General features: G+C 39.0%; 5 long non-coding RNA genes across 5 annotated transcripts; 1 reads left to right on the top strand and 4 right to left on the bottom strand.

Moving 5' to 3' along the window:
• Window positions 1–13,695: 13,695 nt before the first annotated feature.
• Window positions 13,696–14,647, bottom strand: LOC308197924. The gene is made up of 2 exons (XR_013953437.1): window positions 14,017–14,647; window positions 13,696–13,915 (listed from the first exon to the last, which is right to left on the bottom strand). It is a non-coding gene; the product is annotated as an uncharacterized lncRNA (long non-coding RNA).
• Window positions 14,648–24,462: 9,815 nt separating this feature from the next.
• Window positions 24,463–37,719, bottom strand: LOC308197922. The gene is made up of 3 exons (XR_013953435.1): window positions 37,590–37,719; window positions 36,900–37,011; window positions 24,463–24,657 (listed from the first exon to the last, which is right to left on the bottom strand). It is a non-coding gene; the product is annotated as an uncharacterized lncRNA (long non-coding RNA).
• A 500-nt stretch (window positions 37,720–38,219) lies between these two features.
• Window positions 38,220–39,029, top strand: LOC308197923. Its single transcript, XR_013953436.1, has 2 exons — window positions 38,220–38,348; window positions 38,383–39,029. It is a non-coding gene; the product is annotated as an uncharacterized lncRNA (long non-coding RNA).
• A 16,062-nt stretch (window positions 39,030–55,091) lies between these two features.
• Window positions 55,092–63,284, bottom strand: LOC308198549. Its single transcript, XR_013954002.1, has 5 exons — window positions 62,960–63,284; window positions 62,508–62,617; window positions 59,982–60,200; window positions 58,719–58,822; window positions 55,092–57,645 (listed from the first exon to the last, which is right to left on the bottom strand). It is a non-coding gene; the product is annotated as an uncharacterized lncRNA (long non-coding RNA).
• Window positions 63,285–68,048: 4,764 nt separating this feature from the next.
• Window positions 68,049–109,911, bottom strand: LOC308197847. The gene is made up of 13 exons (XR_013953375.1): window positions 109,644–109,911; window positions 98,210–98,353; window positions 96,607–96,816; window positions 90,779–90,976; window positions 90,460–90,658; window positions 89,739–89,846; window positions 88,381–88,581; window positions 84,924–85,188; window positions 84,520–84,746; window positions 84,037–84,150; window positions 83,007–83,053; window positions 68,835–69,013; window positions 68,049–68,396 (listed from the first exon to the last, which is right to left on the bottom strand). It is a non-coding gene; the product is annotated as an uncharacterized lncRNA (long non-coding RNA).
• Between the last annotated feature and the right edge of the window lie 6,262 nt (window positions 109,912–116,173).

The following is a 116,173-nucleotide window of genomic DNA, read 5'->3' as shown; positions in this document are numbered from 1 at the left end:
CCACTAACAGAACCCAGATCTCCTGAATCAAATTAAGCTTCTTTTGTATCCAACATCTGTGTGTGCTGCAACTGGATGTGTCACTGCAGCCTGTGTAGGGGAGATTCCGGACTAGGGCTCGCGTGAGAACGCCTGAGCCTGCTGCAGGCATCGCACCACCTACGCGCCCCAGAAAGATGAGCCCAGCAGAAGTGCAGAGCATCCTGCAGTTCCCTCGCTGGTGGAGGACTGAGAAAACAGGGATCCTTGCACCTTCTTCCAAAGGACGTATCAAGAACCACCTCCAAAAGAGGGTACCAGATACGACAAAGTATGTACTACAGTAGTATACCCCACCCAATTTTTTGTTGTTTTAAATGAGAGGGAACTCAATTATAAGGGCATTGTGATCACTTTAGTGCTCTTTCCCTTGGCCATGGATGCCTGGAAGCTGGACAACAAAGGGAGCTGCTTTAGCTCCTCTTCTTCCTGTTACACCTTCATTAGCGATGAGCAATGTGGTTATAACATAAAAGAAACAGCCATGACATTTTGCTTAAAATTTTGACTGGAAAGGAAAATTTTCTGTTCTTCAGCTAAGTATTTTTCCTCAGTTTCTTTTTACATGCAGCTTCTTTGGGTAAGATCTAAGCCAGAGAGCAGAGGCGTAGATGGGCCTGTTTGTGTTATGATAATAACTGGATGACCTCATTGAGATCAGGGCCTCAGGGTACTAGATGCTGGGAAAAAATGTCATAAAAGCCAGTCTCTGCCCAAAGGAACGTGAAGTCTAAATACTCAAGCTATTTTGTAAATCTGGGACACAAGAGGTTGATTTGCCCAGTGTCAGGCTGTGGCAGTTGCTAGTGACTCACTCCTGATCTCTTGTGCCTTAGCCAATGGCCTTAGCCCCAGCAGCATCCTTCTTCTCTATTTATATTTAATTAAAATGGCAGCAGAGCCCAGCTTTGCTGAATTTCCATATGTCTCAGCTGTAAAATCTGTCAGCTGTGGAAAAGTGGACATACCTATATTTTTTTCTCCCCTGGTTCCCTCTCCTGTTTCCACATCAGAGAAACATTCACCATTTCCTTCCCTGCTTGGCTAAGGACTGCAAACATATAAATGATCAAAATAGAGCTTGCTGGGCTGATGATGGCTAATAGCAGGTGTCGAAGTGAAGGCGTTCCCCCACGGACACAACCCATCATGGTTGGGCTGGTGCCCAGCTCGTAGGAAGGAACATGAATCTTTCACGTGGAAAGGGAGATAAATTGCATCTAAACACTCTAATGATGATAATGTAGAGAGACAGATGTGGTAACTGAGTGCTAGAATCCCTCCATACGCTCTTTACTTCTATTATACTGTCACATTGTATACTATTGACTAGTATGAGCCAGATGCAAAAGCAGAATGCTGTCTGAATTTATCCTTTGGAATTCTCCAATTTGTGCCATTTATAGATAGAAATATGGTTCAGTGGTGAGCTGACACAAAGGCCATTTCTATAAGCTCATGCAAAGAATGCAGTGGAGAGCCCTCACCAGCCTTTGTTCCAGCTGCACAACTTTTGTTAAAACACTGGCACTACAAAAACCAAGACAATTATGGCTCAGAAATCCTGGTTCTGATTCCTTGCCCCACGTGTGGTCACTGACACCTTTGCAAGGAGGGTGCCATAGAGCGGAATTGTAGCTTGGAAGTGGTTTGGATCGGCTTTACCTAAATGTAAATGCCTTAATGATTTCAGAAGGTGAAAGGGAGCGTGAGGGGTAGAGGGGGGGAGCAGCAGAGGACTGCCAAGTCAAAGCGTGGAGAGTATGTAACAACTGCACAGAACATTTATACACCTGATATAGCATACACCAGTTGTTAAGGCAGAAAGCCAAAGGTAATGAGCACTCTGAGAATTATGAGAGCTCCTTCTTGGACCAGCTTCTTGCCTGTAATTGAAGTGCTATCCTCTACTGATCCTTCAGGTGCTATCGGAGTGATTTTCTCCAGGCTTCAGGAGAGAACCAGTCCCTGAAGAGTGGAGGAAACTTTCTTTACATTATAGTTCTGCGCTAGAAGAAAGCTATGGATGTGACTCATGGGTATTCTTAATAGTTTTCATAGAAAGTGAAATTCCTAAGTGAGGTTTTGATTTTAATTTAGAAAGTGATTTTTACGTGTGCTGTAAGATGAATAGAAAACCATATGTACGTTTACATATTTGTTTTTAGAACCTGTCTATCATGAAATGTACATTAATCTGTTTCTATTGCATTTATTAATATTTACATTTAAAAATATTTCTGTAGATTTTAAGAAATAATTGAGGCAAATATTAGCCATCCAGAAGCACTCTCCATCCGCCTGCAATCTCCAGCAATTTTAACAGTATGCTATTTCTTTTTCTATTTTTCTTTAACCAGCTTCTAGTATATTCACAGACAATGAGTGGTTATAAGACATTATAATTTTATTCGTGAATAATGGACATCAGCTTTGTTATCTTAGTGAGCTTCTTATCTACAACATTGAATTTCAAGGAGTTGGTGGCTACTCTGTGATGCTGAAAACTTCTATGTCAGTTTCCAGCCTTGAAATCTTTTCTAAAGGATAATCTATACTTCAGATAATCAGACTGAGAAATCAAACACCAATGAACTTGGCAATCTCATTAAACAGTACATAGTAATCACTTAGCTTACCTTCCAAATTCTGTCTTCCTTTCTATGTTTTCACTTCATTTACAAACTGTTTAGGACCAACACTTGCTTTTACTTTAGGCAGGGGGCCTGGGACAATTATGTGCTGCCTAAATATTCAAATCTATTTTTAATCTATTAATTTTATGGTTTAGTATGGGGCATGTGAGTTCAGCATCATCCTTCAGAAATGTCCGCTTAGGACATTCCCCACATTTTCAGATAACTTTAAAGAGGTAGCCATCCTGGGAAGCATTGAGTGTATAATTGACAAATCAGAAAAATAAGGAAAAAACAAAGCTTTAGAGAACATGCAGTATACAGTTAACTAAAATTAAAAAAAAAAAAAAGAAAAAAATCACCCCAAAACCAAACAAAAATTATATATATATATATATTTTTTTCTGAGAGTTCAGTGATGTGCTATAATAAAAGTGAGAAATTGTTAATTTAATTTGAATAGGAAATGGAAATTCAAAGTAATGGACTCTACTACAAACTGGAAACAATGGAAAACCGTGTTATTCATTCTTTGGAAACTAGACAAGGCAATGCACTACACTTTACTGCACACCTGCGAGGATGAGACAGTGTTGTCTGTATTTGTTCCAGCTAACATTGGTCTGGGAAGACACATATTTAATAGGTAACATTAAATGCACTATTTCTGTTACAGGCCAATGGATATATCCGCTAGACAAATTATAGGAAGGACCTCCTTTGGCAATCCATAACTACTTAAGGACATGACATAATTAATGTCTCTGCTTATCAGGAAAACATTCATTGAAGCATACAACAAACAAGCACACCAATGGAGTTTAAAGAAAGTAAATAAATAAATAAAATTGAATGCTAATTTATACTTTATGAGTAGAAGTTGACTAACAGGCCCAGTATGGAAGAAGTTTCCATGCTATATGGTGTCTTTCTACTTTGTGGTAGCAGTAAGAAATAGTTTTTTATCAGCATGACATTTGCATTTAGTTTCCATGCAGAAAACTTTTCTGAGGAACAGAAACCCAAACTACAGTACCAGCTGAGAGAAGTACAGAGCAAAGCAAATACATCCTTCTCAGAAGAAGCAACGTTAGAGAAAAATGTCTAGCTGACATACCACTGCTTCTGCCAGAGTCCATGAGTGAAAGTTACACTGCCGTATTGCACTGGAGCTCACAGGCACTGATTATACTGCACCCACCTAACTCATGAAGAACACATAAGAACATTAAAAAACTGTTTTTGCACCTGTTATCCTTATATTATGCTTTGCATTTTTAATGTTGAGCAGAAGCTGTTAGTGTTTTAAAATCTTCACCAAATGTATCCATGCAGCGTGGAAAAAAAGCTGAAGTCATTAAACTGCATGTCATACAAAAGAATCATCTTGCATTTAATTACTAGGTTGCAAAAGCAATTACTAAATTTGGCCCAGGTGCCTGCCTAGAGGGAAGCCAGGTTTTTCTTCCATTTTGAGAAATTAGCCTCCCTTATTTTCTCCCTGGATGAGGAGCTTGCAGCAAGAGCACTGCCTGGCACAGGTGGCCAAGAGCATACAGGATGCTGCGCAGGATGGCTGAGCGAGGCAGGAGCTGTGCTTGTAGGAAGACCCTTCATGACCCAGAAGGTAAAGAAGACAGACTAGCCTTTCTGCAGGAGTTACAACAGAGCCAGTTTCCCCTTCCCATTGCATGTAACTATTGGCTTCTTTACAGAGGAGTCCATATCCCTGACATTTTCTCATTTTTCCTACATGTTTCCATGATAACTCGACACAGAATAAATATAAAATGTGTTTAACTACAAACAGGCATTTAGTAAATGCCAGAAATAATTGATCACTGACATTCTGGAAACACATAAACAGCAGTCACAGTAAAAGGGTGCTAAAGAAATAGGCTCATCTAATTTAAAACAGTAAAATGACCAAGTTCCAGGGCTGAAATGCTCCCTGAGGTAATACCATGACTTCACTCAGGAAGCATTACTCAGTGGGATTATAACTGGAACATTTTCAACCTTAAGGATTCATCTTCAGAAGCATCATTCTTGGAGTGCAAAATATCCTGCCCCTCCCATTGCTAGCACGGGGTTCCATTCATAACTCACATTTCTGTATATCACAAACATCCATCTGCTCATGAGTCATCTTGCTGTTCAAGAACTCTATAAAAAGTCAATTTTACATCATTAGGGGTTAAGAATCCAAGGAATTCAGCTTTCATTGAAATGAGTGATTTCCCTACGCACTCCTGAAAATCCTGTCTCCAATATGAAAACACTTAACATTTTGTCCAAAGGAGAAAACTTCATCCAGTTTCTTGTGACCTTTCCCTGTAAAAGGAGATAAGATACGTCCAGAATTGAGATAAGGTGGTCTCCTGCCATGAACTGGACTGTTCAGTCTGGTGAGGAAGTGAAGTTGGTTTTATTTATTCATTTACAAAAAGTACACAGAGATTGACATCTAATTAGAGTTCAGGTGTGCAAAGCTGCATGACATGAAGATTTATGGGAAGTTTTTTCCCTCAGTGTCTTAGCCAAACTGTGGAAATTTCTTCCCCAGTGAGATAAACTAATGGATTGACAAAAATACAAACTCTACCTAACAGGCATTACGGTAAAGCTGTGTCTTAGTCCAGAGTACAACAGAGGAAAGATCACTTTCATAGTATCGTCTCTCTCTCTCTCTCTCTTTTTTTTTTTTTTCTATTACACGAGAATGATCAGATTCAGCAAGATTGGTCTAAGTTCCACTCCTAAATAGCGAGCAGAAAACTGTCTTCAAGCTTTTATAATTTTGGTTTATTCTGGTAAAGGAGTAGGTGGTTTTGAATTGTTGTTGATAAATATTTTACCATGAAAAAAAACATGTGAAGTAACTTTTATTATACTAAAGGTTTAACATCAGTTAATCTTATTTATTGTTTCTTTAGTGTCTGGCATTCTTCTCTGATTGTGAAAATGCTCCCTTTGGGGATCACTGCCCACATGGAAATTGCATTTGAATTAGGTTCATGTTGTTCTTTCTTATAAGAGGAAAAGTCAAGAAGCTGGAACTATGCTATCACTTTCATTGTATTCCTTTTCAAAAATGCTGTCACTGCTGCTGCTGGTGTTTTTTGCTGGAGTACTAGTATGATTTATGAGTCGTTGGAAAGTCTTTTTGTATTTGTCAGAAAACTGTATTTTAATGTTAGTAGCTCAGATCACTAATCTAATACTGGCTCCTTAGGTACCCGCATGCAATTGTATAGTCAGCACTCCTATTATCATGCCACTGTATTCAACTGTACCCTTGACAGATCAGAGCCATAAATATCTCTTGGGATGAAAGTAATTTAGTCATGTAGGTCTGTGTATTGTTTCAGTCCAAAATGCTCATCCTCAATAGAGACTATCAAATGAGTTGAAATGTTTCTGTAATATGCACTGATGTGAGACCAAGAAACCTATTTGACTTAGATGCATTAAGTGGACCCAGATCTTCAGTTTTATCTTTGCTGTTACATTTTCCTGAAATGTCACTTATCTGTAAAAAATAAAATGAGGGGAAATATATTTTCCTGTGATCTAAAAGCATTTAGCTGTAGTTACGTATCTTCTCCTGGTTAGAGAATAATGACAGGGCAACATAGTTATACCTGCCTTATGTTTGAATTATCAAAACTTACACTGTAATATGAACGTGTAAATACCAGCTGTGTGACAAACACTAAGCTCAGGATCAGATTCCGCTTTCATATACATACATGGAACTCCCACAGTAGTCAGTGTAAGTTGCATACACAGACTACATGTTAAAGTAATATGGTATTGCATCCATTTACCTTGGCAGATAGATTTAGTTCAGAGAATTCTCAACAAACTAATTCAGTGATTTAGCTTTTTACCTTATTCATATTACAATGAAAAGAAGATCTTTCACTCATGTGGTGTAAAGGCAGATTTAGCAGGAGGTATGGAATCACCTTGGATGGGAACACATATGAACACAACATAGGTTTCAACACATATATCTCCTGAATAAGATATTTGTTGTTTCACTTACTGTACCCTGAACAATTTCTGCTAGGAAAAGGATAGTGGTCATACATTCACAAAGTTTTGGGCAGAATCCCTCATGGAAGCTAGTTTACATCCTGAACTTGATCTAGTGTTTGCTTCAAACTATGGATTTTTCCACGTGAGGTAGTATAGTACTTTAGAAAAAGAATCGTTTTAGAAAATAGATGATGACATTGCCACACTGAACAAGTCAGATGAAACATATCTCATTCTGATGAAAAAAATGATAATGTTGTGGGTATTAGCTAACTTGCATATAGGAACTGTGAATATTTTTTTTTTAATATTATGAAACAGTCATAAATCCATGACATTGATTGCAACTTTACTTTTCTCCTTCACAGCCAGCAGAGGGAGCACCAGTGACAAAGCTGCGCAAACCTGGCAGTCTGCACACTGATGCACTCCACATCCTCCCACGGCCAAATTCTGCCTGCAGACACCCAGGTAGAACTTCGGGTGCTGTCAGCAGGAACTGAGGAAAGATATCTGAGGCTACGAGTGATCCTTGCACGCGACTAAATATTTATATATTCTTCAAAATAAACCCTCGTCCACCCAGAAAAATAAATGCCACACAGGAGTGGTATTTGGAATAAGATTTGAGACCTGGCTATGCAAACCATGGACATCAAATTTTGGAAGCTGAAGGCATGCTCCAAAGATGTTTAGCAAGCTCTGTTTCTTATTTTGCAACGTAAACAATAGTTTTGTGGGAAAGCACATTTCAAATATAAAACTATGGTTACTCAAGCTATGATTTTGAAAGACATTGGAATTCATTTCAAAGTTACCATGCTTTGCAATTGTCTAATATACCATACTGAATTTCAGACAGTATGTAAAAGTGTCAGAATTATTATATCAGTCCTTAACGGATGTTTTAGCATTTTCATTCAGTCATCAAATCTCAAAAAAAAAAAAAAAAAAAAAAGGAAAAAAAAGGACTTCACAGCTGTTGAAAAAATATGTAAAAGACAATTGGATATAAAGCAGCCTAGCTCACCTCCAGAGCTCAATTTTTGTTTATTTATTTTATTTTTTTCTGGAGTAAAGCAGCATAGAGGATCTCTGTTAAAGAACCCTGAGCATTGAGTCTTAATATGTCAGAGAACATAGTAGGTTTTACTCATTTCAGCAGCCATTTTTACCAAATCTGAACACCTATACTGTTGCCATATCATATAAAGTAAAACACATAGCTACAAACACAGAAAAAAAAAATCTTACATCAGCTGGGATTTAAGCTTATTCTCCCATATTTTTTCACAACAGCAGAAGTACCTAATAGTGAAGAATTTGAGAGCTAGGCCAGTGTATACGCTCAGCCAACATATCCACCCCAACAAAGACATTTCAGGCTGGCTAAGGAGGCTGTACACATTAAACCTTTTTCCTTCAGCCCTATCAGCCACTCTAATTGAAGATACTCTCTCTCTTTACAAAACCTTACCTGCTTATAATCCTAGCAGTTCATCTCAAAGACAGATGCCGAAAACTGAAAACCTAACTGCGATCATTAGCCTGACTTTTACTACATGATTCCTAATGGATGCAGAGCAGTTAAACTGAGAAAAATGGCAGCTATGGAGACTTTATGTTACAGGCAGAGACAAGATCCAGAGTTTTGCTGGTGGTCTTGCTTGAAAAGAAGTGAGGGATCCCAGAGTCTTTGTGAGTTCCCCCATCACCATATTCTCATACTTCTAGCTTTATAGAAAGTGCCCCAAAACATTACTGCATGTTACTCTCAGCCTATATAATCCACTAAGGATCCAGTTAAAATGCCTGGCATGTGGGAGGTGGACACAAGCTGTCTGAAGCATCCAGTATTGTATAAATTATACTTAGTCACCAAAATCCAGTCCACACATCCACTCCCTTTTTGTCTACATGCTGTGGTGACTCCTGTACTCTTCACTTACTGATTGGTGTCAAGAATTATGACAAAATTAAATCTTCTTATCTCAGGTGGCATTAGAATGACAAACCACTCTTCAGTATCCAGGCTGCATAGTCTTACCAGTTATTTATCTGGTTGAAGGCTGTACATTGTACCTGCAAAGAACGAACTCAAACATTCATATCTTCCCCCCACCAAAAGTTTCTCCGAGAAAGGTCAATGTTACTGTGTCCACAGGGCTTATTCAGTGTGCCGTACTGCTGCATGGACTAAGCAAAAGCACGAGGCTTTGTTTTGTTAGACAAATATCATTTTAGCTAGCTTTGAAGAAAGGGCAGAGAACGGATTAGCAATGTAACTGGAGCATGTTTTCTATTTACCACCTTTACAATACTTCATCATTCTTAGTCTAATTAATTAAATGTTCACACTTTTCCAAAAAGATATTCCTGAAAACAGCAGTGCAGTTTGGTTTGCCGCGTGCAATATCATTAATTCATACGCATTCATACTCAAAAGCACTTTGTCACTGGCTTCTTTGAAAGGTGATTTGGGGCATATTTTCACTGTGTATTTGACACATACATTTTCCATTTTGCTATATCTGATTCCTTCTGAAAATTATTTGTCATTTACCAAGATTGTTTACCATGCAAAAAGAAAGCAAAGCAGAAAGAAGCAACAATTTCAGAATTCTCATGGCTAATCAAGTGAGTGGCTCAGTATTTATCGTAATGGAGTAACTTTAATATTGAGTATTTCTCTTTCAGATAGCTCATGTCACTGGATGTTAATTGCATGATATTTACTAATGTAGCTAAAATGGGATTCCCTTTACAGCAATCTGGATTGTTCAATATATAAACTATTTTTGTCTGCTTTCCAAAAAGAAATGGTGACTATTTCTCTTAAAAATGTACCGCTCTACAACATTGCTTTCTGATTATGGGGTGTGTCGCTCTCCTTAGCTAAATCAGAAACAAAGAAACATTTTTTGCCACTAATACTGAATAGTTAAAGCATGGTTTATTCATGCTTTACATGCATACATATGCATAAGTAACATGGTTGTTTACTTCCTATAGTTTAATTTGCCCAAATACAGAGAAATTTTCCCCAATGATTTCATTGAAAATAACAAATAGAGAACGATACTGTAGATTGCCTGTTTTTTGTTGTGATCCATAAATGTATGTGCCATTTAACAACCAATAAAATATGACAGGCATATACAATTCTGTCTGAGCAGGAAAGGAAATTTTATTGCTTAGGTTTTAGTCACACATGCCCTACATAAAGTTGAACAGTCAGATCCTTATTTTATTGTTACTTACCATATGTGGAACCCCTATGTCATACCCCTTAGGCATGAAAGAGCAAGTTAGACAGAAAGCACTAACCTTATCTGCAGAAAAAGGAATTGTTTCAAATGAGTTTATCATAAAAAAAAACCAACAACTTTATTTGGAAACAAAACAAAAAACTGGAAACAATTATCTCATATCTCAGAGAAGAAGGGACCCAAACTTACAATCTTAAATTCAGCATCTTCTTTCTTAAACACCTTACACACTGAAATCCTTGATGATGCACTACCATAGTCCACTGAAATCAGTGAGTAAACTGCTATCTGCTAATCCTTCATACCCACCATATCCCCCCAGAACTTCTGGTATTCAGGGTCTTCTCAGCCTAACACAGAGAAAACATTCATAATCTGATGTGGCTATGTGCATGAGTTTGTGCATAAAACTTTGTCAGAATTACCAGGTAGTGCAGAGGGGTAGATCAGCTGTGAGTAGTGAACGCAAAAGCATACATTTGCTCTCTGTTCGTGCTTTTCAGGTTCCTTGTACACCCCAGTGTGAGAAAGAAAAATGAAAAGTGGTGACTTTGAGGCATGTCTGCAGCTAGAAAAGGGTTTCAGAGCCAATTCCACTGGCTTGTTATCTTGGAATACACAGATTATATTTTCTTTAATACACATATAAACCAGAATTTATTTTTAGTGACGTACTACTACCTGTGTTTATCTCCACAAGTTTAAACAGTATGTTAAAAAACTGCAGTACATTAGAAGGGCAGGATATGAACCTACACAGGATATGAATTTATAAATGCCAAAGGAGCATAGTAGCAGCAACATACAAGTCAGAGTTCATAAAGCCAGGAAATATCTTTCTTTAGATCAGCTTATACGGAGTAGCAATTTATTTACTGTTTAGGGGAAACAGCGAATACTTTTGTGGAAATAGGCTGAGGGACTGAATGATCTGCAGTCACTGTCCTGGCAGGGATACATTTCTGATGGAAGAGAGGGAGAGGAAATAAGATGTATTTCAGATTCCAGCAAGCGATACACCAAAAACACTGAGTAGTCTCTGAAAGCCAAATAAGAAACCTTTTCAGCTTCTTTTATTGTTCTTTCTTTTGGCGCTTTATTTAAGACAAATAGAAAGAAAGAAGAGCTACCAGGTAATAGCTTGGGGATATTTTTTAAGCAACATGGGCTGAAATAATGGAGGAATGAAGAAATAGCACCAAGAATCTTACAGATATTTTTCCTGGATAAAGTTGCTAACCTCAAGCTTCAGATAAACTAATATAGTCCCTGCCCAAGCAAAACTTCTGTACATGTTCTTTAGAAAGTAGGGTAAAGTTATATTTTCTCTGCTATCACATAATCACACAGAAATATTTGTATATGTATTTAATGTTTGATGGATTTATGACTGTCTGTAGAAGTCTGAAGATTACAGAATTACAGCCTGAAGAGCGAACCCTTGTATGCAGCTATCCAAGTTGACAGTAACTTTTCAGATTTTATTTATTTTTTAAATCACAATGTTTTCAGTCTCCCAAGAAACTACACATAGTGAGAAACAATCTGTTTGAAAGACTGGAGATTATAAGTAGAAGGTGTTAATTACAGCTAAATGTTCAATTCCCCTCCCCCCACCCCAGGCTTAACTCTAGTTTTAGGATGCTTTCATTTTAGTAACCATTTGATCTTTCCCAGGAGAGGATTTGGTACTATTTCTTTTAATCTTCTCTGCATGCAGTACAAAACTGGCTCACTGAACTCAATTTTAAGTTAGTGTTTGTGTTTATGAGCAAGAGATTGCAGGATCTACAACAAAACAAATATGTCAGTTAAAGAAAACTGTGTGAAGTAAAGTTTGATGCATCTGATTTAATGACACTGTTACTCCCTCTGCTCACTAGAATCAGCGGGGAAAACAATTTAGGAACCTCAGACCTTTGCAAAGTGCGATAAACTTTGATCAGAATGCCTTTTCAGCTAGTGAAAAATCTAGCAAATAATTTAAAGATATGTTGAAAATAAAACAGTCTATGCATATGAATATCTCAGTGACTTCAATTAATTAACCAGACAGAACAAAGTTAAACAAACACATAAATCTTTGAAAGGTAGACATTCTATGCAGTAAATTATGCAACACTTCCACTGTCATCAGATAATGTGCACTGATCTAAGTCGGTGAAATAACTTCCACTGAGCTAGATTTTGGCACTAGCATCAGTGCCATAGATGATGCTCTTGCAGCTCTTAACTTCTATGGATCAAAAGTCTCCAGAAATCAGAAGTTCTCTATTTAATCAAACTGGATGGGATTTAGGTTAAAATGAAAAAAGGTCACGCATTCAGCCAAGAAATTGCAAAATGTGTTTTACCCACCTCAAAATATTGCTCCATATCTCATTCCTTTTGTAAGAATGTATATAAATCCAAAAACTTATTTTCCACATTCATTGTTTTAATAAAGTTCCAAAGAGACATTACTTTCCCAACCTCCTTCTGGCACTACAACAGCAATACATACTGCTGGTGTTATCCATAGCCAATCTGATTTCAGACATCGTGACAGATCAGCTCTATAACCCACAATGCACAAAGGAGAAATTGCAGCAATACCCTAATTATGCTTACAACAGAAAAATATACTGCCAAAAGTATTCAATAAATACTTGAGAAATTAAGAAAAATCAAGAAATAAGGAAAACAAGAAGTAACAAAGAAGAAGAAATCTAGCACAATATGTACTGGTCTCGACCCCACAGAGTAAGGATATCCATGCATTAATATATCAAAAACAGAGTTACCAATCTTATTTGTACTGGCTTTACTTTTAAAAACCTAGTGAGGCAAATTTATACTCTGGCCCCATTAAAACCCACTAATTTCAGAGTTGTTGAATTTAGGAGCATTGCATCATATAACTGGAAGCAGAAGTTAATGTACTGAGTGTTGTTTCACTGAGATGAAATATTAATTCATGCTTATTTTGAATGTTGATTGTTTTAATACCCTGAACTTAGCGACAGAAAATTAGATGTAATGGGTTGTTTCCATATGTCACAAGTAAACCAGTTGCTTTTTTAACTGTAAATTCTGGATTATTTTTTTAGCTAGCAGTTCAAGAAAATGATTTAAAATTAAACTATTTTCCTCACACCTGTAAAAACGTGTAAATGATAGAACTGGCAGTATGATGATTGCTTTACAGATAAGCAGTTTCTTCATCATCTTCAAGGACATTCAGATTTATGATCTAATCATTCAGCCCTTTAACAGGATGCATTTGAGTTTGATTAAAAAAGAAACAAATAGCAGTGCAGATTTATTAATGAAATCTGCGTGACCTTTTCACATAAGGAACTCTCCCAGAATAGTGAGTTTAAAGTGGAGTATAGCTTCCTCAGCCTCTTTAGCTTTGCTTGTCCTGGTATGCAGTGGTTTTGGTGTGCTTTTTCCACATTGGCAAGTGCAAATTTTGGAAAGTTATCTCTCCCTCCCCCTCCTTGAACTTTAATTGCTTAACCTACAGCCTAATTCAAGTTGCTCATAAACCTTAGCCTTTGTTGTAGGTCCGACAGCTGCGTTATGTCAGTAGCAAGTAAAACCTTCACAAAGTTCCGGAATGCTGCAAGACATTTTATAGGTGCTGCAATAAAAGGCAAATTGAATTTACAAAAATGCATTTGTCACTGATTAAAAACTTACAAAGTTAATTGGAAACACTGTGTAGGTGTTGCCACACAACTAGAGGTGTAACTGGTGGTTTTAATTCAGCTGGAGCATGGGGGATAGTAGTCATTCACGTTAAGGCCAGCAATCTTATTCATATTTCTTTTCCCTTGAATAAGCAAGGAATATTTCCTGGAAGATCTGCATGAATGTCAACATTTAGCAGCATTAAGGTATTAGTTGAGGAGCAGTGACCACTTCCTTGTTCAGTCTTCAAGGCTGTATCAAAGTAAAATTTGCAAGTATCATTTAGTGTCTGATAGTAATTGCTGAATCCCTTGGGAAAGTTTTCTAGGCCTTTCCTCTCCCCCTTGTCTTACCTTGGAAAAGTTGACACCACCACAGCAATCATTGCTTCAGCAAGTGAGGAGGGAGGTAACCAACAGCCAAGGCAATCAGCACCCTCCCCCTGGAGCTGAGTGAATTATCTCCATATAATCCACTTAACCTTTGCCATTGTGGGACCTGGGAGCTGAAGGTATTTTTAAACCTGAGTCTTTTAATTGCCAGTTTATAGTGTCACTAGTCCAGCTCAGCTGGAAAGAGGATGATTGGAAAATAGTTCCATGAGGCAATAGCTTTTCACCTCGGCCAGGAGTCCTAATTATTATTAGTTTTGAGGCTCACTGTCCTCCAAGTCCACGTAGGCAGTGGTCTACAATGAATCCACAGGTGATGGAGTTTCTCTAATATAATATTACTTCTAGCTAAAATGTCACAGATTTCAAATTACTTACAATGGTGAACTTGAGTGAAATATTGTCATTAATTGTTAATATGCAAAAAAATCCAAACATAAAATATAACGGGAACAATTCTGTAACAGAGTTGAGTAATATAAGAAAACTGCTTTGCTATTTCTATTCTTAGCAATCTCCACTTGCTAAAATAATTTCTTAAAATTCCACTTGATTCCCTTATCACACTTTACAGAAAACAAACAAAAACTCTAGCAAATGCTGAAGGATGCTTGTTGACTCCCAAAGACCTTCTGAAGCACTGGCTGCTAATTCAGCCATCTCCTTGGTCTGTGTTCTTTCGTACATACTCAACCACAAGAAAACCTGCCCATGTGATACCTTAGAATCAATAAATAAATATAATTATTCTGGGAAACTGATGCTAAAATAGTATTAGCATATTTTTCACCACAGTCTTTGCCATCTCCTTTATTTTTATTAATAATATGGAAGCTAATAGTAGTCAGGATTCAGAAGCAACAGCAAGGTTGATCCAGATATTTCTTTCCTACTCCTGCTATTCTACAATTCAGCACTGTATGGTGGGAACACCATATTACATTATTTTTACTTGTAGACTAAAAACTTCAAAACAAAACAAAACAGAAGATTTCCAAGCCTAAATGTATAATTTTATCCAGGCCTACTAACAAAGAAAGAACATCTATTCGGCTTTGTTGGGCGTTCCTTCTCACCTTCACTCCTAAGTGGTTCATGACTTAACGACATTCTTTCCAGAAAACTTAAAAAATTGACAGAAAGGATGTCCTTTAAGATTTTAGGAAGCATCATGTGTCCGTGATTTAGCCAGATTGTGCATCTGGGTAGTTCTGGGCTAGTATTTCAGCAGTATTTCTTGGCCTATATACAATGAGCAAAGTACGTGGCAAAGAAAGGATTAAATAAAAGAGGAAGTGTTTGGGTTATTTTTCTAATTTCTCTAGTTAAGCCTTTAATGAAATGATCAGCAGTAATATGACATTTAACAATTAAAGAATAGGCAGAAGGAACAGCTTACTGGCCTTGGTGGAAAAAGAAAAGCAGGAAGCATAGCAGCCATACTTTTCTTTCCTCAGGACAGGTCCCAAATGTAAAACAAACTAAAACAAAAGTCTGTTTACATTGGTGTTAGGAGCACTCAAAACCAATTTAAGGATCTACTTTGGTTTGGATGATAATGTAAAAATTTTAGATGAGGAAATCCTCAAAAAAAAATAAATAAATCCAAAACAGAGAGAGGTTTTACAAACAAACCTGAGTTTTTCTTGTTTTTGTCTCTTTTATCAACCTCCCTTTTCTGAGAGATATAAAAACCTCAGAAAGAGTTTTCAGTTTATACTTGGAGGACAGCAGAAACTGAGATTCCTCCTCTGAGAAGAGTATTTTATGTGAGGCTATCGCACTGTGAAAATGTGTCCATTATGGACAGATGTGAGCCTCCTGTACCTTCCTGCCCCACATTAGAGCAACTTGAGAGTAACAAAGGAAACTGTGGTAGTGCCACCACAGAAAAGCCACTAGGCTGACAGAAAGAGATGTCCCGTTGTAGATTACAGAGATTAACTGCTTGAAACCCGCTGGGTATTCAGGGGGAATCTACTCTGAATTAATTTGCAGATTAATTGACTTTTCTTGTGAAAAGTTTTTTTTTTTTTAATTCTTTTTTTTTTTTTTAGGGAAATGTTACTATTAGATATGGGAAAAAATGAAAGCCCAGCACACTGTGCACAGATAGTCTAGTTAGGAAAAGGAAACGTAGAGGAGTTTATTCTTGGTTTACAACTGAGGTGAATTCTGCATAGACCCAGCCATTTTGGTGGGTGGCGCCAAGCTCCAGTCTGCGCAGCTGTGTCACAAAATGGTGGTCAGGAAGGTGCAGCCATGCTGGGGATCCCACAGGCAGTGACTACAGCGTTAAAAGCAGGGAAACTGCTCACCCAGAAACCAAATAGGACACACTGAATTATTTTAATCTGTTCAGTACTATTTCACAAACATATATTTACAAACCTAGTTGGGGGGTGGGGGTTACAATTCACTTTTAAAATGAAGAAATAGAGAAAAATGTCCTCCTGAGCATTACAGTCTCTCATGACAAAATGTACTATCTTAAAGTCTTCAATGGACCCATATGTGGGGTATGTTTGCCTTCACACAGGAGTGATGGCTGGAAATGTGGCACCCCCTGAACGGTCAAGAGTTTTGCCTCTGCTTTCAGCTTTTCATCTTCCCTGAAGAACTGTGAACATGTAAAATAGATTACCTTTATGTTTCAATTTGTGAAAATGGGCAGAGAGAGAAAATGCTGTCAGGCCTTTACTAGAAGCTGCTGAACACAGGAGATGTTATCTACAATAATACTTTATACAGCTGGAGGAAAGTTCCTTTTATGTAAAAGTTCTTTATAAGTTTAGCTTCTCTTGCAGCTGATGAGATAGGGCTTTCACCAAATCACAGTGAAGTTGTTATGTTTTCAGTCATATTTTTCCCCACAGAAGAAAAAAATGCCTTTCCTCTGTCAGCACAGCGACTGTAACTCCAGATTAGAGATAAAGCACAGGAACAGAAATAAAGCCTCTAAAAGAGCATGGTATCTCTCTCTGGCCTGTAACAGCCTGCAGCTGACTGACCTGCAGGCAGCCAGCTCCTAAAATAGTACATGTGGGTTATACCGTAAACTAAATTGGAAGTTATGTAACCACGCACCCTGCTGCTTTCACCTCTGTCACATGTGAGAGTGTATTACTGCCTTTCAAGGAAAAAGATTTTGAATTTCTTTGATATGATTGAAAATACCAGACTGACATAGCATACTTTGCTGAAGCATTTATCTAACATTTCATTCGTTCATCCTCATCAATATGACCCATGGTATTACTGTTGTTAATTTAATAACAGCCTTATTAAAAGGTAGTAAAAGCCTTATCACTGATGTCTGATATCAGGTTGGGGGAAAACAGTTCACCCATTCCTTACGTGAAGCTTATAGTAAAATCAGATGGCCAGAAGAGGCCTATATTTTGCAAGTTCACATGGATGTGAGCTCAACCAGTTTTGATTGATGAATCCATGTCACGAATTGCCATCCCCTTTATATTCCCACTGCCACTGTAATTATTACAATTCATATGCTTCTCCCATGTTTGTGAATATATGTATGCAGTGTTTGCTCATCTAGCTAGGCATGGCATGTCATATGCTAACTATTTCTCTTGGGAGGAAAATTGTCAACTGCAGAAAAAGTTCACAGCGTAATTAAGAAATGAAGTATTTTTTTCATCTCATTATATATATATATTATGTCATACTTCCTTCTTATCTGAAAGATATTGCTGTACTGATGGAGGTAGATAGAAATTCTGATCATGTTTCAATGAGTGAGGGCATATATCACATATAGATTTATTTTTATTTGCAGAAAGGTTGTGTGTCACCCCCCATTTCCCCAATATCTACTTTGATATATGGATTAATGGGGAAAAGAAATAAAGGAAATAGTGAAGAGACATGGCTAATACACCACTACTGCACCAGTTGTTAGAAGGGTGGAGAACTGCATCCTGGAAAGGGGGAGCTACAAAGATTTGGAAGATATGACTACAAACCAGCAGAAAGGATCCAGAAAGGATCTCTCAGAACTCCAAAAACAGACCTAATGTGATTCTTCAAGATGTAGATGGAAATACAGAGAAAAGTGTGGAAGTTCACAACAATAGTGATATAAATGGCATGAAGTCTATTTCTGAGATAGGGCATTCAGCATGGGATATACCTATGCTTTGGAAATATGTTGACATATCAGAAAACCTCTGAGCAAAAAACCTGAGATGTGGGAACCTGCATTTCCATAGCAATTTGGAATAAGTTCAGTCTATTTATTTTAGCTGCAGTTAGATGAGAGATAGTTTGGTCATGGTCCATAGTTACCTACAGTTGGAGAGATTTGCTACTTATAAAACAGTTAAGCTGGTGAAATACCCATAGCAAGATATAACAATCGGAAAAAAGACAGGGAGACACATTTAGAGCAAGAACAAAGTGCAAAGGGTACTTATCCACTACAACTATTTCCACATGGTAGATGCATCTTTATCTGAAAATTTTATATCATGCTTAATATTTGTCTAAAGAAACAAAATAGCTTTCCAAAAACTTAGAAACTTGATGCATGGATTGTGAGGTGAATTTCTACTGCCCATTTCATCCAGTATAGGTAATACCAGATCAATGGAAGGTTGCTGTAGGATTAATAGAAGCTTGTGATCATTGCTAAGGGTGAGCTCCTAGAGAATGAGTTAGGGACTATCTATCCATATCAAGATTAAGAAAGGATTTTGAGGATGTTTATTGTTTTTTCTTAATGATGCGTTGGGTCAGTTATAGCCAGTAAAGCTTCTTTTAAATCAGAAAACAAGGTACACACTGACCTATTCTTAGCATCGGTGTGAAAGTCTATTGGCAGGAGACAATGTCCATAAATTGCACCATTTTGCCTAGTCCATTTAAAAACAATGACAACAGCTCAAAGCTACATACCTTAAAAATGTCACCTCTTTCTTATTTGGACAGAATCCTCTTCTGTGCAAGCTGCTTCAATATGCTGACCTCCTAATAAATGGAGAATAAATGAGCAATATTCATTGTGGAAGCAAAATACATGTATCAATGCATTTTTATTTTGATTAGAGCTCAGGGCTCTGTTCCTTGAAAAGTCATTGGAGATCAGGGTTGTCAGTGAAACTTAGGTTGAGAAAAGTTTATTTATACACATACACACATATATAGATACATAAAAACCAGCCACATATAATAATGTTTTAGAATTATGTGATTAATTTAACTGGTTTTATGTTGACCCTTTGACAGCTTGGTCAATCTGCAACTGGTCCGTCAGAATAAAAGTAAGACCCTCTTGGATCACACCAAAGTTTCACCACAAATTCTACTGCTCCGTATCTGGTGGCTGTTTACAGGAGATATTTGTGATCTGTCACACGGCAGGTCCATCTAGATGTTTGACCTGGAGAATGCATCTAGATCATCATATTTCCTAGACACCAATGGATTTCTCTTTTGCAAATTGTCTAACCCCTTTTTGAGTCTGTTTATACTTTTGGACTGTGCAACGTGCCATAGTAAGGAACTCACAATTCAACTTGTTTTTATTGCCTATTTTAAACGGGCCATCTCCCTGTTTGAATATAGGCTGCCTAGTCTTCCTGTTATGAGCAATATGAACAAACCTTACTTCCTTCATAATATATTTTTAGAATATATATGAATATATTTATAAAAATATATGAATATTTGTAGACTTTCTTCAGCCATTTTTTAAGGTACCTTTAAAAAAAAAAAAACTTTTATAAAGAATTAAAAAATTTAGAAGTCCCCATCTAGTCAGTTATTTGCATGGAACTGCCCTGTGTCTGATCATCCTGCTATACTTCCATTACCTTCTAATTCTGCTGTAATTTTCTGTTGTACCAGAAAAATAAGCTGCATCCAAATTACGGGCACATCAAATACCTCATCAGTTTGCTGTTTTGTTTGAAATTTCTTTTGGAATTATTCTTGACAGTATTTACTTTATGGAAGCTGAGAAATACCAAGTTCACGTTTTAATAAAGCTACCCAGTGAGTTCTCTTTCTTGAGTAGCAGTAGCTTGCTTAGAGCTGATTTCTCCATAAACTACTTTTACCGTGTTATTTTGCACCTAGCAATGCGAATTTCAGCTACAATTTTATTGCCCAAACAGTTATTATGGAAGTCATAGGCAATTTCTACTTATGGCTTTAGTTTTGACTACCCTGCAAAATTTTATATCATCTTCAAAATTTGTCATTTGACAATATACATCCTTTTCCAGTTCCACATTTTGCTGAAAAGAGATGGGGAGAGAAAAAGAGAGAAATCTTTTTTTTTTCCCCTTAATGGTACAATAGAAATGTATCCATTTTAACATCATTTAATTCACTACTTTTCTTTTAATTTCTCACAGATTTTTGCTGTTTTGTGTTATAAAAAGTTCCAGTCTGTGGGGAAAATTAGTGATACTAAAAAATATTTCTTTAATCAAATTCTGAGCGCTGGTAACGGTATTTTCTAAGGTATATGCTATCTAACAAATCTTACATTTTATTGGCTGTCTCATTTTGTTCTCTTTCATATTTCACATTTATGATATGCTCAGACATACCCCTGTTTTGTTGAGCAGGACTCTGTGTGGTCTTTGATGTAAGACATAATTTATTTGACAAGGAAATATGAGATGGTGCCCTGAATCTGCATTTAATTGATGGATTGAGAATTTTTTGCATTGCAACAAGACAGATTCTCATCCAATGTGTCATGGAAAGAGCATTCTTTTAATCTGTCCTCCTGTGAATTAAAATACATGTATATATATTTTGAGGAGTAATTTAAAAAATTCTTTATTGAAGGTAGTTAGTAGGGTTTTCATACATGTCTGACATCCAAATACTAAAAGTGATTGATGCTATTATCTGTTCTTAAGGATATTTTTATATCTATGAGAAGTGAGTGCTCGATTCTGACAAGTCTTCAGTGAATATCACTAGCATTACAAATGAATACTAGCTCTCGGTAATGCATTAAGGCAGCATATAAACGCAACCCTTTTTCATCAGTGCAAACTTGCTGTGAGTTTGTGCTTGTAATTAAATCTTCTGCCATTTAAACATCAGGCAATCATCTCCATTTAAAAAACTTAAGTGATAATTAGATTGTTCTTCCACATCATTTTGCATAGGACAATGTAGCACACCAAAAGCTTTCAGAGACTTCAGTCAAGTGCATAGTGCCTCAATATGCCATCTCATACCATCTTTTACCTGTTAGTATTTTTGTTTATCATCTTCATACACCTTCCATCTACCACTTAAAGTTATGGGACACCCTCAATCTGAGACAATTGTCTTAAATTAATAAATTAAAATAAATCACTTATTGTTGAAGTCCAATGTAATGCCTTTCTGCTGGTGGTTCTTGTAACATTTTCATATGGAAAACAAGGACATTTTTGATCACCTGCAGGATTTCTGCTTCTAAAGTTACGTATTAAAAGTTATTTTAGAGCTACATGAATGCTGGCAAGTTACCAGGTCACTGAATATGCCTCTCTGCTTTTTCTCTTAGCAAAAGGAAGCTTTAGGTATGGCTATTAAATGAATGCTAGCATTTAGCCTAAACTTCTGCTCCCATAGATGTCAATAAAAACACTGCCATCAACGTTAGTGGCAAACGGATTTGGCCACAAAATCAAAACAGAATTGTTGACAAAGAGCCTAACCTTCCACCACTGAAAAGGAGTAGGAATCAGTAGAAAGGGGATTGAGGTATAATACCTTTAAGTTGATGCCCTTTGTTTCACAGAAACAATAAAACTAGATTATAAACCGCATATTCAATTTTGCCTTATTTCACATCATGATAAGTTGAGAAAAATCCATAAAGCAACCCATAGATATTCTAGTGTCAGCATAGTTAAAGTAAGAGATCCTAAACACATTTGCTCCCAAAGTATCAAGATACATGTGTGCTTATGTATATATTAGTTTAGGAGTACTTTAAAATCATTTAATCTTAAATCAGGGGATAAATTATTTTAATTTGTGCAATTCAAGATGTTGAACACATACATTGCATTTGACTAATTTTCTGCTACTAATGAAGGAAAACCACTTTTCATGTTTTTATTGTTTTTAAATTATTTTTCAATTAAAAACACTTTAAAATTAGCTAAGTACTGTGGTTTGTTTCTGAGAAAGGACAAAAATTGTCAAGCAACTGCTGATTTCTCATAGAATATCAAATGTAGGCAAATATCCTCAGAAATACAAGAAAATATGATACCAAAGTTTATGAGGTATTGCTGTCTTCATGTTTTAAATATGTTCTTACATTTTGTTACCCATATGTAGGTGTTGAGGTAAAAACTATGAATTCAGATGTCTATAATATTTAGAAAATTCTGGTCACTGAAGGTTCAGATTATTAAGTTTTCATTTTACATTAGGCAAGAAAGTATCATAGCTACAACAGCAACAGAATTGGAGAAGGTAGGGCATAAGCCCCAATTTCACTGATTATTGACTTCTGATTTCATTCTCCCGCAATTCAGACAGACTCATTCTTTCCTTCAGGATTTTAACATAATGCTTTTAGACCATAGTTACTTCCTTCATACTTTAGTTTTGTCTTCACCACCACTGTCTGAATTAGGTAAATTTGATTTTTCTTAAGTAACCCTGTTGATTATCACATACATCAGAAGGCTCCCCTTTTCCCTGCAACTCCTATTTACATGCTGCAGAAGTTTTATGACTATTTATCTGTTCCTAGGACTGAAACAAGAAGACACTTACACATGTAACCAATGGCTTCACAGGGATTTCTTAATTACATATATCTTATTTTTCAGGCCCTTTAGCAACATAGTGAAATAAAACACACCTTCCCTTCTTTTGCCTCTGGTGCTGATAGACTGTCTCAGTAATTTGAATTTGTAGTACATGTATAACCTGTATCTTGTCTTTGCATGCCCGATGGGAACTCTCACCTCCCATTATCAAATTATACTCCCTTTCTTCCATTTCATCCAGGTAGAATTCACTAGGAAAATGATATTTTACTAGTTTAGGACTCCTCCCCCCCCCCCTTTTTTTCCCCTTCCTCCTGAGCATACATTTGTGGCTGCTTTAGAGAAGATCAAGTTCTGTCTCCAGTACTTTTCCATAATTACAGCAACATTAAATGCAAAACAGAAAAAAAAAAAACCACAGCAATGGCATTCCTCAGAGACTGCATCATGTCAACAGCTGTCTAAAAGGGAACAGATACAGCCAGCAGCAGCAGCATTACAGCAGTCCTCAGATGGCCCTGCAGTGCTTGATGCAACACCTTGGTGCTGCTTTGGAGACTTGAAAAGGCAGCTCAGTCTCCAAGGCTGACAGTCTCAAACTTGATGGTGGACATGCAGCATCTCCACAACCCTAGCAGTACAGTGGTTACAGCACGAAATGATTTCACATAGGGCCGTTGATTAAGCACGAAGTGGTAGAGACTCTTGCACTGTCCTGAATTCAGCTCCAGTAACCTGTGGGTGAAACACGATGTCTCAGTATCATCACTCCCTGCACCATCACATTCATACTATGACCACGGAAGCTCTGGGGAGAGGTAGACATAACATCTAGGTAGCATTTTTTTTTTTTCTGCTGAGAAACATGGATACGTTTTCTGATTTCCAGCTTTACTGACATTATCTCCTCCAATACACAACAGGAGTTAGCGCCTCCAGCTACGACCAGAAGGTACATGGGCAGGCCTCCTGGGGATCAGCCGCTCTCCCCGTGTTGAGGGGTATGCAGGAGGCTGTGGTGGAGTAGTCCACATCTTCAATAGTCAACATCAAAAGGTGTTTACTGACTAGCTAGGTCCTGAAGTCAAAGGAAGAGGGAGATGACATTTATTTGCTAGTGAGACGAGTGCTAGCAAACTCTTCCAGTATCCCCTAACAAAGGTAATATGTGTTACAACCAGTATCAATACTATGCTTTTAAAATTTTCTGAAAAGCAAATTTTTTCTGTTTTTGTGATGTCTTACAGAGCCTTCAGAGACCAGACTAGTGACCTGGAAAGCCTGCCAGTTTTTGCCTTAACAAAGGCTGCAAAATCAGGTTCATATTAGAAAATTAAAATAAAAATAAAGGAGACATAATATACAGCAATGGCCGCCTTCAGTTGTAACAACCTCTCTCATTTTTACCTTGCCTGCAAATTTGTGTGATAAAATAATCGTCATTTTTCATCATTATGTCTTTATATCTTCCATAAGAGAACCACTCTCCTTGTTATCTTTATTCGCTGCTGTAAAGAAAAAAAAAAGATAATGTCCCTTACTTCATAAAACAATGCTGTTTTAAAGCTTTCATTTTAGAGCTAGCGTTAGGCCATGATGAATTGCTGAATGGTTGATTTCCTGACACTCTTTCTTACTAACCTTTCCTGACAGCTTCTGGATTGCTCTACCTGGTAATTTGCACTATAATAATGGCTACAGTGAGATGTCTCTTAACTATTTCCTTTATTTTTAACAAGATTCTTAACACCCTCTGTAGGTGACAAAATGCAATTACAGACGTGTAGTGTCCCCCTGAGGCCGGTTGCTCGCAGATGCCACCAGTACTTTAGTAGCGCAACTGTTAAATGAAACGAAAACAAAGAATCAGATTCTCTAAACATCCACTTCAAATAAACATTTAATTAAAAGTTATGAAGGCGTTTTATTGATTAACAGTCTTAGTAATTAAATAGTGTAGTTGACTTTTTTTTGGGGGGGGGGGGGGGGTTGGATTTGTTCTTCCTTGGAGATCTCTAATTGTTGTATGGCTTTACATTTATTGATAACTCTGTTTGATGAATACAGATGCCACCTTTTATGGTAGTCGTTGACAGAGTAATCATATTGTGAGAAACACCAGGCTTATGTAGTAACAGCTGTTGCAGTTATACATGCTGATATCCATTGGGAAAATGTGTTTGCTGCTATCATGGGTACACAATAAATGGAAGGTGCAATAAAGCACAAGCTAACATTTTGAAAATCCTTACAACTCTAGGAACTTTATTGCAGATTACAAGCACTTTGATCTCTGTCCAGTACTTAAGTCTTAATTATCAGACTAATTGCACAGACTATGTTCATTTTCAGTGGTAATCCTTTCGTGATTAGCTTCTGTGTTCAATAACTGACTTATCCTTTAATTAAAAGGACTATTAACCTTAAGGCTGCTGCTGTGGTTTGGGATTAAACCTATACAGAGTTAATATTTAATATCATTGTAAAAGCCTTTGGTGAAAGGTATAGAATGAAAATATAGTGATTCCCTCCTTTACTGTAACTTGCTTTAGGAGAGAGCTTCATTATATATCAGCATAATGTATTTTCCTTTGACATACTACTAGCTTAAGTCCATTAAGTAAATGCAAGAATATGTATGCACTTTGAGCCCTTTTCTCATTTACAGGCAGGGCATACTTGCACTGGATATTTCCCAAGTCATTCTAAACAGTCATGATCAGCGGCTGATCTGCAACACGCACACAGAGACAGGACAGGAGCAAGCATTTAAGGTCCTCCTTTTTACAACATCGAATTATTTTTTGTATTAATGGGCTAGGCAGTATTATTTTTGCTTATGTGGCAGTGAGGAGTTTATTTAGGAAAAGGGAAATGCTACGTGAAATGTGCTATAGAGGAAAGGGTTCTACCGTTTTGCCAAGGACCACTGCGGTCCAGCAGTTTGAAAGACTAAGAAGCAAATCCACAGTCATTGATGCCCAAGTGCGTAGGCTGCCAAAAAGCCAGATGCTGCTGTGGGAATCACTGTGTATCTTCTAGTTTGGCATCTGGGTCCTGATATGAGCATCCATGCCTAATGCCTGCCTGTGACTTAAGGTTCTACTGCTACATTAATATCTTTGCTTTTGTTTTTATTAATTTGTTTCAATAACACCTTCCCTCTTTAACGTAGGCAAGCACTTCAGGCAGATTGGTTGAAAAGCAAGCTAGGTGCAATGTCAAATATCTGCTCTCCTCAATAGCCTCATTGACTCATGGTGTGGAATCTGTTGCTAACTCTACCTGGTCAAACTAGACTTGTTAAAGACTGTCTTCGTCACTGAACTTGTTTGCTTACTTTGTATATGGTTAATTTGGGGTTAAGACTTAATTATTAGCTAGTTGTCATTAATGAAAGTTAGTATCTATTAACCAGCTGCTCAAACAACTTACAAATTGAGTAGGAAAATGTATCATCTCCCACTCACATTTGAGGTAGTGACAATATCTCTATCATTTCAATGGGACTATTATTTCATTTTAAAGGGAAAAATATTCTTCTTTTTATGCGCACCGCTCTAAGAATATAAAAAAATGTTCCCTATGTACAAGAGTTTCCTCCAAAATGTTTCCTTCCCTGTATAACTCAAATAATATACATAGTGAGGGCGACCTGACCACACTCTTTCCTGAATGGAGTGAAGATAAAAGCACTGTATTTGAAATCAAGAGGTGACTTCTGGCCCATGATGGGAGTGCCTGGCTCCAGAATTATTATATGGTGTTAAGTGCTGACAGTGCAATAGGATTTTCACAAGACATAAATACAATGAAGGATCTCCAAGCCTAGTGCTAGCCTGAGAAACGAGCCTGTTCGGGCTGCCTAGATAGAGCATGTTGGAGATACACAGCCACAAACAAATATCTCGTTAGATATAGAATGAAAGGCTGAAGTACTTGGCATTAAAATATTTCCACACATGCTATTTTAAGTACTTTAACTGAGCAACTCTGACAGAGTTCAGAAAGACAGGTGTGGAGACTGGACTCATATTCTGGAAGTTACTAGCTTTCAGAAATTTGGGGATTACCTTGCATTTAGCTACAGTACTTTGATGATTCATAGCAATTCCCTGTTTGGTCTTACCAGTCATGTTAGCAATAGGACTGTTAATATTCATTGTCTCTTGCATAGTCAGTTAGCAAATTTTTATCTGAAGGCTAAGAAAAAATAATGGAAAACTCAGGGAGAATTGAGACTCCTGAAATATTCACTTAACAGCTTGAGAAATAGGAACTAAACATGGAAGCTAACTCTCCATTTTCACTGACTAGAGAAAAGATGAATCTGTCTACATTAAAGATGGTCTCTCCAAAACCCCCTTGCTTTCTTCCTTCTTGCATATGTCATTGACATATAATATATTCATTTGAGCAGCTGTACGAAGACATCTCTCAAGCAGATAGCAACCCAGGCAGGGTGACTGTAGATACTGATAGATACTTCTGGTATGTTCAGAGACCCAGAAGCAGTAGGAGAAACATGGCATGGCACACTGGTATGAAGGCCATCACCAAGTCTATGTTTCTGAGTCATGTTTAAGGTTACTATGTTCCATCCACTCCTTTAGGATAAAACGAAGTGGATAGAAATGGACATGTCAACTTGACAGAAAGGTAGTCACAGATACCATCACAGGTATATATTTTGTAGGAATAGTTATGTGAGTAGCAACTTTATCTTTTTCATTCTCACCACAGAGCATGATTACACAGTTACTCATTTCTGTGAGCTTTCATATCTCTAACCTGACATCCATTTAACTATTTTAGTCACTGTACAGCTCTGTCCTAGTAAAGCAGGATAGTTATGGATCCAAAACCCCAATTCAGTATGGTACTAAGAATATGCTTAACTTTAAAAAGGAGTGTGTATATACTAAAACTCTGCTACAGGCCTAATTACTATAGCAAGTCAACATTAAAGTCTCAGGAATACTAATGTATTTCAATTAAAAGTACAAAACCCCTATAATCTTATTAGAAGTTTAAAACCATTATGAAATACAGTTAGAGCATGTCAGAAACTACTATAAATATAAAAATTAAATAAAGGAATTAAAATGAGTGGAAAGGTTTTTATCTGGAAGTCAGGACTGAAGTTCAATCTAGAAAATATTAATAAAATCCACATTTAAAACAGGAGGTATTTGTCATAAACATGCTGTTTATCTACTGAAGTTGGTAAATATTGGCTATTTAATAGCTTTAACTCCATGTTTTAATAGATGATAATCATACATTTTCATCTAGATGCTTCCACATCGAGGGTGGCTCCTGGGCAAACAGACTTTTGTCAGTGAATTCTGATTGCCAATTTTCAATGGCTGGGACGCAGTCTCCTCATGTGTACTAGAGCAGACGGTTGCCTATCATGTTGTTCCAGTTGCTGCCAGCTCTTTGCTGATTCGTACAATAATAAGCGCCTATTTCCATCGCTATTGGTAATCTTGTCATTTTTGTGATGTCATCAGCGCAAGTCAGAACAGAAAAGGTCAGTGGTACAATGATGTACTGTATATAAAATGAGCCATTAAGAGAAAAAAAACGGTTAGACATTTAAATGACCAAGCTTGCCAAGGCATGGGAAAATATATACTGAGATGGTCAGGATAGCTATATTTTGCAATTCCCATAATAAGTGAATAACTTCACCCCCACTATGTTGGCCTAGAGCAGTATGTACTGCACAAGACAGCCTCAAGCTATGCCTGGATAGACCAGAGGTAGTCTGGATAAATATATATTTAATGACTGACACTAAGCATATTTAGTAAATCTTGAGAGTGTCCCGTATTCTGCCCTTTAATTTATCTAGTGTCTATACTATAGAAATATATACAATTTGAATATAGTGTGTAGATGTTTACCATCTTCTGTATTAAAAAAAAAAGTGACCAAAACCAGTGTAACAAAACCTTTTTGTACCACAAATGAAGCAGGAGATAAAGTCAAAATTCAGACAAAGCATGATGCTAACAAAACATCTGAAATGAAGTTCCTATGCCTATACAAAACACAGAGGGAGGAAGGGAGGGAAGAGGGGAAAAAGGGGACCCTGGGCTGCAATGAGGGGCTCCTGCTGATTGACCAGGTAATCCCACACAGAACAAGAGAAACACCTCTTTGTCAGGTCTTACACATTGCTTAGGAACAGAGCAATCAAGTAATTCCTAACATTACCAGCTACTTTTCCTTATTTTTTTTCTCCACTCTCCCTCTTCAAAAATGTGACTCAGGTCCTTCCAGCCACCTTCAGAGCGCATCACCCTGCTCCACTCAGCCTACAGCTCTCTCCAAACAGAATCAGCAGCATTTGGTATGCTTAGCATATACAAGTGTATCATCAGCAAGCATTTTAAATTTGTGATAGTCACAGTTCTTTCTGGGTTTCCATCAGTACTTCTTACAAAAGTAGCAATAAGATAAGGAGAATGTGGGATCTGAGTGGCCTCTGATAAATATTTCTCTCTGATTCATTGCTGCATTTTTACAAGATGCTTTTGCTGAAGTTAGGAAGTGAAAGACCGAAAAGCACGGTTGTTCTACATCAAAACTGAGGGACGACCAGGAGTATGCTGTGGATAGGAGCAAACAGATGTTTGCTCTCACAGCTAATGGTGGCACAGTAAGGGAGCAAGTGGTACTGCCTGAAGGCTGTATTGTGTTGCCTACTGTACTTCTCAGTGATCTTTGAACACAGGCAAGCACTGAGGTGATAAAATGACTAAATTATGCAGCTTATCGAAGACCAGAGAAGGCTGTGAGGTTGACAGGAACCTAACTCCTGATAAGCAGATCTCCTAATAGGAGATAGATACACAACAGCAGATTAAATTCAGTGCTGACCAGTGGGAAGCAGTGGATGCAGAAGAGTTCTGTGAGCATCTTACTATTTAACACTGGTCACTTAGTGATCGACAAGCTGACTCTGTGTGATAAAAGCTAAGGGACTTCCTCCACACGGGCCTCTTAACCACACAGTCCTCTGAAACTCTAGGTTTTGGCATCTCTTGTAAGTGGGGTATCAGAAAACTGGTTCCTTACAGCAACCCAGTCTCCCCCCCGCCATTCTTCAAGTTAAACATAACTGCTTTCATATCACCATTTGCATTTTTCTATTTAAGATGTGGGGAAGTCATGTGATTTTTATGAAGACTACAACACCAGTCTATTCGTATTGTATTTTTAGAGACATTGTATTGATTGAAAGAGAATGGGCTAACCTGAGATGTAAACAATGACTGGCATTGGCCTTAACCCATGTGATTAATATCACTGATTTGTCATGCTGAGTGATGTGAAAAGAGAAACGATTGGTTGTTGATTATTGAACAGCTCAACACAGGGCACATTTGGCATGTCAGACGAGAGGCTATTCTAATGAGCTAGAGCTGCTGCCAATTACTTAAGAACCAGCGCCTCCTCCACAAGCTATTTCGTACATCTTCAAAATGTTTAACTAAATTCCGGCTCAGTAACAGATTGCAAATAAGATGGTTAGACTCAAGAACCTGTGCATATATATTCCTTTAGCAGGCAGGTGCACATGAGATGACGCTAATGGAGCCTTTCATTCTCTGGTGATAAGTAATTAACATATAGCACAGCAGTCAGTTTAAGAAATGTTCAGTTCTTTGTAGAATCTGACAGACCAGTGTAATTGAAACATCCCCTCATAATTTTTATTTACTGGATTCAGGAACAAAAATTATCAGTACTGAAAACTATTAGAACAAACTCTAGGAAGACAAACTCTAGGAAGAGACCTCTGATTTTGCATGGCCTGCTGTAATGACACTCTTAAATACCTAAAGCTTTGGCCAGAAAGAAAGCAAAATATGACAACCAGTCACAGAAGGTATAAATATTTCTGTTACATCAGTACGGAGCCCACTAATCATAAATATCAGCTAAAACTTCTATTTTATTTTTTTTCCCCCTCCATGGATGTGTGATCAAATTCCTCTTTTTTTTTTTTCAGTAGCATAGACATTACCCATGTTCAGATTTTCTATAGTCCCATTATAAAAAACAAACAATACTCTGGCCATGCCCATTCAGCTACTGAACTGCCTCTGCTTAGAGCATACACAAGGACACCTGATTTAGAATAAAGTTCTGACTATTTAAGTGTTCTTCATTTTAGTGCTTTTACATTACAGAATTAAAATACTTGTCCCGGAAACTCTAGAAGCTCCTTTCTCTGTAGTTTTGGTATGCTATCCAGAAATCCAGACATAACAGAAAATAAAGATGTCTTCATTCATTTTGAGACACTTTTTAGTTTAAATTCTTCCTATGGCAACTACATTGTTTTCCACTTAAAGTGTATATAGATTCTAACTGTAAATTGAATGTTGAAAAAGTGTGAGCTTTTGTGAGCCAGATGGATCTCAATAGGCTCTGTGACCATGAAATTAAAGGTACGTCAGTATTGTTTCTGGTTCAGGCACATGTGCAAAACAGCATGCAAGCTATGTGCTAACATGCACAAGAAAATGCATATTGAATGCCTCTCTCCTTTGATGAGATCAAATGTGTTTTACAACTGGAAGCCTATTTTAGTTAACTCCCACTGCAAGCAAGTTATTTAAGGTACACTAACACCATAATTATTGCTATTAAGATTAATCTTTTTTTCCCCCCTCTAGATACTTGGCATATGAAAAACTCTTAAAAACCATGTTTGTAATAATTTGTTTTGGGTTCTGTAGTTGAAGCACCTTTATATTTTTCCTCATGAAATATTTGCTGCCTCCAATCACCTGGGGAACATTACCTTGATGAAGCCACTGAAATATGCTCCATCAGTCTCAAAGGGTTTTCCTAGCCTACTTTTCACCCCTTCTTGCCAATTAAGCTGCCACATTATGTATGATAGTGAGGGTCACTTGTTTTTTCCAAGTGATATTCTGAATTGGTGAAGATGACAGAAGCATACTGGCCTAGTGAATAATTAGAGTGGATCTTAGAGCCCCAAACCCCCATCTTGCACTGCCACATGCTAACTATTTTTAACCTCAGCTCATCTCCTCTAGCAGGATACATGTGTTTTTGCCAGGAAAAACTACTGCAGTATTCTGCACTGGGTGTCTGTATTTTATATTAAGAAGTTAACAGATAAAATAACTAAAGAGATGTTGAAAAATATAAAATTTGAAGAAATATATATATATATGCAACACAAGGCTTACTTCCATGAATAAGACACAATGTTGTTGTCGGACCACATAACATTCATTACACTGTATTTTGCAAATATCTAAGCAATTCTTCATTCATTCACTTCGAGTTCATGCATGCATCAGTTTATAGAAAAGGTAAAAAAAAAAAAAAAAGCAATCCTTTATGTTATAAGACCAAGAAGTGCTACTCTATAGTTCTAAAGCAGTAGTCTCCATTGTAGTCAATGAAATAAATCATCAGGTATAAAATGTTCAGTCAGAATTTCTGTACAGTTTTGCCACTGCACAATCTCCAAATAATCACAGGAGGCACAGAACATAACAGGATTTAGTAGTTTCATGCAGAGACAAATATTTGTGATTCTAAGTCAGCCTTTCCAAAAGGAAGACACTTACCTTAAATGTTCGGGATTAATCCACTGCCTAAGACATTTAACAAAAGGGCTTAAAGGGAGAGTTACTGACATTGGATGAAGGTTTTAGTGAAAGAGCAGAGATGCCTTGGCTTGGCTAGCTTCCCTCATATAGCTATTAACAAATTTTACTGCAGTAGTGATCACCAGAAACAAAGGAGCCAACAGGACAGTAACGCAGGGCTGAGTAGTGACCTTTCTGCCTCCTTCCCTTCATTGTTCAGGTTGGAACAATGATGCATATTGTGACCAAATTCCTCAGCTGAGCTCTAATTGTGGACAGGGTGCAAGAACTAGAAGATTTGCCATTTGGAACTTGTAAAAACAAGATTGAAAAAAAGATTCAGTCTTCAGGGAGTACTCAAGAGGGCATCTCCTTTTAAGATGTAACCACACAATTGTATAAGTTCTCCAACCTCACACTTTTTGTTGCTCTGTCTTCCTTAACCTCAGAAAAATCTTCCAGCTACAAGAAAATGCTGCCTTCTCAACTCCACTGGAAACGGTGCTATTCACTACTTGCACAAGTGGCTGGGAAGCAGGAAGTAGATGCCCCAGATCACAAACAGAGATTCTGGGCAGTTTACAGCAGAATTACAGTTTAGACCATGGTCCGTGCCTGTTCCAAGCTATTGAGAGCTCCATCAACTCACCCAGCCCCAGATATGCAGGCGAAAAGATCCTCTCAGCCTTAACAGCATAGTACACCTTATATTTCAGTGAGTTTTTTCTTTCCCCTGCAGCATGAAAGTTTTTTGGCTAAGCATCCTTCTAATCAGGACATTTCAGAATTGTTTTCTATGCAGCACTTCACCTTCTCTACCTAGGATTGCAGTTAGCAATTTTGTTTCCCTCTGTCTTATTTCATACAATTTGCTGAAAAAAGAGTGGCAGCAATAAAAATTGAAAAAAATTGAAAATTGAAAAAATGGAGTGCAGACCAAAAAAAAGGAAAAAACACAAGAAACCCACATCAGTGTACATATGCTGGTCCTTTAAGATATTCTGAAACAGCATAGGAAGGGCAGTAGCAAGCAGGTAACTTGGATATAATGTTTATTTTAGAGTTAGTGATAAATCACTGTGAGATAATAATGGGAGCATATGTCTCCAACAGCTTTTCAGAAAAGGTGTTCTATTCTAAATGTAAACTAGTGGACCAAAGAGATAGTGAAGATTTATTTCCTCTTTCCTGGCAGAAATAGATTTCTTTCCTTAGCATATTAATGATGATGCATTAAAAATGTTTACAAAATACCATCACTTGAAATTATGAAATGAATGTAATTAAATCACCTACAAGCCCTTAGGGCTGTGAACACCAGCTTAAGCATTAGTGAGACAGATTGCAAGCTAGGATTCTGGTTGTTTCTCTCATGCTGGGGAGAAATGGAAATAGTATTGCGACTGATAGCCCTACCACTGCACAGAATGTAACACTGGAGCACAGCAGAGAGGAAAATTCCCAGTGATAGCTAGCACCAACTGGAAGTCCTGCCAACAAGAACAGCACTGCCAATTTGTATCTCTGACCAAGGTTATCCAGGAGAACATTTGCCATCATCTATTTTCCAAGCAGCTTACTTTGGAGTTGCTATGGTTAGGCTGAAAATGGCCTTGGGTGAAAAAGAAACAAAATCAAACCAGGGTGGCAGACCTAAAAGGGATCTTTGCCTGAAAAAGAAATTTTCCTAAGGAATGGTATCACCTGAGCATACAGTTATCCTGAGGACAGGACCAAGCTCTTCCAGTAAGCCTGTGAGACCAGACTGATGGGTACCTGCATTTGCAGTCACCCCTCTCTAAGGCTTCTGTGGGTTATATTGATTGCTGGACAATTATTAACAACTAGGCTCCATCACCTACAAAAACAAAACAAAACAAAAACCACACCACACCACCACCAAAAAAACAACAATCCATCCACCCCCTTTATTCTACAGCTTTGAAGTGGGTTGTCCTCATCCATGTTAAAAGCTTGAAGTTAACCCTGGCAGAGCAGCTCACGTGGTGAAAGATAGGGCACAGACATCTGTGGGCCCTTTATTTTAATCTTCCACTGTCTCCAGATCTGCTGCGGCCCATGCAGCATATTGTACAAAACATGAGTAGCTTTTGCTGAGTGGGAAGGGGTAAAAGATCTATTTGTCACTCTAGACTTTCAACTGTTCGATTCCTCCTTGGATCCAGAAGCCTGACCAAGAGTGCATGCCTCATGTTCAGTCTGGTCAATTTTTTAGCTCAGAAGCTAAAAAAACATGGAAATCAGGAAAGAGAAATTGTTTGTACATGATAAATCTACTTCTCTACTGTATGCAGAAATAGTCTCACTTATAGCACCATTTTTTTTTAAATCTTACAGTATATGTTTTGATCAGAGAAACATCTGGCTCAAGCAGTCCCTTTGCTGTTTAATTTAAGGGAGAAAAAACCGTGAAATATTGTTTGAGTCCATCTTTAAAAAAAATTTAAGTTGTATATACATGAATTCTTACAGACATGACCTATGCTAGGACATCTGTGCAGAACTATGCAGTAGACAACATTTAGAGAATATCTGATTCCCTACAAAACCTGGATTAAGTTTTCTACAGAAATATTGAACAGCATGGTCTCACAGTTAATATAGTTGCATATGACATACTCTATCTCAGTTTGATAGTTATCTCAGCAACAACGCAAATGACTCATAGAAAAAGTTTTCCACAAGTAAACAAAAATTTCTGTTCATCACTTTTCAATTTTTCCAGGTCAGAAACCGTGCAGATTCCGAAGGTGTTAGATATATGTACAGTTGGAGCCAAAAGATTTGCAAGAAGGGCAGGAAGTGCTAGGAATAGGAAGTCTTGAGCTTAAATTTGAGCTTTTGCTATGTGCTTATTGTATTCTTCTCAATAAGTCACTTCATGTTTTCTTTGTACTCTCATGCATAAACTGAGAAAAATAATCCTCATGAACATGTACTTCAGAAGTATCTTGCAGCTTAAACAATTGATGCTCCAGCAGTACTTTAAAGAGTCTAAGTCTTTCCAAAGGTTTGCTTAGAGAGAAGTACTCTACATTTTCTGAGAATGATATTTCTGAAGTGTTCAAAAATTAATTCAGATTTAATCTCCCTTTTTTAGCCTATCCACATATACAGTGTAAAGCAATTTTGAAGCTGAACACAGTAACAACAGCAAGCAGTAACTCTATAAAACTCCTATGGCAACGTTTCCTTCATAAGCACTTGCCCCAGTTCTTGGGAAACATCCACCCAGTAGGATTGGGGTTCTGCGTAAAAGTTATGTGAGATAACATAGTGAAAGATTCTATTATATAGGACATGCCCCCAAAGGGTCAGATTTACAATACAAATATATTAGCAGTAATAAGTTGTAATGCTCTAAAATCCCTATTACAATGATTCCTTATTCAGTTCAGGAGATGAACATCATGCAGACTGACAATTGCTCACACAACAAATGGCAAGGATAAAAGTGACACTGAACCTTCATCTTGGTTCCTCAGAACCATCCATCCAGTGATATTAGGGATTCACACAAGACGTATGTAAGAAAGCATCATGAAATGTTACAATATAAGGTTCTACTACATGGCACAAGCTGAGAAAGGGTCAAGTTTACCATACATACATCACCAACTTCCAACTGCATACACTAACTTCAGGAGTATGTGAACAGCTAAGTACTATAGGCAAACACTAAATACATAGAGCATAGATATCTACATAGGCATCATGTGTAATACACCTTTCCGTAGCCAGTGTTCATCAAACTGGTAATGTCTTCCTGTTTCTTGGAGAAGAGGTTTCAAGTACCCTTTCCACCTTCTTCCCACAAGCTCTAGGGGCAGTGTCCATGCACTGACAAAACCTTGGACTGATGTTACCCATGGTCACCAATAAAATGGGCATTTCAGTGTTTTACACCATGCTTTTTCCAAACTTAGCTTCTAAGCTACATCTCCCTGTACACTTTACTGCTTTCGAACATGAACTGTCAGGGTCTTCACCAGGCACTACATGATGCCGGTGTGCACATACCAAACTGCAGAGGCAACCAAAGAAACACAATCAAAGGGTGCATATATGACAAACTGAAAGGCAGCTCCTCTTATTTGAAGAAAGAATGGCCATATTCTAATTAGGAACCACACCTAAAATTCCACCTTCTAGGCTCAGAGCTTTCTATCCCTGTAATCAGGGCCAGTTTTTATTAAGTTTGTGAAAACCACTGAGACACAGGAGATGCATCACAGATTCTACAGCTGCTGGTACAATGTAGCTCCCATCTGAAGTTATTACCGAAAGGCAGAACATCCAAGAAGCATTGAACTTCATAGAAGCAACTGTATCCTAAGCCAGTATTACAATTTATGCATTAGATTTGCTACTATGAAGACAAAAGATGAACACTTCACCAGACCCAGCATCTTACCTTACACTGCTCTTCTAAAATGCACAAGAAGCCCTTTCAGCACGTATGGGCAGATCTAGCTCAGTGGTGAAGCCTAGGATGTAGTTGCTTTTGGCCACTTATCACCACCTTCCTGAAACGTTTTTACACTTAATTAAAGGCAATGTCAAAACCTGGAGCTCTCCTTTTTACCGAGGGCAACCAGTTGGTGTTGTACTGAGAGCGAGTCCCAAAGGGCACTTTTCAATTAATAGGGGTACTTGCCACAGCACTGCAAAAGGGATGGCTTTTGCTTAATAATGAATGCATCAGCCTACAGCTAGTGAAAAGAGAGTGAGATTAACACTAGTATTTAAGAGGTTTCTCACATAAGCAGCAAAATTAAGGAGAAAAAAAAATCACTTTGTTGCTTTATCAGTTCAGTGCTCTCCTTTAATCATTGTTTGAAGTCCATCTTTTTTTTTTTCTTTTTTTTTCTTAACCTTTGTGGGTTGCAGGAGCACTACATGCTGTTAATAATAGCACTGTGTTGATTTTCTGTGTTACAGCAATAGCATCTTTTAATATTTTTTTAAAAGATAATGTTAGGGTATGTTTCTCTTATTTATACAGCTAGCTTCAGCAAGACTGTAAGAAATTTTAAAAAGGATAGAAAAGAATATAAGATAACTTGTGGAATTAAAAAAACAACAACAAAAAAAGCACCCTTACCAATCTTAGTCCTCAGAAAATAAAATGCTTTCAGACTCTTCCAGGCATGTTAGAAACATTTAAAAGCACTTCCCAGAGCTCCTGAGAAGTACACGTCTTCTGTCAACTCAACACTGCACAAACTGAGCAGGAAAAACTCCCTGTTACTCCTTCACATATTTCAAGGTGTAAATGGAAAGGTACTGTGTCTGAAGTCAGGTGGCAGCACTTACCCTCTAAGACAGCTCCTCCCAAGACCAGGTTTTACCTCCATCTCCATGGAACCAGCACAAAACCTCAGTGCATCAGGTTCCAGGGAGTGACCTCAAATACTCATGTCTGCCGCCTATTCAAAGGCACGTGACAAAATTATGAGCTAAGTTCTGTTGATAATCAAACTGAAAATGAAGGTAGTTGCTCAAGGCCTAGTCTTTCTGTCCTGTACTGGTAAGGTGATCCAGCTGACTAGGCCAGAAGAAAGGCACAACATTATGGCCTCTGAGCCAAGTCTCGAACAGACTATGGAAAAAAATTAGTTTAGCTGCTCCAAAATGGGAAGAGATCCTCTTGCAGCAATGCAAATGGAGTTGATTTCAGATCAAACAGCTCAACATTTATGGGTCAGACCCCTCTGAAGGAAGTTAGGACACCCACTCAGGGTGCAAGCACCGAACTGTGCACTTCCCTGAGGTGACTAGTTTCCTGCAATTTGTGTTTCCCAGGCCTTAGTGATACAGCTTTGGCAGCTCTAGAATTTCAGGACTCAACCCTAAAACCAAGGTATAATATTTCCGGACTCAGCCCTAAAACCAAGGTATAATATCTATGGTAGCTCAGTCCAACATAGGCTAGCTGTTGCTGGAAGTCATTCCCTTTCCATCTCTGTGTGGCAGGAAACATTTGGACATCTCATCTCCTCCATGTAAAGCCAGTGGGCAGGTCTGGTCCAGGAGGCCTGGTGGGCCAAGTGCCTCAGGGCTCCGTGCAGCTTTCCTGCTCTGAGCATTTTTTGCTCTGCTTTGAAGGTCATGTTCCTTGGAGATCATGTTCCGTGGAGTGAGTACCAGAAATTAGACATTACCTCTACAAATGCGATGTCAAACCACCAGAAAATAGTTATCTCCTTTAGAGAATATAAATAGTCCATTTGGAATAGAATAGCAGCAGCAGAAAACAGTTCATCTCAGAATAACCTTACAGTGGTGGTTAGGTGCTTTCCTGGAAAACATTTCATTCTTGAATAGCCAATAAGGGAATGTAACTTAATCTCAAGTGAGAATTTTAGCTACTTGTCTATAGGATTTAAAAAAAAAAGAAAAAAAAAGAAAAAAAAAAGAGTTCCTCCTCCATTTTGTGACCTCACAATGAAAAACATGGCCAGTCAGAAGTATAAGAATGTTTAAAAACAATCCACAAAGTGTTTCAGGTTGACTGGAAAAGCTATTTTAAAAATAAAAATAATTTACAAGGCCATAAAAATGTACCCTATCCTGTGTGAGTGACATGAAATAAATCTATGGCTCATCTATATCAAGCTTTGGAGATGCTATACAGAGGGTGTTTGTAAGCAGGCATGTGTATTTTCTGAACATTTGGATATATATTTTTGATCACAGTTGTACCTTTTTCATTTTGTGTTCCAATGCTCCTTTGAGGCTACTCATGTACCATACTGGCTTGAAGTGGTACATCTGTTCCTTCATTATGCTCTGCTCAGGTCTTTAAATACCTGGAGCAAACCCCAGACTCCAGATTTACCTGCTATTTTAATATAGCTGAACTATCTCTTCTCTACTTGGCAGTCAGTGTTATTGCACAGACTGTATAGTTGAAGATCATAAATTTTTCTTTGTGCCCAATAAATGCACTCTTTCAATAGGTTAATGCTTCTATCCTGCAATTATTTCAAACAGGTGGGCACTCTGACACTTGCCATTAGCCAGTCCGCAACACACAAATGTATTGATCAAGTCAAAGATGCACTTCTGACTTGTGCTAATCAATGTATCAGTTCTCCAAGGGTTTTTACAGTGTAATGAGCAGGAAATATAAACACCACTGCTAAGTTTCTCTCTCTTCAGGGAGCAACTGAGTGCACATATAGAAGAGCTGATGTACTGATTCACAGCAAAATAAAATGACATCTCCAAATAAAATTTTAATCTTAAGCATGTAGGTAAAGTTTTGAGGAAGACTGATAGGTAAAGTTGCAAAGTTTGCAGAATTAGAGCACTTAATATACAGCTATGGAGCTACTGTGCAATTGTACCTTTTGTTGTAAGTTTTCCAGAGATAACCAGAGCTTGACCTGCCTTTAGGCGCCCCAAAGAAGCCACATGATGTGACAGGGAGTGTTTTTGATGAGGAATTAGTAGTTTCTGTCCCACTAAGCTAGGGCCAAACACATTCCTTAGGGTGTTCTTGGGATTTTTGCTTTTGGAGGTGATATTCTGAAAGTCCCTATCAGTGGATGGTCTTTAATTTACCATGCTTCACCTTCAGTCTTGGAGTTGCAGCTCTATGTTGACAGTGCCATGCAACAGCCATGCATTTTCTGTTAGTCCAACATTGTTTACAAAAATGAACAAATGCATTCTGTGCACGCAGTCACTGAAGTAAAGCTTGCTGAATGCTGGTATCATAAACATATTGCATTCAAATTTAGTTAAGGTTGAAGATTTCTTTTTCATATGAAATTTGTTGAGCCTTTCTCTACTGGATCTTTCATTAAATAATCAGAGAATAATACATCGTCTCTGCAGTCAGTGATACCATTTGCCACCCTCAGTAAAGTTTTATGTTGTCTCTGATAAGGCAGCTGATAAAGTGTCAGATAGAGGGCATTGACAAGCTGCAGTTAGGATTCTGGGTCAGTACAAATCAGTGTTGACCCCAAGGTCGTGAACAGTATCTGAGGTTACCTGAGGTTTAGGTAGCACAACAAAGATGATGCAGAGAAAAAAAGTCTAAAATCACTAAAATCTTTTGCTTGCAGTAAACCAGTTTACTTGAAATAGATGGGAAAAATAATAATATACTCTGATCAATCCCTCCAGTTTTTACTGTATTCCCATAGTTACCTTCAGCCCCTAATGACAGGATAGGAGTCTATAACTCTTTCTTTTGGATCTCAAAGTACATACACCAAATCCAAGTGCTAGGCTCTTTTATGTCTTTAAACCAAAGATATCTGAATCAGTCATTTTTATAATGTCTCTTGAAACAAGAACTCTTACTGAAGCTTTATGTAAATATATAGCTAAATGCTATCACCAGCTGACCCATTTCCCATTGTCTACTATATATCAGGGACAAAACTCCTTCTGAGAGGCACAAATGCAACCTAGGAATTCTTAATCCCAAAATTCAATGTGTAATCCACTGGCACAGCGTGTGTCATATATTTTAATGGCCAGTGTACATAGATACACGTGTACAACTGCAAGCAGTTAATGGGTTTACTCTTTTAATGGAGGAAGTCTTGGCTGCTAATCTGAAGGCCCTGGGTTCAAGCCCTACTGATGACCCAACTTAAATTATTGTTTTATTAAGTAAAGACTTAAATATGACTGATATAATTTAAGCTATTTAATCTTCCATTATAGAATGATTAAGATTCATCCATCTGTTCTATAATCAAAGATTAATAAAGTTATGAAGCTAATAGTATAACAAGTGTTTTTGCTAATCCCAAATTGTTGGGATAGTTCTCATCTGGGAGCAGTGAGGGACACAGCAGGAGGAACAGCCCATCTCTATTAGGAGTGATTAGTATAACTTTAAGCTATAATTACTTGGATACATTCACACAGGAGACTGCTACCCAGCCATTAAGTATCCTTAAGAGGATGATCTTCTCTACCAAAAGGTCCAGCAGTTTTTCTGACAGTTGAGAAGTTTATCTCCACTAAGTGCCTGAAGGGTGACTCAGTGATTCATATGAATGACAGGTGGTTTTTGTTTGTTTGTTTTTTAAAGTGGCTGACAATAAAAAAAATAAAAAATAAAAAAAAATAAAAAAAGACTCTATATCATCTTTCTATGCTCATTCCTCTAAGGGGATATCCATTAGTTAAATGGCAGGAAGGTTTTACCAAGCTGAAGGCATCTTGTGTAGCCTACTATCTCCATACTAGTCCTGCAGAATCAATAATTTCTTTGGCTATTTGGCATTGCCACTTCTTCAAACATCTAGAAAGAAACCAATGAAAAACATATGAAATCCCAGGGGAATGTTTTCTACCCTAGAGCCATGGTGTACAGCAAGAGACATTCTCAGGTGCCTGCCAAGAACAGCTCCGGGCAGTACAGGTCTGGCAGCTCATGAGTATCTATCAATAAAAACAGCAAAACAGCGACACAGATAGTTTGCCTAAGCATTCTCAAAAAGTACACTGAGGTCTAGAAGTCAAGAAAGCCTTATTCTCCCTGCCTTAAAGGTAGACAAGTAGAGGATCCAAAAGGTAAAACTAATAACTCAAGAACTGCATTTATGAGACAAGGCAGACTGAGAGTCTTCAGAAAGTTAATACCGGTCAGTGCACAGATGGAAGATTTTTTACAATCCTTTTTGGATACTTTTTAGTGGTCAGTTTTTATTTCTCATAGGAGCTGAAGACAGCACCTAAGCAAAAGGTGCTTCTGCTATTTAGCCAAATTGCTAAATGAAGAGAAATTTCACTGAGAGTGCTTTGAAACCAGTTCTATAATATCAGAAATAATCACGCCATTGTAACTGATCCATCTGAAAATTGTGCATGTTCCCCATACTCTTTCTTCTTCCCTTTGCAGAATGTTGTTTAAAAACTCATATTTCTAGTGAATTGCATGGACCTTTTTCTAACTTCCTATTTGAATTTTAGCTAGGCCTGAAGTAATCTCTTTCTATTAGCATCAATCTTTAAATGGAATGGCTCTTCTTCCTCTTTCTATTTCTTTGCTGTATACAAAGCCAGTATCATATATCCTCATCAGCTTTATTATTACTAGCTTAGCCAAGCCTTGTACACCTGGAGCATACCTATATTCTGAAATACAATAAGGTACAGAAATCTAGAGAGGGCATCAAACGTTTACATTCTTACCAGATCTAGTGCACTAGTGGCTGGGGCTGTATACACTAGCTGATTACAGGATGACTTTCACATGATCTTTTGTTTCTGACGAAATCCCAAATAGTACCCAGAATACTTTTTAATATTGCATTAACTTTAATTTAAAGCTTGCTCCCACCCCACCCCAATTCTGCCTATATAATATTCCAGTCTTGTTCCAAAACAACAATACCTTCCAAATTTGCATCAGTTGCAGAGTTCATTAACCCATCTGTTTTGTGGCAAGGTCATCATGAAAACATTCTTTCAACTCTAGATTTTGTCAGTCTTTGAACTAGTACCATTCTTCCAATAACTTTCCCATTCAGCTCAGCTAATTATCTCCTATTTAGCCAGTTTCTTGCTCATCTGATCTTTCTTTCGCCAATGCAATATTAACCAATGTTTACTTGAGGCACCTCACCAAAACCTTAACTGAGCTGCCAGTTCCATACATCTTATTCACAGTCCCACACTTGACTTTTCAGGCTTTTTACCTTCAGCTTTCTCACCTTTCCTTAAGGCTATGATGTACTTCTTGAGTATCACTTACTGGAACTTCTGCTTGCCACCAGTTCCTTAGTATTTTCTCTGGCTTTATTTTTTTCTCACAAGCCTTCACAAAAAGCAGCCAGCAAAACTCTAACAAGCTCCACTTCATTTTCAGTGCTGACACCTGCCTGTGTTTGCATAGGAGGAGCTATTGCATTGCCCACGAGCTGAGCTCCGTGCTTTCACAAGGAGAAAGCTCGCAGTTGTCTCTGCAGACACAAAAAAAACCCACAATCTCTAATCCTTAAAGGTGATGCATAGAAGAACAAGTTGTAAAATCTTTATCTCATAAACATAAGAGAAATAGAACTTCTGCCCAATTTGTGTAACAGCATTTCCAGCTCAGAATATGTCCTTGTCTGTCTGTGTAATCCGGTGGGTCTTTTTCAAAGGCTTTAGGTGCAGAAGTTGAATGATTGCACAAAAGTCTTGGTTTAAATTTTGATTTCAATAGAAGTACATTTTCAGTTAATGTGGCAGAGAAGAGTGAGAGGACTACAGATGCAGACTTAACTGACAAAAAAATAAAAAAGTGAAGTGAAGTGAAAGGAAGGAAATTTTTATTGTTTCTTCAAAATTCTGAAATTAGGCTTTTAGAGCCTAACTCAAATACGAATGCTCAAGGTATAACTGTGGGAATAGGGATAAGAATTAAGATAAGAAACGAGGAAACATAAAATATAAATATTAAATATAGGGTCACCTAGAAACTTCTTGAGTGTTTTTCCAAGCTTGCTGCCCTCTGATAGCTTAAACAAACTGCTCACGTCCTCATAGTCTTTCCTCAGTTTCAACTTTTTATTCAATTTTCTTGAGAAAGAACTGAACAGAAACCAACACAGAACTATGGTGAGTTTTGACATCTTATTTACTCAGTAGGGAGATAACTTTCAAAGATAAAATATCACTTTCCTTCTGAATAGTAAGCTTTGTATTTTTTTTCCCTACTTACCGCCTTTCCTAGTTGCAAGTTGCATCAGTTACTGCCACTACAAATGTTTATCTCATGAGCAAAGAATCAACGTTATGTCTATGCCTACAAAGGGAAATAAAGAGGAAATACTTTCTAGCCTTTTCCATCAACTGCGGAGTCAGCAAATGGACCTTCATTTTAACACAAATTCAAATATATTTAGAATTATTTACTTGTATTACTTTGCTTTTAAACTGACTTCCTCTGGTAACAGTTTTTTGTTTTTTTTTTTTTTTTTTATATATCTGAACAGTATCTCTAAATCACAGAGTTCCTGATATAACTGTTAAAATGAAGCCTCTCTATTTGTAAGCAACTAAAAACAGATAATTGTAATTTCAGCAAAATGTCAGCCATTTTCTCCTGCCCCACAATAAACAGCCAGTGAATGTCCAGCAGTATCATGCAAGTGCTCAGAGATTTGCATGTACGCTGACGAAACAAACATGTACAGGTTGAAGTAGATACAAAACGAAGTGTAGCATGACACATTTCAGATTAAACAGAGATGTCTCTGTGGTAGAGTGTTGTCTGTGCGGTACAGTGTTGTCTCTGCTGTTTTGAATGCTATTGGGACAAAAACACTGATTTAGGGTAAAAGATGCTATTGAAAACTGCAAAGCCTTCCTACTCCTCCTTCCATCGCAAGCATGTGGCTATGTCTGCCACTAGGTCTAATTACTAAATCTGTCATAAACTGTCTCCATACTCAGATTCTGCTGTTTTAGCAAAACTAAGATCTGTATCAGGATATCATAAACACACTATGCCAGGTCAGAAAGTATTACTTTGTCCTAATAGAAGTAGCTTTCTATGGGATCACATCCCACGTATTGTATCACCAGTACTGAAGCTCTCCTAATGTCTCATCTATGTGTATGAGTATAAAAATCATGAAATGTCAACTGTTCCCTGGATCTGTGTGCACTGAGTTACTGTCTGGATTAGAGCCTTAATCCAGAAGAAGAGAGGCAGTCCCATCACAACTCTGTTTAGATAGAGTAAGATTGAGGACTTTTGTTTCAGCCGTCCCATAAAAAATGAAAATAAATGGAGCGATTTATTCTGCAAAAGTTCTGGAATCCCCAGAGCTTTCCGCCTGGTCCCCAGGGACGAGTGCCACACACATCCCTGCCACGAGCACCCTGGAGTCATTGTGTCCTTCAGCCAGTAAGACCTGGGCTGAGCTGGAGCAGTGATAGCTCATGGTACAGTCCAGTGGTTGTGAGTCAGCCAAGGTGGCAATTTAATACATGCTCTAAAAAGCCAGTCGGTCAGCTACAATGCCTATACCACTGAGTACCGTGGCTTCTGAAAGAATAGATCGTGCTCCTAACAGTGATCAGGATCATTTGGTTAGCTGTAAACTTTAGTTTCATAAAATAGGTAGTGGTAGATACTGGAGTTTTAATTTCTGCATTTCCTCCTTCAGCAGAAAGACTTCCCATTGCAGTGCATTACAATATAGGATATAAAAATAGTTTCTTTATCATCACAGCTGCATAAATATATAGTCAGAGACACTCTGAGCAGAAAAATTGTTAATCAGCTCACATTATAAAAACTAAATATTGGATTGAAACACCAAATACTTTGCAGAGTTTTCACTTTATTTCACAAAAGAGATTAACTGGATTCAAGGTGGGCTCACAGACAGTCTATTCTAAATTGGACCAGAAATCATCAGCCACCTACAGTCTGAATTTGACCCCATTATATTAAACAAAGAGCCCTGAGAAATAATTGAGCTGGGAGCTGCACAACAGCCTAAACCCCTGCTGGCTGACAGTGTCCAGCAGAGAACAAATGAACCCACTACTAATGGTAGTCAACAGCTTCTTCAGAGGATTGAACTTATCAACCTCTAAAGAAAAAAACAGTATTCTGCCTGGTCCTTAAACAACTAACCTGATGTAGAAAACTAGACAAATTCTCAGCTACCGCAGCTCTTCTAAAATCAGAAGATCAATGAGAATGTAGATCAAGATCTTGCCATCTTCTCTTTGCAAAACCAAGCATGTGAAAAGCACACCAAACATTGTTCAGCGCGTAGGATCCTGCTAACTCGTGTAGGCCTCAGAGATGGCACACTCTCTCGGCAGCCTGGGAGCAAAGACAGAGTCCCCAGGAGCAGTGACGCACGCTTCTCGCACCTCACTGTGCACACGGGCTGACTAGGAGGTGTGCTGGAGGTGTGCTGGAGGTGTGCTGGAGGTGTGCTGCTCCCCTGCAAGCATGGGAAGCCTCTTGTGTGCCAGCAGCTCAGCAGAAAGCACGACCACAGGCTCTGAATTCGTCCTTCTCCAGCGACGGCTGCTACCCAAACTGCGGAGGCAGGGTCAGTTTTTTCCACTTTTGCCTTTTTAACACAGTGGAGCATTAAGTGCCTCCCGCTCCAGAATAAATTGTGTGGATCCACTGCTATGTGGGCTGCAGGCATAATAAGGAGTGCTGTGAATCTGCAAACACAAAAGTGTTGATGACTTCCTGGCAGTGGCCACTGCTATCAGCTATGGCTGGTGACATTCATGCTGCAAGTTAATGGAATAAAAACCAGCTTCCTACCTAAATTAGTTAGGATAGTGAGCCCAGCTGCTACACGGTGAAGAGAGAATTAAATAAACCCTGCCCCACTTAGACTCTCCAGCACATGGTGATTTCTCTCAGAAAACAGCATCTTTCGAAAACCCTTCCCTTCTTTCACAGTAGCCATGCACGCAGGTAATTAAGCCAGAACCCCAAGGTGCTGCTTCACCAGGCCTGATCCTGCTGTACCCACAGTGCTTGGGCAGCTTTGCCTGGGGCAGAGAGCCCTGTGGCACTGCCCTGTGCTGAGCTGCCAGCTCAGGAAGGAGTGAACCCCTCCTCTGGCCAACCACCACGAAGGGGAGAAGGCCCTCCTTCCCAACCTTGAGGGGTTTCCAGCTTCGCACACCTGGCCCTGAGCTATAGGGCTTGTCCTTGAGAGGTGTTGGGGAAGTGGGTGGCCAGCACAGAGACCTCAGCTAATCTGAAAAAAAACCCCAGCTTGTACGTGCTAGAAGAGCTTTGCATCTTAAGAGAAACTCTTTTCATATTTAAAGTGTAATGGTAAATCTTTTTTTTCCTTGACAAATTGATCAGTTAAGCCCTCCTCGTGTTCCTTCAGATGCCCTTCTGAGCACAGGAACTTGCAGTTCAGTCCCAAGCTCCTGCACAGCCTGGCACAGAGACAGTCTGTCATCGACAGCGCACACGTACGGTACACCGATAATTCTGGTACCACATAGCAGGTCACTCTGATTAGGGCTCTTTTGCCATACACTGTGTTTTGTCTTTTTTCTGCAGCTGATCGGGGGATCTCAGAATTAATTAAATCTCCTGATGTACTTAGACAGCTTGTGGAGTAAGTGCTAAGGTATTAGAGACACTGAACTTGTTCATTTGATTTCATCTCTGTAACCTGAGCTCCAATTTAATGCTGTATCTCCTACCCTCTTGAAGATTAATTACTGCACCAGTTAGCAAGTCATCTCACCTGCTTTCATTTGTGAGGAGTGTAAGTCAGGAGAAATGTAACTCGGGTATTACTTGGGCTTCGTATATGACCAGTGAAAAATCAGTTTAGAGTTAAATATATTTAGCACTACAACACTTTTTCTCACAACCAGCTCTAGGTTGTAAAACCTGGTCAGGTTACAGGTGAAGCAGTATGACTGACATTGAAATTCTGCTTTCATTTGTCCCACTACAGACACAGACACGCTCAACCCCACTCCCAGTTCCAGAGTACTTTCCTGGGTTTATATGTGTGCTTGGGAACAGGTGTCAATTCTCTGGATTATTATTATTTTTAAAGGCGTTACGGCATGACAGGAATGACAGCCTGAGTACTGACAGGAGCATGTCAGAATGGGTTTTGTCTTTATAGTATACACCCTGTGGGCTCTGCAGCGCCCTGATGACACAGACAAGGGTGCGTGAGTGGCCCTGAGACCCTGCACAAGGACTCCAAGGTATCCTGTTGGCAAAAACCTCTGCTCCAGAACCTGCAGGTGTTTAAATAGGACAAGTATATAGAGAGCTTAAAGGGACTCCATGTTATGGTGGCTGTGCAATGAGGAGGCACACATAACAAGGTAGAAACTTCAGGGAGGAAAGCAGTATAGACACACTCTTCCACTTGAAAGATACGTCCAAGAAGTTTTAGTTTGTTCACTGGAGAGTAACTTTGACAATTTAGTGACTAGGGGAATACTAATTTTAATTAATCAGACACTGAGCCAAGCATATTTACCTGTGGGAATCTAAATCTATTAATTCCCATCCATTTTCTCAAGTCCACAATAGGTACAAGTCTACCTTTAAATACACCTCAGGTTTAAGACAATCTTCATTAATGTATTTAAGTTCAGCAAACCCAAGCACTACCCACAAACAGAAAGGTTCAGGTGATGCTGTGTGCTGGCCTAGGCAGACCTAAGTCTGTATCACAGCTTCCCCAGTGGTCATCTCCTTGCTCCCAAGAGCACAGCCAGCTTTGTAGGCAACCACTTGCAATCTCAGCACTTAATACATATACAAGACAACTGTGCATCCTTATATACTGAAACTTGCCAAGCTCTGGCGGGCAATTGTTTTGCACATCAAAATTTTACCTATGATCACTGTACTTCTTAGCATTTCTGTTAATTTTGTCATCGTTAATTTTGTTAATTTTGTCATCTATGATTCTATGATCGTTTCTTGCAGTGCCCATTGACCATGTTCTCCTGCACAGTGGCATCAACATTCCCACCTTTGGTACCTGAAGTATAGTCCTTACACAGTCTTTTCACCACAAAGACACTGTTGATTCGTTCCTAGACTCCCTCATCCCAGGAAGGCCATAGGTGGCTTCTTAGGGTTAATGGAATTTTCCACTAACTATCCCAGGATCCAATCTCTACATTGTTTCACCCTATAGCTTCTAAAGGACTGCTTACAGCACCATCAAGAACCCACAGCAGTTTTTTCCAGGAATATTGTGAAGATCAGTATTTGTTTTCTAAAGTTTCTTTTAAGTTCCTTCAGTTATACATCCTAGAAATGCATCCAAGCGCAAGCATTGCTGTCTGCTTTAGCAGGGCACCAGGTTGCCTGTTACAGACAACATGCAACAAGTCTTGCATTAATTCAGACGTCCATCCCTTATCTTGACATCTGAAAATGGCACCTTCTGGCAGCTTCCCCTTCGGTATTGTCTTTCTTTTAAGGATGATGTATAGTGGCAATTTTGCTTTATCTGCTAAGACCACCAGCAAAGTGGCAATCCTGTTTTTTCATTGACAGTGTTTTTGATAAGTGATTTGGGCCTTTTTTATTGCACGGTAATATTATGTCTGAAAAACCCAATGCATGTCTGAAGAAAAACACAGATCTTTGATTTGTGTTGCCTGTGTGCATTAGTAAACATCTGTGGATTTCATGTATTGATTCATATTGTTGAACTTCTACTATTTTTTCATATAGTTAAAACAGACTTTACTCTAGCGTTGTTCTACGTTAACTTTATAAACGTATTACCTCATTTATATGTGCCAACAGACATTGGTTTTGACTTTCAGAAGAAATTTTTAATTGTGATGGGAACTGTGAAAGGAACCCCTTCTAAAACTAACAAATTATTTTTGTTAGGAATTTCCTAGTCTAAATAACCCTTTCTGAATTCCACTATTAATAGATATTTTTTTTCTTTCTATAAAACCTATGCAAAGACAGTCGTGAATCTACTAAGAAGTTTTCATATGTCTCATACCGTGATGCATAATATTTCCAAAGCATCTTCAAAAGGCAGGAATCTACTACTTTAAGTATTCATTAGCAGTGGTAATTGAGATGTTTTAGAGAATAAGGAGGAAATTATACATATATATAACATAATAAAAAATATATTATTTATAAATCAAGGGTAAGCAGTAGAAAGAGTTCATTCAGTCCATGGCTTTGAAGGAAGCAGTGCTCAGAGCAGCTGCTTTGGCTGCTTTTAGCTGATGTCTTGAAGAGGAGGAGCAGGAGAGCGGCAGCTCTCAGAGCTTCCCCTCCCTGGGGTGAGTGGTGGAGTCTAATTAGGCAGCGTCTCTAGTGCAAGGCTATACTAGAGTAGCTAAGGAAGATACTTGTCATTGCTTACCATCTTAATAATGCATCTTCTTATTGCATCTTTTCTAACATCTCTCCATTACTGTAAATCTGTTTTTTAAAATGAAAAAACAAAGTAAAACAAAAAACCAATCGACAAATCCCATAACATAAAACCTCTTCTAATGATAAAATTAATATTTTTTTTTTCTCCAGTGCAGACATACTTATAACTGGGGTACGAGGCTTCTCCCTTAATATCCAGCATCCTGGCACATTCCTTCTTAGTGCTAAGAGAGAAGGAGACAAATAGGTCTTTCCCCTTAAATTATACAGCCCAGCTTAGGAGATGGAAACAGAGATCTGTGTGGAAGATGTGTCTTCTGGTGACCAGCACAGCTTGTGAAAGCTTTCTGGTGTGACCAAATTAGTGGGGAAAAATGGAGGAGTCTGTTGCTTGTTTGGATTACAGGATTTTTTAGCTCTTAATTTTGCACCACATGAGGGTCATTCAACTGCCTTGTTTTCGAGAAAATCATACTAAGTACCACTAAACATGCAGTAGAAGAAAGGAGTCGTACTGAGCTCTCTGAAGCTTTGTGGACACAGCAATCCTTCTCACAATAACCAGCTTGTGGGCACACCTGAAGGGGGTTAGGAGAACAGGCTGCATGGTGGCAGACAAGGTAACTGAAAATGGCTGTGTGTCTGTGAGTTTCCTGTGGGGATGCACACCTGGTAATACATGGTACGAGAGATGCTCCTCTGTGCAGACCCACAGATGTGTCCTTGCAGTGCTAAAGCACCTCCCAGCTGCCTTGGGATCAGGACACCACAGGGTTTCTCTGGTGACAACCCACCAATTTCTCCTGCCTTTTTCACTGTACTCTTTCTCCATCGTAAATGCAAGGTTGCTCCAAGTAACTTGCCCGTTAGTCAAAGAAGATGAGTAAATGACCTTCCTTAACGGGGTAGTGCCAAAGAAAACATAGGCAGCTGACTGCCTTACCAACCCCATGCCAATTCGTTGCTGATGCAAACAAAGCAAAAGCAGCTGTAACACAGAATATGCTGAAAAAGTCACCATGAATGTGTTATAAAAGGGTTTTTCCTTGTAGGTAGATCAGAAAGGCCTTTTGGATTTTAAATCCCTAAAGGAAGGAAAATTATCTTTCTGAATGTATATGTAATAGTAAATGCTGATCTATGGATGCTGAGAAGTTTAAGTTTTTGATGAAATAAACTTTTAGCTCCTATCATCACATACTGTTATAGCAAATTATCTCCTTCTGGTCTGCAGTTTCCCTCTTCAGATGAGACAGAGAAGGTGATTTTAATTCCTGCTTTTCCCAAGGGATGAAACACACAGACACCCACAACCATCCCCTGCACTCCTCACTCCTCCGCAGCTTACCTTCTCCTTTGCTTCTTGGTTTGGTGCAAGGTTAGCTAATAATGTTTTCCTCCCCAGCCTGGGGAAGAAATGGATTGATAGCTTCAACCAAGGGTCTTGTCTGGTCTTATATTGATACAAAGAGCATTAACAGAGGGAAATGGTAGTTACAGGGACAAAAGTAGAAATCCACGCGTAGCCACCACATTAAGTGGTGATACCTCTTTGTTCATGGCCTCATCCTTCAGGGCTGTTACACCCCTCTCTGAGATTGTTCTACCAGATCTCTTACAGTGTCCTTCACTTGAATTTGTGACCCAAAAGAGACTACTTAGTCTTGAATTGTTTCTTCAGACCACCCTAGAAGCATGCTTTAGGCAGTCAACTCGGCTCCCGGACGTAGGTTCTGCCTGTGGCTCCAGGAAGCCCTACGGCTGATCCTTACCTCTCTTATAGGCTTTGGGACACCAGGTAGAAGAGGTTTGGGCAGAGGAGGCACTGTCTAGATAAAATGACTCACGCTTCACATTTGCATTTTTTCCACTGTGTAACTATGAAAGAAGCCCAGCACAAATTTTGTGTGTGTCATTTTCACCCCCATACAAATCTTTGATAGAGGACTGTGAAAATATGTCATTTTGAATGCACTGTTTTAGTGCACGTCCCTCAAACTTTTTAAACTTATCAAAGTAATTATTCATAATATATTACGTCATAGGAAAAATAATTGAAAAATATATATCAGTATAATAAGCAGCTGAAAGGAAATAAGTAGGAACAACTCTGCCAGAAAAATAATTTTTATACTTTTTTTTTTCTTTTTTTTTTCCCTGTCTTTCTGGCTTTTCATTTCCGTAAAGAGGAAATGTCTGACTTTTCAACAGAATGGAAATTCTGGCTCCCCGCTGACACTTCAAATGAGCACTGAGCCTCACCCTCCTATTAGGAAAGTGGCTCCTGATTTTTCTGTTTAAACGTATAATTTCATGTCCCTTACAAGCTGATAATAATTAGGAGGTATCTGCATTAGGCATGAGCACACCTGCCTTTTTGGGAAATCTGCTTTGATATGGATCCAAACTTTGCCTGTGGTTAGCAGATGTGAGCAGATTTTGGCAAATAAAGCTGTATTGTGACGAGGAGCATTGAATTAGATTATCCTGGAAATTGTAGCAGTGATGACTTCAGCTCACTTGGAGAAGGGAGGCGCTCAGGTATAGACACCAGCCAAGGCTGAAGTCAGTCATCCTTCCCTACCAGGTCCGATCCAAGGCAGTACGCCTGCTGAGGGCCCAGCCCCGGACCTGAGCTCATTGGGAAGGCAGATTTTACCGATGGCATTACATGTGGCCAAGCCATCTAATATGATGAAAGCAGAGGCTAGCAGAGAAACGCAGAGGGGATGCTGCACAAGCTGAGACCAGCAGATGACGTGTGCTGGGTGGGAATCCCGCCCCAGCCCCAGAAGACGTACGGCCCTTCCCTGAAAAGCCAGCACTGTGCTCCAGGTTACACCCTGCAAATCGCTGCTCTGTCCAGCCCTCCAGGCAGGAAGCCCATTTCCCCAAGCCCATTTCCCCAAATATTCAACACTTGAGCAGACATTCAACACATTCAGCACAGCGGAGGCTGTGCTGTCGGGACGGTGGTGAGGCCTGCGCTGCTCCTCGCAGCAGCAGTGACAATACTGCACATGCACCCAACGTGTCTAGGGCGTGACGGCTGAAAGTCACTTGTATTTTCATCAGGGAGTGACTACACATTGGCACGATGGGAGCTTTGCCTGCCGTTGGAGCGACTAAAGGCCCTCAGAGTGTATCACACACCTCGCCCCGCTGACAAAGCTCAGAGGAATTAGGCCACTCAGCCTGGTTAACAGGTACAGTCAGGAAAGCTCCTGGGTGCCTTTTTTTCCTGCAAACAAGTATGACCCCCCTTCCACTTAGGTAAGGCAGCGCATGGTTGTTTTTATTATGGCTCTGTCACTTCACACAGTCCAGTTTTATTTCAATAATAAAAATATAGAAATATAATTAGCATCTTTGTTTTAAGGCACTGAGTTTTTAAATTACCATGTGTGACAACTGTTATGGCAGTGAAATCGTTAAAATCATGTAAATGCTTAAACCATGTAGGCCTGGGAGATTATAGTTTCATTAGAGAAAAGGCTATAAAGTTAGACCTAGGTAATTACCTTTCCCATTAATGCTAGAAAATTCTTTGCTCCACTGAGAAGTGATTGTGGTGCATCATGCCTTCTGTGCTTTTACATTCAAACTGCAGGAGCCTTTATTTCATCAGCACAAACTGCAAGGAAACAGCGGCAGCCTTCCAGGTGTACTTTGCAAATTGGGGTTTAAATGTGGAACACATCAAATTAAAATTCAATATTAATTATTTTGTCTTGCTAGGAGCCTGAGTAGTTTAAAGCAGCAAGGGTAATTGTCTAACTCATTGTATGTGTCTACAGCGAACTTAATCATTATGTCAGCTTCCTAATAAAAGGTTATTATAGAAACAAAGATCCCAATTTTACATATGGTAGGCAAGGGAGAATTCGAAGAGCTAGTCTCCAAGGTAGACTTGAGGTTCTTGACAAATGATGCCCATGCTGTGATCAGATACTTAACAAGAAATCTCGTTATTAACTAGGCCTGTACAGATAATTAGCACTTGAGCTTCAAATTTTAAATCTGGCTTGAGATGTATAATTTATCAAAAGCCCTAGCTCGCTGTCAAAGTCCTATAATAAGGCAGTGTTATTGATGAATTGAGATTAAGAGCAGATTGAAGAGAAAATTAGGCCACTGGTTACTCTGAAAGGTCTGATTTCAATATTTGCAGTACTAATTTGGTATTATTTTGGTAAATGGATGTGGTCCCCAAGTGCTGCACAGTATAAAAGAATAAACCGTACGTCATTATTCTAACAAAAAAAGTATTGTTTACTGTATGTCGAATTTTGCAGCACTAGCAGTCTGGTTAATAAGCTTCTTTATGGGATAAGTGTACCTGTTTTTATTGCATTAATTTATTATAACACACGGAGAATGCTGGGCTTTTAGGCAGAGTTAGAAAATGTAGCTTCTTTACATTAAAAATTATGTTGCATTAGACTAATTATGACAGAGTATGCCAAGCCCTAATTTAGCTGTTTCATTTATATCTTTGAATTGTCTTTCAAGCATTCTTTACACTGGAATGCAGATAAGTACCATTTTATATATTCAAGCTACATAAAAAGAGCAATCTTTTTTTAATGATCGCCGGTAGCACTTCATTGCAAGTGGTTCCAAGAAAAAATGAAAGAGTTACTGTATGCAATCTATCTACAGTAAACTGCAGCTGCAAAGGTGTTAGATACACATTCATGACCCTTAGCAAGCTAAATCTTTTTGATACACATAATAAAATGTCATTTAGGGCAATATCTGATTTCCAGAATTATATTAGGTAAAATGAAAGGTTGGGACAAATTCTATTCATTTTTTTTCAGGTTTTAATTCTTAGCCCAAGCACACAAACTGTATCAAAACAACTCTATGCTTTACCATATATCATGTCAAATATATAACAAATGCAACCACGTATCATTGTATATATCTGATATATCACATCAATATCCTCCAGCAAAATAATAATGTCACTTGCTGCCTTTTTCCAGGAAACTTTGTGCTGAAAATCCCTTGTAACACGTTATTGGCAGCAGCTCCTTTCCTCTCAGTTTCCAGCTGTCCAATGGGGTATGCCAAGTCACAGCAGGACCTGAGGAGTGTTTGTATTCAACTGTGGCACTGCACTTTATGGAGATTTTCCTTGTACATTGTACACTTGCAGACAAGCGGGATTTCCAGGACCCAGCAGGGGCTCCCCGGTGTTTATGCTGAGGTGGTTAGCTAGTTGGCAAATTGCTTTGGGCCAGAAACGTGTGACAGAGGAAAATGTATTGCATTAGCTTTTCTATCAATAACATCTTAACGCTGCCTTATAATGCAATTGCTTTCATGCTGATCCTGTCTCCTAATTTTAATTTTAGGATTGATTGGATTTTGCAATCAGGCGTCTTTGGCAATGTTGGGAAGAAAAGCCCTTTCCTTCTTTCTTTTAAATAAGGTGCTATTAAAAATATAAGCAACAAAATATAAACCACTCCAGCTGCTCTAGTAAGCCATTGACTGATATGTATTTGTACTGATTTGGAAAACATATAATCTTTTTGATATATATGTTGTAATCATTTTAAGATGACTTAAAATAATTTATTCTTTTAGATTTTACTCTGCCATGCACAGTGGAGCAGCAATTTGCAGGACGATTTGAGTCCTGCAGGATATTTAGTAGATTTGTAAGAGGTCCAGAAAGGAGGGCACTGCAATGCTCAGCAGACAGAAAAGCTAATTTATACTTCTGTGGTGGTTATCATTCAGGGACTTCCAAGTGTTATTCACATATCGTGGACTTACGCTGACCTCGTTTACACTGACTGTACTTCTACGGTGCAGTAGTGCAAGTTGTGATCAGGAGACAGTTCTGCTTGCATTAAGACTTACATCAGCGTAAGAGGTAAAGCTGGGGAGCTTTAGGGTCATTTAAAATAAAAGTAATCAATAAGCTAGAGTTGAACTTTATTAAGAAAATAATTTAGGGAGTATTTAAAAAAAAAAACTTTAAGTGATATTGTCAAGGGTACTCAGATCTAAAAAAATGTTTAGATATTTCCAAATTCTGAGGGAAAATGAATACGTATATGCTAAGCAGGAGCATTGTGCACATAACAAGGCTCTGTCAATTTAGGACGCGCTGGAGCTCGTCAGATAATGCTGCTTTCTAATAAGCTTAGCATCCAAATCGCCTGACTTGGAAGTCCTTTCACATGAAACATTCCCCCGGCTTGTAAGGGGAGCTGCATGCACAAAAGATCAGCAGCAGAACGCGTACTTCTATATTTGTTTATATTTGTATAGCAAATAGAGTAACGACAAAATACTTTTCATGACCTGAGGTGAGAAATAACAGCTACCAGCGACCGCCATGCAAAAGAAAAGAGTGGGAATGCATATTATATAACACCGGGCATCTCACACTGTGTTATTAAAAACAAATGGTTTTGGCACTCAGCTGGGTCATGCCGTCAGCTCTACATTCCTTGTTTGAGCGATTTGGTCGTGCGGGACAAATGACCACACGTGGGCTGCCTGAATTATACCACAGGAGAGAAGCAGCGTGAGGATTCCCATCGATATAATTACAAACAGCAACTACTTAGCACAGCTTGGGGTGACAAACCAGGCTTTCGCCAAAACAAATTTCGCCAGAACAAATTTCTTCAGCCAGACCAGAGGCATTTCAATGCTATAGATGTTACTGTCTGTGCGCGCCCAGCAAGCCGAGCACGGAGGGCTTCCTGTGGCCAAGCATCCCCAGAAGAACCGCGAAGTTGTGCCTGCGCTCGGCACCTTCCCTCGCCGCCTGTAAAAGCACCGAGTTTGCTCGGGGGGACGGCTCCCAGAGGCCAGCCGCGGCCTTGCGGCGAGGCGCCGACAGGGGTCTCCAGCGCACCGCGGAACCGCCGCCCGCCGGGGCCGGGCCGGGCCCGCAGCGTCGGGTCCCAGCGCCGTGCGGCTGCGGCCGCTCGGGGGGTCCCGCGGAGGACGGGGCCGGGAGTGCGGGTGTTTGTCCTTTTCATTTATTTATTTATTTATTTATTTTCTGGGTAGGCACCTGGGAGGGAGGGCCGTCTTTGGTCTGAGCCTGGGTACCCGAAGTTCAGGAAGATAAAAGATGCCTGTTCCAGAATGAGGCAAAGCGATGCGTGGCTTTCTGCTAGCGTGTCAAAGCCTTCCAGTTTCAGCTCGGATCAGCCGGGTATTTCCAAGAGACCTGGTACTCACTGAGTATTCAAGCGACAGAAGGCGGAAAAACTCATTTTGCTAGAGGTGATAGTAAATAATAGCGCCGTTCTGTTACCTGCATGAAACATTTGCAGTTAGTTAATTTTTAAAGTGCATGTGGAGTTTGGGTGCTCTCTCTCTCTCTCTTTCTCTGTTTTTTAATTAAATGATTCAGGAAGACAACTGTCCAGAAAGCTTAAGGCATTTACAAGTGGAATACAGCTCTATAGTCTGTGACAATGTACAGTGGTTGATGAGTTAGTTCTAGAGGCTTCTGAATTTTAATGATGTTGGAGATGATATTGTGTGTCCTTCAGCTTGTTAGAGTGACACTAGCACTCCATAAATCATAATACCTGTGTATTGTAAAATCAATACAAAAGTGCTATCTCAGCGCTAAACCTTAATAAGTTTTTCAGTGCTCTAACAGCTTAAACTTTGCTGTAATGCCATTGGACCTGCAGGTTAGGATCAGAGCATGCTTAATTTGTTTTGTAATAGAGACTTTTCTTTAATGAAGGACCGATTAGTAAAGCTTTGGTTGCCACTCTGGTGATCAGTTGGCAGAACAGCCTCTGCAATTAAACTCGTGTATCTCTGTCCTGAAGCAAAAAAGCAGGCTTAAACAGTCAATAAATGTTAATCCAGTCAGAACCTGTCTGTGCCTTTGAAGGCTGCCCATGAGGGGTTTTTCAAATCACATTTTTTTCATCTTGTTTTAAATATGGAGGTCCCCATAGAGCTGGTACGTAGTGTACAAGGCCTCCTACTGCTCTGTAATAAGATCTGGCATACTAACAACATTCTGTACAGATCTGTCATCTTTAGGTTTGTTTGTCCCTCCCCATCCCTGCATACCTATCGGTATGTTTACTGGTTACGAGAAAAGTAATCATCATGTTTTAAATTTCATATATATGAGAATAAAAAGGTTGCTTTTAAAATCTTTATACAAAACATGTTACTACAGATGCCTAAGATTTTTATCATTTACAAATATCTCCCCCAAACTTTTCCCCATTATTGTTTTTTTGTGGGGTGATTCTCAGGGGAGGAAGTTTACATTTATATATAAACTGCAAAGCACACATGGGAAACATGGAACTGCCAAGCAACTGTCCTTAAAACAAGCAAAAAGAAAAGTTGAACCTTATTGAGATTGTTGTTGCTCTCTCTAGGATATGCTTCTCATGAAACACTGCCAGATATTTATCTAATTCTGTTTTTCATTCTTGTCTGCTTGCTTTCTTTTCCTATGAATGGGATAAAAAAAGCAAGTTGATAACTAAAAGCAGAGGGAGGGTTAGCAGAAAGTTGGCTGATAGAGTTGGGAGGGAGACATGGGTGAAAGAAAGAGGCAATTCCCAGTCTTTAAATGCTTTCCATTTGGTGAAACACAGCTTTTGCTATGAACTTCATTTCCTTCCATTTTCCTGACTATTTTCAATCTGTCCCTTTACCTGCACACATAGCTGTACATAAAGCATTAAAATACATGGGAGAGTGCATTAAATTTAGCCTAATCATAACTGGCATCCTCTTTCTGTTGCTTTGTATAATTTAGCTTTTGCTCATCATCAGGAAACTGAGAGCTTCAGATAAAAAAGATGAAGAGAGTTGTATGAGTTGCTGCATTTGAGATGGAAATTTCTTGTCAGAGAGAAAGAGAGGGAAAGGAAGGATGCCTACCTCTTTTTACAGAGGGCCAAACTCACAGCTAGCACAGTGCTCCAGCTTCCCCGGAGTCCCTGTTTCCCACCAGGGCGACTTGGGAGCGTTCGGAGGTGAAAAGCTGACGCGGGGAGTGGGCAGCGGCTGCTGGGCAATGGGGCCAGTGCAGCACAAGCATAAGCAAAATTTCAGCACAGGCAGGCAAGAGCACTAATACCATGATGTGGTATTTTCTGCTGCTTCCTGCTGGCTGTCAGAATAGTACAAATCACTGAGTTGTCTTTAGTTTAAAATATGCCGAGGAAGTAATGGGCAAGGGTAGCACTGGAGGCATTATTATTAACTACATTCACATTGCTTGTAGATATGGATACACACATACATCTGCATGCTTGGTAGTTTGAAATGATTCAGTTCTGATGAAGAATATTATGAGATTTTAAAATACCAATATATACATTTTAAAAACTCCCCGCTCTCCTTTCCAGCTTTCTCAAGCCCTGCTGTTGTGAGGCCAGTCACAGGCAGTGCTGAGACTGTGGTATCCCTGTCCAGCCTGTGTCAGGCTGGGTCATGTTCAGCCTGAGGTACACATTTAATAACAATTTGAAGCTGAAGAATATATAAGGAATATATTTTGTCCTATTCTTTGCTATGTTTCCCTTTTCAGACTCCATCTTCGGTTCTGATCACTGAATTCAGAACAGTTACATTCAGACACAGGTACATGCCCTGACTTACCTCTTGTGCCACTTCCGATTCCAGCCTGATGCTTGCATTTCCTCGAGTAGCCAGCACTGTGCAGCCAGGATGTAGTTTGATTTTTGTCTTCCATTACTCCTGTGATCTCAGCAAAGCCACTGACAGCAGACTTTGGGTTCCTGTTCAGTCAGGTTGTGTGCAACCTTGCAGAAATCATAGAGGAGACTCTTGCTGAAGTACTAAAATCAAAACTGCTGTCTGCAGTTTTTGATTCATTAAAACATGAGCAGGGCAAGAGAAGGGAAAAAGAAAGTCAGACAGCATCTTTCAGATAAAATAGATCAAATGGATTCCAAACAGACAAAGGGTATCTTGAAATATTTGGAAGTGCTTATTCAGTGCACGAAGCTATGGAGGCCACACAGTCCTGGGAAGTGACAGCATAATAGCAAGGATACTGATGTCCTGAAAGCCCTACTAATCCACAAAAGACTTTCATAAATTATAGTCCTGAATTATAATACAACAATTGCTGCATTTTAGAATCTTTTTTGAGCAGGATGTGGTGATAAATCTTTCACATTCCTTTCCTTTCATTTTCTGACTTTCTGCCACAAAGAGCTGGGCCACATGTCCCTGCCTGCATGTAGTTAGACCTGTAGTTTAGTCAGCACATCCCAAAATTTAAGAAAGCAGGGCCAGAGCCCACAGGCTGTTTAGTATTGCTGAAAGTACTGTGGGAGCAAAGCACAATGGGATCAAATACCTCTCCAAGCAAAATGGTACATGAGATATTTGCTATCACAGAAGACCTGCTAAAGCATAAAGAAATGCATGCAGCGTTCAAAGCAGGAGAAAACACCTGTCTTCTTGCTCACCAGGTCTCTAATAAGAAAGGGGAAAGCAAGCATGAGGATGGACAGAGGCTAATCATGGCCAGGGCTGTCAACCCATCCATAATGCCTCCAGGTCTTTTCTCATGCATCTGCCTGCCTAGTCCTGCCTCACATTTAGGTGTGAACTAAATTTGCAAGGAGCTGAAGCTGGGATGAGCAGTGCCAATGTTGTGTCTTAAACTTGGATTGGAGAAGTCAGCTTCAGACCGTGTGGTCCCAAAGCTGGCTGTGTAGGGTCAGCAGGAAAGCAGTGGGTTAGGGAGCAGTGCATACCCTCTCTATTCAATGCATTCAGTTTGTTTATTTTAAAAAGTGTCTGGTCATGGGGCCAGTGTTTCCTCCTGAAGGACTGGAGCTGTTTGCATAAGGGCGAGCTCTCCGTGTGTGCTGGGACTGGGCAGGGGAGGCGTGTTTGGAAGGGGGGGAGAAGGGGAGCACAGAGCACTAGATTTTGTTTGCTTTCCACTCAGTGCTAGCACTTGATGAGAAACTGAGTGATCACAGCCAGAGTGGGATGATTACTGCAAACAGGGAAAACTCCAAAAATTTAAAGAGGTCCTCAAGGTCATAAATGTAATTCAGTTTGTGCCTAAATCAGCATGTTGTGTCTCCTGTGCCCCTTCACTTTTTTTCTCGGTGGCACACTGTTAGGATGCCCATGACCGTAGGTTGAAGTCACAGCAGCTATTCAGAGCATAGGCTCCCTCAGAGCCGGAAGGGGTAAAAAGAAATTTGGGTATAATCCTTACATCAGCTACAGTGGTCTGGGCAGCCTCAATAATTGCAAGACACTCAGAGGCTCTCACAGAAACCCAGGAGCCTTTGACTGTTGTTTCAGTGGACTCCCAGGGTCAACCTTGGGTGGCTGCAGGAGGTGAAACTTTAAGTAGACTCTAGCCTTATAAAACATCAGCAGACACATACTTGAAAGCCTAATGATCAGTTTACCTTGGCTTAATTAGGTTTATGTGTTCAAGGATATCCTGGCAGGGAAAGAGACTTGCTACTCTTGGAGAAAATTAAAGCTGGAACAAAATTCTGCTGACCTGATGGAGAGCCTGAGCATGAGAGATCTCTGTGTGAGAGCCAGCACTCACGGCTGGCTCCTTGCACTCAGAGAGGTGAGCTGAGCCCAGATATCCCACTTGTTCACCAGCCATCAGCTCTCTTTTCGGGGTGTTGGCAAATCTCTGTGCTCGGGAAGCTGGTGAGCTGGCTCAGGGCTGCTTAATCGCTCTCTTTCCCTCCCTTTCAAATCTCATCCACCCCTTGCAAAAATGAGTCTATGATTAATAGATTTTTGAATTGGCTTATAATTGGTTATTCTACTCTATAATATTAATTTTCATCTTCAACTGTTCATTGATTGAAGAATACTGGATGTGGATTGTTAGTTTTCTTCGTGACACTACATTGAAGAATGATTTGGAGAATATGTTAGTGCATACTGATGACATTTTCTACCTCCTATGTGTTTTTACAGTATTTTTCTTATTTGCTGTCCTGGAAGAAGTGAAGCTGGCTGCTGTGGCTAGTATTTTTTGCATTTTTTTTTTAAATAACTGTTATAAAAGTGCTAAAAAAAATCAAAACATGCGAACAAATTTAAACCACATGAAAATGAGGAAGATACACCTGAAGAAAAATAAGCCAGCTATGGCCATCTTACCAGCCTTTCTGATCTCCTTTCCACTTCCACTTTTCTCTCCATGCCACAGTATTTCCAGCTGCATGGTAGCAGGTATCCGGACTGAGGCATTTCTACAGACCACAGTGAGGCTGAAATAGAAGAATTTGTAACAAGATTATTGATGCTACCCAATTCACTTCAAAGTTTGTGGGCATGGCTGGGGTATGCCACACTTTTAACCAATGCACCATGTTGGTCCATAACACAGATATTTAATGAATGCTGGCTGATGACCCACAGCTGTAAGAGATCCCTCAGGTCCTCCCGTGGCATGAGCCTCGGAGAGGCTGACTTTGTCACCACCATATGCACTGGGGAGGAAATTGTCAATGACTTCCCCACCTGAACACTTCATGGCTTCGACACCCCTGCAGCTCGGGGGTACCCTAGTCCTCCCTGTGGCACAGTTGTTCCAAGGACGCCCTGAATACCTGCGCCCTCATTTGAGCTGCTCTTGCGGGGCCCTTTCCATCAAAGCTGCTGGAAGATGTCTCTCCTGGAGTCAGGATCACGCTCTGTGAAATAAGATCAATGTGCAAGTGCAGAAACCTGCTTTCAAACTTTCCTTGAGATGGTTTAATTTAAAACAAAAAAGTGTCACGAGGCTGTATGCTTCTCACCTCAAACATTCATACTTTTAACAATTAACTCGCTGCGAGAGACTGCCAAAGAATGTAACTGCACTCATTTAAACATTGGTTCCTTTTATTACTGTCTTCCAAGAAGTAGCAAAACTAATTTAAATGAAAATTTGTATTTAGGAAACAATCAACAAACCACACACATAACCACATGTACAGCTCGACGTGCTGCTGGGGTGAACCAAGGCATGCCAAGCTGCAGCCTGAAGCTAATTTTTTACAGCCGGGTTATAAAGCCCTGAAAAGGGGGTTTTATTGTGGAAATGCTGACAGAACCATACTGGTGCTACTGGCTGCCTTTCTAATTAGTCCAAAGAATGGAAAGTTATATTTTGCAATATGTGGTAAGCACTATTGTCCTGATGTTGCTGGTTTATGCCAGAACTACGGGCTTAATTTGGTGTTATATATTCTATTACAAGTTTGAAAAGGCGACTTGGACCCTTTTACTGTCTTGAAATGTGAGTGCTTTCAGGCAGCAATCTTGATTTGTACTTTCAATTATATAAATATTAAAAGGTTCAGTTTGGATTTGTTTTTGGTGACAGTAGTAGATTCCTGCTGTGTTCAGTCTACTTTGAAGAAGATGTGGAGTCCACATGGCGTTTCTTGCATGTTTTCCAGAGACTACTTTTAAATTCCTTCAATAAAAGTTACTTTTATTCCTGTTTAAGTGTTTTGCGGTAATGTTTACAGAGAAACATCCTGCCAGCAGACTAACGTAAATAAAAGACAGGACACCAGTAACATAAAACACATCATTTTACTACTGTTCCCCACCACCTGCACTCCCCATCTCTGCCAGAGCTCCCCGCTTGTAATTGTGCCTACCTGGCCTGGCTGCCACTGGTTTCACTGAAGGTGGCAGAGGCTGTTTACCCTGCCACCCCATCACTTTTTACTGCAAGGTTGCCCCAGTATCATCGTGATAAGGCAAATTCTGCACTTTGCCATCCCTTCAGGATCAGTTGACTTGTTTTAAGCTAAGACTCTGTTACTATGCATCCTATTGTAGTACTTACCAGCTCTTGTCTTGCACCCGCCTATGCTGGCCACCCTACAACAGGTAACAAAAGAACAGTCTAAAGGTAGGGCAAACACAAGGGAAATGGATAGTTGCAATTATCAGATTACACACACATGACATACCAAGCATATCTTAAAAACATGCATAATTATAGGAAAATGAGCCAACCCACTGATTTAAATGAGACAACTATGTGATTAAGTGCTGTGCTCTGCTTTCATTTTGCTAATTTGTTTGTTTGTTTTTCTCCAAATACAGTACCTAAGATATCTTGAAAATGTTACTCACTGTTGCTATATAAATGCTGTTGCTGCTAGTGTTAGCGAGCTGGGGCTGGGCACAGTCTTGTGCATCAGGGGACAGTTATATTAAGGTTCCAAATGTCTCTGTATATTTATTTTAAATATACTATTGTTCTTTAAAGTGCCTACAAATCCCTATTAGTTATTACACAGTCAGAATAAGTTCTTGTATTTACGCGTGAAATCAAGCCATGGTGAATTCCTCTCTTGTTTCAGGATAAAACTTATTTAACAACAATGCCTCCTGTTGTAGTCAACATCATTCTACTCAGCATTACTGGGCTTAATTGAGTGACAATAAGAAATTAATCCATCCTCTTCCTTCCAATCCCCACTTTTTACCCCTATCTATTTTTGCAAGGAGTACCTTTTTGTGGTACTTGACAGTAATGCAAAAGCTTCAATAGTGAATATAGTACGTCTGCCGAGATTACACTAAAAGCAACAGTGGATTATTTTCTAAATGGTAATCCTTAACAAGAAGTTTTGTGCTTGTTCAGCAAAGCAAGGTCTCCATTTCCGTCCTTCTTTGTATTTCATTTGCTGCAGGGAGACAGCCTCTCAGGAATGACCTGATGGGATGAAACATCAAGGTTTGACTCAACCAGATCTGACCCAACAAGCAGCGCTTAGAATTAGATCACAGTCTCTGCATGCATTAAGACTTACAGCCTACAGTAACTCTGTTAGACTGCAGAGCAGCTAGGCTGGCTCTGATTGAAATTACCATTTTGATGCTCTGACCTTCAGATCTCTTAACAAAGCAGAAAACGACCTGTCCACTTGTCCTTCTGGCTCTGGTGAGGCAGAGTGGCATCAGCTCCAAGCCAGTGCAATATTTAACTTAATCCATGCTCCCAAATACAGCACCAAGACAACAACAACAAACTTCAAAGAACACAATTCTTACTTACAGAAGGGACTGCTGCCACTGCCACAAGTGGGTCTTCTGCAGGTCAGAGAGGGTCCTGCCAACACATGGCCAAGCAGGCAGTAACTCGCCTCCCAGGTCAGCTCCAAAGCCCGGATGCATTTTAAAATCCACCAACAATCACACACTGCAATGCTTGCTGCAAGTGCTTTGCCCGGAGATAAGCACATACGGATGTCGGGCCACTGATGAGTTATGAGCTCCTCCTTGGAGCCTGGAGGAATTGGGAATGCAGTTTGAAAGAATTCTGTCAGAGGATGAGAGAATTCTAGCAAAGGGGAATACATATATATATATTTTGGTGTTAATTTGAACTTCACATATGAAGTAGCTAGAATCAGTGAAACCTGCTTCTAGAGCTGTTACACCCCATGCCATCTCATATGGCAGAAAAAAACCCTAATCTTTGACAAATAAATCATTCCTTAAGCACTGTGTTGCCATTTGATGTTAAGTAGCAGGTGAAAGCTACTAGTCTAGTATGAAAGCATCCAGCAAAATAAACTGGATAATATCAAGTTGAAATTTGGCTTTGTTTTTCCAGAGTAAATACAGGAAAATACCCACTGTAACAGCTTTCCAGGACAGTAGATCACAAGGTTTTCTTTCAACCAAGAAATAATAATAAATAAATAATACTATACTACATGCAAATAGACTGAACCATACAACACCCATTTCATTGCCAGATGTCCTCACAAAAATAAATAGCCTTTCCACATATCCTGAAATCCAAAGTAAGAAAAGTAAAACAATTATCCAAGGTCTACTGTCAAAACAACAACAACAAAAACTGGAGAACTATTAAAAGTGAATTGAGAAGGCTGGTAAAAATAAAGATAAAACAGAGACATGAGAAAACATTTTGTGTTGTGCTATCCATGAAGCTGATAACTGGGTCTTATTTATTAAACATTTGCATTATTACAACTCAAAGATATTGTTGATTTTCATGAGAATTGGCAAATGCTTTTATTGCTTTGTAAAATAGTATTGAATTTTACTCTATAAATCTAATCTGTATATAGATTTGTAAGGTGTTCACCCACATATTTATAAGCATGTATAATTAATTTTGAGCTGTACCAATGTTCTCCTAGTGAAGAACAAACCTGGGAAAATTCAGCCAACCTAGTTTTGTTAATATAAAAATCTGTTAAGTTGCAATTTCATATGTCTAAATATCTTTGGTCTGGAAGTCCCATAAGAGCTGAACTTCACGTGAGATTTCCAGTAATTCCTGGTTTCAGCCATGTGGAAATAGGCTATAAGCAGCTTTCCCATGCTATTTACTTTTCCAGATCAAACTAGTAAGAATGATAATAATTAGCATTTTTACTATGGTATATTGTCGAAGTGGATGAAAAATGTGGATAAATAAGCACTGAAGAATTGTCTGAAACATCTTAATATAACAACAAACAGATGATCAAACTCTTTTGAACATTAAAAGAGGCTCTGGTCTTGTTTGATTCACTTTCAGCCAAGGTTCAGTTTAGTTTGTGGCTAATCTCAGCTGAATGCAGGTTGACCCATGATGAAGACCACCGGGTTAGGTGCACGTTTAGACTTTTCATACTCACCAAAACGTTAGACAGCATCATTTCCCAGGTAAAATTCCCATTTGTATATACCTTGTAGCCATCACTCTTGCTGCCAACAACTACCTGGGCAGGAACAGGAGCCGTGACAGCTCTGGTGGCTTCCTGCTTGCTTTGCACAAGCAGGAACACCAGCAGCACTGTAAGGAGAGACGGGCTTCTCTCTCCCGTGTCTTTGCCAGGTCCTGACCAAGGGACTCCCCATCGTACCCATGACCTGCAAGGGACCAGCAGTCTGAGGCCAGCAGGGAAATAAACTGCTTTTTAAAATACCCTAATGCTTTGTTCTTGGAGAAGTATTTTCTGCTTTCACTGATATCAATCACACATAGCAAGATACCTTTGTGGGCCCAAAATTAAAGCAAAGCATGTCTGTTATATGCCTTTTTTTTTTTTTTTCCTTGAAAATTTGTTTTATATCTGAGACTTCTCAGGAAGAGAGTGAGCCATAAAAATTTTATGTGTATATTAGAATGTTAAAAGCACTGTAGTAACAAGCCCTGAGTTTTAAATAAAATATAAGTACTGAATCCTGTATTAGGAACTGTGTAGCGGAGTCTCAGAGGCTCACTCTGGAAATTAAGGATCACTAGCTCTAAACCCAAATAAAACACAGGGAGCTGGGAACACCAGAGGGACTACCAGCAGTAGCTTTGCATACACAATGAGTTCAGGTGATCATGAATGACATACTCACCCAACACAAACTGGATTTGGAAGTTGCAAGTAACCATGCATGGGGTCAGCAGGGCAGTGGGGACACCAAGAGCCCAGAGAAATGAGAACAGGCCTAAAACAAGAGATGCTGCACAGAGGTACCTCAGAATGACCCGTCTGTCCTGGTAATGGAGCCTGCAGCAGAGCTTCCCCAGCAGACGATAGCCAGAACGTCCAAATGATAGACTGCAAGCCTGTCTGTGTCTAAGCTTAGGACTTAAAGTGGCACTACAATATTTATACAGTGTTGGGCGAACATGGGTAGAAAGGAGCCAGATTAGGCGTCCTTGCCCTACATGCCTCAAAACTGGAGCTTTAGGTCCAGCACGGGGGCAAGTAGTTTAAGTGGTTTGGTCCGCTAGCACTGAAAGGTTATCGATGTTCAGTGCAAAAGCTGCTCCTCAGTCACTTAGCCAACTCTCACCAGCAATGTTTGTTAGACCTGTATCTGCACAGCACCTGGGAATCTAGCTCACTTTTATAACCAGACTGTAAGTTGTCTAATGTAGGCACTGGTCTCTACAATGTGATTCTCCCAGCTCACCCTTCCTTGTCACTTACCCGTCTGCAAAGGAAGTGCTAAGAGGATCTAGATGCACTGTTCTGATCCAATATTCTTTTATCTCCATTTTACTTCTGCTCTCCATCTCTGTAACAAATACAAAGCAGAAAGATTTTAGAGAGTCAGGACTACCTGGAATATTTATTGAGTGCTACACAACACTGCTTTTACTGACTGATATAATAACTGTTTGAGCCCTCTGCTAGTCAACAGACAAAGAATGACAAAATATGCTACAATAAGCAGAAAATTCATTATCCAAAAATGAGCAGAAAGAAGCAAATACTCACTACTGTGATTTCCTTCTGTTCCTTCTCTTAAAATTTTAATGACACATTCCAAATGTTTAAAACATTTACAAAAAACATGGGAGGCTATAATCTGCATACTTTTCTTTTAGGGCTCTTTAACACATCTTCTAAGAAGTCCCAGAGATGTTAGCTAAGCCATTATATGTAATGAATCTTGGCATAAAAGAACAGCACAGCAGCAGCTACACATGAAGCGGCGTATACAATAAATTACCTCAAATGCAAACCAAATTCCCCTTGTTTATCATGTATATAAAGCACCAGTGCTCAAGATTCCCTCCAGAAGTGCCGGACTGTGTGTAATATTACTCATAGCATAACAAGGTCTAGTTCTGTCATTGCAATTGCATCTTTCCTCAGATGATGAAGTGCAGACATGTAGAGATAGGAAGGCTGTCCAAAGAAATAAAAATATCAACAGGTTTAACAGAAAGTCTGGGGCAATGGAGTGAAGAGGTAAATGCTCTTGGAAGTATTTCTTTAAGTCACCAAGCCTGGCTGAATCTCTTTGCTGGTGCAGCACAGCATAGCCCTACTGACATTAATGCTGAGAATTATGTGCTGATTATGAATAACTCGAGGTGAGAATATAGCAGAGAGCATGCAAAACCCACCATTCTGCTTGGAAATCTATGAACATCTCAGGAAGTGCTGCTTTGTACCAGTATTCATCTGCCTGTACGACCTTCGAGAGGGGCTCCATATCTGCACGTCTGGGACACTGGTACACCTGACTGTGAAAACAGCCCCTTCCAGCACAGCCCTATCTGCTTCAGCTAGGCAGAAATCGTCCCACTGCAAATCTGAGGTAGGATCAAAATCTCTAGGATGCATGTCATGGGCATGCAGAAGCAGAGAGGCTGCTGGACTTCTGCCTTCAGTCCCACAGGTATGTATTTTTAGGCAGGCAATGCTGCCAGGTTTCTCCACCAGAAGTTTAGCTATGGTTTGTAAATATATTTATGTACAAATACAACAGAAACCTCATCCTCAATGCATTGCATTTGCACATCAAGTATTATTGATTCATGAATAGCTTTTTTGTAGTTTTGATTTTATTTCAGCAATCCAGATCTCTTTTTTTTTTTTAAACAATATGACTGAAAATCATAGGTTAGGTGATCTTCCCTGTGCTTAAGTAAAAGGTTATGCAGGCACAGTCAAAATCCCGTCTTCTTCCCAATGTAATGTTGAGGTAGAACTCGTCCAGCTCAAGGAAGAGAGCTCCAGGAATGAGGTGAAACCAATGTAATTTGAGAAACGTATGGCTCTGCAACTATAAATTTTGCTGCTCTTAGGTGCTCAGGGTTTTACGTTTTGGGTGCACATTACACTTTTGATGACTGAAGAGTCATCCAGAGACACTGGATGTGAAACCTGCCACAAGAGCAAGTGTCTCCTCTGGAGGTCAGATGGATAGCACAAGGAAAGTCAAAGCATTTCTCTATCAGCTTGTGTAAGAGACAAAATGGTAATTAACTGAAAGGTTTTGGAGGTTTGAAATGTTGGAAGCAATTCCTAGAGAGCAAGACATTAGACAGAAAAAAGTTGCTGAAAGGTACAGGGTATCTATTGCAGCTTTCTGAAACACATCACATCCACAAACAGAGCCATAAGCGGTGCATTTGCTTATAGGAAAAACAGTGAGTCATTAATGACTGTATGTCCAGCTTCTAGTATCTGACATCTGTTTACACACACACGTAGATGACAACCGTTTATGATTTAATTAGTCAAATTTGAGCATCTACGACATCCTTTCAGTTACTATATTTATACTTTTTTGAAAATAATTCTTTAGTACAGTCATTGCCAAATATTAAAGCTAATCCCATAGAGTAAAAATGTGTGAATCAAAAGCAGCAAAAACACAGAAATCTTAAACAAAAAATTTCAAATATTTCCATGAGACCCATGTCACTTGGGTATTTGTTACCCCTTACAGCTGAAAGATTCTGTGAGAATGTATGTATCAACCGTGTTAGTTTTCTGCAGCAAGATTTGTACGTAACAGCAAGTTTCTGGATCTTGTTAGCTCAGGGCAAAAAGTCATGCTTTGGAGCAGTTGCCCCAGCAGGAGGATAAAAGATGATGGTTGGTAATTACATCAGTTTTGCACTGTTGAGCAGATGTTCTTGCAGATAGATTTTGGCTGGCATTTACAGAACATCACTAGTGAATCTCATGATAGCATTGGAGGAATGCTGCTACAAGTGAGTGGAGCTGCATGCTTTTAATATATAGTTTACAAACAGAAGAAATAAATGAAAAGAAGAAACAATAGGAAAGTGTACCAGGAGCTGACTATTTCAAAAACTTTTTTTTGTTTTGTTTTGAATTTAAAAAAAAAAAAAGTTTGATTTAATCTTGATTAATCTGAACATGGGCCAAGGAGATTTACTTAAACCTTAGCTTAATAATGAAATTAAGCAATATGTGGTACCCATTTTCAATGTCCAGAGAGGACATAGTAGCCTGTATAGGGCCATAATTAGAAAAATGGAAGGAGATTTAGGGTTGGAAAGGCATTGAAGTAATACAAACTAAGAACGTTCCTTACCTGCATATGACTGGCAGCAGTTTGAAATAAATAGGGCAGTAATCAGAAATACAAGGTAAAAATTGCTAGTAACACAACCCAGATCAAAAAAGTATAATTGTGGCTCAAGGTCTCAGTCTGAACCCTTTGCTCAGCTACCAGATAGGTTTCTGGATAGGATCTTTTTTAGGTGTTAAGCTCAACATAAAAGGCAGAAAATATGCCACGGTCTGGGAAATTCTATGTATTTCTACCAAAATGAGCTCTTCAAGACTGAACACGTTTTTAAATCAGCCATTCCAATCTATTACTTTCTACAAATTTTTGTATGTTGAAAGATGAAAATATATCACAACTGCAGCCAGACTCCTGATCTGACCATGCTTTGGGCTGTCAGCATGTCTGTTAATGGAAGGATTTATTGACAAGAAGTGTTTTAAAAACAGGGCATTTACAATTAGATTAGAATCCATTCCCCTTCATTTTACCTATCCACAGGAATGCTGACTTTCAAAATCCTCTCCTTTTGCTGGCTGGCCAATGCTAATAAAAGCTACAAACCTGTCCCTATTGACAGGTGCCAGTTTGCAGAATCAGACCCATGCTCCCCACTCACCCCTTTCTTGAACAAGGAATCGGGCTCTGCACGAAGTGTCAGGCAAAGTTGCCTGCACAGTGCCAAGGATGTCTGAAGTAATAAAAGAGACTAGGTTGCTACCATATGCTTTGCTTTTAGATCTTGGTTCCAAGAGGGAAATTCAGTCAAATAGCCAAATTATAATAAATTGTACAGATTTCTTAAGACATTTAGGGCTAGCATATGCTTTGACTCCACCTAAGGGTGGTGGTTGTTATACTCACACCAGGACTCAATTTTGCTAGGATATTTCAAAGTGAAGCTGCTGGTGTTCCTGTCATGACAAAGAGCTGAATAAGAGGAAGTGTGGAGCAAGGTTGTTAGGAACAGACAGTATCATGAACAGGCATGGACAAATCTGCACTTGTTTGCATATAAAAACTTGAATTTTAAAAAGTAGGTTTAAAACTAAAACAAATACTTCTCATTATCTACTCCCCTACTAAGGAGGGGCTTGCCCCAGGGCCCACAAAGAGACTATGTTGGTGCAGATGGCTCCAGAAGAAGAAAGCAAGCAGCCCATTAGCAGCCCTGAGCTGATACCGCCAAATCAGATGGCCATTGCCACCAACTACCTGCATCCTATGCATGGCGCTCCCTTCCCTCTGACTCTCTGAGGGATGCAGGTATCTCCTGTGGCACTCAGCTGTCTACAGTTTTAGTGTTCATCACATGGCAGCAGGAAGGGTAGGGCGTGCAGTCTTGCTGTGAAATACTTCTCATGGATTTATGAGCACAGCCTTGGAGAAAAGTGCTTTTTAATATCACTACCCACAACGAATACTTGACCAAGCAGCTGGAAGAACCCAGAAAACATTTGCTCTCAAATTTATGCCCTCATAGTAAACACTTTTTTCTATCATGTTGGACTCTTCCACATAGGACATAGTTCAATCATTCTTAACAGCAGAGTATAGTTATCCTTAGCACACATGAGACAAAAAGGAATGTAGCATTGTGATTTCTTTATGGTCTCTCCTATTCCCAGGCAATATAAACTCATTTTATCTTGCTTCTTTTCAACCCTCTTCAAAGCACATTGAGGGAAAAGCTAGAATTGATATTGGTTTGGTTTTCCTATAAACCTACAGCCCAGAAAGGGGGGCAACAGTTTGGGGGTAATACTTTAGATGCCATAATGAAAGGTACCCCCAAAGTAAACTAGAGGGTAGAGAACCAAAAAGAGAAGGACAAAGAAGAGGCTGAAGATAGCTTCCTTTGAAAAGATAAAACGATATCACCTTGGTTACAATGTGATCCACAGAAATATCATGTGTGTTCATGACCTTTTTTGAAGAAACAGTGCTTGATATACCATACCATCGCCTATATTTTTAATAAATCAAATGACAGAAAAACAAATGTCACTTATTAGAACATTGAGGTTTACTGTTCAAGTGATTAACTGAGAATCATTTGTATGATTAAATGCTGGAAAATAATTTGCTTTCACTGTGAACCTATAGCATAGATCTCATTACACAGAAGTGCTGCATATTAGTTGAAGCAAATTAACATTCAAAGTCTTTCTGGAGTGGCTGCTAATCACAGGCTGTTAATTACTGTCATTACATTCAACTGCTGAGGAGACTAACCACGGAATCATTCTCATGATCTTGGTATTTGGAAGTGATCTTCACCAATAAAAACACGTCAGACATACAGAAATTACAAATTGCTGAATTTGCTGACGCAGTTGAAAATTCCGCTGACTATAAGTACCCGGCTAGTGATAGATGCATTCTTGACACAGTTTCAGTGTTTGGACTTAGGAAATAATGAGTATCAATGTCCTAGCAAGGGAATATACAAAGACGAAGGAGCCCTTTGTATCCTTAATTAAGGAAAGTAGTAGCAGAGCTCGTTCACAGATAAGTGACTGTACATAATAATCATGTATTTATGTGAGGGACTGTTATGCTATATTACTATAGTGGCAATTAGATTTTCACAAAGCAGTTTTAATAAAAGACATACTTACATAATAAATAAACAACTAATTTCCATGGCAGATTAATTATACATTTATAGCTTAAAATAGGCACCACTCTAAGTGAAAACTAGAGGCAGATTTTTACAAATGCAAATGTACAACTGCACGTGTACAAGTGAATACGTTCTTTACTGGTAAATCAGGGACACACATGCATGAATTTCAGGAAAAATGCCTCTGTAAAAAGCAGGCTTATTTATGATTTGCATGAAAGAAAGACCCAGCCTTGCTTTGCTTGAGGGACTTAGCAGACCGACCTAGAAACAGTCTCACCAAGAGATAGAAGAGGGCTCTGTTGAAAGTGTCAGGCCCCTGCTCAGAGACCTGTAACCTGAAGATGTGAGACCTTTCCCATGGGGTCTTCTCGAGCATCTTTTGCTAGAGAAGCATCTAGCATCTATTAAAGACCAAGCTAAGAGCCTTACAATATAGAGAACAGGGAGGGGTTAGTCCTATTTCTATTGTTTTGTGTGTGACATTAACATGTTTTCCGTGAGACATAATTTGCCTACAGAATTTAGAACTAATATATTGTTTATACAATTTTTTTTCACATAACCAAATTTTGCTCAAAACATTGTTATTCCATAGCAAAGCTGTAACACAATATTTCTTAACAAAACTATAGTTTAACTCTTTTTCAGTTCATGAGTTATCTGTAAACAAACAAACATCTTCTTGAGTGAACTGCAACATAGAGAAATAGCTCTCGATTAGTTGTGTGTTCACAAAATAATTTGTTGCAGCTGTTCTGTATTCCACTCAATGGCATGCTGTAAAAGCCAACAGGATTTTCTGGACAGAAGAAAGGCTACTGCTGTTTTGAACATGATCTCCTAGAGAAATCACTGAGAGAGTTTTGTGTGCTACAAATGTTTGGGAATTCAAAAACTCAATTGCATTTCAGAGAAATGCAGTCTGGTTTTGGATGTTACCAGCAACCTTCACAGGATGGGGTGCATTGGGAACAAAGGGTTATGAAAATGCATGCCAAGCAGCATATCAGTAAGTCCTTCAAAGTAAATGAATGTTCTGTATTGTCCATGCCCTGCTGATGGACAAACACAGGTTACAATCCAAATTCTGCCCTTGGATGTTCACATTCAGCTCCTGTTGTGCCCTAATTAAATAAACACCATTTATTTTAATTAAAGCAAATGAGATAACTTTGGGTAACACGTTCAGTTTGGCTTGTAGATATGACACTATTTATATTGTCAAAATAAAGTCATTAAAATAAAAAAAAATGGGAGAGAATAAAAGATAGATATAGACACTTATTTTTTTCTCCCCCAAATGCCTTACAAACTGAGGATTAGCTGTGACTCCTTAGTTCATACTGAGGTCAATGAATAGACAGTATATATTAAGTACATGTTGAGAACATGGATTTATTATTTTTTAATGAAATTACACTATATCGAGTGAAGAGCTAAATTCAGATTTCCTAAGGAAGCCTGAGATACCTGTCCTTAGAAAATATGTAAAAATGACAATGTCCATCCATTGTAATAATTATAGAGTTAAACAATATCTTTGAGTTGTCAAACGTTTTTGGGCTTACACCATAGTCACAGCATTGCCTGTATTAAATAATTAAGGCAAATGCTCTGAAAAGTAACTATTTTTTTTTTCCCTTAGGCTCAGTAAGTCACTAGTAAGAGATTAAAAATATTGATTGCATCCTCAGACAAAAATGCAGTAGTTTTAACCAATATTTTTCCATTTCTCAGGCAGTTCTGTCTATCAAGACAACGTCTATTTTTCCTAATATTTAAACTTCTTTTGTACAAATAAAATACAGGATATTTTTCTATCTAGCCCATATAAGGTAGTATTATTAATATTAAAAATAATAGTAATATAAAAAGGCATTTGTCAATAATACTAAACAAATTAGTATTATTTATTCTGTACTTGTACTTCTGATTTCTTTGTCATAAGAGTAACTATATCATTTATCAAGAGAGACAGTACTCAAGAAATTTAATTGTGTTTTCTCTGTTATTAGTGTTTCCCTTCATTTCTTATTTTTGACAGATATAAGATCAAAACACTTTAACTAATGTTTTTTTTTGGGCTCACGTGATTTGAACTATCTACTGAGATTTTTCTGCTACTGCAGAATCTGGCATTCAGGCACATGAGCTGTCCTGGCTGTATTTTTCAGTGCTAGGTGTCTGCAGCTATTCCCTTGTCTCACTCCTTGAGATGTGCATTACCTTCAGTCTCACTCACTGATGTATCTGCTATTTGCTCCTGAGCATCCAACTCGTGTTTCAGGCCAGGCTCTGCACCTGGAGACGTAAGCGAGACATCCTCTTCCTAACTGCCTTTGGCCAAACAATCATCTGTGACCAAAGGAGTGACACTGGGCATCTGCACATAATTGCCATGAGCCAGTCTCATCAAAATGCCCCACTGCTCCTCAGCGTACTCAGACGAGGCGTAAATTGAATCCTAGCCATTTCACACAACTAAAACAGGCTGTAAATTTTGACAGCCTCCAGTGTAGGGCACATGCTCCAGACATGGCCAAGAGGAAGGATTTCCTGGCTTAGAAATCACAGCAATGAAAACACAGCTTTCTCTGGAGGGATTTACACCCTTGAAGGAGGTTGAGACCTGTGACTTTCATTCACCACAGTAGATGAAGCAGAAACATTTTGAACAAAGAAAGGGCTTCAATGTCTCACAAGAAGCACTGGTAGCCACGTGAGAAACCTTTGAAGATTAACAAGAATTTTACCAAGGAGGGAAAATTTCCAAATCTGTGTAGAAACAGTGAAAACACACTCATATCACCACCTGAAATTCATTAGGACAAGAGACCCAATTGTCCAGCATCCTGAACAAGTCAGTCCCTGTGCTCCTAGCTTTCTAAAATTCAGCTGGTACCCAGCTTCTTGTCCTGTGCCATGCGAGGCCTCATCCTTGCTGAAGTTTAGCAGGGGCAATAACCTTTATTTTAAAACTGCTGTGGTGGAGGCATGCTCCATCAGGCCAGCATGTGACAAAACTCAACCTGGTCACCCTAGCACGTGACATTTAGAAGAAAGTAATTTTGCTGTACTTTAATCCACCCTCTATTTGAATGGAAATTTTGTCCAGTTATCTTACTTTTAAATATTATTTCGTATTCTATTATTTTAACATACAAACTCGGGAAATTTCATTTTAAACACCAAATAGTGTATTATTCATATGCCCAGCAGCTTAACTGTAAATTAAAGTGAAAGGTTTCAAGCTTTTGGAAAGCACAGAACATGAAATATATTTGCATGCGTTAAAGGGTTTCTTGATCTTGTTGGAGTCTCCACTGGAGTAGTCTCCTCACAAAGTTCAAGCAATTAAACACTATTTCTCTCTCCATAACAGTAAGTTATATGTCCTTTTGGTTAAATGTGATTTTTGTGTGATGTAGTTATCCAGATTGTTCTCAGTAATAAATCTGCTCCTGCATAATTGATTAAATAACCCTTTGCTAGTTCATGTAGGTAAAATACATTCGTTCTTTTTGTAAGTGTAGATGACCTTGGAGGATGCAAGCCAGGAGGAGGGTAAGAATGTGACAGCTGAACATGCATACAGAAGGGATCTGCCTGGTGTAATCCTTGCACTGCGAGCAAAATCCTGCCTGGAAACCATGGAGATCCTGCCCAAGAAAGGCTTTCAGCAAGGACCCTGAACAGAGTGGTTCGGGGACTACAGAGCAGGTGGTCAGCCACAAACACGCACAAAATGCTTCGGTCAGCTCAGGGCACTTTCTGAACATACAAATCAATGACAATTAAAGTGGATTATGAAAAAGCAATAACAGATAGTTAAGTCTTTATGTGATTTAAACAAGCTAAAGATGCAGGGCCAGATTCTTCATGTATACTCAAGGGTTAGAGACGATAGCTCTAATGAGGCATCTTCTCTTTTTTTTTTTTTCCTGGAGATCTTTGAATCTGTTCATGATGGAAGATTACTGTAATGACTGGGAGGGGGTTTAGGCTATTGAGACTCCTTTGTTACTGCAGATGCAACTGTCCATGCTGAGACAAGACATATTGTCGTAGCAACTCTTCTGATTTTTTAGGATACTTTAGGTTAGATTTAATGTGCCCTTGTTTAGCCTTTTCTGAAAACCACCTTAGAAGAATCTGAAAGCTACAAGCATTGCCTGAAGGTACAAAGTAGGTTAGGACAGATATCCACTTAAGTCAGTACTTTCTCTCCAACAGCCCTCATTCATTAGGAAAAGAGTATAAGATACATGCAGAATCATTTTTCTTCAGATACATTAACCTACTTTCTAGTAACCAGCTGGTTATGGACTTGCTGTATTGAATATTTTTCTGGATCACTGCATTTAATATCTACCAAATTGCTCAAATATCTGTGAATTTGTCTAATCATTTTTAAAACTCATTTATAATTTTGGCCTCCAGGATATCCTGTGGTGATGAATTCTTCAGGACCTTTGCTATTTGTACTTGACAGTGCTCAGCCAGTCCAAAGAATCTGACCCCCTGACTTGAAGTGAACTTGCTGGAAATCAAACCACAAGAACACAGAACAGGAACAGCCTTAGTGAACCTATCATACTATAGCACTGTATTTAAAGGAGGTAATTTTGCATAAAGAGCTAAAAATAACCAGGCAGTTTGCAAATGGTTTCCAGTGGAAGAATTATATGTACACTTTAAGGAAGTAAGAGAAGTGAGTTTTCACATTTATGAATGGATATGACTGTGCAAAGCCACATATAAAAGCAAATAAAGTTAAAGGTTCCCTGCTGCAACACAGCAAAATTAGTGAAGTGCTTTCAGCACAGAAATAATGAACATGCTGAGGGCTCTTGGCCGCGGGGAGAATTCTGGTTCTGGAGGTCTGCACATGCTGCAAACGCCTGAAGAATATCACAGGGAAAATGAATTGCAATTAACCAGCTAGCGATTATTTTAAAGCAAAAATGGTCTGAGCAATTCCATAAAGATATTGAAAGTAAGCTTGAGAGTGACAGAGTAGGCGACAAGCTGAAGAGATTACTACAGGATGTTTAAAAGAGCTTTACAATAAATCAAAATTTCAACTGGATATTTGTACTCAATGTTTTTCTAAACAAACTCTGGAAATTAAAATGGTAGAAATAACCTACAAATCAAATAGATGTAGGGGGGAGGGGTGTTAGTGCTGCCTATTCCAGTCAATAACTACTCCCTCTTATCAGTGGTCAGATTATTTAGCAATGCAAATGGTGACATTAAGGAACCAACACAACCGGAGGGATGCTAACAGCGATGTCGTTTTCCACCAGTACATACAATTCCAAACCTGAGAACGCATCAGGCCACAAAAGGAAAACTGGATCTGAGGTTTTCCTGTGTGTAGTTCAAGAATTTAATCACTGAGGCAAAAACTTACAAAAGAATCAACATTATATCAAAAGAAAGCGAGCAATGCGTTACGGATTAGGAACCAGAGTTACATACGCTGTAGCTCAGTACAGAACTGCCGAAAATCGATGCCAAGAGAACTCAGAAATCAAATGAGAGTACATAGGCTCAAGCACACTGTTTTATTATAGTGTACCTGACTACTCCGAGTGAGTATTTTCTATAAACAAGACTGTATAGAAGCTGGCAATCTACTACAGTACCTCAACAAAAAATATACCATTTATGAAAATGAGAGGAAGACCTTCGTTACTAAGAAAGGAGCACAGGCTCCTAAATCAGCCATGCTTCCGAGTTAAGTAACAGTGGGACTGAACTGCAGCAGCAGCTAGGAATGGTAGGATATAAAAAGGTCAAAGCAGGGGACAAAGGCAAATGTAAGTTTAGAGGACGCAGCAACAGTTTGTCAACATCTCTGTCAACTTCTCAAGATGCAATTCTTCATCTTCATAATGAGAAGCAACCTCAACACGTTGCATTTTCTCTGTGGTGGGCTCACTCTTTCTCCCCAAATACTTCAATGACCCTTAGTTTGTCATTGGAAAGCTACCAATCTGTCAGTCACAACCTCTGATGTCTCACCAGTAATTCTTCCTCTCGCTTTCCAAAAGCAATTGCTGCATTCACACCACTTGCAGCAAATCAATCTCTGCTCTGTGAGACTCACCAACTGCTTTAAGTGCCCCCCAGCCCAGCTCCTCCTCCCATGCCACCCCTCTGCTCCCTGGTGACAACATTCAGGGGTCCCTCCCAGTGCCGCTTTGCCCTTGTTTTCTGGGATGGAGCTTAACAAAGCTTTCCAGTTGCTACAATTCTCTCTCCCATCCACTGTGATCCAAATGATACAAAGGAACACCTGAACTACTTCAAAACCCAGGTGAAGAATGACATTTCAAAGTCTATTGGCAGGTATTTGCATGACCGATATCTCACAGACACTCAGAAATCTTCTTCACCACTGTGCAGTATAATAATAGCATCTTTATGTAATTATTGGAAGCAATTCCATACGGTTTTGCTGCCTGCTCACGCTGTCTGAACACGAGCTGGCCTCCTCCTTGCTCCCTTCCATGGTCTGTGGTCACTTCAAACAGGGAGGGGAAACTGGCTCACCACATTTTGTCTTCTGTTTTCCCGTCCTTTTCACTCATCTTTGCAAACCAACTTGCTAGACAAAGCAGCACTCCCCACCCACATACACAGGAGCTTAACCCAACAGACAGATGTCGGTGTGTGGTGCAAGATGTGCAGATGTTGGTGTGCGGCTGCCTAATGGGAAGGGAAACCCAGATCACACGCTGGAGGAAGCCTGCCCACAGCCACACAGGTGGCAGTGGCACAGCAAAGCCACAGCTCCAGACAGCCCACAAGTCTTCCCCAGGATGTTAAGCACAGCCCTGGGCTTGTTTCCTTTCAGGTCTCCAACACAAGGACATGAAGGAGGTGACAGCAACAGGAACGTACAAGGGAGCTCTCTAGCTCCTTGCTAATCCTGATGCACATTTAGAGCAAACAACATGCTCACCATGTGTATGCAAACTCTACAAAACATACAACTAGTAACTTCAGTTCAACATAAACAATACAAATACTCTTTCTTAAAAGAGGTCACAGTGCATTCAACAAGATTATTTCTTTGTTTTTTGCATAACTTTTTGCCTCACTCTCCTTTTGCCCCGCTAATTCTGATGAAGGTGTGTGCGTAGCGCATTTCAGGCATCGTCTTACTAAAGAAGAAAATGTTACAAAGGTGTGCTCCCTCCAAAATTAAAGATGTGAGAAAGCCCTGTTCTGCTTTGAGCTATGGGCCCACAGCGCTGAGTGGGTAAATGTTTTCTGGTCAGGGCAGTATTTTTCCCATGGCTGTGTGCTGCTGGAGTGTTTATCTTTGCTCGAGTTGCCTGGCTATTGCAAAGCTACTTGAAATGATTCATGGGTCTGACAGATGTCTGGTACAGCTGGATATGTCCTTGATTATCCCAAAAGTCTGGACAACGCTGTCATTCACCATTGCCCAAATTATCTCTGTATTGACTGCAGAAGCCTCTGTGACAGTACTGTAATGGCTAATTACCCAGGATACCTTTGATACTTACTTTACAATGGTTTAGAAGAGTTTAAAAAAAAAAAAAGAAAGAGAGAAAGTATTGGAGTAAAATCATGTCAGTGAAAAGTTATACCTTACATGTTCCAAAACAACATATGCTTTAACCTACATTAGAATATGCTGTATAGGCAAAATAAACCCAAGCTTTCCTTTTAAAAAGGACAGATTTCCAGCAAAACGGGTAAAGAGGAAAATGTAAAGAATCCTGACAATGATAAACCATGGACAATAGAAGGAGCTATTAGCCAGGAGAGAATTGTATGTACAACATTCCTGGAGAAAAAAAAAAAAAAAAAAGAAAAAGATGATGAGCAGCCATTTGCCTGCTTTACACATTGCAGGAAAAAGAACATGTTCTGCTTAGCAGATAACAAAGAGCAGCATGGGCATTGATGTTTAATATGTATGTGGCTACCTCATATAACCACCTATAAGTAGGTTTGAAAGCAGAAATCTCCTTTTTCTCACATTATCAATTAGTGTTTTTTGAAAAATACATTTTCTGCAAGGTAGAAATACATTAAGAAAAGTTGTGGAGGAAGATAGGATACAAAAATCTCATTTCAGTGAAGATGAGGTGTTCCCAAGAGAGCAGGCGAGCATAATTAATCCTGTTACGAGGAGCACATTAGTTTGCCACATCCTGCCCAAGACCACCGGAGTGCCACTCTAATCCTAATTGCGAGACTTGCAAAGCTATTCTCTACTGTCCAGGACTTTCCCTGCATGCCAGAAAGCAGCCTTCCCATCCTATCTAACACGTGAGGCCATATTACTGACTGACTGCTATTCAGGCCAGCTCAGATATTTTTCATGGTGTTAAATGAAACGTCAGAAGTTTACAAGAGAAGTGCCGTGTCACCCAGCTCACATGGGGGGGCTGCAGAAAGAGGGACGTGGTGTGCTGGCTGCCTGGCTACGGGTAAGCTGGGCTTGCTCAGCAGGCAGACAAGCTCTTAATGACAAGACCACTGGAAAATTACAGCAAATCTCTCATTTCTAGGGCTGTCTCTCTTTCGTTCTCTCTCCATGACTCAGCCTAGGTCCAGCCTGGACAATCAGGTCACACTTTGCTCCCTGAGTTTCAAATAATTCAGAAATTATCCGAGAACCACAATGGCTGCTGCTCCCATGAAGTCAGTGATGAAAGCCTCACTGAATTTAGCAGAGGAAGGATTTACTAAAACCTGTCAGTTCAGCCCAACGTGCCAGGCACACTGAACAGGAAAGTGCCACCCCAGTGCTTTCTGCAGTGAGGAACAGTTAATTCAGTCCAGATACCAAACTAGGATTTGGTGACCTTCACACATCTGCTTGATATTGCCTTAGTGATATCAGTACAGAAAAAAAGGAATCCCAGTGCATTCAATACTCAGCACATGTTGTCTTCTCTTTGTTTGGCCAAATCTTCAAAGAGCTTACAATTTTTGCAGGTATTTTTTATGTGAAGTCATTCACTAAAACTTATCAATACATGAAAAAATGACATGCAGAATGTTTGCTGTTTAAAATACAAGGCTTATTCATTCATCTTATTTGGGAAAAAAGCCACATGCTGTTTTTTACATTTCATATTATGATGGAATAATTTTTACAATTAAAGTTCTGCTACTATTACTTAAATTTCAAAAATATATATTTTTAGACTCAATTAAAATTTACTTACCTTTCATTCATGCAGAAGTATGTCTATTTGTCAATCTGCTAAAACACCTATAAAATCAAGAAAAAACTAATTCAATACGAGTCCTTGCGGGACTAACCTCATACAATCACGGGAAATTATATTGTGCATGGTTCTGATGCTGCAAAAGGAAAGACACCATATTAAATATATAGCAAAACTGAAACATCTCTTCTGACCCCACTGTTCAAGTTTCTGGAGGCTCAGATGCAGTGGGGAGGAAAATTGAATTTCCAGTTCTTGCAGCATGAACTAAATCCTGACTAAGTCCTGTAAAGGACTACACAGTATGTCCATGGACATGTACCATCTTGGTAAACCAAGAGCTGTCTTCAGCAGCTTCACAAGTGGCCCCAGCTTCTGCCTGCCTAGGGGCAGCTGTGCTGGTAGGTAAGTGGGCTAGAGGCAACCAGCTGTGGAGACACCTTCATCCTCAAGTAACTTAAGACCAAATTTAGCATTGGCAGCCTGGGGATGCACATGTTGTCTATAGCATACTCATTTCTTCCAGCTATTGGTTTGGGTCTAACTTAGTTTCTGTATAGAACCAGTCAATGCGCAAAAAGGCTTTGAAATATCTCATAATTAAGGCAGAGGCCCACAGTGAAGATGATGCAAGAGATTTTTTTTCCCCTTTCTACTAGTTTAATTTTAAATTTGCCTCATATCAATATACTGAAGATGCTCAGAGGGGATGAGTATATAAATGAAAACTACCAGGGAAATAAATAAAAATTCAAGTTCTCTCTGCTAGAAATACAGACTCTTTCTCAAGCACTTTTTTCAAGTTGAGCAGTCAGAAACAGAATAAATTCTGATATTTGCTCTGATATCAGCTAACTGAACAGAACTGGGTGATACTGAGAACAGAGAAAAAAACAGAATATGTATAATACCAATGATATTTGTTTACTTATGTTTTGTGGATTTCAGCTCCAAGCTTCCCATTGCCTTTTGAAGAGTCAGATTGCCTAGTACAATGACTGGTTACTCAATCTGGGGTCACATGTACCTCATATAGGAGCCTGTGAGATGAACCCCAGTCTTGCAAGCTGTCCTTGAACTCAACAGGTAGGAGTGAGACATTGGTTGACAGTGTCCTGATGTGGAAATGCAGAGTCTGCATCTGAAAATATGATATTTTTTTTCTAGAAATCTTCTGACAATATTTAAATCCCCAAAACCAAACCAAAACAACAACAAAAAAAGCACTTGTATTTTATTCAACTCATCGAGAGGTTCAAGCATTTAAATGAGGAATACCCATGGTCTAAAATATTGATTTCCTCACATAACTGAGCTGCAGAATGTATCCACTCTTGGTCACACATGTGACAAGGGAGAGGTGGAGCTGAGATACTTCCATAGCAGGTACTGCCCCTCACATTTCAGTGCCTCTGTCTTTTTCTTTAAATTATTGCTTATTTTTTAAGATGGATTTGATTGTTAAATCCCACGCCTCCAGGACTGGGGAAGAAGTGCTTGATAGACTCACCAGCCAGGTATCCAAGGAGCATGTGGTCTCTGCTCTGACAGTATTTTCCTGATGAATCCTTGAGCCAAGATTTTCAAGAGACAACAAGTTTTCCCTTCTTCTACCTGAAGCATTTCAAATGGATTTTGGAGAGAAGATCCACAGAACTTTCTAAAAAGACTGTACCTGCAGGACTCATCAACACCTCTCATTAATCCTTCTTTCTAGTCACTTCTAAAAACCTAGACCTGAAGAGAAGGAACAGTGTGATCCAGATTTCAAACACAACAGACCATTATTTTTGCACTATTTCACAGTCAGTGACATTGAGGGAACATTTTTTTCAGTAGACTCAATCTTGAACTGTCTCTCTCTAAAAAACACTCACCCAACGAGCTACTCATACCAACTTCCTGCCCTCCTACCTTGTGTCCGCTTGCAGATAATGGATCTAATTGTTGTATCATGGTCACTGGAGGTTGAGTTGAAATGGGGACTGGGATGCACGACAGGCTGTACGTGTAACCAAAGTACTTAACTTCTCCAGCAACTTTTGTTTTCAGGAACACAGAAAATAGAGAAAACGTTTTCAAAATGAGAGGGAATCTGAGCTCTGCAGAAGCACCGTGCCCTGGTCACATCCCATGGCAGTGGCTGTAGCCGAGTTGTGTGAAATTTCTTCTATGCTTCCTGTGGAAAAGATGCAGAATGTGAACCACAGAGTACAAATTTGTTCCAAAATAATGGAAGAGTTCAGAAATGTTAATTTTAATCAAAACTACCTTTAGTATGTAAGAAACATGCTGATTACCTCGGTCTTGAAATTTTGCTTTAATACCTTAAATTAAGTACTTGGCTGAAGACGACAGGAAGATGACCATTTTGCCCAAGTATGTAATGTTTGCTATGACATAAATATTGACAAACACAGCTTTTGCAATTCATCAATTTTGAAGACTTTTTTTTTCTCATACGTGAAAGATCCTTTTCAATGAACATTGTACTGGTTATGTTCAGAGCATTCATTTTTTCCCTGTTTGCTTTTGAAAGATCTTCTGTGAGGGGCAAAAATAATAATAAAACCGTTTGGAAAATTTTCACAGATCCCTATATATATCAGTATTACAGCCGCTAACAAGATCACTGCAACTTTCTTAAGAGCTGTCAGACACATTTACAATTCCGATGATTAAAAGTTGCAGATATAAACTTCACCACATGATATTTTCCAATAATACGAACAGCCTTTGCAGCAAGGGTAGCATGAAATTCAAAGGAGACTTTGATTACATCTAATCTGGTAAAGAAATGAAATCATAAGCATGCTTATTTCAACCAACAAGGAAAGAAAGCAAAATAATACATCAAATCCCTGAGTAAGCAGTCACAAAAGACCTTTAAATAACTCAACTTTCTACAATATTTTATTATCCTTTCCTAGTTTTATAGCATTATCTGCTACAGGAATGCAGGGAGATTTGTAAAACACTATAGCATTTAAGTCATTACATTTTATAGCTAATTTCTAATGTGGATTTGATTTTTTACGAGCACAAAAAGAATCTAATTTGCATTAGTGACAGTAACTAGAGAAATTTAACACCTGGCAGTGGTTGTACCAGAAATTGAATATTAGCTACTTGGGTGCTAAAAAGCACATTCATATCTTCAAGGGGGATTTTTCATTTATTTATGCTGTACTCTCATGTTTATCATTACAAAAGTGTTCTTACATCATGATGGAGGAAAACTCTCAGGAATGTAAAAATACCATGCACTTGAAAAGGTAGTTTGCAGCAGCAGCAGCAAAATGAATCATTTATACGCTAAAGAATGTACAAACCCAGAAATAAATCTCCAATGAGATATAAAATTAGAACAGCAATGTACGGACAATTCATTTTCACAAGTATGTCTTATTTATTTTTCTGTAGATGCTACTGCTTTCTTAGAGCAAAGCATTCAACCAAAATTAAACCTCCATTAAGAAGAGAAAAAAAAAAGCAAAAAACAAACAACAACAAAAAATATAGCTGACAAGAAAATCTGACCACATTTCTATATGAATAATCCACGTATTTATAAAGTGTGGAAAATTAGGAGCTGCAAAATAGGCAAAGCTGCTGTAAAATGATATGGGAAGTGACATTTTACATAGCCGGCTACAATTAACACATTGATGGCATTTTGCTGGGCTCCTTGCAGTGATAATGCTGTTGTCAAATGTGTTTAGTGCACCAAATCTCCTGGAGCCTTCAGCTAGGCAGCAAGCTTTTGACAGATTGAAGGTTCGGAGATAGGCTATCATGACAGATGGAAACTGGCACCGATGTTCAGCTTTCGCCGATCACAGGGGACCTGCCCCCCTTATTCTTCAGGGCTCAGCTCTGCAACCTTCCCCCTTCTGATGAAAGCAGGGGATGGCATTGTTAAATAGTGCATCTGTGTGAGTTAGACTACTCTGATGAAAGCATAAGGCAGACGCTCTGTGAAGCAAAAGACAGCCTCTGCTCTAACTGCATTTTAGATAGACTTGGGGAAGGCTCCAGGGAGCTGGGATAAAACTTTGGTAAATTTCAGACAAAAAGAAAAAGCCCACACTAGCCATTAGACGTTACTTCTTAGAGATCTGCATTCCTAGGCTGGGGGGAATGCACACATACGAGCTACCACCAGCTATTGTGTGAGACTCTCCATAGGACCCTCTGTTATTATTTTGATCATTTACTCAAAGTGGGTCCTAAAAAACACACATTAGAGATCACCATCCAAACAGGAGGTACGTACAGAGAGGGAAGCAATGTGAGAGCCAGTCTGTTTGCTGTGTACCTCCAGCTTGCTCAGAGGCTAATTCAATTATTAGGAGAGGCTGTTCTTGCAACTGGTCTGGATTCTTGGATGCAATGTTAAAACCAGGGTGGGAGCTTGTGTTATTGAGCTTTACACAGCTGGGCATAAACAGGCAGATAATACAGTTAATTAACCTTTCACCCCCCAACACCTTTTGAAGAAAGGCGTTTGTTATTTTTTTTTAATCAGCCTCACGATATTTCAAAGGCTCTTGTCCCAACTATATTTGCTTCTTTCTATCCCTGACAAATTCCTGTTTGATTTCTTTAAACTGGGCTGTAGAGCTTTCTTTTTGCTGTCTTAATCTTCAATTCCACTCTCGCTGATATAGTATTTGGAGCAGCATACTGCAGCCCATTTGAGGTATGATAATCAGCTGATTAGCTAGTGAAGTCGTTTTCCCTGAGGCTCTTTTGTGTGCAAAATCCTCACACTCAATTGACATGTGGACATCATAAAGCTGATGAAATGCAATTGTAATGAACAAGAGGGAGAGGCATCTGCAGCAGTCTAAATGAAAGACCCTTCCCTCTCGACATGCTAATTCAGAAAATCTGCTCTTAACTTGTACTCCCTCCGGATCCCAGTGGATGTGAATCTCCATGAATGCATATTCAAAACAGTGCATTAGCCTCAGTAGCAAGTGAAATTTGAGCCTGGATGGACCAATTCTAATTTCAAGACAGATTATGCTGCATCAAACGTAGTAATGATTTGACAGTTCATTTGTGACGAGAGTCCTGCAGTCAAGGTTTAACGTGTGGACAGGTGCAGGTGTGCTGCAAGCACCAACAAAATCCAAAGGCTACCAGTTACAAAGTCCCACATGTGAGGAAAGGTGAAACATGGATAAGAAATTGATACCATCTTCTTTAAAGCTTCTCCAGGCTCACCTTCCTTACCACGCTATCCCACTCTGGTGAAGAGGCACCAAGGAGGGCAGCCCAGTGTACCTCAGGTAGCACAAATTAGCACCAGGATGGAACAAATTAGGGAACGAGGCAAGAGGATAGTTTGGTTTCCTAACCATACCTTAGATAAATAACTGGGTTTGTCTTCTGGAAGTTGAGGAAAGCTCTGGCCGTGTCCTTGCCAGGGTGTGCGAGTGCAGCCGCTAGGATGAAGCAATGTGAGCAGGGTGGTGTGGGGCACTGCCTGCCTGGTGGAGCCCACAGGCACTCCACGGGCTTTCAGTTCTTCTCCTCCAGCTTCCAGGGTCAGTTCTGGGCTCCTCTGCTTCAAAATAATCTGAATCACTCATTGCTTTTCCCAGCCTGTTACCCTATATTTCCTGAATTATTGTCATTCACGTTTCTTTTTTAAGGCAAGGAGAGAAATTTAAACACACATATTCCTTGCTGAGCGTATATATTTAAGTAAAACTTATCTCTAGAACCTGGAAGTTCTAGAAATAATATCATGGAGGGGCAGGAGCCCCAGGTTTTCCTTCAGAAATATCTGGTCTAAAACCAATGCACATCAGGCATGACAGGCTATTGTTGCCCATACTACAAGAAAAGTGAGCTGCAACAGAGGTGAGAAGCACCCTGTCCCTTTGCTGGTTTTGCCTTTGCTGGTTTTATCATGACCAGGTGGCTGGTATCAAAACTCCAGCACATGTATTTTTAAGCACTGGGCTCCCCTTGAGCCAAGTGATGGGCTGTCTTTCTTTGCATTATGAGGTGGCAAAGCCACCACCAGCAGTGGATCCGGGAGAAGCCCAAGTCCAGATATGGGGAGTTCCTAGAGATAAACCTGCTATAGGATATGACCTGCCCCCAAGTAAAGGGCATGAGCCATTCTCCTCTCTTGGGAGAAGGGTTGTGTCAGATTTTTTTCTATTTTTCTTTAAAACCACCACACACACGCACACACAAAAAATAATGCACTGGCACTATTCTGTGATGGGGTAGCTGCCCTGAATGGAAGAGAAACATTACCAGGAAAGGCTGTTACAGACCTTTTCTGCTTTTCTGCTATCTGCAGGATAGTTGTATAAGATATAAATTAAATAAAAAATTATTTTGTGTAGCCCTAGCTTCTTATTTAGCCTGAGTTTGTCATCACTTAGGTGGGATTTTTATAAAGTCTTTAAAGTACTGAAGCATCAAGGACTAGTAGTTAGTTATTGCAGAAACACTATCTCAGGCCATAAAAATCATAGACATTGGTCGGACACACGCTCAGATCATAAGTGTATATATATATATACACACCAGCATTTTTAAATATTTTCCCTCCCTCACCAAACCAGTATGTACTTTTTAAGAACAGTTATGGCTTGGATATCATCCAATCCCTCTCCACAATGTATTTTTAGGGCTGGGAGAGATAAAGGAAGTCAGAAGTCTGCAGAATAACATTAAATTTCCCACTTAGTTCTTACTTACATAGTCCCACATTTGTCAGCTGTAGTGATTTAAGACCAAGTAATTGTTTTTCTCCTGGTTTCTGCCATGTGTGCTTACTGAGGCTCAGAAAGAAGACTTTCCAATGGTCTGGAAGAGTAAGTATGGAATCATTGCTTACAAAAAACAGTATCATTCTAAACATTAAACGTTGTTAAGATAATATCATTCATACTATATGTCATGAGTTTGGTTCATAGTACCCTCTTCAAAGCTGCTCAAGGGTACCATAAACCAGAGTCACGTCTAATAAATTACTACAAGAAAATGTGGTCTTTGCTGCCTGTGGCTTCAAAAAGCACCATAATGACTATGATGTTTAACTTTTATCTTTTCTTTCTTCTTCTTTTTTTTCCACTGAGTGCTTCAAACCAGTTTGGCAATCCTTAAAAGGTTAATGAGTACTATCTGCTACAGAATGCCAAACTGATTTAATTCAGAAAATGAGAAAACATCCCTAAAATGTAATCAGCTGTCACTTAAAAAATGACATACAACAAGATAGGGATGCTTTACATTTTGTTTCCCCTTTTGAGAGGTCTGGAGAAAATGTCAGGTGACCCTACCAAGATGCATCTCTCTCCAAAATTATTTTTTACCTGGAAGAGCAAACACCACTCACTCAACTTCCCAGTTTATGTCCCTCCAGATAGCTACAGCCTTAGTCCCTGTTTGCTCAGGACACCCTAGCCTCCTCTCTTACCTTGCACATTTCTCGTTGAGTGGTATCTTTGGTGTGCCCCAGAACTTCTCCAGCATCTCAGGGTGATCTGAATGCCACATGGTGTTCTGAGCATGCCTGCAGAACCTCTGCGGCACAAGGAGCTGGGACAGAGCAGAAGGACCTGGCAGCTTGGGGACTGGCACCTGGGGACGGACACATGGGGTTGGAGCGAGCCTCTCTTTCCCGCCCACAAAAAGGAGGAAAAAAAAATGAGACTGGGGAACAGGGTCAGAGTGGTAAGGAGCAGAGGGCATCTCCTTGCTCCGCACAATCCACACACCAAGGAGCAACCACCCACCTTTTCAACATGATGGACCCAATGAAAAGGTCATTCTCCATCACAGGTCTCCCCTCTCTGAGGGGTACGTATGCACTTCTGGAAAATTATCCATGCCCACATGCACTGCAGAACTTCAGGAGGCCTTGTTCTCCTCTTTCCTTGGCAGCACCTACCTCAGGTTGGTTTGGCAGGGCCACGTTTAGAGTTCTGGCCAGGCTTGGGAAGAGTCATAGAAATTACATCAGCTTTTTTTTGAGTTGATAGGCTAAGGAATTTTACGTTAATAGAATTAACAGCCTCCCAGAACATTTTTGAAGCAAACAAACAAACATCTGTAGGTGCAGGTTACTTGCAGACCCTGTTGAGGTCTACGTGCTTACAGACCAGCTTGTAATTGCTTCATCCAGGCCTCTGCAATTGTAAGCCCTGCAAGACCCCACTCTGCACTGTGCAGCAGTTGAATAGATTTCATCCATATTATCACCATAATTTTTTAAAGTTTTTCTTCCTGGTTGAATTTAGTGAGCGTCACTGCTGCTGTCAGCAGAAGGAGCCCTTCTTGCATGATCTCTGAGTGCACAGAAGCAGTAGGATGTATTTCTTCTTGCTGGGTAGCATAAACAACCTTCCATATATTCTGCATGTATCAAGAATGCTGTAAACTTTAAATTGGGCAATCTGTAATTAACTATGTTTTTAAGAGTTTGTAGGCAATTTCAGAGCAGGGCTCTACCATATTAACAGTTTCACAAGGAGGAAGCAGAATTTAAACAGAGGAAACAAACACAAACATGTTCTTTATTCGATGGCAATGAAAATCATTTGAAAAAAGTAGGATTGCAGTAAACTTGATTTTTTTTTTTTTTTAATGAAAGCTTCCTGTGGACATCTAAATAACTAATCAATTAATTAAATTAACCAAAACCCAAATAAACTATTCATACATGTATTTCTTAGGAAATTATCACTAAAACCCACAATTACTCTACTGTTATCATATTTGTAATTTGTGTAAGTCTATTTTTGTAGTTTACCCAGAGCAATGGTGTTTTCTGTAGTAGTCTTTTATGTAAAAATATAGAGAAAGCAGCAATGTTATGTAGACCTTGGTCAGACTCCTGGAATTTGAATGTAGGCACAGGAGAGAAATTATTTGCCACCAGCTGAGAGGCTTTCCTACCTGCCAGCACAATGCAGGAAAAAAGAAAAAAACAAACAAACAAAAAAACCCCTACCACTATAAACAAGTATTTTTTGTTCTGGGTCATCTGCAGGGAAGTTCTGTTGTTGGTAATACTTCCAATGGCTTCAGCAGATGGAGAAACAACCACTGTTAGATTTTTGTATTGCACTGTGAGAACGTGAAATTTGACAGAATACCAGCAAGTCTCATCGTTAACAATGTGTTCTCTATACCCTTTAAATAATATAAAGGCCAAAAGGAATTACAAAAACATATTTCCCAACCCATTTATGTCTAGGCATCTTGTGTTTGTTTTTTTTTGTTGTTTTTTTTTTTTCTCTCCTGATTTCTCAAACAAATCTCAGACAGGAGGGAACCCAGAAAACTACATGTGCTTTAGCTCACATTAACTCTTCCTCAAGAAATACCCTACAGTGAAACCCTCCTGAGGCTCTGTGCCCTACCTGGGTGCTGGGGCAGGCTGAGATGCCTGCAGAAAGTTTAGAAGAGACCCAGCAGTTTCGCTCTGCCTGAGAAGCCCAAAAGATAACCAGTGGGGCTGCTGTAATACAAAAGAACAGTTAGTCGTAGCTGTAATATTGAATAGCTTACCCTGCAGTAGTATGCTGGCTGGGAATAATTGTTTTCTAATTAACTGGCTAATACTTTGTCCAGGATTGACAACATCTCTGTGTCCCAACACAGGGGGTGTGGGCACAATGGTGAAACACAGCAGCGCCCATCGATGCCACAGCAGTCCTGGGTCAGGGGATCGACAGGAGGGCTCCTGTCTGTCTTGTTTTCCATCACCTCCTTAATGTCTTTTTTGATACAGAACTTAAAATTCGTCATTAGCTTGTACGTATTCCTAAATCTTCTCTTTTCTGCAGCCTAAAGTGCCATGCCAACACTGGGAAACAAAACTTATTACTTCTCCAATTGGGCAGAAATGCTTTAAAATTGTTGCACAGCTTAATACAAATCTGTTGATTGTTTGGGGACAGTACTTCAGATCATGCAGGAAACTGCACCTTATCTACAGCAAAGACAGCAAGCCAAAGGGGATCCCAAGCAGTCTTGAGTGCACATCACTAGCTGACATGTACAGTGAGGGATACTGCCTCAGATCAGTGGCTGAGTGCTGGGCTTCACCCTCACATATGAAAATTATATGATATAAATGCAATAATTTCCCGTTTCTTCATTCAAGTAATTTCTTCTTCCTTTTACCTGGCTTGGGCAAAACTTCTTGATTTTGCCAAGATTTTAAAAGTCATTCAAAGTGTTTAGCTCCCTGTACCACTGAAGTCACCCAATAGCCTAAGAAACAGATATGCTTTCCTTCCTCCCTGATGACTTAAGGAATCAAGGTCAAGAGCATTGCCCAGTGCTACACAGCTAACTTCTGCAGTCTGAGGAAGGAAGGAGTAGCCTTAGAGGGTCATTTCTAACACTACAACACTATATGGGCTCTCCATCATAGGAATGTATAGAATCATAGAATGGCCTGGGATTTGAAGGGATTTTAAAGATCATCTAACACCAATGCCCCTGCCATAGGCAGGGATGCCACCCACCAGATCAGGTTGGCCAAGGCCCCATCCAGCCTGGCCTTGACTGGGCCTTGATTATTTCTTCTTCACCTCCCTAAACTTTACACCATCTCAATCACGTTTCCTGTAATTTTGCTGAAAATCGTTTTGCCTTCTTTTCACAGGTAGTTGCCTGTTTTTGTTTTACCTTCAATCAAAGGTGGAGAGGGGAACTGGGTCAGTATCCAGATGAGGGAGTCATCCAGACATGGATCTGGACTGCAGGTGCTGTGGTGCAACCTGTGTATGATGGCAGCGAACCCTTTGAACTCCAATAATTAGATGAATATACTTAACCAGGCTAAAAAGTGATTATGTTTTTTGTTTTCCAATGCAAATCACGAAATCAAGGAGGAAGCCCCATACCCCCCAAACAAACATGTAACATTCTTATAAGCCCCCAGCTTATTTCTGGCCTTCAAAAGTAATTTAAGAATGAACAATCCTGTCCAAACTCTCAGTAAATTAATCACAGGCCCAGAAGTTGCTGACTGTCTAGTTATCTGAACATCTCTGCAATTTAACAGACCAAAGACTGCTCTCTGCTGTCTTGGCTGCTCACCTTATGTGAACCTCGAAATCACACCCCTCTGAACTGCACCTCTAATAAAGAAGCTGTGCTCTCTGCTGATGCTCCTGCTGCTTGTGAACAGCTCCACAAAGACAACCAACAATAATGGCAAATGGGTTTTTTTTGTTTGTTTGGTTGGTTGGTTTTTTGTCAAAATGAATCACTGACTTGATGTATTTTTATTCCCTGGCCCAAAATATCATTCTGCAATCCAGAATCATTATGCACTCTGCAGTGGTTGTTTTCATGAACAGTAATATTGTCTGAAAGGACTTTGACTAATATGATTTCCTTATTCCCCAGGACTGCCCAGCATAAATTCCCTGGTGCTGATATGGCCAAGCCCTTTCCTAGGTGAGGCACTCTACCATAGTCAATGGCTTTAGGGAATTACCGTAGAAAAATCATTGAAACCATTGACCTAGTGCACAGTAACAGGAAGAGAGGCAAACAAGATATGAAGTGGTATTAGCAAGGGGACAGAGCAGTAAACAAGCGGCGATACACTCTTGTGTGAGAAGATCCTTAATAGCTATAACCTGTTTGGACCCTACCTAGACCTCTTTGCAGGGCTGGGCACTGCAATGCAGAAAGCACAGCACTGCCTTGCAAAGGATGTACCATAGGGCAACAAAGATAATATCAGGTCTCCAAAATCTAAGTTGTAAGAAAAGGTTAAGGGAGTTGAATTATTCTCCCTGGAAAATAACAGCCAAAGATATGACCTAAAAGAAGTTTTCAAAATTATGGAAAGACTCTGATAAAATTCTTAGTGATACTTTGGTCACAGTGGTGAGACATTCAGAAAAAGAGAAATACAAATGTTATACAACTGGGATCAAAGAAGAATTCAGAGAACTGAGCTATTTCATGCATAGATAGTAAAAAATAAATGTACTCTTCGCTTCCAGGTCAACAACAAAAAACTTCATTACTCTGGAGGAAATAGAGCTATTCTAGAGTAATTCCCAAGACAAACAAAAACATATTGCACGGGAGTTAAAACAATGTTTTGCTCAGCTATTAATTTCTGAGCAAAGAGCAACAATGCAAGAGAAGCACACAGAAAAAAAGGTGAATGTACAATGGAAAGGCTGGATGACACTTCTTCTTTCTGCCTGGGAGAACACATCTTGAAGGAAGTTCCTAGACCTGAGATTTTCTGGGAAGGCCCAGGGCTGAACCCGTCCCAGATGAGGAGAAGGAGGCCATTAACCAGGATTTTACTGCTCTGCATCCCCTATCTGTGCATTCATAGATGAGGAGGAGGAATTGCTAGAAGTTGCCACTTGGGCAAGAAACCAATGCCATGGGTGCAGGAATGTGTGGCCTGCAAATCCAGCGACTGACCTAGCTTCAGTGGGAAGGTGCCTGCCATTGAAATAAAGCACCTGCATTTCTCCTGCCCAGGAGCTGATGTGGGGAGAGAAGGAGGAGCCTTTGTGATCCCTAAGCAGGGAGAAGTACCAGGAACCATCAATCCTGTCCAAAATGGGAGAGAAGAGAATGCATTCAGCAGGCTCTGCAGGGAGGGAAACACTTCCCTGAGCTCTGGCAGAAATGCTGGACAAGCAGCTAAATTCCTTCCCAGAAACTGCTCTGGTGACAACGCAATGCCTCCTGACTCCCTCCAGCCCACCTCTCACAATAAATGTCAGCCTGCTGCCGTATTGGGCATAATTAGCCTATGATAATAAATTACCCACATTTTCAGGAAAATATTAGAGACCATCATTATTTGGAATAGAACTACATTCAGCTGCACAACCCTACCTAATATGATGGATGGAGCAGTCATAGCACTGAATACATTTATCTAGAATGAAGTGATTATTTTGAAGATGAACACAGTCAGAAATAAGTGCATATGAATCATATACTACTACACACTGGAGAGTATCAGAGTAGCAGGGGTTGTAGGTCAGCTGACCAGCCCATAGCTTTTAGTTGATAGATTATTTCACACATATACCCTAGGATTTTAAAACTCAGTCTCAAAATCCCTCTGAATTTAAAAATGATTCCATATTTTCTCTTGGAAAAAAAAATACAGTTTTTTTCCCCTCTACCTTAAAGAATAACTTTACTGTTATTCAGCTCCACTGTCCACCCACAGATGATGCACAAAATATCATAGGCAAGCACTTTAAAAAATAATTTTGATAACAGCTAATTATTCTATGAAAAAGAATGTAAGCAAAGATGGACTTGATGTAAGGACTCACTAACGTCCAACTGAAGGAAGAGAGAACAGGAGGCACTACAGCAAAAGAATTCCATCTGCTCTACAACAAAACTATGCATTCCTTTTTTCACATCTTAGTTCCCTGTATTTCTTTGGCCTTTCCCAATCATTTCAGTAGAGCGATGAAAACCATTCATAATCATGGGCAAGGTTCACAACTCTGTTCTGTAACAGAATGCCACCACTGGCAGCATCTTGCCCTCTTTTCCACATTCCATTAGACATCATGTCACATTAGACATCAAGAGTGCATACCTGTGTATGAAGATAAGCTTCCTGCATGGCTGCTGGCATCTCCAGAGTGCTCTGAACAAAGTTAGTTGCTTCAGACAGGGTGGGTGAATATGCTGCTTTGCGTAGCTTCACCTTTCTAAAATGCAGTAGCATAATTATATTTTCTGCAGATTCCTCTGAAGCCTGAACTTGCTTTTGGATGCATGTGGAACAGTGTAGAGGCTCTTCACTCTATCTTGCAATTCAAAAGGGAAAAAAAAGTGCAGTTAATTTTCAGTCATATTCCATGTTCCCATCATCATCACCCCTGGAAGACACAGCATATTCCTCCCTTGAATCTGACCAAATCACAAAAAAAGTTTTGCCCCCAGAAACAATGTCTAGGTTTCTGCTGATAGGGGGAGTGTAGTCAGCTTGTGCAAAAAAAAAATATTTACTAACAGTAGTAACATTAATGTGACATCTCCAGCTGCGAAAAAAGTACACCTCTTCTTCTGTCAGAGTAGGAAAACCCTACTTATCCTTTTTGGATAAGAAAAACATAAGTAATTTTTAAAAGGTGAAGTTATTAGTTATTAGACATATTTAACATAAGTTGCCACTAGATATATGGCTGCTTTTTTAAAGATTTATTGTACTTGTTAAGAGTATTTATTACTTCAAGAATCCTTCTTAAAAGTCAGATGTCTTGTTCACTATAAATCAGAATTTTAAGCTAGTTTTTGGCTGTGATACTACCCATAACCAAAAGTCAACCTCATCTGTGTAAGCATTATAATCACATAAGACTGAATGCATGATGATATTTCTTTGGTTCAGTTAAATAAGTATTTGAAAGAAATGGTATCTACATGAAGGCCAACATTTAAATTTTTTGAGATTTGCCTAAAACATTAATATATTCTGAATTAAGGAGCTATTTAAAGGTAGAAATCAATGCTACCCCTATGAGAGTGTCCATCATAGCAATTGAACATTTAAAAAATATATGTATGTATATATAAAAAATATATGTGTATTAAACATATGAAATGTAAAATAAAAATTCAGAGAAGTTCAAATCTTCTCAGATAAAAATTTTTGTTTTCATGTGTTCAATTTATTTAGGAAGTACTGGAGCAGGTGAAGCTCTTTAGTAATGCCTGCTGAAAGAAAGCGGTATGCTAATAAATCGTAAAGCAGTCTGGCATTAGGATGTGTTACCCATGTGGTGAATAAAAGATGGAGTGAGGAAGGAGGAGCCTTTTATAGCTCAGTCTATCCTTCAAGAGCTGTGATGCCTGATAGAAACAATTACTTTGCATCTAATTTATCAGACTTCCAAGGATAGTCTGGTTGCTTTGTCTTTGGACAACAAATTTGCATGAAGAGCTGAGTAAGCCTTTCACGCCCCCCCGCACTGGGTTGTCTATGTGAAGGAGCTGCTTCATGGTGAGGGCTCAGCTCAGAAGGGGCACTGCAACAGCACCATCTCTGCCGTTAACAGGGAGGAAAATCCCCTCTCTTCTGCTTCTCTCTTTTAGCAGCTGGCAACCGAGAACTTGTCAGGCAAGGTGAATGCCAACATGAACTGGCGATATTAGGAAAAGAAGGTGACTGTTTTGTTAGCGCGCTAGGTTCTCACCTGCAAGTGGTGGCAAAAGCAGGGATTCCTGGTGGAGTCCTATCTTTACCCACCTTGAGAAGATGTTTCACGCTTACAGCTTGTCTTTTTGCCCAGGGAGACTGAGAAAGGGAGCATCACACCTTTCCATAGTCAGACTTGCTTCTTGATGATTCCTGGTCAGTTGAGGAGAAAATAAATTCAGGAGTGAGGAGATAAAAAAGGCAGAACAGGATAGAGAACAAGAACAAGATAGGAAAGAGAAAATAGGGATTTTTTTTCATCTGTTCTTTTAGAGTTGATCATTTTATTTATTTATTTTCTATGAAATTGATATTTTCAGGTATCTGCTTTTGTCCCAGCCTGGGTGAAAATTGATACTGAAACTTATTAGTCTGGAAAATGTGAAGCACAGCAATGCCAGAAATCACTGCTGAAGTACTCTTGCATGAGATATCATGAAGCTTTGGGGATCCATAACTAAGGTACTTCTCACCCCGCACTCACAGGATGGGAGGCTGTTTGGGAGCATGAATTCCTCTTTTTTCTCTCAAAAGACTGACTTTCTTCCACTCATTTATGGGCTGCTTTCTATCACTGCAAGAGCATGCAAAGCTACACCACTTGGCAGTACGTAGATTGAGCACCTGAAGCAGGGAACATTCCTTCCTCATTTGAATTATTTTAACTACCAGAAGTTTAAATGCTGCTTTATTGGGCCAGGTAAAGTGGAGGCAGCAGGTCTTCATGCTTCTTCTGCCATTAGTGGAAGTGCATACAACCAGAAGGCACTATATGTTCCCTATCTGCAACCTACCTGGTGCACATACACACATTTACACTCACACGTATGCATGTTATGATACTGAAATAGTCTCCTGACTAGGGCTTGATGATTAGAAGAAAGGTTGCTGGATTAGTTACACCAGTTATTGCTCCCTCTGTCATGGCAGAATTAAGTCAATGTTGTTTTAAAAGTGCTCAAAATCTTCCTTCATAAACTTCACAAAATGAACTGAAATATGCAATAGAGATGTAATGATCAGCTGCTCTGCTTTTCTGATAGGAGTTTGACTCAAATCCCAAACCTCTGAAGGTATAGACAAATGGGAGACTTACTCAAATTAATTTGCTAAAAGAACAGGTAATCATGAAAATTATCCCAACATCTGATGACAGGGAAGCCCATGGTCATGCACACCCAGTCACCCACACATCCTGTCACTGAAAACAAAGGATGCATATCAGAAGTGAATTGCTAGGAAACCATTGCAAAAGAGCTATTCATACATACACAGGTAAATTAATTAGTAAATAAGCAGCAGCTTATGTGATGCTGCTGCATCCTCAGCAAGCTTGTAACAAAGCCACCAGAGGCAGCAGGTCAAAGACATCATTTTTTTTCATTGTCATTCTGCAGGTACATTGCAATTATTCAATGTAATGCACTAAATATGGGGTCACGCTTCTTCAGCAAAAGGCAATGTCAAAATTCCAATTGAATTCAATGGGAACAGAAATGGCCCTTAAGCAGGCTGCCAGATTTTCCTCCATGTCCTCTAAGACTCACAATTTAACACATTTACTTAAAATGTTTTTTACAATCTTTCTCCAAAGCTATTAGTACATCATGAGATTTGTCCTCCAGTATACTTGTCTAATCTTTGGCTATTGGCTAGTTAATTACTAACTAAAATTTTAAAGTGACTGCTTTGTGGGGGCTTTCCGTATCTATTAAAGATTAAAAAATACATTTTAATGTTTTATACCCAATCTCTTTTTGTACAGTGAAGGGAAGTTTTTTTATCTGAATTGGAGAACATGATATGCTTTCAAATATATGTTACTTGCTGTATTTTACTTTAGATTGGTTTGAGTTACGGGCAAGTTAGGAAAACTGAACAGCAAAGGATGTCCTTGCTCCAGCAAGCCGCAGAGCAAATCTCCACCTGAACTGTACGGGAGAGATGGAAAGCTGTCGCCATAAGGCAGGAGAGGGAAAAGTGTCTTCTGGGGCCTTCTAATGACTCTGAACAATTCTCAGCTGGCACTAAGAGATCAGTGTACACATTCAATCCTGAAAGTCACAGGGAAAACATCGTGTCACATCTGAGTGCATATCCACATTAATCCTTCCTTTACAATCCATTTGTCAGATACCTACCTTGTAAGTGAGGTTGCAGACACCCAGGTTTGAGACGTATTTCTCTTGATTTTGCCTGAGGGCCTTTAGAACTAGAATAGTTCAGGTCAAGAGACCTACAAAAATCATTGTGTCCAACTGTCTGACCACTTCAGGGCTAACCAAAAGTTAAAGGATATTACACTCAACAACTATTAACTGCTATAATTGCCACAATACATGACAACAACTATTTTACAAGTCTTTTCAAAATTATTTAGTAGTGTCATACAAATATTACATATATCAATACAGAAAGTTTTCCCATGAAATGCTTAAAAATAATAATAAAAACTTTCCATCCCCAAATGTTATATATTTTTTTTAAACAAGATCCTTATAACAAGGTATAGCTTCTCCAAGAAAGTTGCATTTACTTTAAAATAACAATGCCATTGACAGAAAACATAACTAGGTCCTTATTTTCAGAAAGTACCCTCTGAATGTCTTGACTTCTGCAAAGAATTAAACCGGACTGCCAATTCATAGTCAACTGTCTATGCAAAGCAAGAGAAAACCATAGGTATAAAGCAGTCCATCTCAAGGAGAATGGGAAAGCTGCTACAGCATCAATCTGCTGTGCAGTAACCCCTGCTCCTCAGATTCATGTTGGTCACATTTAAGGCAAAGTATTCAGGAAATAAATGAATATAGTTAAAGAAGCATTCATTAGTGACCTCAATCACAGCTATTAGATGTTTGATCCAGCTCCCAACAGCAGAGTTCCCTTTGACTCAAGATCAAATATTAAAAAGGAAAGCTACTTTGTTTTATTTAAAAATGTTATGTTTATTTGGTTGATAGGACTTATCAAGTTATAACTGAAATCTTTTAAAGCCACAAGAGTCCATGTGACACTTATCTTCAGCTCCTTATAGACTTCAGAATTTATTTTTTTTTAATAGAAGCAGAGAATAAACTAATTCACCCTCTGCTGAAACTACCAAGATTATAATTGCTTCTACTCAAATCAGTAAAGTTATCCTAGATTCACTGAAAGTTTATTTCAGACTGAAATGCAGTTTGAGGTTTCAGGGATGGTCAAATGAAACTTTTGGGTAGACCACTGCATTTTTCAGACTTCTGTTAAAGCTTGCAGGCATGCTTCATTTTCAGGTCTAGGATCAGAAAGAATGGAAAAGGGATAAGATATAAAGCACTTTCTCCCACAGAGTGAGTTTAAAATTACATCAGTGGAGAATTTAATATCAGAAAAATGTACTGAAGTCACCGACACAAATGTGCCAATACACACCTAACAACTTCTACAACACTTTCAGTCCCTTACATATACTTCTCCAACCCATTTTGATTTTCATTCTTCACAACACCCCATAACTGTGAATTCCAGCCAAGGGGTCCCTAGACGTATGTCCAGTTTCCTAGTATTTTTATACTCAGGCATCTTCAGATGATCACTGGATCAGATGCAGCTAAAAATATTACTGTAAAAATACAATGTTGCAGCGATTATTATGGCAGTATAAGCAGCGTGGCATATGTTCTCTGAGGTACAAGATTGGGTAGTTAACATATACTATTTTATTAACTTTATATCTTCCATATAAAAATGCATGCATGGGGTTTTAAAAGAGGGGTTTTTAAATAGACAATGTATTCCACAATTTTAATCCGTTCTTGTGTATTTTGTGCTAATCTGAGTTTGCTGTATGCTCACAGTATCAGCATATTTTTGATTGCTTATGTAACAGTGTTTCTTTTACAGGACAGGTCTAATCCCTAATCTGATTCTATATTTAATCACAGGAACTTCATGTTTTCAAATTTCTGTGACCATTCATACAAAAGACACTCATTCCATATTCTTTCCACAAAGGAGGTGCACAAGAGAGAATCATGATGAAGGGGAACTAATGGTTAAACATAGCTAGAGCCACCAGACGTTATTACATATTCACCCACTACATAAAATACATATACTAACATCATCGACCTTAGAGACAAAGTGGAACATGCATTTACAACTGTTTCTTCAGATGGAAAAATTCAAGCAAATTTTCTCTAACATTTTAAAACACTTTGTAAATCACATTAGTACATCGTCAAACATTGTTGGTCCTAACGCTGCATTTGTTCCCACTTGCTATGAAGAATCATATGAAAGAAGCAATAAGTGCTTCAAAAATGCATACATCTCTGCCTAAAGAATGTGTATTACTGGCACATTTGTCGTGGGCTCAGAGAGAAGGATGCAGCCCATACCTCTACCGTCTGCAAGTGCACTGAATTCCAGACAAAATTTCCTTGAAACCCACTGAGACAGTGCAGCTGTGGAGCATCCTCTCTTGCCATCGCTCCAGCCTTGGCTTACACCCTACATGCAGCCTGGCATTGCCTCTCCTGCAATAGTGATTCAGGATCAGGTCCTGCATCTGGATCAGATCCTTACCAGACACCCGAAGCCTCTAACCCCAGCGCAATGCTTTGTAAATGACTTGCTAACAAGGGTTTGTCGAAATAAATTTTGAAAAACCCACGGGAAAAATTTAAGGTAGTGGCAAGTGAACATATATCAACATCGGTAAAATCAAAGAATAAATATACCAAGACACAAGCAGCAGTCCCCCAGAAAGCAGGTCCTATTCTCCAAGTCTGCATTTCTGTGACAAATTCACAAACAAAGCATCACTTTATGTTGTTAACCATCTTGTTCGAAGAAAGTGTCTCGTGTTTCTTTACAGCATTTCCAGTTCAGCCTTTTTGTCTTTGGAGATGGTCTAATATGTAAATGACCTTCCTCAGCCTCTTCAGAATAAAAAGGAGGTCTTTGGAATTGAAATTCTATTTATATTTATCATAACTTGATAAGAGGAGCGTGTGTTTATTTAAATACTCTACCATTATTTCTTCTTAACAACAGGCAGCTCTGAAGTGCAGTTATAAGTCTGTTTACACCACACAGATATCAAATTGACTTGCTAATGGTAACTTTTATTCGGTATCCATGGGTTACTGTGTCATGTGATTTGACATCAAGTACAGACAGTGCTGATTAGTAGCATCCAGTTCTGTCCATCTCTGTGCATCACTGAACCATCTGGTCATTTATTCACTAATAAGCCCCTAATGGCCCAAATATTCACCGGCCTGTCATTGTGACATGGCATAAAATGCCTACATCTTTCAACTTGCTTTGACATGTTGCTTGTTTCACATCAAAACCCGTCATTTACAGGAAAAGAGCTCAGAGGGGTAAAAACTTGACCTAATCTGCAGTGTTAACACAAAGACAGAGGCTTTGTTATCTGGTAGCCTGACTGAAAGCATGTAAATGGGCATGAATTCATTTTGTACATTTTTCCATGCTCATTTTACAACATTCTTTAAGTTTGGTATCATTCCTAATATGGGTTTTTATGTGGGTTTTGCTGTGAAATCTCTTTTCTTTATCTGTTAATATTCTTAGGAGTGCTTTACAGGGAACTGGATGCCCAGAGACGTTTGTCAGTTTTCTATAAGGAAAATGTGCATCAGTGAAAATGTCATGGAGAGCCATGGAACTTCTCTAAACCCTTCTATTAAAAATTAGTATGATTAACAATTTTTCTTTCTGTGTTTCTCTTATTTTTGCCTAAATATTAAGAGGCAGCATAATACTTCCCACCCTGAAAGAGGGGAGATGCATTAACCATCTCATGTGCAGCATGTTATATTTTGCAGAAGCTTTCTAGATGAGAAAATCTCACAGGATATCATTGCACGGCAAAGTCAAACACATTATTACTTAAGGCTTGTGAATGCTTAGTAACTGAAAAATCTCTCTCTTCAGTCCCATCACACAAAACTGCTGAAGAAGAAAGAGGTCACAATCAATGCTTTATTTTTTTTTTTTAAATCTTACTGGATATAACCACAGTTAAAATAGTTTAAAAAAAGCAAACACCCATTAAACTAATTGCTGTTGAAATCTTGGTTAATACATCATTAAAATGTGATTAAAGCATGATGTAATTGATTGTAACTAGAACACTTAGGGTGGTTTTATAGCTCTGCAGTCATTGGTGTGATGGGACACATAATTCACCCAGTATGTTAGCTTCACTTGATGTGTGCCTCTATTGGCACACTAGCTTCTTGAAGCAAGCATACTCTGCTCAACAAAAACTTCCATTGTGTTGCCTTCTGGCTATTATACTGGTTGAAAGGTGATGACAACAGCAACAAAAAATTATTTTAAACTGACAGAGCTTTTGTTTTGTTTTGTTTTCAAATAACTGTTTTGTTTTGTTTGTTTATTTTTGGCTCTAATTACATGTATGTTGCCAGTGGTAGTTCCTGTTAACGACATGAACATCATTCAGAATAAATCCTCTGCTTGTGCAAGCTAGTAAATTTTATCAGAGAATTCAGGTCAGCTAATGAATCAATTTGAATTTTGGCATCTTCATGCTGAGATTCAATCAAGTTTAAATTCATTTTGAAATAGTTAGTTTACAATACTTACAATCAAACCCATAGCCCAGTCTGAGGATACGTATACAGAATTTAGTACAAGCATTCAGATATTTCTACTTTTTGATTATTCACTTTACCAATTCTTGTTGCACAATGTTATTCTCAAGGGCATCAATAAACACATTCAGTCCTGTATTACAAGCTTGAGAATACCTCTTGCACTTATCCAGAGCCCTTGAACCCTGAGTGGGCTGAAAAATAATTGTGTTTTGTTAAAACTGTTGAGGTTTTGAAACTGATTTCTATTCAATATTACAGCAAAAAACAGCAGAGTCAAGTCAAGCAAGATATAAAATGGTATCTTTCTAACTCCTCAGTGGGCATCTTATTCATAATGTTGTTAATTCCTTTTGCTCTAAAGAAAAATCCTATTCCATGCAAAATCTTTTTGACAACATTTAATTCAAGTGGAAAATGGCCATAAAAAAAAAATCTCTTTTGATGACCTGACATTTTCTGATGGAAAAAGCAGTTTTGTCAACAAGATAAACTGTGAACGAACCAGGATATATTTCCATTTGTTGAAACAGGACTTAAAGGTACTAAATATGAAATGTAGGTTCTCAGTCCCTTGGAGGATTTGTGCTCTGGTTCTAAATTTTTAAAACCCACTGAGCATGCTCAAATCAGCTTATACAATAATGTTACATATCTGTATTAAGAGTTGCAGCTGGAGAGCAGTTCTTTTGTATCTTATGTTTTTCAGATTTCTAAAATTAAATAACTAAATTTATGTGAGCTGAAGAAATGCATACTAGCACTTTTGATTATATTGACACTTCTGAAAACTTTTATGATTTTGAAATATTTTTCAAGAATTAATCCTTTGAAATTTAGTTCTTTTTTTATTTGAAATGTGTGAAATTATTTAAAATTTAGTTGGCATAAAAGTGATTGCTTGAAATAAGTAATCAGATCAAGTAATCAATTTTTTCTTTACATAAATTATGGAAGTGAAACAGTACAGGTATTGGGGGAAAAAAAGAAAAAGAAAGAAATCCTGAGTAAGAGAATGAATGGTAACCACTTCCACAACCCTGGCCATTCCCAGGAAATATGTTTTGTTTGTCTAAGGGGCAGTCTCTGAGACAAATCCTAGATCTGCACAGCACCTCATAATCCTGAGCTCACCATCAGCTCTCATGGAATAATGGCAATGGAGTGGGAAATAGGTGCTTATTTCTTAGATTTAGGGGAAAACTTCCTCAAAAGAATCACACTCTGGAAAACTTTTTTTTTTTTTTTTTTTCAGGAGGAGGGGGCTCAGGACATCTTAAATTTATCTTGAATAGCATGTTCTATCTACTGCTGTGTATTACAGGAATTAAACACATCTTGAAACACAATGATGTTGTCAAATAGAATATTTTTAAACCCAAGTGACAATTCATTTCAACAAGCATAAATATGTCATGCAGGGATGGAGTAGTAGCTATTGAGTGATAGTATCTGTTATCATCAGCTGGCCATATTTTAAACACAGAACACTGTTGTCAAATCTCCATTCAGTTTTTAACTATAGAAAGGCCAGATCACAGGTCTAACACACCCAGATATTAGCAGAAAAACAACAATGCTCATATCATTAATGCATAGGTATTTCAAATGCCCAGCCAACACTTCAGACAGATCCCCTCAGATCAGAATTAGTAGAATATAGCACCACCTATTTTTGCAAAAAAAAACCAAAAGAAAACAGAAAAAAACCAACAACACGCACAACAATTGATTGCCCACTCCTAAAACTAGAGAGCTAATTGTTTTTCAGGAAATACTTTCCTGAAGGCTGATCTTCTGCACTTACCAGAGAGAAGTGCTTGCCTCAGAATAGCCGTTTAAGAAGCTGACTAATAAGTATTAAAAGGAAATCTTATTATTACTTTCTTATATACGAGATAACAAGATTTCATTCATATAGCACTGTTTGACTGAAGATCATAAAAATTGCACACCCAAGTAGTGTAGCACGGGGCTCCTCACCACAACTCTGCTCTTGACAGTGCAACTTTGGCCATCTTCTCCAGACTTCCTTAGCAGAGCATTTAATTCCCTGCTCTTAAGAATAAATACCAATTACTAACTGGCTCACTACAGTAAAAAGTGCTTCTTCTTTTTTTTTTTTTAAATATATTTTTAATTCAATGAGGTAACATGAAAATGGTTCCTGGCTATTGAGGAAAAAAATCTGCCACTAAGCTCATACACACTGAAATAGTAGCATATTGCTACTGTTCACTTAGATGAGATTTAATGTGATAACAGCAAATTTTCACACTGAAAGCCAAAGCTGCAAAAATCTATTCAACGAGCCTCTGAGGATTTTTCTAGAAAATATCCACATTTTCAGATAGAAATAATTGTTCGTGAAAGTGGCACTTGTACAACCAGCTTTACAGCCAGAAAACATTAATACTGCACCCTTTTAGAATAGATAACCTTACATTTTTTTTAACATTCCAATTAATTACATCCCAATTCTGCAAAGACATTTATGCATTCACTTAACTTTTCATATATGAATATTTCTATTGATATAACATGTATAGAAACCTTTTAAATATTAAGTCCTGAACACAAAGCTAAATACATGCAAAGACCATTTGTAACTCTTAGTGACATCAACTGTCCCATATATGAAGCTAAATGTGCCTACTACCATGCCTAATTGTTGACTTTCTATCAAGTATTTTGCTTGGAAATACAGCGGTACAAATTGAATTTTAAACTTGCATACATGGGTATTCAGACCCAAACTGATATGTATTATAAAGAAACAAACACTGTTTATTAATGCAACAGAAATACTGCTAGTACATTAACTACACCATAATTAGGAATGTCAAAAATAACGTATGCCTCAGCATTACTAATACTAATTACAACACAAATGCACGCTGTATACACCCAGACATAAGAAAAAGTTTGAAGAATTCAGGTTCATTATTGTTTATAAACAGTTAAAAGAAGCTCCCTAATTCAATAAATCTCAAAGAGGGTCAAATATATGTGTGGCAAGCTAATGAACAGACTCTCGTGATATCCATATGGTGACTTAAGGTGCAGACCTAGATTTTTAACGAGTCCGATTCCACCTTCTGAAATAACAGCCATGATGACTTGCCACACAACTCTGCAAGCAAAATGACTCTTGTGCATGACTGACTATGCATGCCCAACACTAGGCAAAGCAGCCATCGCTTTGGCCTTGAAGTCACGCTTTTTGCTACAAGAATGTCAGGCATTTTAATAGGTGATGGAGAGGAGCTGAAGATCAAATTTTCCCCTTCCATGTGTGTGTTTGTGCACATGTAAAAAGTGCTCAGCCTCCTAGCACGCCCAGACCCACTAATCACTCACAAATGATCTGATCCCACGTTTGCTCCCTGAAGTAATTAACTAACAAAGGTGATTATCCCAGGGCCACCAGCAGGCTACCAAGAAAAGATTGTTACCACAAACCAGGCAGACTGGAGCGAGAACATCACAAGTCTGATCCACTACAAAGTGGCCATGTTTCTGTGATAAGAAAATATCCTGGTGTAGTGATACACCATCATATGGGTGTACCGTTAAAATTTGTCACCAATAACAGACAGTTTGTTCTGCTATGTTTTCTCAATCTGCTGTGTCTGATGTACACGCTTGTGTTCTTTATTGTCATCTGCACAAGTACCTGACAACAACTTTATCTGCAAACAGGTTTTCTTTGGAGCTTCCACTGAAAAAGAATGCCAACCTTGTCCTCTCAACAGTTGTCAGACACCCTTGGACAGTGCTTTCAGAAAAATCTCTCTTGTTCTGGTAGATTCCTTTCGGGTAATCTGAGACTCTGGAGAGATCCTCAGATTCTTAGTATGCATAAATTAATCCAAAAATCAATGGCATTTAAGGGTGTACAATAATTCTAAAAATAGAGACAAAGCACAAACTTCGAGGTGCTTAGAATCTCTGCCTTTTCAGAAGAAAAAAGAGACTCACTCCAGGTCAAATTAAACCTACAGCACAAGCAGTAGTCTCACTTTACCACTGCATATAAGAGAGCATTCATCAGTGAGAAGTATCATTTCCCAAGGAGCCCAGTCATAAAGACCTCACCCAGGTAAATCTATCTCTAGCTTGGATCTAACTTGAATTCTTTTCTTATATAACACCCAAAATTCAGTTCTTAGAAGCAAACATCAGAGCACCTGTCACCAAATCCCTCCCTCATGGTGTTGCAGTGCTGGCTTTAAAAGAAATACAAGCTGCCCTGCAGCTGGCTTAACTCCAGAATTAATTATCTGAGATTAGTGACCTCCACAAACCTTGCTGATTTCAAGGAAATTCACCAAACAGGCTCCAAAACAAATGCAAAAACATGAGCTTTTTTCACACTGGCAACAGCAACCCTGTGTAAGGTATTTCTCCCTCCTGTGAAATCACAGAAGAAAACTCACACCAAGCAGAAAGGGGGTTTAGGGTACTTCAGAAACGAATCTTTCATTTTTAACTCTTTTTTTTTTTTTTTTTTTTTTTTTACCTTTTTTTTTCTTATTATTAATTTCCTTCCTTGCTCCCTGGCTTCCCCCAAACAATTCCTATTAATAAAGACTAATGCTGTCATTACCCTGTAACAGATCTCATTTTTTGCTATAGACTTTGTGTAGGACCGTTGCAGAGGGAGCTCCAATTTTTAACAACATTTAGGCCACAGCTGCTACAAATATTTGCAGGACATCTATGACTTTTCACAGGGGAACACTGGTACTTAAAAATAGGAGCCAGGATCATTCTTAAATTCATGTGCTCTGTGAGGACCTTCATCATAACTGAGCTTCCCAAGTGCAGTGAAATTACTTTCTCCTGCAAGTCAGAATCTGTCCAAATGGAAATGCAAGTTTTCCTCAAGTTAGAGACTTCTTCCATTTTCTAGTGAAATGAGAGGAAACAGTTTGTTAGTACCTTCCAGTTAATTTCTGACAAATAAAAGAGTTTCCAAAAAGTTTGGATTTGAAAGGATTAAATCACTAGAAATAGAACAAACAGTTCCATTCAGTTTTGGCACCTTTATATTCTTTTAATTCCTACCTACCTTAAGAACAAACAGTGATTAGCAGCATTCCAGAAAACACTGCTGAAACAAATAATGTTATAGAGAGGGCTCTACTTCTTACAAAAATGAACCAAGATGCTGGGATAAATAATTTGTGTTTATTTATATGCTTGTCTGTAGAGGGAGCATAACTTTTATATTAATAAGTCCAAGACTCAGACTTCTGACTGAGTTTATACTGGCAATATTCTGTTCTATAGTAAAAACTGTATCAATCTCTAATATTGGCTGTTAAAGCCATAAGGATTATCCTTATTTATTTTTAAATCCAGTGTATACATAAGTAACACTTACTGGTGTAAACTGCAGTGCATTCTTTACTGAATCTGGCTTTCTGCAAGAACAAAAAGTAAGCTGAATGAATTAAAATGCCTGAAGAGTACGCCCAGTGTATAAAACTAGTAATGTAATGCAGTTGCAGAACTCCATGAAGCATATAGAGGGGAGACAGAAGGGAGGGTGCATTTGTTTCATAATTACCTAAACTTGCATATTTTTTAAAATGCTATCAGGAGTGAGTGAAAGAGCGACTGTATACATATATTTTAATTTCATTGAATAAATTTTTTTTAACACTTTGAATGGAAACACTAAGCGTCTTTCTCTTTTTTTTTTTTGTCTGAAACCTTGTCAAAAAAGTAGTTGTAAAACTGTTCAAGCATTTATATATTACGCAAACTCACCACTTTATAATTTTCTATTACGCTGAACCATTCTAGAAAGGGTACTCTCCAATGCTGGTAGGCAAGAAGTGTCCTGTTGTCACATACCAGATGTCAGAGAATATGTCATTTCCAGGGACTAACAGCATCATCACAATTCATACAGAAAGATATATTCTGTTTCTTCCACAAATATTTTCTCTGATGTTGATCAGAGCAGAATTTTAACAGCTGAATGAGGATGTGTAAGATTCCTGCCATAAAGTCATAATTTCAGTTTAAAATACAGAGTGTCATAGGAAAAAAAGACAGATACAAACTGAGTGGACCAAGATCCAGCATTCTCAGTCCCACCGCAAGTGAATGCTGACCAGCTGGAATGGTCTCATTCAAGTCCATCACCTGTTTATTAATCTGCTTTCTTCAGAAAAGAAAAATACAGAGTCGTGGGGTTCTGAGGAAAGTTAAGATCACCCATCGATCTCAGGAAAACGTTATTTTTTTCTCCTCTGTTTGGTAAGGCAGTGAATCCTTTCAGAGACAAAACAGTTGCCTAAGTAATGGCTGCATACATCTATTCCCACACATTTCCTGAACTCCATTAAAGCTAACACTTGCAGGCCTTTAGCAAGAGATACGAAAATTTATCCTCTGGTGAAAGAAAAATCCTCTGTGTATTTAACTTACGCTTTATTTGTTTTTAAAATATATTCAGGTATTCCTGGGCAATTTGTTGCTAATGCTTAATGAGCCAAATCCTTTTAGTTATTTGTCTACAGCTGTAAAATTCTCTACTGGCCTCTTCCTCAAACCAGAGGTTTTAGCCTCAACTTATTAGAGGCCAGTGAAAAACAGAAACTCCAGAGGCCTTCCCAGTGCCTGGTGCAGTCCACTGCCCTTTACACTTTGCTTGTAACTGATGAAGAGTCTTAATGTGCAAACCCTCAGGTGCATAAGGCAGCCCAAGAACTGACATCCAGCGCTAATATCCCAGAGCAGTCCCATGTAGAGAACACTGCAGTAATTCCGTGGGGGAGCGAAGAGGACTCGGTAAGGTTCACCCTCCTCCCCTAAAGAGCTCTTTTGCCGAGTGTGCAGTCAGAAATCTCTTCCAAGACTGCTCAGCCCCTGCCAAGATCTAGATACACGGTGTGTGGCAGCAGCACTCAGCTCTAAGAGCCTGCAAGCTCAGGAGCCTTTAGGGGATGGGGCTGCCTGTGTGGTCAGCACCATCAGGAGTGAATCTCCTTGTGCAGGGGAACCTGGGTCCCCTTTCCTCATGGCTACAAAGGGCATTGCATAGTGTAACCAGCTCTCTGGAGCGCAGCTGGTAACCTGCTCTCCAGCATTACAGTAGTAGCGTTAGAGTTAACTCAACTCTAAATTGGTTAAGACAAAGAAATCTTAGACAAATACAGCACTGCTGGGAAATAAAAAATAAGAAGAAATCCAACTGTAACCAATGCTGACTTCCTTTAGACAAGGCAACTAAAGAAAAAAAAAAACTATGAGGGTTCTCTGTAGGCTATTTGGGCACCTTATTTAAATTTTGTAAGAGGAACTGAAACCATAACGATGGTCATATGGAAATATCAAATAGCTCAGCTATGCAGGAACAACATACCCACAGGAACCTTTTTGTTTTATTTATTTATTTTTTGCATAGGGTGTCAACAAACACCTATGGATTTGAAGACTAGATGCTAATACACAACACAAATTGTAATTCTCTTTAACAGGAAAATCAGAAAGAGCCCATGCCAAAAGCTATAGCCAGAGATACTCTTAACATAGTCATGAATTTACATTCTGCCAGAAGCTTTTTCACTAAACATTTAGTGAAGCACATGTTCATGTCTTAATTTTCAAAAAAATCAATACAGATCCTATCTTTAATAAATATTTTTTTCACTGTCGAGCAGACCCATCTTGGGCCCTGGAGTTCTACAATCACTGTATTTTTAAATTTCTTTAAAAATTCAGTGCAGTTGTCAGATACATGCTCATTTTAGTTATGCATAGGTGGGTTTGCAGTGACATCAAATGTGCAATTAGCCCATTCCCAGGTGAACATTCTCTGCAGATATGTCACTGGAGAGTCCCTTTCACATCCCTGCCTATTTAGAGGTAGCAATAAACCAGTTGTCGCAGCCTTCACACTTCAAACTGATTTCTGAAGCTGTGCTGCAGCAATACCTTCCCGTGCTACAATGCTGACAGGGCTGAACACACCCTGCCAAGAGCTACTGAGGAAGGACCCCGTGTATGGACACACTGGCATGGGACTTCTCCTGGGAAGGAGGTATAGCACTGGTAGCACTGAGGCAACGTGGCTGATGAATTATGGTACTTTAAAGGACCTGTCTGTGGAAGACAGAAACAATCAGACAGGTAATGGGAGTGGTCTGGAGAAGTAATCTGATTACCAACAAGGATAAAACTTCTCTAGAACATGTTTAGCTCACTTGCTGCCTACTGAAGGAAACACGGGGAGCTCAGTATCTAACAGACCAGGACAGCAGTGCAGTTGAAGTGCCTCCACCACTCTGCCAGAGTCAAAAAACTTACAGGTCCAATCCTCCACCAATGCATGTCTAAACAACATCAACTTCAGGGCTAATTCTGCAGTTCTCAACCCAGGGTCATGGAGCTCCAGTTGGGTAGTGACAATTTAACCCAGCAGAGCATCTCCCTTCCCTACACAAAAAGTATCACCTATAAAACAGAGTCATACAAAAAATTGATCCCCCCCATCTTGCATGTTTCTTCTAGCACCCTCACACAGATTATGGTTATATGCAGTATATAATCCTGATATAACCCCAATCCCCTCCTGAAGGCTATGCCACGCTGTGGGTGCTTCTGTGCCAGCCGCCTGTGCTCCTGGCGTTCATCATCATGGGACGGACTGCAAGGCGCTCCCAAGGCTTTACAACCAGTGAAAATCGGCACCAGCTTCGTAATTCTGGCACAACATGTCTTCTCTTTGAAGTCTGGTTGCTGGTTTTTACAGTTCTATTTTTAAAATGTATTAAAGATGTTTAAAAGTGGCAGGGACTTCCAATAAAAGCCATGCTGTCCAGAATCAGGATGCTGGTCCCAATTTAAACTGGCTGTTAAACAATAGTATATCCAAATAAAAGTGTTCTGATTTACAAAATACCTCAGACTGATTGAATGTTTATTATCCAATTTTTCTCTTTTCAGGTCTTCAGACGTTATTTGCTTTATCTTTTTTACGTTTTGTTTTGTTTATCTGCAAGGCTTTCCACAACTACTGTATAGAATTCACTTACCATGTTTAAAAACCAGCTGTTAATGGGAAATACTAAAGAGTAATAAAGGAAAGATGCTAACAAAGATTTAACATTTTTCTTGGCTGCATGCATGATTTAAACAACAGTTTACAATACTATCTGAGCCCAGTCTTCTGAAACACACACCCAGAATATAACGCAACTTCTGTTTTTTATCATCAGGCATTTCTATTTTCCCAGTATAAACTCATATTTAAAACTTTATATCCACAGCACATTGGATTTTCTATTCTGGAGAAATGAAGGGACATAGATGGGACATTGGCTGGAGGGACGTATTACTCCAAGGAGGAGCCAGAAGAGCCAAAGCAGCTGATTCCCTGGGTCCACCTGGAGTTTGTAGACCTTCATCTCTGACCAGCCTCCTGTTTCTGCTGTGATCCTGGGTGAATCATTTCACATCTCCATCTGTCTCATCTGCTTAGGCTGAACTCCTCAGGGCAGGGTTTTTCTTTTGCTTTGTATATATATGTAGTGCAAAACTAACTCAAAAAATTAAGGTGATAATAGAAACCAAGTACAATACATGAGTAAAAAAAGATACAGCAAAATTTAATGTACAAGAGGACTGAGTTTGATGATCCAGGGGTAACCAACCTTCATACAAAACTTTTGCCAAGATTTTCATCACTAAGATTGCTATTTCTGCAGCCTGTACTCATATCTTGTAGTTATGTCACTGCAACATGCAACTAAAACAGGTTTCCTACCCTATCAAATCCCACCACATCACATAATTCTGCCATAAAATAAAGCTAAACATTAACATCCAAAAGTCTATAGCGTTTTCTAGTATCTTTGGCAAGCAGACATAATAAAAACCTAATGAAAGTTTTAGATATAAGTAACTTACTTGAACTTCCTATCCCATCAATACCTTGCCTATAAATGGTAAAATATTTGTTTCCTTTCCACAGACTGGAAAAAAGGAGCAAAGGACAAGTAAAGCATCCTGCCCAAGGTGACAGCTGACTTGCGTGTCCTCTGCAGTGGACCACATGGCTTGTCAGTGAAATAGCACTGTTACAGTGAAGTCATTAGGCCTCCAAGATTCATGGTTACCAAGCATTCCTAAAATTTTGATTAAACATTTTGTTTCCTAGTAGTTTTAAATTGGATGTGTCATTTTGTAAATGACAGATGGCTACTATATAGTAAGCAAGTAGGTTTTTTAGTTTAGGACAGCAAATACTTGAATACATTGGCACAGAGTTTCAGATTATTCTTTCTACTGAACTCTTGCCAAAAATGATATATTGGTGTCCTGTTTCTGGAAATATAAAATCTGCAAGTGGGTTTGGTTGCCTTTTGTAAAACATAGTGTACTGAAAAAGAGCATTAAATTACCATCCAAATAAAATATTAAACAGATCAAAGAAATATATTTTCCCAGAAGCACATATGATTTTCTGTCAAAACATGAAACTGAAAAAAAAAAAAAGAATTTTGGCAAGGAAATAAAAGCAAATCCTTGCCTTCCAAAAAGCAAAAACCATTATAAAACACACACAAAACAAAGAAAACCCACCAGACAATAAAACACAACATATATATTAGTAGAGTTGAATAAACATGCACAGGGATGCTGCATAATTTGCCTTTATTTTCTGTTGACTGGTAGGGATGTTTTTTAAAAAGTGAGTTTAAACTTCGCACAGCATATGTTAACTCAGACTCAGTTCTACTCATTGCTTTTATCAGCTCAACCAACTGAAACCTATCACATTTCCTAGATGTTCAAGAAATCCAGAAAACATGTAAGAATTAAAAGAACAGATTATTTGGACAGCTAAGTGTAGCACTTGTTTCTGTTGTTGTTTGTTTTTTCTTAGGAAATTTCATTAGTAGCATAAAGGACTTCAGCAAAGAAATCGTAATGACCACTGAAGTCCAAAGCCCATCCAGGATCCACGTACCTTATTAAGTCGATCCACGTAATGTATCTGTTAGCACAGCTCACAGCGCACCAGGACTGTCCAAGCTCACATTCACTCTGTCTTGGCTCCTTGGCTGAAAGCTGTTCCCACTCCTACTGTTGGTTACTGGCACCGTCTTTTCTGCACCCCTGAAGTTATTTCTCTGTCTTCAAACTAAGTAATTTCCACCAGTGGTAGGGGCTTTGTCGGGGCACCCTAAGTTCAGGCATGGTATCTTAATTTTGTCAAAATTTAGGCAAGGTCCTGATGCAGTGTGTTATGAAATCACTGTGTCAGGAAAGGTAAAAAGGGAAAGATTTGGAGAGTTAAAGTGCTATTT

Source organism: Anser brachyrhynchus (assembly GCF_964034855.1).
Source record: "Anser brachyrhynchus genome assembly, chromosome: 7".
NCBI lineage: Eukaryota > Metazoa > Chordata > Aves > Anseriformes > Anatidae > Anser > Anser brachyrhynchus.
This window is presented reverse-complemented; position numbering and strand designations above follow the sequence as displayed.